Here is a 144179-nt window from a genome sequence, read left to right on the forward strand (position 1 = left end):
TGGCTTGGATCAGCCCATAGGATTGATTAGCGGAGCACAAATTAAATCACATTGTCGCCCATCAAATGAACGGTTCCGATCATACTTTGGAGTGGGGCATATGATTTTATGCACAATTGGGAATTTGGTCACATATGGGACCCATTTGGGTTATCTTTTACCTACTCAAAAGAACTTTAAAAAACATGCATGGGGCCACACACATGTCAAAATTCAATGTCCACAATGGTGGCCACCTACCATGGAATATGTCCACAATGGTGGCCACCTACCATGGAATAAGTCCACAATGGTGGCCACCACCCTCCCATTCCTTTGCTATAAATGGTTCAATGAGGGTGAGTAAGAGGGAGGGAGAACTCATTTCTCTTCTATCATGTGTTCTAACAAAGTTGCTATGTGGGGTTGAAAAGAAAAAAAGAAAGAAAAAAAGAAACAAGAAAAGAAGAAAAAGAAACAAAAAAAAGAAGGAAAAAGAGAAAGAAAGCGGAAGCGATCGCACGGAGGCGGGATTTTCGAGTTTTTCGGCTTTTGGATTCGGCGAGGAACTCATCACAGGTAGGTACACTGTTTTCAGAATTTTTTAGAATTATTTGGTATATTTTCGGATTTTTGCATGATTTTTAACGAAGAAAACTAAAAGATATACTAAACAGATTCCAAAAATAATGGAATTTCGTGGGAAAATAATATGATAATGATACATTCTACCATGAATTTATGAGAATTTTTGGATTTTGTTTGGTATATTATTTTATGCATTCTTTGAAAATTATCAGATTTTGGGAGAATTGTTACTGATGTCAAATCACAGATACAATTCTCCAAATTTTTACAGTAGTCTTAAATTCTATACTTCTTGCTTCTGTAAAATTTTCAAGTGATTTTGATCTTATTTCATATGAGCTGTGGTGTTAATTCATAATCTGGTTTGAAATTTGAAAAATCCAAAAATGATAGTAAATAGTTTTCTAAATTCATGGAAATCTCACAGAATGCTATTTTCACTTATATCTTACTACTGTAGAAATTTCATGGAATTTAGATTTCTATATCTAGTAGTTTCTGTGTTATTTTTGCAATCTGGTCAATTAATTTTTAAATCCAAATTAAATATGAGTTTAATGTAATAATCTGTAAAAATATTCCAGTAAGTTACATCTCATCATATCTTGTTTCTGGAGAAGTTTCAACTCATTTCGAGTTCGTTTGCAACAACTTCACTTGTAAAATCACTCATATGATTAAAATTGATAAAATTCATTGAAAATCCGAAATTAATTGAAAATCATCTTAAAATCTTTAAAGGACCTTAAATTCTGTCACATCTTAATTCCTTAAGAAGGTCTGCTTTGCCTCATTTGTAGAATCCTCTCTGAGGTTGCACCTCAATTTGTGCCTCTGTTAATTAGAGACCAATTTGGTCAATTAGTTGTCTTAGCCTTGCTTCCCCCTTGCAAGGGCAATGATAAGGTTACTTGGAGCCCATCTTTGTGTTTGTTTGGAAGACCCGCCCGGTCTCATTCTCTCGTTAGTCCTCTTTGTGCGCCGTTTGGTTTTGGGAGAACACCATACTCGGCTTGGCTCCATACCCCTACCCTTATGGGTATTGGGTTGCACATTTGTTGCACCCTAGGGCTAGGTAGCTGTCCGGCCCGGCTGGGTGTTTTACCTCTGCCAAATGTGCAAATTCGTGTTTCCTTTTCTCTTAGAGAGTCTTTGACTCATCTATCCTTTAGTTGGTGTTATTGGAGTCTTTGACTCATGTTTCCATTTCTTTTAGAGAGTCTTTGACTCATTCGTTCTTTTGTTGTATTACTAGGAAGTCTTTGACTCATTGGTTCTTCTGTTGGCGTTATTTGGGAGTCTTTGACTCATTCCTCCTCTAAGTTGTAGTATTAGAGAGTCTCTGACTCATTTGTTCCTCTCTTTAGTGTTGTTAGTTCGGAGTTTCTCCTTTAGAGTTGTTGATTACTTCGCTTTGATTAGAGGCTAACTCAGTCTTATTAAAGCTTTGCTTGCTTGGGATCTTGGATCGTTTTCTCTCTTCTTGGGACGCTATCTTTCTTGTTGTGGTTCGTCTCTTTGAGACGCTAGTTGCTTATTCGGGGTTTCCCCTTTTGCTTTAGGGCTTTGCCCTAGTTTGTGGTATTACTTGCGTGTTCCCTTTAAGATTAAAAATATTTTAAGGTCCTGAGCATTGGAAAAGCTTTAAAATCCAAAAACATTAGAAATTTAAAACTCAAAAAACATTTGAAAACATCAAAAACCTTAAAAAAAATCTAAAGTGTTGAGTGTTTCTTTTAGAAGCGTATTAGGCGAGTTCGATTTTCGAACTACGTTGGCTTGATCCTCTTCCGAGGTACGTAGTGCAGCTTGGGATTTACATCCCAAGTCCAGCCAAACTTTTTTTTGTAAATAAACGTTTTAAACCTTCTTCAAAAACCTTTAAAATATTGTTTTCAAAAGACCTTCCTCTAGAGTTAGGAGTTTCTCCTCGATAGAGAATTTTAGAGTTAGGGTTTTTCTTTTGATAGGTTGTTTGATTGATTGTTTGCTGTGTGCTTGTTTTAGAGTTAGAGGTCTGTCCTAGAGTTATAGGAGCGCCTCCGTCCGGTCAGTCGGCGATCCACATCGCCGAGTGATGACTAGAGTAGGATACGCTAGTCCACCCTTGGTTTTCCTTAGGAAATACAGCCTAGTCACACATAGGTTGTAAGAACCACCTGCATCAGCGTAGGGCTAATCTGCATTTAGTTAGGGCATATAGGGTGTCCTAAAATTCACAATTCACTGGAATTTAAATAATCGTACAATAAACTTTAATAATTGGTCCGGTCTTTTAGATCGAGTTTAGGATAGAGGGCTAGGTGTCTTAGGCATCATAACTTAGAATAGGCGCGAAGAACTACGTTGCCTTGATTCTCGTGGAGGCGGGGATACGTAGGCTTCTTTGGATGAATACCAGACCATCTGAGGACTCGGGCTAATCACTTTTAAAACTGTTGAAACAATCAAATCACTTAGGATTTTCCATGAAATTAGAATTTTAGGAGAACTTTCACTTAGATTGAATCCAAACCAATTAAGAAATCAAGATACACATTTAGGATTCACATTGAAATTAGATCATAGGATGCATGTCACATAGATAGCACATTAACAGAGAGTTGAATGAGCCATTAAAAATGAATTTAAAAGAGTTAACTTTTGGAATTGAAGACCGATTATCGGGCAGGAATGGTGCATGTGGTGGATAAATCCCCATACCTTCCATTCTTGTAACCAGGTAGCGAGTCTAGATTTCTGGTTAATTATGGGTCCTAGATCCCACATCTAGGTGGCGACTCTGTCAGTCTCTTTTGTGTGGAATTCGGATTGCCTTAGTGATCCCAAGTTCACATAAAAGATGAATTAAAATTAATAATAAAAGGCACACGCCAATCGCGTGGGTACGAGAGACCAAGAGATAGTGCGTGGCGGCTCTCGCGCCACCACCCCCCTCTCGCGGGATCGGGTCCCACAGCTGTGACAATTTAACTGCCGAGATCGTAACCATAATCGTATACTAATTGCGATCGATCCAGCATAATTGGAGTGCGTAAATTATATTATGATATTGGCTCCGAGGTCCACTGTCCACGAAAATCCTGAGAAATATGCCAGGCAATAAGATACTATAATTTACGTGCTAAATTATACAAGGGTTGAGAGCACGATTCCCTTCCATGGTTGTGATTCGAGGCCGAAACTTGCGAACCATAGAGCCTTTGGTATTCCTTAGATGTTTAGGAATAAAAAATCTTCAGAAATTGAAAATCATCAAATTCAACAAATTGAACTAACTCACTCTATGTCTTTCGGAACCGTTGGATTGCGGTTTCTATCGTAGGAACCATTAGAGCCCCATTTAGGATTGACAGGGGGATCTCGCGTCCCTCGCTCACCGTCCTCACGGGATCGGGGTCCACAGGGTGGTCTACGTATTTGATCCAGGCGAATTAGAACTCGAGGGCGAGTTCTTTTCAAGCGGGGGAGAATGATGGAGATATTAGGATTATTTCCGCATTATTTAGTTTCTAGTAGTTTATTTCCATGTTATTAGTTCCTAGGATTTTATTTTCCATGTTATTTTTAGGAATTCTTATTTTAGTAGGTTTCTATCTTTTAGGTTGTTTATTTGCCTATATATAGGCCTTTTTACAGTTTATTTTGTAACTTTGATGATTAATTGAATGAATTGATATTCTCCCCTCTAATTTTCTCTCTTCTTCTTTCCCAAGTCTTCTTCTCTTTCTCGTCTATTCTTCTTCTTCTTCTTCTTCTCTCTTCTGATTTCTTCTCTGCTCTCCCTAAATTCGTCTCTTCTTCAGGTGATTTTCGTCTCTTTTTCCCCTTTCATCTATTTCTCTCCCCTTGCCTCATCTTTTCTTCACGGTGCTGCATCATGTTGGCTCCCGTCAGATTGGATTCTTTAACAAGTTTTCTCCCCGCGTAATTGAGGTGGGGGATAGATAACACCGATACGAGTTAACGGATCTCTTCATGAGTGGCCGTGCGAGTAGCCATTGACATGTTGGGGGTCAGTGAGGCAAGTGAATGTCATATCGTAGACATAATGTTTAATATATAGTTAACCTAACTAGTGTGTATTTGGTAGGTAACGTGGATGCCATACGTACGCCATCTAGAAGTGAATTATGATATGTTCAAGCACTAAGTACTCGGAGAATTGTATTCTCTAGACTAGACGACAAGGTGCTTCACCGCCCCGAGCGCATATCCTCGCAATCAATTGGAGACAATCCTTTTGTTCCCAGAAGCCCATCATTTATGTTATCATCACCTCGCAACTTCCCTCCCAACGACTGGCAATCCATTTTCGGTAAGGGATCCACGTGTCACCATCACATTATCCAAGCTGCGGACTATAATGTTTTGGTTGAGAGGGAGCTTATGGATCTCTGACTGGTATGGTCATCTCCTCCCTTTTTCCTATAAGCATATATTTGTCCTAACCTAATGATGTTGCACGGCCTCTTCTAATTTCCAGCACATTCCGATAGAGGTCCTACCTCCCTCCACAATCAGCGTAGCACCGCTTCCATTACAACCATCATGGGAGGTCAACTACAGAGACACAACCACCGATTGAAGAGTACCTTTTTCAAATCAGTGATGGGCTCGAGGGTCCTTTCATATCTCATCAGATGCTGTGCATGGGTACCACCTTTTTCTAAATTTGTTTGCCCATCATGTTTTTTAGGCATATTTACCTTGCTTTTTACCATGGGGCTAGATAAGAAGTGCGGACATGGAGAGGCTCTTACGATTGGTTTATGGTCGCAAAGGAACATTGGTTTTAGTCGTAGAGCGGGTGAGTTTTTTAACAACTGATTTATGTTGAATTTTAAATATTTTTCACCACCTCATTGTAAGTTTTTTATTCTCATGGAAGAAAGCGCCAAGAGGGCACTACTATCAGAATCTAGAAGGGAGGAGGGCCGCATTCAGCTGGCCTTGGATAGAGTTGAACGGGAAAGTGATGATATGGTACGCCTCCCATCCAATTATGTATTTTCATCTGTAAAGACCTTTGCATCCATTCACTTATATCACTTAATACATGTAGGCCTGACAACTTCAAGCTGTCCAAGAAGATGTGAACGAGGAAGAGGAAGAAGAGCAGGAGGAACCCGTAGAAGGTGACGAAGAAGAGCAAGACGAATAACAGGAGGAGGAACCCGTAGAAGATGACGAACAAGAGACAGACGATGAAGACGGAGGAGAAGATGAGGATGGAGAAGGAGAAGATGGCGAAGAAGAAGCAGGAGAATATGGAGACGGTGGAGTTGATGAGGGAGACATGACCGATGTATACGATTCGGATAATTTAGAATAGGAGGCACCGTTTTACTTAGTGTGTCAAGTTGGAATATCGAATCATAGAAACATGTGAATAGTGTGTGAAGTTGGACGTAATGTTAGTCTATATATGGAACACTTCAGATTTTTTTATTATGTATGGTGGACATGATATAAATTATGAGTAAAATATTCCTCTTCTATTACTCATGTTTTGTATATTCTTGTTATTTTCTTTTTACAAAGCAGTCGGATATGTGTAAGGATTTAGTATCTTGTTCTACCCCTACTAGAGTTCTTAATGAATCTGAACAGGTATTTAATACATACAAAATGACATCTATTTTGTCAATCACAATGAGAGAAACAAAAGGTTACATAAGTACGTAAATAAAGGGTCTCCTACAAAATGTTTCTCATTGTTACATGCATCGACGGCTTATACAGTGGTGATATGGCAACACTGGGTTAGAGGAAAAAAGGGGGTTTCCCGTTCAGAGTTGATCTGCAATCAACAAATAATGTAAATTAACCAAATTGAAATTGGGGTAAATAACTTCACTAGGGCCAACAAATATTCATCAAAAGATGTTCTTATATGGTGTGATTTGGTTTCCAACAATTGGTGGGTTTGGTAATAGAGGGTTTCTGCAGCTTGGTTTGTTGTGCCACAATATCCCACACGCACTACATTTGTGATGTACTCCAGCCACCAACTCGCTCTGAATTCTGACTGTCCGTGGCCTTCATATGACTTTTCTTTAATGATGGCTCCACTGCATGCAAAGGTTCTGTAGGTTCAGGCCTCTGCAACCTATCCAATGTTAGCCACACCACTTCTTCATATGTCTTACGCAAAGTCTCAGTATGGTAACAAGGGTCAGTGAATTCATAGAGATCGGCAATCCTAGAACCAATAGCGGTCATAGCATGATGAAATGTAGGTGTGACAATCCAAGAGACGGGGTGAGTTGGTCAATTAAAATTTTTCGGCTTAATTAGTTGGATTATTAGAAATTAATTTGTTAATTAAGCACTAGTTAATCTAACCCTTATAAAATAATCAATATAGTGAAATCTAGGGTAGTTGTTACTTTAAGCTTATATACTCTACCCCTTGTTTTAATAAAACATAAAAAGGGTAGAGTTTACCAATCACCACAATGTCCAAAGGAAAGGAGGAGAGAAAGCATCCACAAGATTTACAGTAGTTCGGTCTATCACAAGACCTACTCCACTCTTTCAAGTTTACCTCCTTGGGCGCTCCACTAAAATAGTGATATTCTTCAATAGGGCAAATCTCCAAGCCGTACACCCAACTCCTTCAACTCCAAAGGGACTAAACCCTTTCTGTACGAAGCCTTGGCGAGGGCACACTCCCTCTTTCAATGATTGACCTTTGTTAACAGGCCAAATCGAAGACCCTCAAATACAAATGAAGAAATAGAAAAGAAAAAGAACTATCTTGCCTCTTGGTAGGCGAATTACAAACAATAAAGCTGTCAAACTCTCCAAGGAATAGATACAAGTGTGAAGCCTATGGAGATCCTCTTGATAAAATGTGAAAATACAAGTTCAAAGAGGACCAACCTTTGATTCAAAAGTTTAAGCTCACAAACATTGGATTTAATCTTGCAAAAAGGTTGTTTAGAAAGATTTTTATGATGTACATATAGCCCATTTGAAAATATGACCGTTTGGGGGTAAAACTGTAATAAACTGGGTTAAAAAAAGTCAACCTGGAAAAGCCCCAACGGCTCTTTTGCCAGACCGGCGCGGTCGATCGGGACACGGCGGTCGCCCTCCCCTATCGGGCACCATTTTTAATTTCAAAATTCAAACCATCGTGGTCGACCGGTCCCATGGCAGTCGTCCTGCGAGGGCTACCTGTTGCTTAAAACTTTAAGCGCAAAACCTTTACGCGGTCGACCGGCCCTTGGTGGTCGTCCGCCCCAAACCCATGACGGAATGGTTCTGCTTCGACAGAACCATTTCCATGGTCGCCCGGCTTACCTCGGTCTACTGGCCAGCTCTTTTCTCACAAGTACTGGATTTCCAGCCTTGCTTTCGCGGTCGCCCGAGAGACCCCCGGTCGATCGGCCTTAGTTAAAATTCCATTTTAACTTATAAGTTTCAGGGATTTTGGGCCATGGTCTTTGGGCTTAAGTTCTAGGTTTTGAAACACATTTTTGGGTGTGTTAATGGTTTCTAAAGACATAAAAAGTTAGGTATGAAAACCATTTGAAAACCTTTTGAAAGTACATTTTACATCTAAACAAGAGGACTCCAAATACATTCTAAAAGTAAGAACCTTGAGTCTTCTTGGAATGTCTTGGCTCCTTGGCACTTTCTTGGACTCCTTCGACTTGCGAGTGAACTTCTCTTGAACTTGATTTGGTTCTTGTGACTTCCTCCAATCTTCAAGACATGTTGAGAGGTACATGAGGTGTCACCAAGGTTAGTTCAACTCCAACCTTCTAGGCAAGCTTGTGGGATCTTCATCTTGAGCTCTTTGACTTGAACATCTTTCAAATGTGATGAGTTGTGTAGTGGTGATATGACATATCAAGTTCCTGTATAGAGCACAACACCTCAAAGCAACACATTAGTCCATAAATGCTAATCAATTTTGGGTTTGCTAGCATCAACACAAGAAGGTAAGGTGAATGGTTGAACCCATGGGAACCCTTGGGCTTACACATGATCACAAGGTATGCCGAGGTTTTGATACTTGCCACACGAACATGTCCGTGCTTGTAAGTCGACACTATCCTGGGCTCCTTTGATTTCACCTCAAACAAATATAGATTGCGTCCTAATGCAAGCATCCTCCTTCCCCGTTCACCCCCTTGGTGAATAACCTTTAGGGCATAGGAAGTCAACTTATAATCCCACTCCTTACTTTCCTTCCTATGTTTATCAAATGTTTCAGACGCCTTCCCTCGTGTGTGCTCAACCAAAGTGGCGATAGGGAGTGTCCTCGCATCTCGCAGAATATAATTCATTTCCTCATCCGCATTAGATGTATATACATTGAATCTCTTCCCCCTGAAATACACACCTGCCCAATGCTCCTTTGGAATCTTCATCAACCATTCGTTCACAGCTTTATTCTTCTCCTCAATCTTCCGTATGGTGTCATAGAATTCACTTACTCTCATCGTAGTAGCGGCTACCCAAAATAAATACTTTGTAACCTGATCCTTAAATCTATAGTACATGTTGTTCTGTAGGTGTCTTACGCAATATGTGTCGGGAAAAATATGACCAACTACTTTCATTAAACCTTTATGCTGATCTGAGCAAAAAGTTATGCCTAATCTTCTGTTCGATGCCATAACGTACAGGCGAAGATGACATAGAAAGCAACTACATGTCTCGAACATCTCCCCCTCAACAACAGCATACGCCAGCGGAAGTACCCGATTGTCTCCATCTACACCACATGCAATCTACAATATACCGGCGTACTTTTCCCTCAGATGGTACCGCCGACGATCACAACGGGCCTCAATGACCGATTCAAAGCACAAATACATGGACCGATTGCCCAGAATAGACGACAGAAGGAAAGAATTATCTGCACTATCACATATATCAGATAGTTTGTATACATACATATAACTCCCATGGTTTACTAGACAGAATTCTAATGCATACGTAGGTAATATACGGTATGACTCCTCATAATTTCCCTGGAAATTATCGTGAATTATTCCCTTCGCAATGAGTCGCTTTCGATAGCTGAGCTTTGTACTCCATTCCGACGTCATGTAGTCAATAATAATATTTTCATAAATCGCCCAACCAAATTTACTTATGCATGTGTCACTTGCCCACCTTGCTTTATAATGCTGATGATCATTTCCATATAGTTGAGTACAAGTGTATTCTGCTACAAATCTTTTCACCTTGGCTCCTTAAATTTGATAACACTTATTCGCCACAGACATCCTACTGACTTACATCTGAATGAATACTTCTTAGTATTCATAGTAATTGCAACATATAGAAATCACCACCTTAACGAGTATTCACGAACAACCCTTTTAAAATATGACAAACTCTGAGGCACTGCTCCTACCTTCAATTCCTCATCATCTTTCCCAAATAATGCATTTCGTAATTGATCATATCGGGATCAATGACTACATTAACAGCCTGATTAATGTCAAGTAATATAACTCTACTGTCATCTTCCGCATATTCAACCCCATTTACATTGACCTTATCATCATTCATGTTGATGTCCTCGTTCCAATTCATATTCATGAATGGCTCAATCCTGCATTGCTCCATGCATCGCTCAATATTGTCCTCATCCATCCTACATGGCTCAATCATGCATGGCTAAATATTGTCCTCATCCAAGTCATAGACTTCGTCATATCCATTATATGGGGTATTGGTACCCAAAGGCATAGGTTCTTCCTCTACGCATTCATTTAAGTCAAACCTGTGTCGAGAAGACAAAGAAATGATAAGTCAAACCTGTGCCGAGAAGACAAAGAAATGATAAATTAGTACCACACATTGTTTGGAAAATAACATAGTATGCAAGTGATTCCCAATTATTACCTGGGAGATGGTGGATAAGGATATTCTGAATCGCCGTTTGACAATGGAACAGTCCGGCAACTTGAGTTTAGGTGTACTGTTTTGCGGAGGAAACCTGTAACACATTCATTATATCTGCAAAGGTATATTGGATTAACATACATAATGCAAACATATTCTGATGAAGGGCAAATTTCAAATGATCCTGCAAATTCACCTGTGAGATGGAGGATCATTTCCAATCGGGAATTTTTCAACATTCACATATTGCGGATCGCCGTCCGACAATGGCACAGTCGGGCAATTTGAATTTGTTTGAATTGTGTTGGGGAGCAGAACATCTTTCACATCTTGCATATTTTCGCAAGGTATACCAGATACACCCTGGCTCCCAATATTTACATGTTTGGTTAAATAAATGATGACAACATTAACCCCAGGATTATCAAGCATCTCCATTGAAACATAAAGGTCGTGCTCGTCGTTGATTTCATAAACAATGGACTTCGATGGATCAACTACGTAGCGATACGGGATGGAGAATGACACATCATTGTCAGTAATTCCAATGGTATTACGAATTACAGATATAAATTCAATGTAGCTAACTCTTTGGTTTACCTTTACAGCTTTAAGCCTGCCTCCAAGATAAATCAAATGATGAATCCTCCCTAAGATATCCAATATAGTATACCGTAAATATAGCTATACCTACCTCTATCCTCTTGCCTCAATTTCTAACAGTTGCAATTAATATATATTCCTAATGACAACCTTACGCTGAAATCAATCATTTACAACTCCATATTGTATTAGATTCTATGCAAAAAACATAAGAGTCCATGGACAATCAAGATTCAATAGTTGACCATGAAAAAGCATTACTTACATACTTGTTCATATCCAAACCCTACACTGAAGGAGAAACTAGCTTCCAGAGTTCACCAACAAAAGAACCATGAGAGAAGGGACATAAGTATTAACCATCTTTAAGCCCCAAGGTTGTAAAAAAAAATTAGTTTAAAAAACTTTATGGTTTTTACGCCAGTGGGTATCCCTCAATTACATTTCCATTTCTCCCTTCTCTATTTACAAGAAGGGGAAAAATAAAAGGCAAACCTGAAAAAATAATAACAGTCCGTATCACTCATATCGTTTCATTGTAGTTCGTCATTTTAAATTGTTAACGTCAACGATAACGTCTACGATAACATCGACGTTAAGTTCGAAGTAGACATATATTATGTGTATGGAACTCATCTATTATGGGTAACCATTACAACTAACAAATCTAATTAGCTTTGCCACAAATCTAATTACCTTTGCCGCAAATCTAATTAGCTTTTTCAATATTGTTGATTAATAGATTGGTTTTAGTAAAAAAGTGGATGAAAATAGCCTATTTACTATAAAGGAAATCCATTTTGCAATTAACAAATCATGATTAAGACGTACGCTAATTCATTTAAGGGGACTTTAATACAATAATTTCATTTACGGGGATGTTAATACCATAATTTCTTCAACTGCTAAAACTGGGTAAAACGTATAATCTGTGGGTTTAGGAGTGTCTCGATCGTACCACTGCATTTATGGACGACACGATAACTATTAAATGCAAGCTGAAAGAAACCTTCTAAATTCATAAAATACTACAAATAGGCTGTTGAAAGAAAGAATGATTGACTTGTACTGGGAACCTGCAAGGAAGGGCAAAATGGTCTTTATCTGGTCTGTTACATGTACTTCATCCGTGTCGGGCGTAAAGTTGAAAACTCGCCGATTAGGGAAATTCAGACAATAAAATCGCCTTCTTTAGTGTTTTCCTCGAGTTAAAGCCCTTGGATTTTTGTGAGGTTAGTTTATAAATGTAAGGCCTTTATCCCTTTTCCAAATCACTTTTGAATGATTGATTTAGTCCCAAACTTGGTTATTTCCATTCCCATGAGATCTTGGATTTTGCACCCATGTGTATTCTGATCCTTTACTGTAGTTCTTTCTTTGAGCTTTCATGGTTTCCTAGGCCTAGTATCGTCTTCATGACCTCTATATCCCCAACCTTCCATGTCCATACCCCTTACCAATCACCATCAACCACCTTTTTCACCTTTGATCTATCACAGTAATCTGCCCTACCATCCTTTAAATCCTCAAGCCTAAAACCCAAAACCCTAACCCACGACTGTCTTGCATATGTTTTACAGGAAACTTTTCAGATATATACCTAGATAGAGAGATTAGGTGCTGTAGTTGTTGAATCAGAATCCGTGGGAAAGTCTCAATTTTATTTTATTTTTGAATGGAAGAAAGCCACAATTATGGATTTATGATATTTTTGGATTTCTAGGGATCCATCTTGATCTGGTATAATTTAAGTGAGAAATTTTATACAAATTACTCTGATGAATATTGGGATTAATCAAGTGATTGTGGCATTGCCGATGAAGTATTTCCCCTAGGGCATCGGCACTAACCATGAACTGCATTAGTGTAGTCACAGTTGTCTTTTCTTAGTTTGCATGTGTCCTTTGTTGTCATTTTACACCAGTGGTAGTTTTTCTAGTTGGATTTTAGTTGTAGAAGGTTGTCTATAAAATTCCTTTAGTCCTTTCATTTTGTAGAAGACTTTGAATTTGAATATGAGTTTAGATCTGAGATTTTGGCATGGAAAATTTTCTGTAGGGAGTAAAAAATTTCTGCTGAGATTTATCTGTGGAAGAAGAGAGTACTAGGCAAGTGAGCTTTGCCTTTCTCTCAGTTTCTTTGCACTTCTCCTTGTTTCAAGCAACGGTTTATGTTGCTTTAGAGGAATTTACCTCCCCTCGCAAATCCAATTTGATTTCAATTCAAGATCTTTGGAAGAGCCAAAGTTCAGCAAATTCTGCTATTACAAAGTGTTCCCTGTTGATGTTTGCTTTCTCATTGAAATTTGGTTTAGGTTTTCATTCGAAATCACGCGATCTTTGAGTCCTCACTTCTCTGTTACATTTCAATTTTGTAAGTAATTATGTGGAAAAATACTTGAATTGAGCTTGGGATCTACGCAGATTATTGTTCTCGGTTTGTCTTAGCTGAAATTCGTGTGAACCGAGAACCAGATCTGAAGCATGCAAATTTTGTTCAGATCTGGAGCCTAGCCACTCCAATTCTCAGATTGGATTGAAATTCATTTCCGAAATCTCATTTTTGGGTGAAATCTTATTGGATTTGAAGGAACCGAAAGATCAGTGGACCTATCATAGCAGAACTCCGCTACAACGTTTCCTAAAGTTCACAATTACATTGTTGTTAACAGATCTGCACGAGTCTCGGTTACATCTGAATTTTATGATGGAAGTTCATTGGATTTGAAGAACAATCCCTTTATATTTTCTTGAGAAAAGAAACCCTAGATCTTCTAATTTTGGCTGTTGTGAATTTGTGCCAGAAAAGTCTCAGCCGACAGCTTAGTTGTTGTCTGACAATCAGCTTCTTGTGATTCTTGGTGACAGTTGGATCAATCCATTTAAAGGGCCATTTTCCCGTGTTTGTTAATTGGCTAAACTGATCTTCTATAGAAGCTGGAGAATTGTGGATTTTAATCACAATTGACGACTAAAACTTCTCAGCCGAGAGCCCTGCTAGGCCTGAGAATTGTAGAAGCCGGTTTTCATTTTAACCGAGAACCTCTGTTAAGCTGAGAATTATTGGTGGATTTCAGTTTTTCCATCACATATATTAACATTATTTGAGGGCTATTGGTTTGATCTGAGAATTGAGTCAATTTAGATTAAAGTTTGGCTACCACAAGCTCTAATTGAGAGCTAGTTTATGACCTGAGATATGATGCGTATAGATATGATGCATTTCGAGTACGGAAATCATGATTTCATCCCTTAAACTTTTGTTAATGGTTGATTTTAGTTGTATTATAAGGCTGCAGCCCTTCCCATTCTAGTGACAGGTTTCAGCTCAACAGCGTTATGGTTTTAAAGGCTTTTATAACCAGATGCGATCCTTTTTGTAGTTTCATTATCTTTAGGAGCGTATATCTTCTTACAGAAACTACTACAATTAAAATGTTCTCACTACTCAAGTTCTAGTAATTAGTAATCAGTGACTTGATCGGTTGTCATTTCTCTATGTATTTTTTATATTTTGAATTATTGTGTTCTGTTGAACTTCTTCATCTGTGTATTGATTGTAGGTTGAAATTATCAAAAAATGCCGAGAACTTGGGATTTGTTTCGGGGGGTTCTATCAACCAAAGTTCTATCAACCGGGTTGTACGGATGTTGCAAAAATTCATCTACAGATGATGTGTCTAGGTAAAAATTGGGATCCAGAAAGAAAATTATATGGAGATTGACGCCCGTTTGATGATGCTAAACTTCCTAGTATCCCAGTTGAATTTAAGCATTTAGTTGAGGAAGCAATTCAAATTTCTCGTGACTTTATAAATAAAAGCTCCAAATACTTCCTAAAATGTCACCTGATATCGGCATTGTCAACTTCTATACTAACAGTGGGAAGCTTGGTCTCCATCAGGTGAGTGAATGATTTGAATTTTTAATTAATATCAATTGAATTATGTTCATCTTTTAATATGTTATTCATAATGGGTCATTTTAATTATGTTCACATTTTGTTTTTAATGCTTTCCATTCGAAGTGCAAAAGTTTCCCTTTAGTAGCCCTCAAACTCCCATAAATGTAAATAAATTCACCCCTAACTCCCAATCTCCATACAAATATTTTGTGGGTGTATAAGGCCGGTAGTTTATATTTTACTTGACATGTTCTACTTTGTGTACTTCTAATCTCACTATCGCTGTCGACAATGAAAACTTTTTTGACTTGTTCCTTGTAATGAAATTATGTAAAATTATTTAATGTTTAGACATAAAATTATGTAAAATTGTAATTTTTTAAAACTAAGAACTCCATTTTCAGTGTCAATAAAATTATGATTGTTTGGCAACATTGGTTGTTCTTCACATAAACAATTTGACAAAAGTATAAAAAGGAAGGAGTCATGCTACGAAGCACTAACTACTTTATCATTTTTAGAGTTGACAGTCTGTGTCGACCGTTTGGATCACCTTAAGTCGTGTCCATTGCCTCAAAACAATGATTAGATGATCCTAAGCCGTTGATAACACCTTTATTATAATGTTATCTTTTAAGATTCTATTTTTTTAATCAAAATGTTGAACAACGACTTACGAAAAGTATTGAATCCTGAAATGTCAGAAATATATGAAATCTCAAACTTCTGAGAATCTCAGAATTTGAAGGTTGTCAGATTGTGGGCCAAGTCTTCTGCAGAAATTGAAAATTCAGGGAATTTTATGAAAAGTTAAGAACACTGAAATTTCAGTGTCTTACCAAAATTCTGACGCAATGTATACCTCATTAGATACCCATGCAGACCACTACTTTCATAAACCATGGAACCGGTTGAAATGATATTGTTCTTTTGCTTCCATTTGGGAACTAGCAGACTACTACTTTAACTCTCTTGAATACAAATGTACCCTGCATGTCTCCTCTAGGATTAAAGTTCTCGAATGCAAGGAATAAAGATTGCAAATTAAAGAAATCCATATATGGGTTGAAGTAGTCTCCCTGAGCATGGTTTGAGGGCCAGGTCATAACAAGATTTGAGTATTCACAAAGCCAAGGCGATCATACCCTGTTTACTAAGAGTAGGGGTCCTCTAATCACTGTCCTTATAGTGTTTTTGGATGATATTGTGGTGGCTGTAAATAATACCTCAGAAATTCGTTAGTTGGAGGTCTTTATAGCGGCTGAGTTTAAGATCAAGGATATAGGTGACCTCAAGTACCTTCTTGGAATTGAAGTGGCAAGGTCCAAGAAGGGTATTTTTATTTCTGAGAGAAATACACATTGGACTTACTCAGGGATACTGGAAAGTTAGGGTACTGTGGACCCCGATCCCGAGGACGGCGTGACGAGGGACACGAGATCCCTCGTCGGTCCTCTAAGATATCCACAATGCGAAGGAGAGCTCTACCAAGGAACTCTCGAAATGATGCCACTCACAGCAAGGGTGGCGATATAAATGAGATACCTTTCGATTCAAGGACTAGCCCAGAACCAAGATGTACCTATAACAAAAGAAGAGTCGTCATCCAAGGAAGTAGGCCATGGATTCCATGAAATACTCTGTTGCAATGGATAACCAGAGATACAAAAGTCCGTGCCTGATGACGAATGGGGAAGGTATTAAGCGCCCCCAATTCGCCCAAGTGCAAGTACCTGGTCTCTTATGCCATTTTTAATTAATTTTGAAGAGTTTAGGGCTAAAATCATGTGAAATGGGAATGAGTATCCCCGAAGAAACATCTATCTAAGCATTCATGACCCGGGGATGGGCAAAAGAAAATAAACATCCAAATCCTAACTCACCGCATCTACTCCTAATCCATCACATCTAGGAAAACAATAACATCCGCATGCACAGCTATAGCTAAGCAAGTAATAGCAGATATGATAAGTAGAAAAACAGTAAATATCTACAGCTAAACATGTAAATAAGCATGTGAAACTAAACGCACTAGGAATAAGCAAGCTGAAAGTAAACACACAAGGAACCAAAGACAAACACACGATAAGCTAAAAGATGCGAGGAAAGAAAGAAATCAGAAAATAGACGTTATGCGCAAACCCAAAATGCCAGCGAAAAGAAAATGGGACATACGATAGACTCAGGGAGCGATTCTAAAGGAATCGAGCTCGGTGATCCTGATCCGCTAAAGATCGGACAAGTCTCGCGATCGTCATAGCCTATCGTTGGGCTCAGCGAGGACAATCCCTATAAAGGGGCCACGCTACGTCGTCGCCCATCCCAAAACCCGATAAAACGTCGGAAAACAGATAAAACCGGCAAACCATGATCAAAATCGGAAATGAAATGAAAAGAAGGCTCCGAGTGACCTGGCAATCACCATCCTTGCCCATTTTAGTTTTTATATTTTTGGGAAAAGCTTGAAAGATATTTTTAGATGTTGAAATGATTTTTTTGAAGGGTTTAAATGATTTTATTGAAAAGTTTGACTGAACTTGGGATGAAGATCCCAAGCTGCCTACATACCATGTAGAAAGGGATCAACCTAACGTAGTTCGAAACAGCTTTTCGAAAAATGCTTTGAGTGTTTTTTATGTTTTTTGGATTTTTGTTATTTGATTTTTATGTATTTTTATCCCTTTTGATCGAAAGGGGGTTTTGGCTCAAGAGGTTGCCGTCCGTCATCGCCTAAACCCGACGAGTGTGTTCCTGTAATCGAGGGAATCCTGAAGCTCGAAAAGGATCCCGAGGAACATAAGGAGAATGACTCTGAATGAAGAAGAAACCCGAGGGAAAGCCCCTATAATCGAAGGAATCCCGAAGCTTGAGTAGGATCCCTAGGAACATGAGGAGAGTAGTCCCGAAAGAAGACAAGATAGAACCCTTGAACCCCATAAGAAGCAAAGGCCCTAAAGAATGAGGAATCCCCTAACCCCATGAGAAGTCCCCAGAACATGAAAGGAGACAAGAAGGGTAAGGGGGTTTTCGAAGGAACATTCCGTCACTTGCTCCATCAAATTACAGTATTCAATGAAGACAACAAATTTAAGGCCTCCCAATGATGTATAAGACAAAAGGGACACAAAATTATACCTATGCTCGATTGGGGGTAAGGGATCTAATCAAATCAACTGCAGACAAGGTGATAATGGCAACAAACCAAAGTGCAGGCATAGGAGTGAATTGCATCTTGGATAAATCGATCGTAATCATCACTTCAACTTTCCCATTATCCCACTGAATATACCATGCATTTTCAAACGCGAAAATCTAGACCTAAAGAACATACTTCCCTAAGCCATACACATAAAGTGACAGGAACTTTCATGATTTTCCCTCCTTAACAAGCAGAACACTCTCTCACGGAATTGAGACATATAATATTGAGTGTTGCAACTAGGACATGCATTTGCTAATGAAAATCACATTCAGCTAAGTCCTAAAGAAAATGGCATTCCCTTTAAGCCAATAGAAACTAGAACAAAAGAGCATATAAGCCTTCAATGGCTATAACCTCTTAGAATTTTAGATTCTGCAAAGCTTACGCAAAGGATATGATCGTATTGATTCATAACAAGTGAAACACATGAGTTGATCAGAACAAGGCCAAAGTGATTTATTATCAAGTTAAAAAAACACAAGGAAATGAGATCCATTGATTCGCGCATCTATACCCTTGACATGGGGTAAGAAAATAAAATCCAACGAATCACCCGCTCACACCTACAATAAGGACCAGATTAACAAAAATCAAATGATTCATATACCTATGCCCACGACCTGGAGCCATGAATTGATATTATGATTTCACAACAAATAAGGTAAACAACGATGCTGATTTCATCAATACAATGAGGGAGAAGTATTACATGCCATGGATGATTAACAATCTAGAGAAATGCTCCAATTCTGAGATGAATGACGGTGCTTGTAGATGGCGAGGTGCTCAAATTTTCACAAAATCCCGTCGAAGATGGTAATTCTTGCCGGAATTGCAGATGGGAAAGGGATATTTGAGGTTGGTAAAGAAAATGAGATGATGAGGTGAGGCTAAGATGGAAGTAGGGGTTAAAGGAGGTGGGACGCATGTGCAATGGGTTTGGGGGTTTTAAAAAAATAAAAATCCGTCGAGAGATGCTCGTGGAAGTGGAGATGGCCGGCCGGATTCCGGGTGGAGGCGATGGGGAGGTTGCGGAAGATGATCGGCCTTCCCCTCTCTCTCTCTCTCTCTCTCTCTCTCTCTCTCTCTTTCTCTCCCTCTGGATTTTCTCTCTGTTTCTTTTTTTTTAGATGAAAAGAAAAGGGGTTTAAGGGTGGCTGAGATGTAGGACAGTGGAGATGGAGATGCAAATGAAGGTGGGTTGCAGAGGGATGGTGCCGGAATTAATGGAGATGGGTTTTGGGTTTTGGACTTGGGTTTTCAAAGTGGGTTTGGGGTGGAAATGGGTTTCGGTTTTGGAGGTGGTGGTTGGAGAAGATGAGGGTCGAAGAGGGTTTTCGAAGGGTGGTGTTGGGGTGGAGATGGAGGTGGAGGATGGTGGAGGTGGTGGTTCAGTGGAGGTGGGTTTCGGTTTTGGAGGTGCAGAAAAAGGGGTTTCGGTTTTGGGGGTTGAGGAAGGTGAAGGTGGATGATGGAAGAGGGTTTTCGAAGGGTGGTGTTGGGGTGGAGATGGTTATGGTGGTGGGTCACCGGATTCCGGTGAGGTTGCCGGAATCCATGGAGGCTGAGGAAGGTGGTCGGATTGGGGGAATAAGATAGGGTTTGAAGGTGAGGTGGGTTTTGAGGGGTGGTGGTGATTGGGTGGTGCGGTTTTGGAGGTGGCGGTAGAAGAAGAGTGGAAGAGGAAGAGGGTTTGGGGGTGGTGGTTGGAGGTGGTGGTAGAAGGAGGAGAAGATGAGGTGGCTGCCAATCCCTTTTCTCCTCTCCCTCTCTCTGCTGCTCTTTTTCTTGAAAAAAAAATCCCTCCCTTCTGAAAACCCTAGTTCGATCTTCTTTTAAAGGGGAAATGGCATTTTTGCCCCTTCTCCCTTTTATCTTTTGAAATGGTATCAGCACTACCATATTTTAAGCCCTCTTGTCTTGCCTAACTAGCACCACTATGTCTCGATATTCGCACAATCTCAGCTCGTCTTTTCTCAACTTCTTTGTCCATTTTCTTTGAAAATTTGCAGAGACGCACTCAGAAACAACAAGCATTCACAGGTCGCACAATTAAGCCTCGGAACTCGGAAATTTAGGGGGGGGGGGGCAGTACCAAAGCTCCGGGATATTTGGTAAATTTTGTAAATTTCGGGGAATCATTTGGGCTCACAAAGGTTTCGACAATAATCGGCAAATGAAGATTTGTCGGGGTCTTTTGCATTTTGGGTTCGGCTCTTCAATTTTTAAAGTTGAAGTGCGGCTTTAGGATATCAGGGAATTGTTTTTGAGATCCAAGGGTTTAGGAACTTTACTCGATTTTAGGATTTTTATTCGATTTTGGGAATTAGGGTCAGGTCAAAATGGGGTGTCTACAGGTACCGGCTAGTAGACACCTATTGATCCAATTCACAAGATATGTGACTTAGATGAGCCTCGCTTGTCTGATATTGATATGTATCAGAGATTGCTTGGTCGGCTTCTGTACATCTCTCTATCTCTCTCTCAAATATTATGTGCTTAGTGATTGTGGTGGGTCAGTAGATGCATGCTCATTGGATTCCCCATCTCAAAGCAGTTGAGAGTATCCTTCCATATCTGAAGTCTTGCCCGAGAAAAGGATTGATATCTGCAAACTATGGTTACTATAAGATTGAAGCAATTTTTGTTGTTGACTGGGCATGTTCAGTTGATGATAGGAGATGTACTACTGGATATTGTAGCTGGCAAGCTCGATACTTGGCACAACGCAAAATAGTCTGCGGTAGCTGGGTCAAGCACGGAGTCAGATTATCCTTCTATGGCTCATGGAGTTGCAGAATGATTAAGTCTAAGGTGTCTTTTGAAGGAGATACAGCTGTCAGTTAGTTCTATATCCTATGCGTTATACCATGTCAATCAGGCAGCAATCAATATAGCAAATAATCATGTCCAACATGATCGCACGAAGAACATTGAGGTGGATATACACTTCATACTTGAACGTGTTCTGTCTAAGGAGATTTGTCTTCTCACTGGTCATCAACTTGGTGCCACAAAAAGGAGTTGTGAAGTTCCAGTTTGACTTTATTCTAACAAAGCTTGGCATGATTGATATCTATACTCAACTTGAGGGAGGTGTAGGAAATGAGGGTAGTTTCTTGTATTGGGATTAGTTTGTATTTGGGGGGTATTTATGTCTTTTCTTGTATATTAATGATAAAATCCTATATGACATGGAAGACATAAATGCCTCCCAAATACAATCTAATTCCCATACAAGAAATAACACTTATTTCCTACACTCCTCACTATCCCTTTTGGCAAAAGAGAAGACAAATCTCCTTAGGCAGAATACGGTATGAATGAAGTGCCTATCCACCTCAATGTGCTTCATGCGATCATGCTGGAGAGGATTTTTTTTTTTTTTTGAAAAATGACATATTTCTTTGAAATTAGAAAAGCAAGAGGGATGAGTAATCCCTTTCCATTACAAATATCAATGGGCATTGGAATGGGCATACCCATCCAGAGAGAAACCTTAAAATAAACAAAACCAGTCATGCATCTTTTCCTTCAACTTTCTGTTACTAGACACCATTTCTTGACAAAATTCCCCACAGACCTTCCTTCATCACCGTAAGACCCATCAGGACGCCTTGATAGATCTATAACCAGCGCTATTATGCCGAGCACTTCTTCAAATCCTCCGTGATGTGCTTAATAGAAAAATCTGGCATCACAATAAGAAGGTGCTCTGGCAACCGATTCAAGAAAACATGATTTTTTTTGCTGGCAATCCTCTCTTCCACCAAACGGATGCCGACAATCCTGTTAGCTTGCCAATTCAATCGCCTCACAGTCCTTTCCTCACTTAGCATTAGTTGGAAAAAAGGATGATCGAACGAAGGTAAATGGGTATCCTTAACGGATACTGTCCCACAGAGCCTAATCATGGTGAAAGGATGATCTGCAACCTCTAGGATAAATAAATCCCAGTGTGAAAGTCCGATGTAGGGGGGTCCCAAGTTATACTAGAATGGCAACACAATGAGGAGGGAGAATATGGTTGTTTAAGAAATAGAATCTACCAATTTAAAACCTTTAAACCGATTTTAAGATTAAGAGATCAAGAATCAATATTCAAGTTAAATCTAATGGTGCAATGCAAATAAAAGAGCAAAGAGATAGAAAGTGTGCACCCGAGATTTAAAGTGGTTCGGTCCTCAAATCCGAGGCCTACTCCACTCCACCAACCAAACCCGTTGATGGCTTCACTATTTGATCTTCTTAACCTTGGCGAAGATCGAATGCCAATTACAATAGCTTTAACTTTGGTGGCTATCCTCACCCCAACAGCTTTAACCTCGGTGGCTATCCTCACCACGGAGAATGGGCTTCGCTTCTCCGAATACTCGCCCGAATACAACACTCGAAGGTTGAAAGAAAGAAATGAAAAATCCCTCACAAGGGTTACAAAATGGATGTACAAATTTGAGCCTAGGATCCAAATCCTAAAGATGGTGATGAGAGGCACAATTGAAGTTTGATTCACTCTTGGATATTCAAATGAAGTTTTAGAGTGTTAGGATTGAATATTTGAATGTTTAGAACACCCATATTTATAGGAAAAACAAAATATGACCGTTCAGTGGCATTATGGTAATTTCTGGAAAATTCCCAACGGCTCAAAATTCAACCGTTGTAGTGTTCTCGGAGTTCCGAGAATATTTCTCGGAGTTCCGAGAAAAAATCTCGGAGTTCCGGGAATTCTAACAGAAGATGAAAAAATGTCTACTGGACCATTTCTCGGAGTTCCGAGAATTCTCGGAGTTCCGAGAAAAACTCTCGGAGTTCCGAGAAGCCTATGAAGAGCAGATTTTTAATTCTGTTTTTGGGCTTCCAACTTAACACCAAGTTGGGATTGCTTATGAGGGTTCCAAGGTGTTGGAACTCCACATATACAATCACATATATTTTTAGGGTGTGTGAGATTAACTTAATTATGCCTCTTAAAGCCTAATCTAGGTTTGGATCAATTACATTCTAAAAGACAAAAAATGATCTTCAATATGAATTTCTTCATGTCTTCAAGTCTTCATGACTTCTTGCTTGATGACTTTGGCCTTCCAATTAGTGGTCCAATGTGAGCTTCTTGGCTTTCAATCCAAGCATCCTTGATCTTACTTTATCATAATCTACAACTTAGATAATCAAACACATTAGTGATAAAAGATCACTTGTGTATTGGAATCATCAAAACAAGATGGGAATGCCAAGGTAAAAATCATTGGGCTTACAATCTCCCCCTTTTTTATGATGACAAGCACAAGAGATTTACAAATCAAAGCATATACTCTTTTCACATTTTTCTTACTCTAGAGACTTTACTCTAGATTCTTCTCCCCCTTTGTCATCAACAAAAAGAAGGGGTAAGAAAAAACAAAGGGTTTAAAATTTATAATTTTAAAGCTCCCCCTTTTTCAAAGAAAAATTCAATTTTAACTCCCCCTAGTTAAAATAATTTTACAATACAAGAGGGGTTATCACAAACCATACAAATGAAATATATTCAATTTTAATGTTCAAAAACCCCTAATCTACACAATATGAATAAAATCATATGGGGGTTTTGGGAACCCAAGATTTATTGGTCCCACATCTAGCCCTACTCTTGGATGCACATTGGAATTGGTAATGACCATTCATTCCACAAAAATGGCATCTAACAAGAGGGTTAGATACACTAGTCCTATCATGATAAGCATGTTGAGGTCTAAGACTAGTTTTACTTAGGATTATGTCAATAATTTTATTTCCATTTAGAAATCCATGTAAACATAATCTAAGTCTCTCATTTTCATTATGAAGATGGGATGTTTGAACTAAAAGCTCATTTCTTTCATCTTCATAAGAATTGGAGGAGCTTGCCATATTTTGAAATTTTACAAGTTGGCAAGATTTCTCATCCAAATTACCCTTAAGGGTATTAATCTCAAGTTTATGATTTGCAAGATTAACTTGTTCTTGAGATATGGAAGAAGATAAATCAATTTTCAAAAATTCAAGTTCTTTTTCTAACTTTAAAATGGATTTTTTAAGAACTTTGTTTTTGGAAATTTGGGAGTGCAAAGTGTTACACAATTCATCATAAGATATTTTTTCATTATCGCTACTTGATGATTTACAAGATGGGTGAGAGTTTACCTCAACTTCATGGGTGAATGTCATGAAGCAAAGATCATCTTTTTTATTTTCTTCCCCTTCACTTGAGCTTTTGCCCGATGTGCTTAACGCATCCCAACCGGCGGCAAGAGCCTTATGCTTCTTCCAATCCTTCTTACCCTTGTACTTAGAGGAAGTTGATTTTAGAAGTGGACAATCCGGTCTTTTGTGTCCAATCTTCTTGCAATTGAAGCATCTTAAGGCTCCATCAACATCACTTTCTTCTTTCTTCTTCTTATCTTTCTTATGCTTCTTTCTCCACAAGCTTTTGAATCTTCGTAAAGCTTCTTCTTCATCACTATCCGCTTCACTTGATGAGTCTTCCTTGGAAGCCTTGAGTGCTAGGGATCTAAATTCCCTCTCCTTCTCCTTTGGCTTCTTTTCCTCTTGTCGGCTAGTAAGGAGCATCTCATGGGTGATGAGAGATCCTACAAGCTCCTCCATGGTTAGCGTCTTGAGATTCTTTGATTCTTGAATCGCGGTGACCTTTGGATCCCAATGTGGAGGAAGAGACCTAAGCAACTTACTTACAAGCTCATCAGTAGGATAAGATTTACCAAGATTAGCCAGTTCGTTAGAAATAATAGAAAAACGAGTATACATTTCCGAAATACTCTCGTTTGGACTCATTCTAAACATTTCATACTTGCTCTTTAACAAGTTTATTTTGGAATCATTGACTTGTGATGTTCCCTCATGGGTAGTCGCAAGGGTATCCCAAATAGTCTTGGCGGAATCAAAAAGAGCAACTCGATTGAACTCCTCGGTAGCTAAGGCACAAAATAAAGAATTTATTGCTTTGTAGTTCAAATTTGCTTGCCTTTTCTCTACCACATTCCATTCTTCAAATGGTTTGGAAGGTACATTGTATCCATTTTCAACAATGTACCAAAGTTCCACATCTATCGAGAGAAGATAGATGCGCATCCTTGTTTTCCAATGTCCATAGTTTGACCCATTGAAGAAAGGAGGTTGAAAATCCGATATAGGGGGTCCCAAGTTGAATTAGAAATGGCAACTATGAGGAGGGAGAATGCGGTTGTTTAAGAAAACTAGAATTTACCAATTTGAAGAACTTAAACCGATTAAGAGATCAAAAACAATATTTTAAGCATGCAAGTTAAATCTAATGGTGCAATGCAAATGAAAGAGCAAAGAGATAGAAAGAGTGCACCCGAGATTTAAAGTGGTTCGGTCCTCAAACTCGAGGCCTACTCCACTCCACCAACCAAACCCGTTGATGGCTTCACTATTTGATCTTCTTAACCTTGGCGAAGATCGGTGCCAATTACAATTGCTTTAACTTTGGTGGCAATCCTCACCACGGAGAAAAAGGGCTCCGCTTCTCCGAATACTCGCCCGAATACAAATCTTGAAAGATGAAAGAAAGAACTAAAAGATCCCTTCACAAGGGTTACAAAAGATGTACAATTGAGAGCCTATGATCCAAATCCTAGAGTTGGTGATGAGAGGCACAATTGAAGCTTGATTCACTCTTGGGTATTCAAATGAAGTTTAAGAGTGTTAGGATTAATGGTTTGTATGTTTAGAACACTCATATTTATAGGAAAACCAAAATATGACCGTTCAATGGCGTTGAGGTAATTCCAGCAAAATTCCAAACGGCTCTTTTTCAGACCGTTGGAGTGTTCTCGGAGTTCCGAGAATAATTCTCGGAGTTCCGAGAATTCTCGGAGTTCCGAGAAAAAATCTCGGAGTTCCGAGAAGCCTCACAGAAATTGGAAAAAGTCTACTGGACCATTTCTCGGAGTTCCGAGAATAATTCTCGGAGTTCCGAGAATTCTCGGAGTTCCGAGAAAACCTCTCGGAGTTCCGAGAAGCCTATGCAGAGCAGATTTTCAATTCTGTTGTTGGGCTTCCAGTTCTCAATCAAGATGGGATTGCTATGAGGGTTCCAAGGTGTTGGAACTCCACAAGTACAATCACTTGTTTATTTAGGGTGTGTGAGATTACTTTAATCATGCCTCTAAAAACCTAATCTAGGTTTGGATCAATTACATTTAGGAAAAGGTCTTCAATATTAATTTCTTCATGTCTTCAAGTCTTCATGACTTCTTGCTTGATGACTTTGGCCTTCCAATTAGTGGTCCAATGTGGGCTTCTTGGCCTTCAATCCAAGCATCCTTGATCTTACTTTATCAAGATCTACAACTTTAGACAAACAAACACATTAGTGATAAATGATCACTTGTGTATTGGAATCATCAAAACAAGATGGGAATGCCAAGGTAAAAACCATTGGGCTTACAATCTCCCCCTTTTTGATGATGACAAGCACAAGAGATTTACAAATCAAAGCACTTACTATTTTCACATACTTCTTACACTAGAGACTTTACTCTAGATTCTTCTCCCCCTTTGTCATCAACAAAAAGAAGGGGTAAGAAAAACAAGGGTTTAAAATTTACAATTTTAAAACTCCCCCTTTTTTAAAGAAAAATTCAATTTTAACTCCCCCTAGTTAAAATAATTTTACAATACAAGAGGGGTTATCAAACAAAACATACAAATGAAATATATTCAATTTTAAGTTCAAAAACCCCTAATCTACACAATATGAATATCATCATATGGGGGTTTTGGGAACCCAAGATTTCTTGGTCCCACATCTAGCCCTACTCTTGGATGCACATTGGAATTGGTAATGACCATTCATTCCACAAAAATGGCATCTAACAAGAGGGTTAGATACACTAGTCCTATCATGATAAGCATGTTGAGGTCTAAGACTAGTTTTACTTAGGATTATGTCAATTATTTTATTTCCATTTAGAAATCCATGTAAACATAATCTAAGTCTCTCATTTTCATTATGAAGATGGGATGTTTGAACTAAAAGCTCATTTCTTTCATCTTCATAAGAATTGGAGGAGCTTGCCATATTTTGAAATTTTAAAAGTTGGCAAGTTTTCTCATCCAAACTACCCTTAAGGGTATTGATCTCAAGTTTATGATTTTCAAGTGTAACTTGTTCTTGAGATATGGAAGAAGATAAATCACTTTTCAAAAATTCAAGTTCTTTTTCTAACTTTAAAATGGATTTTTTAAGAACTTTGTTTTTGGAAATTTGGGTATGCAAGGTTTCACATAATTCATCATAAGGTATACTATCACTTTTACTACTAGATGAAGAATATGAGGGGTTAGAGTTTACCTCAACTTCATGGGTGATTGTCATGAAGCAAAGATCATCTTTTTTATTTTCTTCCCCTTCACTTGAGCTTTTGCCCGATGTGCTTAACGCATCCCAACCAGCGGCAAGAGCCTTATGCTTCTTCCAATCCTTCTTACCCTTGTACTTAGAGGAAGTTGATTTTAGAAGTGGACAATCCGGTCTTTTGTGTCCAATCTTCTTGCAATTGAAGCATCTTAAGGCTCTTTCAACATCACTTTCCTCTTTCTTCTTCTTATCTTTCTTATGCTTCTTTCTCCACAAGCTCTTGAATCTTCGTAAAGCTTCTTCTTCGTCACTATCCGCTTCACTTGATGAGTCTTCCTTGGAAGCCTTGAGTGCTAGGGATCTAAATTCCCTCTCCTTCTCCTTTGGCTTCTTTTCCTCTTGTCGGCTAGTAAGGAGCATCTCATGGGTGATGAGAGATCCTACAAGCTCCTCTATGGTTAGCGTCTTGAGATTTTTTGACTCTTGAATCGCGGTCACCTTTGGATCCCAATGGGGAGGAAGAGACCTAAGTAACTTACTCACAAGCTCATCGTTAGGATAAGATTTACCAAGATTAGCTAGTTCGTTAGAAATAATAGAAAAACGAGTATACATTTCCGAAATACTTTCGTTTGGACTCATTCTAAACATTTCATACTTGCTCTTTAACAAGTTTATTTTGGAATCCTTGACTTGTGATGTTCCCTCATGGGTAGTTGCAAGGGTATCCCAAATAGTCTTGGCGGAATCAAAAAGAGCAACTCTATTAAACTCCTCGGTAGCTAAGGCACAAAACAAGGAATTTATTGCTTTGTAGTTCAAATTTGCTTGCCTTTTTTCTACTACATTCCATTCTTCAAAAGGTATGGAAGGTACATTGTATCCATTTTCAACAATGTACCAAAGTTCCACATCTATCGAAAGAAGATAGATGCGCATCCTTGTTTTCCAATGTCCATAGTTTGACCCATTGAAGAAAAGAGGTCTAGTTGTGGAATGGCCTTCCGGAAGTCCGGTTCCAATTTGATGTGCCATTTCACAATTAGAAGTTGCCAAATAAAATCTTTCCCTAGTTAGATTTTGAAATAACTTTCACAAAAATTTTTAAAATCTTTTAAGAGCCAAGGCTCTGATACCAAGTGAAAATCCGATATAGGGGGTCCCAAGTTGAATTAGAAATGGCAACTATGAGGAGGGAGAATGCGGTTGTTTAAGAAAACTAGAATTTACCAATTTGAAGAACTTAAACCGATTAAGAGATCAAAAACAATATTTTAAGCATACAAGTTAAATCTAATGGTGCAATGCAAATGAAAGAGCAAAGAGATAGAAAGAGTGCACCCGAGATTTAAAGTGGTTCGGTCCTCAAACTCGAGGCCTACTCCACTCCACCAACCAAACCCGTTGATGGCTTCACTATTTGATCTTCTTAACCTTGGCGAAGATCGGTGCCAATTACAATTGCTTTAACTTTGGTGGCAATCCTCACCACGGAGAAAAAGGGCTCCGCTTCTCCGAATACTCGCCCGAATACAAATCTTGAAAGATGAAAGAAAGAACTAAAAGATCCCTTCACAAGGGTTACAAAAGATGTACAATTGAGAGCCTATGATCCAAATCCTAGAGTTGGTGATGAGAGGCACAATTGAAGCTTGATTCACTCTTGGGTATTCAAATGAAGTTTAAGAGTGTTAGGATTAATGGTTTGTATGTTTAGAACACTCATATTTATAGGAAAACCAAAATATGACCGTTCAATGGCATTGAGGTAATTCCAGCAAAATTCCAAACGGCTCTTTTTCAGACCGTTGGAGTGTTCTCGGAGTTCCGAGAATAATTCTCGGAGTTCCGAGAATAATTCTCGGAGTTCCGAGAATTCTCGGAGTTCCGAGAAAAAATCTCGGAGTTCCGAGAAGCCTCACAGAAATTGGAAAAAGTCTACTGGACCATTTCTCGGAGTTCCGAGAATAATTCTCGGAGTTCCGAGAATTCTCGGAGTTCCGAGAAAACCTCTCGGAGTTCCGAGAAGCCTATGCAGAGCAGATTTTCAATTCTGTTGTTGGGCTTCCAGTTCTCAATCAAGATGGGATTGCTATGAGGGTTCCAAGGTGTTGGAACTCCACAAGTACAATCACTTGTTTATTTAGGGTGTGTGAGATTACTTTAATCATGCCTCTAAAAACCTAATCTAGGTTTGGATCAATTACATTTAGGAAAAGGTCTTCAATATTAATTTCTTCATGTCTTCAAGTCTTCATGACTTCTTGCTTGATGACTTTGGCCTTCCAATTAGTGGTCCAATGTGGGCTTCTTGGCCTTCAATCCAAGCATCCTTGATCTTACTTTATCAAGATCTACAACTTTAGACAAACAAACACATTAGTGATAAATGATCACTTGTGTATTGGAATCATCAAAACAAGATGGGAATGCCAAGGTAAAAACCATTGGGCTTACAGAGGTCTAGTTGTGGAATGGCCTTCCGGAAGTCCGGTTCCAATTTGGTGTGCCATTTCACAAATAGAAGTTGCCAAATAAAATTTTTCCCTAGTTAGATTTTGAAATAACTTTCACAAAAATTTTAAAATCTTTTAAGAGCCAAGGCTCTGATACCAAGTGAAAGTCCGATGTAGGGGGGTCCCAAGTTATACTAGAATGGCAACACAATGAGGGGGGAGAATATGGTTGTTTAAGAAATAGAATCTACCAATTTAAAACCTTTAAACCGATTTTAAGATTAAGAGATCAAGAATCAATATTCAAGTTAAATCTAATGGTTCAATGCAAATAAAAGAGCAAAGAGATAGAAAGAGTGCTCTCGAGATTTAAAGTGGTTCGGTCCTCAAATCCGAGGCCTACTCCACTCCACCAACCAAACCCGTTGATGGCTTCACTATTTGATCTTCTTAACCTTGGCGAAGATCGAATGCCAATTACAATAGCTTTAACTTTGGTGGCTATCCTCACCCCAACAGCTTTAACCTCGGTGGCTATCCTCACCACGGAGAATGGGCTTCGCTTCTCCGAATACTCGCCCGAATACAACACTCGAAGGTTGAAAGAAAGAAATGAAAAATCCCTCACAAGGGTTACAAAATGGATGTACAAATTTGAGCCTATGATCCAAATCCTAAAGATGGTGATGAGAGGCACAATTGAAGTTTGATTCACTCTTGGATATTCAAATGAAGTTTTAGAGTGTTAGGATTGAATATTTGAATGTTTAGAACACCCTTATTTATAGGAAAAACAAAATATGACCGTTCAGTGGCATTACGGTAATTTCTGGAAAATTCCCAACGGCTCAAAATCCGACCGTTGTAGTGTTCTCGGAGTTCCGAGAAAAAATCTCGGAGTTCCGGGAATTCTAACAGAAGATGAAAAAATGTCTACTGGACCATTTCTCGAAGTTCCGAGAATAATTCTCGGAGTTCCGAGAAAAACTCTCGGAGTTCCGAGAAGCCTATGAAGAGCAGATTTTCAATTCTGTTTTTGGGCTTCCAACTTAACACCAAGTTGGGATTGCTTATGAGGGTTCCAAGGTGTTGGAACTCCACATATACAATCACATATATTTTTAGGGTGTGTGAGATTAACTTAATTATGCCTCTTAAAGCCTAATCTAGGTTTGGATCAATTACATTCTAAAAGACAAAAAATGGTCTTCAATATGAATTTCTTCATGTCTTCAAGTCTTCATGACTTCTTGCTTGATGACTTTGGCCTTCCAATTAGTGGTCCAATGTGAGCTTCTTGGCTTTCAATCCAAGCATCCTTGATCTTACTTTATCATAATCTACAACTTAGACAATCAAACACATTAGTGATAAAAGATCACTTGTGTATTGGAATCATCAAAACAAGATGGGAATGCCAAGGTAAAAACCATTGGGCTTACACAGTGCTTTATGAGAAAATCCCCCGATAACTCTTTATGGGTCGGATCGTTAAGAAAGGCCTTCTCTTCATAAAAAATCATCATTCTTAATCTCATGTGAATGTTCTCCAGTACCGTAATCTCCATGAGATACCTCCTATTCCTACCTCCAGAGGACGAAGGAGATTCACTATCCATACCTGTTGGTTGCTGATGAGCACATTTATGTTTGAGTTGTAGGTAGGAAATGCATGCATATTTGATGTTTAGAGCGGTACTGCTAAGATATTTTGCTCGTTGTTGGTGTTTCAGGGATATTCTTGAATTTTCACAGAAAGTGGAGTTAAAGAGATGAAATTCCAGAGAAAAGATCAAATACGAGAAAACCACCAATGTGGCCTATCATTTGAAGGGTTTAGATCATCTATGGTTCATCAATTGGTTGGTTCGGAATCGCTTTGGAAAATGCTTTGTGGATCACAACTAATTTGTATTGTAGCCCATCGATTGAACGGTCTAGATCAACCTATGGCAGTGGATTGCGAGGTGCAAATAATTTTACATTGTTGACCATCGTTTGAATGGTTAAGATTAGCCCACAAAAATGATGTAAGAAGTGCAACCATTGGTAAGATCAAAATTCACATTGGAATACATGAATTCAACGGTTTGGATCATCTCATTGGAATGGTTTATGGATGCAATTAATTTACATAGTGAACCGTCAATTGGATGGCTTGGATCGTTTCTTGGAGATCAAGAGGGGAGAAGGGAATTATTAGTTGTTTTATGTGTATTGCAAAGGGGGGTAGATTTGTCATTTGCAAATATTTGTGGCATTTGTGCAATTCATTCGAAGTATAGGGACAATTTGGTCGTTTCATGCACATATCCCTCAACTTGCAAACTTTCCATTATTTTCTTTCTAACATTTAGAAAGTTGCTTGAGGATATAATTGGAAGGTTTTGTATACAACTTCGGAAAGAATAAATAGGGAAAATCCACGTTTTTTTAGGAAAGCCCATTTAAGCTTTGATCTCATCCATCCCTTTATTTCCTAATATATTCAAACAATCTCCAATCTACATCTTTTTTCATCTTCCAATTTGTCAACCTTTGTCACCCCTATTCTATATATATCACTCCAAACTATCTCTCTTAAAGTAAAAAAATTAGGGTCGTCTCATCTCGTCACATCTTCATAAATAAGTTTTTTTTCTCTCTTTTTCTCCCCCAATTTTCGTCCAATATTCTCTCTTGCTTTCTTACACCTACCTACCTTCTTACACTAGTTGATCTTTCATTCTTTTATCTCATCTTCCATCAAAAAACTCAATCCAACCATCCAACATCAATCCAAGGCGAGATCAAGGCATTGAAGGAGTAGGATTCAACCATTGCAAGGAGGAGAAAAAGACTAAGTTTTCTTTATTTTTGCTCTTTATTTCAATTCCAATTCGATGTACTCTTGTTATAATTCCAATTAAAGAAGAGTTATTTTTTTCTTTTCCCTTTTTAAGTTTTCAGATGGCATTATTTGTCTTTATTTTTGTTTCTTTCACCTTTCCATGAACAACTAAACCCATCTACTTAGGATTTAGATGAAGCCATGGGGAAGGAGAAAGATGATTGATTAAATTCAATGTTATGAAATAACATAATATATAGGGTTTTATAATATTGGATTCCCAATTGTTCATGCTAGTGGGATTTTATCCTTTCGTATGCGTAATTGTTGATGAAATATTATAAATTCTTATATATTCTTTAATATTTGGTAGTATATTTGATCAATCACTCATGGGCAATGACATCCATTGATCTTATTTCCCATTGACCGAATTTATTAGATATACAATTCAATGTGAAAATTTGTTTAATTAATAATCCAATCCAAACCAATGACGGATTCTAACTTTAAGTAATCTTTTAATCGAATTAAGGTTTCAAATCAAGTTCCAAATTCCTTTTGCAATCAATTTCCAATTCACTCTAGAGTAGTTTGTCAATCGAATTTTCAATTAATTTAGGCTTTTAGATTTTGGTTTTCTAATTAGGTTAGATAATTAATTAATAGAAATCCTTTATTGGTTCACTTTGCCAAAATATAGGGGTTAAATTTGTAATCGTTTCTTCATTGTGTTCAATCCATATCTATTTAGCTTATAAACTTAAATATATTGTTGGATATGAGGTTGTAGTCCACGGAAATCCTGAGCACATTCCAAGCAACAATATATCGTAAGTTTATTTTTCAAATAGTATAAGAGTAGAAATCACATTGTTCTCTTCCTTGAGTTCAACCCGTATCTACACGCGATCCATGCACTTGCGGTTATTTAATATTACAATCAGTTGCAAATCAAAATACCCACCAATCTAGTGACTCCAAATACTTTCTTTCACTATTCTAATTGTTCTTCAATCTCGACACTCCAGATACCCTAGAGACCCCGACCCCAGGTGTTACAAGTCCCGCCCCTTTATAATTATAACAACTACTACGAGGGGAGAGAAATGGCCACAGGAAAAGAAGGCACGATGCTTTTTTCCATTTACCCAAAAAAGGAAGCTTGTACTCCACGAAATCACCTAAAGGTCATGCAATACCTATAAAATAGTAAGAGGTGGGCCCCAGAACAAAACTGCCAAAATCAAAAAGTGATAAGAGGCAGGGGCTGACAGTGACTTATCCGAAAGCAAATCCAGCCCTGGGAAGATTGGAAGCTAGATTGATAGGTTTTGAGAGCCGATTGGTACTGAGCCCCCTTATAGCACCCACGGACTTCACCAAATAGGTTGAACAATGGATTAATCTTGCCACCTTCGCCTTGGGATTAAAACCAGGGATGGTCTCACCAAAGGCAGAATGCTTACAGTAACTTGATGGGCACCTTTTTTGCTCAACTTGGAAGACAGGTCCTACCATGAAACCTTCCGCTGCAGGGCAGGAAGATCAGCCCCGGAACCTACTAACCTCTCACTACCAGTTAAGGCAGACCCAGAAGCAAAGTCAGATCCAACCTTGGGCAGTGCACCCATAACCAATTCAAAATTTGAATTCAAAATAGGGGACAAGAGTTCACCGGAGGACTTCAGATGAACCTCAGACGGCGGCAATGGCAAGAAATCCAAACTTACAGAGCCCGAAGGGGATTTAGACAGTAGATAGCCATCTGCTTGCTCCGGAATTACGATCCCAATGGAATAGACAAGGTCAAGAACCTTAATTTTAAAGGATGACGGAAAAAGCTTCCATCGAGGGGCTAAAATTTTGGCCGAAACAAGCCTCATACACTATTGGTGACTACTTTCTATCTTTATTTCTAGGACCTTACCAAAAAGTTTCCCTAAGGCCTCCATTGTAGACACAGCCCAAACATGTAATGGGATGCTAAAAAAATTAACCCACAAAGACATTGTATCGATCTTCGTAACTGGATGTCCATATTTACTTTATATTGATTGTTTGGCCACATGGAAGTCCTGAGATCTGGGTCTCTGTGATCTTCATTTTACTAGTTCTCTTGTCAGTTTCTCTCAATTTTATGGTCTTTTATAATGAGTTTAATACGTTTTGTACATGTATGTCCCACTACCACTATTTTCTAATGAAGTTATCAAGAGGTAATTACTTATTATCTCTGCTTGAGATTTGAATTTCACCGACTAAACCTGTCTCTAGGATGCAAAAAATGTCTTATATTGGTACCGATTGACTTTACAGCTTCAATTATGACCTCATTTCATAAAGATATTCACTACACATGCAGGATAGAGATGAGAGCGAAGAGAGCATTTCTAAACGATTGCCCGTAGTTCTCCCTTGGTGACTCAGCAGAGTTTCTATATGGAGTTAATGAATTATGGAGCAGGCAGAGAAGGTAATACTGGAATCAGGTGATGTTTTTAGTATTTGGTGGGGAGTCAAGGCTTATATTTCATGGGGTTCCATGCATTCTACCTAAGACGGCCCCAAGGCTCTTTCTGAGAAAATTTGGTGTAGTCGTTGAGAAGAAGATAAGAAGATGCTTCAAGGCGCGTAAACGCTCTCCTTAAGATGGTATTCACCCCCACCAGTAGTGTGCAAAGGAGACCACGAACTCGCCTCCAAGATACATTGAAGCCCGGTTCCAAACCGATTGCTTGACGACGTTCTACACTGAACGGAATCAAGCCTGAATCACCTTTGAATTTTGCAAGTATTTGAGACCCAAGTGTTCTGTTTCTACAGAAAACAGAATACTTGATAGTATTTCTAAATTGGTAAAAACAGTAACTTTGTAGAGGATTTTAGAGAGTGTATTGAGTTAGAAATTCTACAAATCAGTAGTTTTGGGTATGACAAAGTAGAAATACGAATTCTGTTTAGAATGAGTATTTTCTACTGTTTTTAGAGCTTCTGGTGGCTTTTCCCGTTGGAAAACACCCTTATGCGCATCCTTTCAGTGGGTTTGAAATCTGACCGTTAGATCGTGTCTAACCGCGACTCTACGGTTCAGATCAATCCTGGAGTGACCGTTGGTTTGTGAAAAATCCCCTGCAACTCCGAACCGCTAGAGCGCCCATCCATAGTGCAGATTGCACCCTTTGGGCACTTAACCGTTGTGTAGATGGGACACCATCCAACGGTCATCATCCAGTAGCCGTTACACTACGATCTGACAGTTCGGATCGCACCTGCTCATGCATTATCTGTTGGAGCGTCTAGGCCCGCTGGGTCAACCGTTGGGCCCGAACTCACGCCCAACCCAACCAAACCATTCGGCCTACCCACTTGACAGATCCAAGTCAATCGAAGTGCAAAGTGTGCTTAAAAAAGAGCCAATAAAGAGCCACTATGCGCCCTATAGCCCATTGCCCACTCCGCGCGCGTGTGCGAACGGTGCGTTGCACCATTCCGAGGGTCCACCCATGGGTTCAACCTAATGTGCAATCAAACAAAGAAGAGAAAAAAGTAAAGCTTTATAAACCCAACTCTTTCTTTCTTCTAGTTCGATACGAGACTATTTTTTTCCCATCACTTCTACACTCTCAACTAAAAAGTAACTTTTTCCAAAAGAAAGGTTTTCTTTTCCAAAACAACTTTAGAATATCTTTTACAAATACTATCTTTTGACCTAAAAAGCAAGATTTTGAAAATCAAAATCTAACAATCCCCCACCATTTTCAAAATCAAAAGTTGTCTCATCATACTTGGAATTCTTACGAATAAATGAAGGTATCTTACGATTTGAACCTTCACTTAGTAAGAACATATCAAAGTTGACCATAATTGCATAGTAGACGTGTCTTTGAACTAGCTATTCTATACGGCCAACCGGATACGTTTTACACATAAGAAATTATTCTCCTCAGGTGATTCTTATAAGTCGACACATGTAATTGGCCATGTGTCTGTATCTCGGTTTCATGAGTGCTCTAAAAACTACACAAGTCTCATAGGAAGCGGCACCACTTCCACACTCACATAGGTAGGCTTACGAGTGCCCCTGTAACTATAGCACCCTAACAACCTGGTTATAAGCCTATTAAGAGCCCAAATGCTCAACCTCCTCTGTTACACATTACAGGTACCAAGCACTTCTCTTGGGATGGCATTTATATATATATAATGTACAGTGCTTGCAATCACTCCATATGATGTACTTGGACTCATTGAACTCAAGACTTGATGTCTCTTCAAGAGTTGAGTTGAGTTTCCATCATTGGTGATCATTGGTTATTGGGTTTAGACCCATCCCCATTTTTGTTTTTAACACCAAATCTCTTGCAAGACCTTTTGTTAATAGATCAGCCAAGTTTTGGCTTGATCTCACATAATCTATAGTTACTACTCCATCAGTAAGTAATTGCCTAAGAACACTATGCCTAAGTCCAATATGCCTGGACTTACCATTGTACACATGGTTATATGCCCTTGATAGTGTGGCCTGACTATCACAATGCACATATATCGATGGCATAGGTTTAGGCCAAATAGGAATTTATATTAGCAAATTCCTCAGCCACTCGGCCTCTTTACAACAAGAGGCTAATGCAATAAACTTTGCTTCCATGGTAGAAGTAGTTATGCAAGTTTGCTTCTTAGAAGCCCAGGAGACAGCTCCCCCACCAAGAGTAAATATCCATCCACTCGTTGATGAATGATCAACACGCTCAGTTAACTAATTGGTGTCTGTGTATCTTTCTAATACTACAGTATACCCACTATATGACAATCCATAGTCTATAGTGCCTTTTAGATATTTTAATATCCTATTTATAGCATTCCAGTGTACATTACTAGGATTACTAGTAAATCTACTTAATTTTCCAACTGTGAATGCTATATCAGGTCTAGTACATGTCATAGTATACATTAAACTACCTATGACACTAGCATACTTTAATTGAGATATAGACCTACCAGTTTTAGGATATAATCTTAAATTTGAATCAAAAGGTGTAGAAACTGGTGTGCAATCAAAGTGATCAAATTTTTTAAGTGCTTTTTCAATATAATGAGATTAGGTAAGAATAAGGTTGCTACCTTCCCTTATGATTCTAATACCTAGTATCACATCTGCAACACCCATGTCTTTTATAGCAAAGTTCACTGAAAAAACTCTTTAGTTCTTGTGATACTATCCATATCACTACCAAAGATTAACATGTCATCTACATATAAACATATGATAACACATTTTCCACCTTTATACTTGTTATATACACATTTGTCAGACTCGTGTATCTTCAAACCATTTGACACTAAAACCTTGTCAAATCTCTCATGCCACTATTTAGGGGCTTGTTTAAGCCCATATAAAGACTTAACTAACTTACATACTTTACGCTCTTGGCCAGGTATAATAAAACCTTCAGGTTGGTCCATATATACTTTTCATCAAGTTCACCATTCAAGAATGTTGTTTTAACATCCATTTGGTGAATGTGAAGATTATATATGGGTGCAAGATTAATTAGGACTCTAATGGTTGAGATCTTAGCAACTGGGGAATATGTATCAAAGTAATCTATTCTGGCTTTTTGTGTAAAGCCTTTGGCAACCAACCTTGCCTTAAATTTTTCTATGGTTCCATCTACTTTCATCTTCTTTTTGAAGATCCACTTACAACCTATGGGTTTTGATCCAGTAGGTAAATCTACTAATTTTCAAGTTTTATTACCCATGATAGAATCCATTTCATCATTGGTGGCCTCTTTCCAAAAAGCTGCATCTTGAGATTTAATGCCTTCTTCATAGGTCTTTGGATCAGGTTCTACTTTTAGATCTATCATAGTAGAAGTAGAGACATTATCTCTTGATCCTTCTTCAAGAAAGACTACAAATCAGGACCATAGGTTTTTTCTTTTCTATCTCTTTTACTTCTCTTGATTTCATTAGGTACCTCATTTATTTCCTCTTGAGGCTCTAATGAAGACTCTATAGGTGGGTTTGAATCCATTAATCTTGGAATCGATGAGAACCTGTTTTCAAAGAAGGTGGCATCCCTAGATTCAGTAATGATATTCATATCTACTAATTATTTGGTTATATAACTAAGAACAGGCTTTACTATGACTTGCATATCAAAGGAATATGCATTCAATGCCTCTTTCACCTAACTTCTTTTCTTAGGTTTGGGTATTTGGACAATGGCTCTACAACCCCAAACTTTCAGATAACTTAAGTTTGGTTTTCTCTTTTTGCAAAGTTCATAGGAGGTTACATGGGTTTTCTTATTAGGAATTCTATTTAGGATGTGATAAGCCGTTAATAAGGCTTCACCCCAAAATCCCTTATTTAAACCAGAATTGACTAGCATGGAATTGGCAATTTTTATAATAGTCCTATTCTTTCTTTCCACAACACCATTCTGTTGTGGTGTATAAGGGGTGGAAAACTCATGTATTATTCCGTCATTTTCACAAAATTCAGGGAATTGGTATTCCCCTCCTCTATCAGATCTAATACACTTGATCTTAGATTCACATTGGTTTTCTACTTCTGTCTTATAAGTCTTAAACTTATCTAAGACTTCATTTTTATGTCATAACATATATACATACCAGTATTTTGAAAAGTCATCAATAAATGTCACAAAATACTTCTTGCCTCCTCTTGTTGGAGTGCCATATAAATCACATACATCACTATGTACCAACTGTAATAAAGAAGTAGATCTTTCTACACTAGGAAAGGGTTTAGTCAGTATCTTAGTTTGCATGCATATTTTATATTTATCTACCATGCTTTCATCATATTTAGGGATTAGTTATAACTTTACCATATCATACATTTTTCTAAAGTTAACATGTCCTAATCTATCATTCCATAAAGAAATAGAGTTAATCATGTAAACAGAAACATTAACTTTATTGATGTTCATCTTAAACATGCCCTCATACATATAACCTTTCCCTACAACTGTCCCACCCTTGGAAAGTATAAACTTGTTAGACTCAAATACAAATTTAAAGCCATTCTTATTAAGAAGGCTACCAGAAACAAGATTTTTTCAAACATCTAGTACATGGTATACATCAGTAATAGTGAGGATCTTTCCAGAAGTGAATTCAAGTTTTACTTTGCCTTTTCCCTTCACTTCTGCAGTTGAGGAGTTTCCCATGTAGAGAACATTTCCGTCTTCGACTGGAGCATAAGTCAAGAATGTGCTTCTGTCTTTACAAACATGTTTTGTAACTCCCGAATCGATCCACCAAGCATCTTCTCCTTCGAGAAAATTAACCTCGGATATCATGGTAACAAACTTTTCCTTGTTTCCATCTTTATTTCCTTGACTGTTCGACTTTTTATATCGACAGTCCTTTTTGTAGTGGCTCATTTTGCCACACTGGAAACAAACACATTTGCACTTCTTGTTCTAATCAGAACCCTTGCCATTTTTATGCTTTCTCTTCTGATTACCTTTCCAAGGTTTAGTAGGGGGTTTGAATCTGTTTGAGCTTCTTGTTCTTATCAGAACCCTTGCCATTTTGATGCTTCCTCTTCTGATTACCTTTCCAAGGTTTAGTAAGGGGGTTTGAATCTGTTACATTGGCAACTTCCACCATATGGACTTTAAAGCACTGATTTGCAACATCATATTTGTTATCTCGAAGCCTTGATTCTTCCTCAACTTGGAGGGTTTGAATCAAATCTTCGAGTATCATTTCCTCTTTTCCTAAAGTCTTTCCAAGATGGTGGTAATTTGTCAATGATAGAGGGTATAATGACAGTGTCATCATGGTTCACCCCTTGTTGGTGAACTTGACTAATGATATGTTGGATCTCATGGACTTGATCCACCACCAATTTATCATCAGTCATCTTATAATTTAAAAAATGACTTACTACAAACTTTTTGGCACCGACATTTTCCGATAGGTACTTTGCTTCCAAAGCCGTCCAAAGTGCTCTCACCGAATCCATGCTATGGTAGATATCAAACAGTTAATCGGTCATAGCATTGAGGATGTGTCCTTTGCACAGATAATCGTCTTGTTCCCGCTTCCTCCTTCTACGGCCTTCGGCAACCATCTCATTTTCAACTTCTGCCGGTTTGGCTAAAGTAAGAACATACACTACTTTGAGGGTTGTTAGAATGAAGTGTACTTTCTTCTATTACCTCTTGAAGTTCCCTTTGTTGAAGCATTCTAATTTCACAAAGTCTTGGGTCATCTGCTTCATTGATTGCGCCATGAAGATCTCCAACAGAAAGTATATCGTCTTAAGATTGTTCAAGAAAATTTGGTGTAGTGGTTGAGAAGAAGATAAGAAGATGCTTCAAGGCACGTAAATGCTCTTCTTAAGACGATATTCGCCCCCACCAATAGTGTGCAAAGGGGATCGTGAACTTGCATTCAAGATACAATGAAGCCCGGTTCCAAACCGATTGCTTGACGACGTTCTGCACTAAACGGAATCAAGCCTGAATCACCTTTGAATTTTGCAAGTATTTCAGACCCAAGTGTTCAGTTTCTGCAGAAAACAAAATACTTGATAGTATTTCTAAATTAGTAAAAACAGTAACTTTGTAGGGGATTTTAGAGAGTGTATTGAGTGACAAAATTCTACTGGTAGTTTTGGGTATGCCAAAGTAGAAATATGAATTCTGTTTAGAATGAGTATTTTCTTCTGTTTTTATAGAGTTTCTTGTGGCTTTTCCGGTTGGAAAACACCCTTTCTGTAGATTTGACATCTGACCGTTAGATAGTGTCTAATCGCGACTCTACGGTTCAGATCAATCCTAGAGTGACCATTGGTTTGTGTAAAAACCCCTCCAACTCCGAGCCGCTTGATCGCCCATCCACGGTGCAGATCGCACCCTTTGGGCACTTGACCGTTGTGTAGATGGGACACCATCCAACGGTCATCATCCAGTAGCCGTCACACTACGATCTGACAGTTCGGATCGCACCCGCTCATGCACTATCCGTTGGAGCCTCTAGGCCCGTTGGGTCAACCGTTGGGCCTGAACTCACACCCAACCCAACCGAACTATTCGGCCTACCCACTTGACCGATCCAAGTCGATCGAAGTGCAAAGTGCGCCCAAAAAAACGCCAATAAAGCGCCCTATAGCCCACTGCCCACGCTGCGCGTGTGTGCAAACGGTGCGTTGCACCATCCCGCAGATCCACCCATGGGTTCAACCTAATGTACAATCAAACAAAGAAGAAAAAAAAGTAAAGCTTTATGAGCCCAACTCTTTCTTCTTCTAGTTCGATATATACGGGACTATCTTTTTTCCATCACTTCTACTCTTGACTAAAAAGTAGCTTTTTCTAAAAGGTTTTTCTTTTCCAAAACAACTTTAGAATATCTTTTACAAAGACTATCTTTTGACCCAAAAAGTAAGATTTTGAAAATCTAACAGGCTCTTGGTTGATGAAACTAATCTCCGTCCAGGACGTCTCAATCTGACTTTGAGACAGTATTAACAACACCACTCTCTTCGTCATCTCTTTTGGTATATATACTCTACTGCTCATTCAGTGATTTGTTGATGTATGAATTTTCTTACTGTAAAACTTGATTTTGTTGGGTTTAGTTTCCTTTCAGACCTCGACTACAGGAAATAACCTGTCCAATTGGTACCCTAAACTGGCTTTTGTATATATTTGAAAAAGTAGATACAGAACATTGAAGTTCTTGTTGATGAATATTTTGCATGTTAAGATGTAATATAGTTCAGAAGGCACATGTAGTGGTCAACTGTACATAGTTTATTGGAGGGAAATGCATCCACATCAAGTAGGCAAATGGAGGGTTCCCCTTGCTTTTTTAGTACTGGCTTCTGCATGGGAGAACCGCCACATAGACGCACTTTTTAGCATATTTTGTCTTATCCATTTAATTCATCTGAAGTGACTGTTCTCTCCAGAAAAAATCAGCTGTGAAATGACTTTATGGCTATGTTTGAATTTTTCTAGGGAGTAAGCTGAGTTCAGAGAGGAGACACATGAGGGTTTGAGCATAGAGAAGGGAAAATAAATCATAATTTCTTTTTTTTGATACCTCTCGGTCCTCTCCTCACCCCCTCTTAGGTCTCCCCCCTACCTCACTCACTCACCATCGACTAAGCTAATATTCCAAGGCAAAATAATAATAATAATCAGGGAAATTTTAAATGCGCCCCTTTTCATTACTTGGAATACCTAGCTGCAGTGTACGATGGCAATCAGATCCCTTAAATCCATTGCATTGTGATGTACACCAGCCTTTTCCAGTCATAGATAAGTGCAGCTGGGTGTCTCAAGTAATGATAAGGGGTCCATTTATCATTTCCCTAATAATAATGGTTGTCAAACATGGGCTTCATTCCTATTGGGCCCAAAAATTTCTTCTTCCAAGAATTTTATTTTTTTTCAAAGATTTTTTTCCCTAGATTTACACAATACATGTCCTCGCTTTATCCATCCCAATCAAATGTCGATTGATTGGGATGGGCTTTTAAAACTCATGTAAAGCTCTTTTTTTAATGCAAAATCCTAGATGTCGTATGACAATAGGACTATACGAGTTTTTCTATGGTGTAAGCCCTTATAGTCCCGTATTTTTCAAAAAGTATTGGGCAGACCACACTATAGGATGATCCAAACGGCCATGTGATTGAACAAAATGTTAATGGTTGTGCCCCAAAAATCATTTCCATAGGATGATCTTATCCCTCCGATCTACAGAGGTTACCATAATATGCGGTTCCTATTACTAAGTAACTAATAGGGAGGCCCTATTGCTTCAAAACAGCTCCAATTCCCACCCCAGAACCATCAGTCTCCAAGCAAAAAGGAAATGAAAAATTAGGTACTGAGAGGACTAGAGCCCCTATCATTGCTCGTTTTAAATTCTCAAAAGCTTGTTGTGCCAAGTACTCCATGAAAATTCTTTTTTTTTTAGTAACTGAGTTAAAGGTGCCGCAATGGAGGCATATCCTTGCAGAAATTTTCTATAATACCCTGTTAAACAAAGAAACCCTCACAGTTGTTTCTGATTAGAAGGTACAAGCCATATCAACATAGCTTCGATCTTTCTGTGATCAGGTTGAACTCCTTTCTCCGAAATAAAATGACGCAAATATTCAACCGAATGCACTGTAAATTGATGTAAGATAGTTTGTAGAGTAGGAACCACCTGCTGATATGTAGTATTGACGAGTTGGCCAGTGGATGTACTGGTTGTAGTAGACATCAGCATGAAAGAAGATGATAAGTCGCCATTATCGGCCAATTTGTGCAGCTGTGTAGGTGTAATAAAATCTAACTGTTGATCTTGAATGCCTTGCAAATGAACTGGTTTCCCTTGCCACACAAAGTCCATGGTTAATGAAGTATAATCTGTGGTGACGGCCTAATCTTTGCAACCATTGAACAGCCAAGATAACATAATCCCCTTGTAGAGAAATGATGAATAAGTTTGTAACAAAGGAATGATTTAGGATATCAATTTGAATTTTGGAACACATGCATTGCCAAGTCAGAAATTGTCCATTACCCACTTCAACTTTAAAATGAGGAGAATGAGTAACAGGTAAGCCCAAGAACTTGGCTACCCTTTTTTGTATAAAATTATGTGTACTGCCTCCATCAACTAACACTTGATTCATATGATTTGCAATGAAGCCTTCCAACTTGAGTGTATTTGACACATTGAGGCCCATCGAAGAATAGAAATTGATGGTAGGCTCTTCAAAACAATCAAGAGATTCTGCTACTGGTAGATCTGGCTCCTCCGAAGCACACAAGTTGTCTCCTCCACTGGCACCTTCTAAAAGCAACATAGACATTTGATTCTTACACATGTGTGCAGGATGAAATCGTTCCTCACAATTAAAACAAAGACCCCTTTCTCTCTTTTGCTGCATTTCAGCAAAGCATAGTTTCTTTGATTGGAATTTTTGTGGTAGTTGGATTGGTAGTTGGAATAGGTGTTTTAAAGGTTGGTAAATTGGTATTAGTGAAAATGGCATGGAAATTAGGAAAGTATTTCTGAGTGGAAAAATTTGGACTAAGACCTAGGAGAGTTACCAGATTTGGAAGTCCATTGCCGACCAGCCATATAGGAGTAAGCAATTTTATCCCCTGTAACCTTGCAAGACCAATAGCTTGATGCAACCCAAATGGATGATGGTCTAAGACCTCTCACCGAATCTTGGGTTTGAGTCCCGAGATAAAACAACTTTTCAAGAAATGATCAGAAAGACCATAGACCATAGACCGTATTTTATAATTCCTCAAACTGAGCTTGGTATTCAAGAACATAGCCAGTTTGAGTTAATTTGGACAACACACCTTGTGGGTCCTCATAAGGAGAAGGAACAAAATGATATTTGAGCGTAACTTCAATTCATGCCAAGATCTCAATTGATTGCTATTAGGCATATAGAATTTCAGAGATTTCTATTATTCTCGGATGGATTTCTATTATTCTCGGATGGGCTACATTTGACAATGATATGTGCTTAAATAAGCACTTACAGATAAGGATAAGTTTAATAAGAGATAAACCAATTCTATCATGATTACCACATCCAACCAACTCCATATTCTACTCTAACCATATAGATTCAACGGTCAAGATCTGATATACTCTAACATGCACCCTCAAACGTGTGTGGATTGAAAATCGACATATGTTTGACATTACAATACAATTTCCAATTAAAATTCCCCAATGAACTTCCCCAATTTGATGCAATGATAAATTGTCTGCTGACGATGTCGCGATGGTGCTAAAGCTTGATGATTTTTGTTTGTTGCCGGATGCCTGATATTGGTTGCTGAAGATGAAGATAATGTCGCTTGGAAGATGAGCCTGAATAGGCTTCATGGGACTCTAGCCTCTATGGGCGAGTTTTCATGGATCGATTTTGGATATTGATCTTCAAGGATTGATCGGTTTTCGATGCCGATCTTTTAAGGGAATGAGTCACAATGGATCAAGCCTCAATGGGCAATCATCACGGTTGGCTTTGGAGGCCGATCAGCAATCATCACAATAGCTGTATCACGCCTTGAAGCAAAGAAAATTCATTTGTTCACCATTAACAATACACCATTTCTCCAACAATTGGATCTTATTCAAGTTAAGGCTCACAAGCCAAAGGTAAATCGCGACTCATGGATTTGGTGGCAAAGGCCAGAGGAGGGGTTTTATAAATTGAACACTGACGGGGCATCGAGGGGTAACACCAGAGATGCGGGAGGAGGAGTGGTCTTAGATTTGAGAGGGAAAGTGGTATCTGCTTTCTCCTTTTTCTAACATGGGCGCAGAAACGAGGGCTATGTTAGATGGTATGCGTCTCTGCCAGTTCCTAAACATCTCCAAGCTTATAATTGAGTCAGATAATAAGGTTATCATGGATCTTATTTCAAAAAAAGGCAGCCATCCATGGCCAAAATTCTATTGCTGGCCTGAAATTCTCTCTTGTGGAAATCCTCTCCCCGGTGTGTCAGCTGATAAGGGAAGGAAACTCCATGGCAGATGGCATTAGCTAATGAGGCGTGCTATTCTAAGGAGCACCGGATGTACCGCACTTGGAGAGAGATGCCCAAGTTAGTTGTGTGTGTGGGGGTGTGGGGGGGTGGGGTGGAGGGGCGCTGCGGGGGGCGCTGCGGGCTACCAGATGTGATGCCCTCGGGTTCCCTAACATTCGATTTGGCCGCTAGCTACGGATATTGGGGTTTTTAGCTGTCCTCATGGACGCTGGGTATAGTTGGAAGCGTAGTTCACTGCTTTGGTCACTGGCATCAAATGAGGTAATATGGCTGAGAAGTTGGATTTATCCTTGCAGAATTTTCCCCGTAGGGCCATGTCCCTTGTGTTGTTCTTATCGATGCAGGTCAATTGTGCAACAGTGCCCCTTGGAAGATTTGAAGCTTGTTTGGATTTATCCTTCGGCTTCAGCATGTAATTTGTAATTTCTGATCATGAATACAGGGTGCTTGGAAGCTTATAATGATGCAACTGTATGGAGCAAAGGCATGTTCTGGCCTCAACGCTTCTTCCTAAGAGCATGTGAATGTGGGTGGATTTCTGTATGGATGATCTCTCCTGAAGAAGGTCAGTGATCAGGGACTCCCTTTATCGCAATACTCAGGTGTATATGGTTTGCATACTCTGTTCTGTCTAGGGGCTGTGGTCCCCTTGTTTTTGCCGAGGTTAGGCGGCTTGTCCTCCCTGTTTCATCGATATTATCAATATATTTTTGGTCCGCCCCAGGCCTTTAATTCCGGGTTAAAAGAAAATAAAAAGAATAGCCACAAACAGTTTCACATTTCATACCTGCGTTGCTCATGCTCCCCACACCAAAAAAAACATGTCTACAAATAACATAAGTATGTTTAATGTATAAAGTTAATTGGGTACACCTTAATGACTTTCATAAGATAGAAAATATTAGCAATCCCATAGCACAACAAATGCGAACAGGGAAGATACATAAACATTTACACATTAATCTCAGCCATCCTAGTCTCTGCTAATCTCGACCAAGATCACGATGAGAGCAACAATGAAAGCATAATCAACATTTGGGTAAATTGTCACTTCAAATGTTTCCTTCCTATGCAGAATGTTCTTCCACGTGTATTTTCGGCTCATCTGCATCACCATTGCTAAGTGTTAAATATAACTAACTACTTGAGTTTAAATTTATAAGAAAAATTAATTACTTCAGTCAACTTACTTTATCTAATGTGGAAGGAATTATTTGATCTAATTTACTTACACCAAATTCTCTGTAAATGAATTGACAGAAGTAAGCGGTTGTGTCATGTGAGTCTCATTAGTTATGTTAATAGGCCGCGCCTTCTATAAGCTTCGAAGGGTGATCCAACGGATGATAATGACACGAAAATCAGATAATCTAATTAAAGTTGGTGTAACTATCTACATCGACAAATTGGTATAATTATTTACACTGACAGATTCATGTAATTATGATTATGGACTACAGTCTACAAATAAGGTAGAAGCCCGTACCAAGGTTTCCAAAGGAACCTAAATGGGTGATTGTTAGAGTGCATGGCCTAAAAGCCTATGCAACTTGTATCGAATTTGTAAATAATGAATAAATTGGTTGTTTCATGACATCTTTTGGGCGAATTTTGAAGAATGTGATATGCTTATTGACATACGTTTGTCCTTAGGTAGTATCGTAGCATAGGCCGCATAGAGATTATGTAGCAGGGAGATATGGCCTTCGGTTCTTTGAAGACCTAGAATTATCACAGTTGGGTTGAAGCTAGATACCTCGTACATGTACACAACCGAGATCGATCCTGCCTCTATACACACATTGGGGTGGTCCTTGTGGGGACCACTTGCCTAATGCGGTCGTAGTTATACTACATCGCGTGAGATCTCAGTGGGGCTCATGATGGGCCCTGCGGGAACGACCATTGAATCCCTGCGATGATCCCACTCATAACTCCCTAGACCCTTTAAGGATTGTTGGACAGTATGGGTTCCAGACTTTATTGTTCACAAGGAATGGATTGGATCAGTAGTATGTGATACAAGGAGGAGGTGCACCATATACAGGGTGCATACACACTAAATAGAAGAAGAGATACATCATAATATGGTGGTATTATGTTAAATTAATATGTGCATTTTAAATACTTAAATCCTATTGGTTAGAGGTTTAAGTTAAAAGCTTAAATCCTATTGGTTGGCACTTATGTGATTTATTGTGCATGTTAAAGATTGAATCCTATTGGTTGGGATTTAAGTAAAATCCTATTGGCTAAAAGATTGGAGGAATCCTATTGGTTGGATTTCTAGGAAGGGAAGGAGAGATAGAGAGGCTTTGGAAGCCCACTCGAATTGGAAAGCTTCTACACACTTCTCCACCATGGAACACTCGTTCTTACCCATGATTGGTTTATGTAAAGAAACTTGGTGGAAGGCAAAGTTGTAATTGCAGACATACTTTCCAAATCAAGGAGGGATTCCTAGTGGGAAACAAATTCCCAAGGGAGCTCTATATAAGGATACTAGGGGTGGACGAATTCATACTTGCTTTCTTTCTTTCATCCCTCGTAAAATTCATCCATCCCCCTCTCCCAATTATCTTCTTTCTTTCTTTGTTGTTTTCAAGTTCTAGTTAGGTTCTAGTTCTAGTCCAACTTGGTTATACTTATAGTTCTAGTCGTAAAATTCATCCATCCCCCTCTCCCAATTCTCTTCTCTCTTTCTTTGTTGTTTTCAAGTTCTAGTTAGGTTCTAGTTCTAGTTCCAACTTGGTTATACTTATAGTTCTAGTAGGAACTTGATTTGGGTTTTGGAACCCATGTAGCTGCTAGATTTCAGGTTGAGTTTGGAACTCAAGGACCTCTTCTTCGACCTCCTTAATCCATGAAAGATTTAGAAGCCACTACTTCGACCTTCTGAGGAGTTTAGGTTTGTGAAACGCCGAGCACACCTAGCGTGGAGTAGATCAAGCAGTGTTCTTCGAGAAAGGAAGATCGTAAGTTTTCTTGCTGCTCATGTAATTCAATTCATCACCAATCGGAATCTAGTAACTAGGATCTTGGTTGAGTAGGTTGAAATCAAATTTTTTTTTGTTTTTCGCGCATACTAGCTTCTGCCGCTTGTAAGGATTCCACCACCAACTTTCAGTGATCTTCTTTGATGGGCACCAAGTATAGTAGAATTGGGGATGATAAATCAACGGCCTCTATTAACAAGAAGAACCATCATCAACTCTAATTGTTCTAACCCATACGGGCATGGCTCATTGGCTTAAAGTCATGGGTTTGCTCCCATTGACGCGAGTTCAAATCCCCAGGCTTACCTGATATGCGTGGTATACGGGTGATTGCGCGCCTCCGTAGGGAATAGTCCCGCCCTTAAAATTGGGGTGGGGTTAATACATTCAATATTGCTTCATCCACAGAGCCTTAACTAATGCAGACGTCATTAACTTCAAAAACCTTTCGACCAAATGATCCTAGCCATTCAACCGGAGCAGTTAGACAATGAATACTGCTTAAATTTTTGGTTAAGCATTTTTTAGGAGACCTGGGATAGAACTTTTAGGATTGTCTGATCATGGTGACTTTCAAGCCACAACTTCTGCAGAAAGGGAGAGCCTAGGATGAAGGGTTAATATCATCTAGTCGGTAAGAAGAAAAGAGCACAACTGGAAAAGATCTAGCATGAAAATAAATCTAAGAGTTTTGAATCAAGATTAGATAGTGATAGCAAGTGGGTCCCAACTGATCACCTACTTACTCGTAGGTGAGTGATCAATTAGGGCCCACTTGTTATATTAGATGGTTATAAGAAGCTCTTATAGAGACGTTTTTATGGTAGGTGCTTTGTATAGGAACATTTTGGAGGAACAAAGTCGTTCCATATATAAAAAAATTTAAATTCCCTCACTTTTCTTAGGGAGATGCTTAATTCACCTCCCTATCTTTACTTGGAAGGGCCCTTCTAGTGGTTTCATAAATGAATGGAAAGATGGTTCAATATTTATGAAACTGTTGTAGAATTTTCCTCTAAATATAAAACTATGGCGTACCTATTTTCTGATTTCTGTAGAGAGCAGAAAATTAAATGATTAGATGAAACCTTTTCGATTCGACGAGATGAGGCACGAACTAGGTCGCTCTCTTTAACGTGATTTTGCGCCTCTGTGGAAAAGCCTCCAGTGCAACAGATCTGAACGCAATCACCCCCAGGATACAACAGCCTGACGCACCGTCTATATCTATCTTAAGTGCACGATCAGATAGATCTGAACCACTCATGAACACTCTGATTGCCCAAGTAAGATATAAAATAGAAGAAGACAAGGTAGTCTGAAATACAGAAATTTAAAATACTATTCTGTTGATGGAAAAATATGTGTTGTTCTTAACAGTAAGAAAACAATGCTCTGTTATGAACAGAACAGGGAGAGATGATATAGAATGGTTGTATTTTTAAAAACGTTGGTAAAAGTCTGTATTTATAAGCAAAACGTGTCTGTTAAAGACACCCGATAAAAAATAATAAACACATCCTTTAAAAACGTATGGACGCATCCCTTAAATGTTAAATAAGTTTTTAAACGTTATTAAGAAGGCATTTAACGGTCAGATTTAGAAAGAATTAAATAGAAGTGACCTTTGGGTTTAAAAAGGAAAAGACATGACTTGGTTTAATATAAACATGACTCGGGTGTTTAAAATAAACACAACTCTTGCTGTTTAAAATAAACACAACTCTTGGTGATTAAAAAAGTATAATCTCATTTTGAGAAAACCCAACCCAAACCAAACCAACCCATGCGCACGCTCACCCGCGCCCAAGCTCCAACCCGGCACGGCACGGCTCTGCTCGGCGCGCGCTCGCGTGTTTTTATTTGTTCCATTTGTTCTTTGTAAAATTCCCAAGGCAAACAAATTGAATGCCCTTGAAAGGCCCAAGCCTTTGCTAAAAAATCCCTCTTATATGGATGAAGGAATCTCTCTCACTTTCCCATCTTGGACTAAACTTTTGAGAGGTGAGAGAGCTTCCTTCAAAAGCACTTCGAAATTTTGGTGGGAAACCTCAAAAAGAGAGAATCTTTTTTAATATTTAAAACTTGGGTGGGAACTCAAATAATTGGTATCTTTTACAAAAGTCAAAAACTACTTTTAGTTTTAGTATTGAAATACTAACAATCCCCCACTTATTTTAATAGAAAAGATAATAGTAAAACTTATCGTTGGGCAATCAGTAAAGTACCACGTATAATAAAGGTGACGATGTCTTGAACCTTTACTTAGTGTAAGTGCATTCTAACTGTAAGGAATTGATAGTGACTATGTCTTGAACTATAATCCTTGGGTACACAAAGACGTGCACCACACACATGATAATAAAGTGTTCAAATTGGTCCCAAAAAGCTCGCACATTACGGCCATGTGCTACATCCCAGTTTCCATGTAAGCATAAGAGAATAAGCCCACTTCTCTTTTGGATGCAGCCCACTTCCGCGCTAACATGTAGGTGAGTCTATCAAGAATGCTCCTGTAGCCTAGACATCCCACTCATACGAGCTATAAATCTCATTAAGAGTAATAACTCAACCTTATAGACGCTTCAGGATATCATGCTTGGGTTACACCATAGGGATGGCGTAAACACCCCATTTTGACCATGCCCTAAACCTCTATGTTTGTGCAAAAATCTCATCAAACCAATGAGTTAGTGCCCCAAATTTGACCCAAAGCTTGGTTAAGTTCTCACTAAGATCCCTATAAAATTTTGTCGAAATTCGAGCGCGTTTGCCTAGCGAACGAGCTGAGATGATGTCGTGGTGCAAATACAGAAGGGGGGTGAAATATCCTGAGAAATGCAAATCCATATCCGAATAAGACACGATTCGGCGGTGCGCTTATCAAAAATTTGCGCAAAACTGCGCGCCAATCAATTGGTGTTGCCAATATCGACATCCATTTTTTTTCCTATAAATATGAAATTAACCCTCACTTAAAAGAAAAAGGAGGGTTTTCATTTTTTCCGTTTTAAAGAGAGAGAGAGTGAGAAACTTAGAGAGAGAAATTAGATTCGATCGTCTTCTCCGGCAAAATCGCCGAAAAATCTGAGTTTTCCGGCCAGATCTAGTTATACTTTGACGATTCTCATCATTAGGCTCATGATATTCATCTATTTTCTCCTTGAGTTATCAAACCCTTGCCCATAGCCATTAATTTTCATCTAAAACCCTAACTTGCCTTCATCTTCTCTGGCAAGTCAACCGGAGCTCCGGCTAAACATTTTTCTTTGTTAATCTGTTCATTTTTACTGTTTTCATTAGCTTCCTTTACTGTTATCTTTGACAAATTCCGGCAATACTCTGGCCGGTCATTTTCCTTAAGAAACTCCATTTCACAAACTCTAAATCTCAGCTTCAAACCCTAGATTTACGATTCGAAAGCCATAGTTAAGAAAGAGTGAGAAAATTTCTAAGGGATTTGTATTTTCTTAGTGAATCTTGGCTGGAACCTGGTCAAGCTCTATATTTGCAGGTATTTATCTGTTTTTCCACAATTAGCTTAATTTGTGCTAATGTTTCGTTTAATTATCTTTTCAAATTGATTCTAGTTTTGATCTTTTGATTTCGTTGTATCATGTAGTCGTAAAGTTTTTTTTTATCTAGATTCTTGTTTATGTTTCATAACCTGTTCAAATTGATTCTAGTTTTGATCTTTTGATTTCGTTGTATCATGTAGTCGTAAAGTTTTTTTTTTATCTAGATTCTTGTTTATGTTTCATAACCTGTTCAGTTTAGAAATTAATCATGAATTAGAACCTGTGAGATTAGTTGGGGTAAAAAAAAATAATTCGTTCTTATGATGATCTACTTCAGTTAATTTCCTTTAAAATTGTTTAGGTCCTTGAGTTTTGTAGTATTAAATTAATCATAAACTCTTGTTCCAGTAATATACTCTGTTTGTGAAGCTGATGTTACTTCAAGGCCCTAAAGATTTTTTGAAAATCATATTTATCAATTGATTTATAGTTGTTTCAAGCATTCGTCTAATATTTTTTTTTTGAAATGATAATATATTAAAAAAGGGGATCCGAGGTGGACCACCAGAGATACATAGAGAAAAACAAGAATATTAATACAAGAAAAACATAAAAGAAACATCACAGAACATCCCCCTCTTCTCACGGAGGAAGGAAGTCGAACCACTCCAGCCCCTCTCTTGCAACACCAGATTTAGCGAGGGAATCCGCTTCTCCATTTGCTTCGCGCCTAACATGTTTACAAACCAGAACTGACTCTGAAATAAGGTCATGAATTTCCTCAAAATAACTTAAAAAGCGCCACGGAGGAACCACTCTGCCCGATAACCAGCCGATTACATTTGAAGAATCCCCTTCCACAATTGTCCTATCATAGGAATCAATACTTAGACGTTTAATCCCCTGATATGACGCTCTTACTTCCGCTTCAGACGAATCAGTTATTTCAATTGGACCTGCGAAAGCCCATAAAACTCCCCCTCGGGAGTCCCTAGAAAGGCCCCCAATCCCAGCTGGACCCGGATTCCCAAAACATGACCCATCAAAATTTAATTTGATAAAACCGTTAGGGGGAGCTTCCCATTTCAGACTTCTCTTTTGACGACTCATACCTTCAGAGCACACCGAGCGCCATCCCTCCCAAAGATCGAAAGTTGAGACGAAGTTAAACAAAGGAATGTTTTTTACCCAAAAAATGACCAGCGCTATGATTTTATTATATAACTAATATGCTGACTTTGCCGATCCTTCGAAAACTCTCGATTTTCGTTCCTTCCAAATGACCCACCATAGTGCGACCAAACATAACCTCCAAAGCATCTTACCTTTTTTCTTCCAAGGGACAAAATCCGAACTCGAGAATAGATGTGCTAAGGTCTTGGGAAAGATCCAACAAATCCCAAACTTGCCCAGAATTAAAGCCCAGATCAACCTTGATATCTTGCAATGGATAAACAGGTGGTCGATCGATTCCTCTTCCTCCAGACAAAGCGAGCAATGATCCACCAAGTACATACCCCGTTTTCTTAAAAAATCGATGGTCTGAATCCTCCCATTACACACTGCCCAACTAAAGAAAGATACCGAAGGGGGGCTCATAAACTTCCAGACAACAGCAAAACTAGGGGATCCAGAAACAGGCAACAGCTGATAGTAAAAGGATTTCACGGAAAAAACGCCAGAAGGATTCCAAATCCAAATCCGTTTGTCCACCCCACTTTTTTTTATATAGCAACCCTCAATGAGATGAAGCAACTGAGAGATATCCGCCAATTCTTGCTCAAAAAAATTTCTTCTGAAGCAAGGGGACCATATTACCCGATTGTGAATTCTTTCAAAGCAATCAGCTACCTTCACGTCTTTGACCAAGGCCACTGAGAACAATCCAGGGAACAACACCGCCAAAGGTTCGGATGAGCACCAAGAGTCCAACCAAAATTTAATTCGATTGCCTATGTATACTTTAAACCTAATTCTGGCCTCAAAATTTTGCTTGAGCCTCAAAATATTACGCCAAATGGTCCTTCCTTTCTTACCATACTTATCATCCGAATACCAGTTGCCTTGTAACAATCCATAATTGCTCCCGACAACTTTCACCCATAACGAAGATTGTTCCACACCAAAGCGACATAGCCATTTGCCCAAAAGGGCACGATTGAACTCTTTTAAATGCCGGATCCTCAGCCCTCCATTCTTTATAGGAATACAAACCTTATCCCATTTTACTAAAGGGATTCCTCCTTTCGAATTCGACCCACCCCACAAGAATCTTCTTTGAAACATTTCAATTTTCAAAGTAACACTCACCGAGCAGCTGAATAGTGACAGATAGTATACAGGAATGTTAGCCAAAACTGCTTTGACTAATACTAATCTGCCACCTTTCGACATAAGGTTTCTTTTCCAGGTTTCCAACCTTCTTTCTATTCTCTCAACAATAGGATTCCATATCTCTTTTCCCGGCCTTCCCACCCCCAAAGGGAGACCAGGATACGATGAAGGAAAAGTCTCCAACCTGCATCCCAACACATTTGCAAAATCGATAGCTACTGATGAAGGAATATTTATAGCAAACAAGCTGGATTTCTGGAAATTTGATCTTTGCCCAGTAATCAGCTCATAGCATCTTAGCAAAGCCTTCAAATTTAAAATCTTCACTCTGACAGGGGCACAAAACAATAAGGTATCATCAGCGAATTGCAGGAGCGACACTTCAACTCCGTCACGACCAATGATGAAGCCCTCCAACAGCCCCCTACTGCTTCCTTTAACCATCAACCTATTGAGAGTCTCCGCAATAATTAGAAAAAGAAACAGAGATAAAGGATCCCCTTGCCTTAGCCCTCTGGATGACTTAAAAAAACCTTTTGGCGACCCATTTACCAGGACAGAGAACCATGCCGAGGAAATGCATTGTCTCGTCCAGCTTCTCCATCGGTTTCCAAAACCCATTCTCCCTAGAAGATAATCCAGACAGTCCCAGTCCACTCTATCATAGGCTTTCTCCATGTCGAGCTTGCATAGTACTCCCCCGGAGCCACTTCTTTGATTATGAGTCAATTACTTCATTCGCAATTAAAGAACAATCCAAGATTTGCCTCTTACTAACAAAGGCACTCTGCGTATCTGAGATAACCAATGGAAGCACAACTTTAATCCTGTCAGCTAAGACCTTGGCTAACACCTTGTAGAGGCATCCAACCAGGCTGATTGGACGAAAATCAGACACCCTGGATGCCCCTTTAATTTTGGGGATTAATGTTATAAAGGTAGCCCCTGTGCTCCTATCAAGACCCATACCTTCAAAGAACTCCTTGAAGAAACGAAGGATATCCCTTTTAACTACCGACCAACAAGATTGAAAGAAAGCTAAACAGAAACCATCCGGACCAGGCGCTTTGTCTTTGGGAATTGAGAACAATCCTTTCTCAATTTCCTGTTCCGAAAAAGGTTGTTCCAAACTCGAACTGGCTTCCAGATTTAAGCTCTTAAACTCCACACCTTCCGGAATAGGACGTAAAGATCCTTCTGAAGCATATAACTTAGTATAAAATTCAACGATAGCCGAGGAAACCTCTTCTTTAGAGTTCATCCTAATTTCATTCACAGATAAAGACTCAATTCTATTCAATCTTCTTCTAACACTAGCCATCGCATGAAAGAAAGCCGAGTTCTTATCTCCCTCCTTCAGCCATCTCACCCTTGATCTTTGTCTCCAAGAAATCTCTTCCCGCAGCAGCAACCCTTTATGTTCCTGTTTGACTTTTCCCAACTCTTCCCATTCGACCTCTGAGCTTAAACCACATTCCTCCAAAGCTATCAGTTCTTTGAGACGATTTTCCAGCCACACCTTCCTCCCTTGATTCAGGCGATTTTGTTCCTTAGACCAAACTTTTAAGTTATGCTTCACAAATCTAAGTTTTTTTCCTATTACCACATCTGCAGGCCCCTCCACATTACATGAAGACCACCAATTTCCCAATCGATCCTCCATGTTTGGAAATTGAAGCCAGGCCATTTCGAATCTAAAAGGAGGAGGACCCCACGACTCTAATCGCGGGTCAAGAAGGAGAGGGCAATGATCCGATACTGAATACACCAGCGCTCTGGAAAAACTTTCAGGAGCCAGACCCAACCACTCAGTACTTACAAGGAATCTATCCAATCTACTTCTGCTAATGCCCCTAGACCAAGTAAAAGAAGCGCCCGACATAGATATATCAATAAGTTCAAATTTTGCAATGAACTCGGCAAACGCTTTTATGTTTAAGTTGGATCTCTCACAGCCCATTCTTTCGCCCACCTCTTTAACCTCATTGAAGTCCCCCCCAATACACCAAGGAATGGACCAGAATTCCCTAACCTTCTCTAATTCTTCCCAAAACAGACTTTTTCCGCTCTCAGAACCGGCCCATAAACCCCTGAAAACAGCCACATCGAATGATCCTCCTTTTTTAAGACCACCGACAGAGAAAACCTACCCCTCCATACATCCTGAAGCCTCCAGACATTTTCATTCCATGTTACTAAAATCCCACCCGAGGCTCCAAAGGCTCCCACAAAAGAAAAGTCCCAGACCCCTTGCACAATTCTTTGATTTACAACCTCCATTTTTGTTTCCTGTAAGCAAATAAGATCCGGTTTTAGCTTTCGAACCAACTCCTTAACATGAATTCGCTTCTCCTGATGATTCAGGCCATTAACATTCCATGATAGGATTTTCATCACGCACCCGATATTGCAGACCGCTTTCCCCTCCTAACACTGGTAATTCTTCTCGACAACTCCACTGATTCCCCATCCATTGACGCTTCAGTCTTGTAGTTTAGATCTATCCTTAGCTTTTGTAATTCTCTATCTTTCCTACTTGAAGACTCTCTGGCCCCCTTGTCAGCCCCCTTGCGCAAAGACTCCTTCGACACTGAATCTCTCATCTCAGCTGATTGGATTTCAGAAATGTAATCTTCCTCAGGACCGGCATAAACAACACCCAAAACCTTACTAACTCCCAGGGTATGACCAACAAGGTCATTAACTTCCTCAATAAATTTGCCTTCTACCGGATCTCCCGGAGACTCTTTATCTATTTCCAAAGAAGCCCCGATGGGTCTCAAACCCTTATCTATATCAGAAGGAACTTTCTTAGTCAATACTTCCGGAAAACAAGAAGATTCCCCCTGACATATCTTCATCAGACTAAGATATTTGGGAGATTTTTTCTCAAACTCTTTCCCAAAACCCTTCAGCTTCATATTATCAGGAGGACGAATCAATCTACCCTTCGAGTCTAGGGACAATTTAAGAACTGAAGGCATACGGAATTTCTCCATCTCATAAAGACCTAGACAATCCAGTCGAATAACCACCACTGGCTTCCCTGATTGGTGATCATCCCACAAACCACCACACCCCTCGATGATGAAGCCCATCGCTCCCGATCGCAAACAAAAAGACAGCCCATCCTGGGGAGCCTGATCACCAACCTTCGAGGATACTTCCACATACGAGCCCCAATCCTCTTGAGATCTTTTCCGGTTGCTACTCTTATCTACCTCTACGATGCTATCATCCTCAATATCCCTATCAAAGATCAGATGCGAAGCGACGTCTGCCAGAACAGCTCTCGAAACCCCAGCCGCCGAGCTCCAACCTTTAGAAAGAAGGTCTAGTCTCACAGATCTATCTTCCAATGAGGACGAAGAGCAAGAAAAGGATAAGTTATCCCCTTCTCCCACTTCCAGAATATCCCTCCTGAAGCTAAATGATTTTGATCGAGCTTTTTCCAAGCTTGCAAAGCACACAACAGAGATTCAATCTGACCGTTCTTTATTGATACTTTTTAACCCAGGCCCATTACGACTGGATCCACAGAGCCCAGCTTCAGGTACATGGGCCTCAGTCCAACACCTAGAAGCTACTACAGCTGGCAAAGGACCCGAATCCCAAGTCTCTCTAGAAGATATTTCATGAACTGGTTCCCAATGAGGAGTCAAATCCGATTTTTTAGAAGTTCATGGAGAAAGAGCGTCGATAATATCGAAGAGGCTATTCACGTGACATGTAGGGCCCACCACTTCAAAACAAACAGAACTCCCTCCAAAAATGCTTCGCCATATGTACCCTACAGGAGAAACACCATTTTGAATTTCAAAATTTCCGCCTAGTGTCTCTACTCTATCTTGCACCTCATGCAGCGTATGATAGCCCAGATCACTACCGTGAGCCGACTCTTTCACCGGAACCGGCTTAGAACCAGAAATCTCTTCTCCGATGACAGGTGCTGCCTCCATCCCGGAGACCCTTTGGACAGAAATGCTCACCTTCTCCGAGAGGACCCTCACCTTATCCTCATCTCCACCTACACCCTCGCTACTAGAACTAAGCTCTTCAAGATCCGATCTCTCTTTTTCCTCCTCCTTCCACGCTCGAACCCATCTGACTGCTCCATCCAGAGAAACCTGAATAGCCAGCTCCAGCCCTATACTTCCTCTAACTGAAATTCGCATCCGAGCAATGGAATAACCCTTCCCAGCTTGACAGGATTGACCCATTTCCACCACTTTCCCGATTTTTTTCCCAATCCGCCGGAAGTTCTCCTCACACCACGCCTCAGGTGGCATGCCGCCTATGTTCCACCAAAGAATATGACCCTCTAACCTGAACTTCTGATCCCATAATGAAAGCTCCAAAAACGGAGAATTGATTGCATTAATCCAGACATTCATTAGCTTCTGTCTGTGCACCCCCATCGGCGAGGAAATCAAAATCTCCAACTCTGCTATTTTGTACACAATAACTTCACAGTTAATACCCTTCCTACTGCTCAACCACCGTTCCATACCCATTAAGTCCCCTAGCCACCTAGGAGAAACTCTACCCCAAATCCCTAACTCGGCATTACTAATAGACTGTAAGGGAACCACTTCCAGATTGAAACACATTCCCTCAGAAATCTGAGGCTCAAAAGGAAGGGTTCTCGATAGTAGGGGATCTTCTGCCCGAATTACCTCCTCCTTATTGATCTCCATCTCCTGACCTCCTTCCTGAGCAGCCCAAACCTGGAAAGGAGGAAAATTATAATCCATCTTGGAACAGATTTTCTTACACTCCCAACAACAGTTCCTTCTTTGGAAATTCCTAAAACCATATCTACAACATCTCCAATCTCCCAATCCGCCCTCTGATCGACGACTGGATATCCTAGCAACCCGTTTTGACCATTTGTTCTCCACCACAGCCCAAGAGTTTTCGGCAAGAACCCCTCCTAGGGGAATCCTATTGGGGCCTGTTGCCACACCAGAAGAGACCCCTCTACACCTTCCGGGCACAGACTCTGACCCCCCTCCCTTGACCATCCTTCTTTTGTTTTTTTTTTAAAGAAGATATCCACCTACCCTTAAAAACCAGAAAAATGTGCCGTCCACTGATAACTGCAAACCCACCGGATTCCGGCTCTGAGGCCAGTGAAGACTCAGAGACAGAGGGGGATTCCGAAGAAAATAGCGAAGACACTAAAGAGGAGCTCGATGAACCTGATGTATACGAAGAAGATGACTCTGCCACAGAAACTTCAGTAACCGAATCAGAATGGGAAGAGCTAATGGCTGAAGTGGAAGAGACACGCCGAGAAAGAGAGTCAAACACCACCCCCACCACCTCCGGAGAATCTCTCCGGCCGCGAGATCCCACTCTGCTAACTTCCAACTCAGAGAACCTACAAGCCAGAGGCGACCCATCCGAGAGCCACCAACAAGAGACGCTTCCAGCTTCCGGCGAGGATAGAAACCCGTGAAACCCCTAATATAAGCTTAATATTCATGCATTAAATACCAATCTTGATATCTTGAGCTCACTTAAACAATCTAATGGACTTGACAATAAAGAACTTGGTTACTTGAATGATCAGCATAAGTAAGTTTTTACATGAAAAATGTAATGTCATAGTTGTGTTTGGAATGCATTTTTATAACAGTTTAGCTTTTTTTCTTTAATGGGATTTCAAGACTTTTTTGTAAAAAAAAATGTGCTGAATTCCTTTACTATGTGAAGCACTGTGTATATTCTTGTGCATTACATGTTAAAAAGGGATTAATACAAGAGTCAGCTTGCTTGTTGAATCGATAAATGCATTTATTTAGGGAAATGATACATATTCTCTTTTAAGTTCAGAAACATATAACTCTTGCGCTGCGGAAATTAAAAAAAAAAAGATGAAAGGTTCCAAACACTGTGGGAATATATTGTTTCCTCAAGCTAAGGGCATTTTCGTATTATTGTACATTTCAGATATCCTCAATATTTTTTAATTAGCCATATTTTAGATGTTTAGAATGTGTGCTCTTTAATTTAGTTATTATTTCATTTTTTTCAGCTTGAACACAACTCTCTGGTCTGTATTGTATCATAATTCATGTTTTTTATTATTATTTGGGAGTCCATACTTTTAATGGGAATCTGAAGAATATAATGAAAGTTCATAGTCGTGAAATAAGAATACATTTTGTTTTTCCTTGAATAAAACATATTAGGGACAATTGCAATTTTGAATTATATGTGATGCTATAATAGACATGATGTAATTGATGTCTTGGATGCCTTATAGTTAATGATCTTTGATGAGAAATTTTGGAAAAAATGGAAGAATAATGAGTTGATTGTGTCAGCTGTAGCCATTCACATGTCCATTCATTTTCTTATGCATACTACTTGAATTTTCTAGGTAATAAAGCCATGTACAGTTCATTTTCTATATCAAGGATATTTCTTTGTCATGTTTTATTGAAGGGACTAATGTATTCTTGCTCTGTAGTGTATTAACTATCGGTGGTTATTCCAATCCCTAGTACGTTTGTGTGAGCTCATTAAGGAAGAAAAGGCAAGTTGAATTTGTGAGAGTGTAGGTTTGTTAATAATAGTACCTCATCTTGTTGTTCCATAGCTATGTGAGCCCAGTTTGTTCACTCTTTCCTGTTAATGAGCAGAGATGTTTTTTTGTTTACCTTGTGGAAAATGGTATTGACACAACCATAGTTTATATTGTGAAATAATATCAAGCTAACTATCTGCTATTAATGGCATAAGTCCAACCTGTTTCGTTTTGGTCATGTAGTATGTTATGTTTGGTCATAGGAGATGTTGTCATCGTAATAGTGCCTTGATATTTGCAAACCATTATATGCTTCTCTTTGATCAGTTCTTGAGTCAAAATGATTTTGGCAAAGCAGTGTGATTATCTAACATGGACAGGTGCGTATTTGAATGGCGAGGTTTGCATGTGTCTTTGAACAGGATGGAGGTAGGTTAGTTAATACCCAAGTCCTTTTATTCAGGACCAAAGTCTTCCCTGTCACTTTAATAGATGGCTGTCAAAAGTGGAGTGTATAAATGAGTGTTGCTGATCAAAATTTGAAGATAGAAATGTCCAAAGTGATTTCCTTATTCTTCAAGCAATTGCATAATCTGTGTCTCATCTTATGTTTGCCTTCTTATTTATAGGATTGAAATGAAAATGTGGTTGTGTTATGAATAGAATCAAGGTATAGCAGGGCTTAGATGATGTTAATTTTTTTTTTAATTATTATTATCATGCTATGATTTTGTGAACGAGGTATGTAGTAAAATATCTACTACTAGGACACTTGATGAGAGTTAGACATGATGCATGTTGCCTGCTTATTGAATGTTAGATAGTCTTTTATTCCTTGAAGGTTAAGTGATATTATGATGAATTCTTATCAGAATTTAACCACTTTGTTTGCCCATAGTACTATTATTATTATTTATTTTTTAGATTCTCTTGTATACTAGCCTTCTTTTAAAGTTGCATACAAGTACTTAATTTCAGTTTAGCCTCTCTTTTATACAGCTCATCTCCATAGTTCATATAATTTAGAATGGATATTCTCTTTAGCTTATATTGAAAAATGTTCATTATTATTGAAATTATAATATATACTATTGTTTTGAGTTTGCTTATATAGGATGCAGTGTGTAATTAGATGTATACACTCATATTTATTTACAGTAGTGGTAGTTTTCATAGCTATAATTACCAAGTCTTGTATATGCATGTGGTTCTGCTCCCTGTTTGATTGTTCTAATTAAGAGAGTTTATCAAAGAAACAGCTCATTCATAATGTATTCATGTCTTTATGGTCATGGTTGACAATTAAAAGAAGGAAAACAGTGCTGGAATGAACAGTAAATATATTGGATCATTTTATTCTTTTACCCTAGTGGTAATCTTTGGACAAGTAAAATTGCAAAATAGTTATAAATCATACATTGTTGATTTTTTTTTAGCAAAGTATGACGTGTGATATGAATTTCATTTTGAATTATGTTTGTATACATATAGGATATAAATGTGTTCGCTTAATTTGCTTAGTTCGAAATATTATATATATATATATATATATATATATATATATATATATATATATACATACATACATATATATATATATATCTATATATGTATGTATGTATTCTTATGATCCCACTAACTTTGTCTAACGAATTTGTATAAATATTGGTTTGATTTATTTACCTGTAGAGTTTATAGTAAAAGGTAGATAAATTCTTAAGCCCGTGCTTCATTAAAGTAATCATTTAGGAGTTTATTTTCCCTTCTTTCTTCTTCTCTTTATAGAGACTTTCCTAGTCTTTTAGACAGCCCAAGCCCATCCTTAGGGGACTTGCTCGGTCCAAGTAGCGTTCCCCTCTTGTATTTAGAAGATCTTTTTAGCCTTTTAGATACCCTTGAACACTAGAATCCTCTATCATTGCAAGGGCAATGATAAGGATACTTGGAGCCCATCTCTGTGTTTAAGAGACTTGCCCAGTCTCACTAGCACCATTTTTATCTCCTCTTCTTTTAGGAGACTAGCCTAGTCTCATTAGCACTCCTCTCTTAGGTTTGTGCAATAGGAGTCTGTCCTTTTGTATATAAGTTAGTATTTAGCATAGGAGTCAGTCCTTCAGTCTTTCAGGAGTCTATCCTATCATCATAGGGGTTAGGATTCCGTCCAACCTCTCATCAAGTCATGTGATTTTATCCAATCTTGTAAGGTATAGGATGCTGTCCAACCTTTGCAGAGTCGTGATTCTGTCAAATTCCCCCACAAAGTATAGGATGCTGTCCAACCTTTGCGGGATATTAGAAGTCCGTCTTTCCCTTATGATGATAGGATTCCGTCCTCTTGAGTCAAAAACATAAAAAACACTTGAAAAACATCAGAAAACTTCAAATCATCTCTCAAAAGTCTTGAGTTGTTAGGAGTGTAGTTCGGAAAGTCTATTTCCGAACTACGTTGGCTTGATCCCTTTCCACAGGGTATGTAGTACAGCTTGAGATCCATATCCCAAGTCCAGCCAAATCTTTCAAAATAAGCATTTCAAACCTTCCAAAAATATAAAAAATTCTTTAAAACCTTTTCAAAAAGATCTTCCCCTAGAGTTAGGAGTCTGTCCTAGATGTTTAGGGTGTCTTAGAGTTAGGAGTCTATCCTGAATAGGTTAATGTTTAGTGTATCTTGTCGTGTGAGTGTCCCTAGAGTTAGAGGCCTCGAGTCGTGGTCGGTTAAACATTTAGTCGAACCAATGGCTAGACTAGAAAACATTTAGTTAGCTCATGGTTTTCCATAAGATGTACAGCTTAGTTACACATAGGATATAGGAACCACCTGCATTAGTTTAAGGCTAACCAACTTTCATTAGTTAGGGCATATAGAGAGTCATAAAAATTACAATTCACTTGAACTTAAGCAATTGTACAAGAAGTTTTAAAAACTAGTTAGGTCTAGTTGATCGAGTCTAAGATATCAGTCTTAGATGGTTAGGCATCGTAGTTTAGAATAGGTCATCGAATTACGTTGATTCTGATTCTTCTCGAGGCAGGGATACGAGGAGCGGCCAGGATGGATGGCCATCCTCATCCGAGTCATGTATCACATTAGAGTCTTAGGGTTCGTCGTGTGGAGTCAAGTTGTGATGTGTGTTTTGTTGTGTTTTCTTATTTTCTTGTGCAGACCTTATACCTTTAGTTGTTGCATGCATGTGTTTGCACACCAAAACTTAGACATCATTTAGGTATGACACTCATAACCTAGCAATTCTTAGGTGACACTTATTTTATTTCTTTTATGTGTGCTTATTAATCATCTCCGAGACATGCATGATTAGGTAGATATCTTCTTGGAGATATATGTTCCCATTTCATATGACTTTCGCCCAAAATTCTTCAAAATCAATAAGTAAATGGCATAAGAGACCAGGTGTTTGCACTTGGGCGGATGAGATGCTCTTCGGACCTTCCAAATTCGTAACTAGGCACGAACCTTCTTTTATATTTCTGGTTATCCATTGCAACAGAGCATAGTATGGGATCTAGGGCCCACTTCCTTGGATGGCGACTCTTATTTGTTTAAGGTGCGTCTCGAATCCGGGCTAGTCCCCAAATCGAGATGTATCTCACTTTTCATCGCCACTCATGCTGTAAGAGGCACTTCTTTCAAGAGTTCCTTGGTAGAGCTCTCCATTCACGTGGATGATTCCAAAGACTTTCGGGGGCTCGTCCCCCGCCTCTCTCGGATCGGGGTCCACAGATGGACATTGAGATAAACTCAAAATTAGCAGGATCGTCCACAAATTACACTATGACTTGTTTTTCCCATTGAAAACCTAGTTCTTGGGATCTCCGGTCCATAGGTTGGGTATCCATCATAGGTAACTATTTATAAATGGGCTTTAGTCCCATCCCTCTCGATGTATTATAGATTTTCTCCCTTGATAAGGCCTTAGTTAAGGGATCTGCCAAATTATCACCAGATCTCACAAAATCAATGGTGACCGATCCATTAGAGATCAACTCTCTCTTAATACTGTGCTTCCGAGGGATCTGTCGTGACTTTCCTTTATAGTACATATTATGCACTCTTCCAATAGCAGCTGTGCTGTCACAGTGAATCAAAACAGCGGGAATAGGTCTTTCCCAAATAGGTTTATCAGATAAAAAGCTTCTTAACCAACTAGCCTCTTCACATGCTGAGGTTAGTGCAATTAGCTCAGATTCCATGGTGGACTGAGCAATGATAGTCTGTTTCTTAGATCTCCAAGAAACCGCACCACTACCAATAGTAAAAGCATAACCAGTGGTAGCCTTAGAATTTTTTGATAAAGTGTTCCAATCGGCATCACCGAAACCCTCTAAAACAGTAGGAAACCTATAGTAGCGAATCCCATTATTAATGGTTCATTTAAGGTATCTCATGACTCGTGATATAGCATTCCAATGTTCTATATTAGGATTACTAGTATATCTACATAATATACCTACTGCATATGCTATATCAGGTCTGGTACAGTCTGTAGCATACCTTAAACTACCAATTATACTAGCATACTCCTTTTTTTTAACACTATCATCTTCATTAGAATGCAGTCTAATACTAGGTTCAAAAGGAGTACATATAGGATTACAATCAAAGTACTTATACTTTTTAAGTATCTTTTCTATATAATGGGATTAGTTTAAAGATATACTACTTTCTGTTCTTGTAATTTTAATCCCTAAAATTACATTAGCTTCTCCTAGATCTTTCATGTCAAAGTTTTGCATTAACAAATTTTTGGTTTCTTTAACCACTTTTAAGTTTGAACCAAAAATTAAAAGATCATCCACATATAAACATATAATAATACAATAAGTATCAATATACTTATAATATATACATTTATCACTTTCATTGATTTTAAAACCATTTGATATAGTGACATTATCAAATTTCTCATGCCACTGTTTTGGTGCTTGTTTAAGACCATATAGTGACTTCATCACTTACATACTTTATTTTCTTGACCTGGAGATATGAAACCACTAGGTTGGTCCATATATATATCCTCTTCTAGACTACCATTTAAAAAGGCTATCTTTACATCCATTTGATGAATTACCAGATTGTGAATCGCAGCCACTGCAATTAAAACTCTAATGGATGTAATCCTAGTAACTGGAGAGTATTTATCAGAGAAATCTATATTTTCTTTTTGCCTACAACCTTTAGCAACAAGCCTAGATTTATATTTGTCTATGGTTCCATCTGGTTTCAATTTTCTTCTAAGAACCCATTTACATCCTATGGTCTTAAATTCTGGTAGTAAATCTACTAGTTTTCAAGTTTGGTTTAACATCAATGACTCCATCTCGTCATTGATAGCTTCTCTCCAAAAGTCGGCATCTGAAGAGGACAAAGCTTAATCTAAAGAAGAAGGATCTCCCTCCAAACTAAAGACATAGAAATCAGAGCCAAAATCTTTGGCTATTTTAGCTCTTTTACTTCTCCTAGGTTCAATTTCTACTTCGGGGAATATGAAAAACTTAACTAATGTGAATGCTATATCTGAAGTTAAGAACCAAAATCAGAAACCGCAAATGCATCTGAAGCCCAAAACGAAGTTGAAGAAAAAGCAACAAAATCATAACCGGGGTACCTTTAAGCGTCAGAACCAAAACTCAACTTCTGAAAAAAATGACTATTCCAAAGTTGTGTGTTATATTTGTGGTCTCAAAGTTCATATTGCATGGATGTGTCGACGTAAGAAGAATGCGCCAATTCCTCAAGCTAACGTGACAGAAGAGCCACTTGTGGCGATGATCACTGAAGTTAATGCAGTTGGTGGATCTGAAGGGTGGTGGGTCAACACTGGTGCGTCCCGTCATGTGTGTTTTGACAGGAAGGGGTTCAAGACGTATGCGCCTGCAGACAATGAGAAGAAGGTGCTTCTAGGGGACTCACATACTACAAAGGTACTCGGTGTTGGGGACGTTGAGTTTTGCTTCATTTCAGAGCGGAAAGTTATGCTGAAGGATGTTCTTCACACACCAGACATGAGGAAGAACTTAGTTTCTGGTTTTCTTCTTAGTAAGGCTGGTTTTAAACAAACCATAGAGTTTGACCAGTATGTTGTAATCAAGTTTGGAGTCTTTGTTGGGAAATGATATGCAAGTGATGGAATGTTCAAACTGAATGTTGAAATAATGAATGAAAGTGATTCTTCTGTTTACATGCTTTCTTGTGTTAATTCATGACATGCTAGGTTGTGTCACATAAATAGGAAATATGTGCATAACATGAGTGTACTAGGTATGATTTCTAAAGTAGCCTTAGAAGACTTTAAAAAATGTGAAACATGTAGTAGGGCGAAAATTTGTAGAAAACCTTTCAAAAGTGTTGAAAGGAATTCAGAACTTTTAAACTTAGTTCATAGTGATATTTGAGAGTTAGATGGTATCTTGACCCGTAGTGGTAAAAGATACTTTACAACATTCACAGATGATTTCTCTAAGTATATAATTATCTATTTAACAATGTGTTGATGGAAAACAATGTGTTGTTCTTAACAGTAAGAAAACAATGCTCCGTTATGAACAGAACAGGGAGAGAAGATAGAGAATGGTTGTGTATTAAAAACGTTAATAAAAGTCTGTATTTATAAGCAAAACGTGTCTGCTAAAGACACCCATTAAAAAATAATAAACACATCCTTTAAAAACGTATGGACGCATCCCTTAAATGTTAAATACGTTTATAAACGTTATTATGAAGGTATCTAACGGTCAGATTTAAAAAGAATTAAATGGAAGTGACCTTCTTTGGGTTTAAAAAAGAAGATACACGATTTGGTTTAAAATAAACATGACTCTTGGTGTTTAAAATAAACACAACTCTTGGTGAGTAAAAGGTATAATCTCGTTTAGGGAAAACCCAAACCACCCGACACAGCTCGGCTCGGAGCGTGCGCGTGTGTTTTTATTTGTTCCATTTGTTCTTTGTAAAAGTCCCAAGGCAAACAAATTGAATGCCCTTGAAAGGCCCAAGCTTTTGCTCAAACATCCCTCTTATATGGATGGAGGCATCTCTCTCACTTTCCCATGTTGGACTAAACTTTTGAGAGGTGAGAGAGCTTCCTTCAAAAGCACTTCGAAATTTTGGTGGGAAACTTCAAAAAGAGAGAATCTTTTTGAATATTTAAAACTTGGGTGGGAACTCAAATAATTGGTATCTTTTACAAAAGTCAAAAACTACTTTTATTTTTAGTATTAAAATACTAACAGAAACGACTAAAGGGACTCATTCACGGCTAAAAGAGGGTGCATTTATCATCACCCTTTCATTTCCATGCTTAAATAACCGGCAAGGGTACCATGTTTCTTACTTGGGCAACAATGACAGTTGAATTTGCCTTGTAAATGGTGCATGATCTCTCAAAATAGCTTTCTTTGATCTTGAAATCACAGATATCTTCCCTTGTGTTTGCAGCTAAGAAAACATCCAACACTCTCTTCAACTGAAAATGTGAAGATAGCTTGGCACTAAATAGTAGATCTTTGTCGTCTGTGCTATCTCCTCTATAAGCTTTCCATCGTCCATGTGTACTCCCGATCTAGAAATAAACATCAAACAAAAAACAAGAAAGAACAGTTAAAAATTAAAAAAAGAAGGAAATTTTCTGCAAAAGGATATCCCTGCCTAGAATTTCCAGTGACCATGGCATAAATCCTTTCTAATTAAGATAAAGGCATGACGTGTCACCCAAGCATCATTTATTAGAGCCTTACAGTTGGAAACATTCATGCTATAAAACCATGAAAAATGTTGGGTACTATTACCAATTCTTTTATAACCACACTAAAAGGTATTAACAGACATTTGGCTGTTTTGGGTATAATTCAATATAGAATTGAATTTAGCTCACAGAGATCACAGAGATCAAGCTGTCCACATGATAATAATGGATATCTCTGGCACCCATTCTTGGATATTACATTGGCGCATGGCAGTCTTGCTAAATGCAATGTGGAACAGTCGGTGTGATTGGATGAGATTGATCCCAAGCGTCTGTGAACTGGACCACAGGATCCCACTCAAGTGTGTTCCAACAGTTAGACTCGATTGGGTGTGATTGGGGTCGTAGGAATGTGGTGTAACGATCGGGCACCGATTGGGTGATATGAACCGCAGGATCGCGACCAGGCGCATGCCAACGTCCGAACTCTAATTGGGAGAGATCTGGGCTTCAGGTTGGCAATCAGCTACAATCCAATGGTCAAATGTCCATTACGAGGTGGACCGGGGTTTTATAGTAGCCACCAGTTGAGATCAGAGTCAACCTAGACCGTAGAATTGCCACATGACTTTACCTAACAGTCATATTTTAGCCTGAACTGATCATGCGCATTTAGAAGGTGTATTTCAAAGACACTAGGAGGTCTATAAAAATGCCAAAAACCCACCATTTGCATATACATATGAATATCAATTGCGGTGATTGTACTCTAATGTTTCCAAACCATTCTTAGCACTCTCAAAGCCTTGTTACAATCGATCTTCATATTCTTTGGTTATTTTCTCTCTAGTATTCTATTATTCTGTAGAAACATAAACCAGTTACTCATGTACTTCCCAAAATCCATAGGTATTTAGGGTTTGTTTCTGTTTATGCATAACATCACCAGATATCAGGGGAGTATTCGCGGTTACCTCGTGAGGCAAATTCACGGTTACCTCGTGAACATCAATTCACCACTTGTTGGGGCGGATATTATCTTAACGAAAGCGATATTAGTAATGCTTATGCCCCTTGAATCAATTCCTCTCCATTTTCTCACTGGTTCTTCTCTATCCTCACTACTATTTTTCTTACACTTCTATATAATTTTGCTTCCAAATGGAGCCTAAAATAAAAGAAGATGAATGCTAAGGCATGTTTTGTGACCATAAAGTATTTTCCTACGAAAACAATGTCCTAGGCTTGTTAAAGACGTTTTTAGGTAAAAATTATTCCAGCTAAGACTCAATATTTTCATGGTCTTCAAACATGCCCTTTTAAGCCCATCGTTCCCGACTGCGCGCCACTCTAGGCGACATACTTTTATGGTGATCCTTGATCAGAACTATTCATCTTACAATGAAAATTCAATCCCACACTGAATGGATGATCCTAGCCGTCTATCAAGAAGAGATTTTTTAATGGTTTTACTCAAAAATCTTTCCAATCCTCTATGGTGATCCTTGATCAGGACTATTGTGGGTAAAAACGGCATCCCCTTTCTAGATCTCAACATGTGGCAAAGGCACGCCTATGAATCCCCGTGCCCCTATCCACACCACCGTCCACACATGCGACGCTGGGATCACGTCCCACCTCCGTAAGAGCACATTAGCTCCTTTCAGAGAACATTAATGCACGATGTAGTGCCATCATTGCCCCTCCACCAATGAGAACCCGACACGTCGTGCTAACACTGACCTACGATGTAAGGGCTCATCTCTCTATAAAAGTCCCCACACTCAAAGGTACCAGGATCTTTTTCTCCCTCTTTCTCAATTGTTACTTCTGTCATTTGAATTTACTTGTGGTACTGATTTCTAACTTGAGCATCGGAATGGCTTCCCAAAGCCATAGCTTTGGGACCCCTAACTCTGTCTCTATTAGCTCATGATAGCTTGGTTTTGACCTCGATCTACCAGCCCTTGGATTAAGGGACCAGATTTCAGCATCGTCAGATTGGCGTCATCCGTGGGACAACAATTCTTGAGTCTAACAAAAAATGTCTAAGAACACCACCAACCCTTATACAAGTGATAGAGTCACGAGGAGTAGAGCTAATCGAACATTCACTTCTAATCAAGTTCTATGGCCCGGAAAAGCCTAACTTACCAATATGGACGAGTCTCGGGTATCCATTAACCCCCCGGCGGTACCGACAATGGATATTCAACCATCTGTCACAAAAATTTGGCAATGTACATGGAATACTCCAAACTATCTTTCGCGACCACCCTTCTCAACCAACCACCGCTGCCGTCAATGCCACTCCGTGGACAGCCAACATGAGAGCAAACCTCATAGTCAAGGAGGGCAACCTTCACGAAGGAAGGCACTCGAGGAGTCAGAGGTCATACGATTACGCAGTCTCGGTGTCCGCCACAAGTCCAGCCTCGGACCGGAATGTGGCCAATCTTGGCTCCAGGCACTGAACGATGGTTGAACCAACATTCGTCGACCCAACCGCCCAAGATCGGCCCATACTCTCACAAACTTATGAGAATGCTATGCACCCGCTCATCACCGACCTCCAGCACCAACTGCAAGAGGTTCGTCAGCAAATCAGGAAGCCCTATGACACCAATCTTCTGGACGAATAGGAGGAGGTGGACTCCCCCTTTACCCCCGAGATCATGGCTGCACCGGTGGATCCGACCTTTGATAAATCGGGGTTTTGTTACTACGATGGAACTGCAGATCCCCTCGAGCATCTCCAATCCTTTCACCGGGAAATGACCTTCCGGAGAGCCTCGGACGATTTTATGTGCAAGGCCTTCTCCTCCCTCATGAAGAGGACTACAAGTACCCAGTACTCACGCCCGAAGCTGGGCAACATCGCTTCCTTCCAAGAGCTCGGCTGAGAATTTGCCTCCTACTTTGCCAACAAACGGCCTTGCCCCAAGCCCAACGATGTACTACTAACCCTGTGACAGAGGAAGGAAGAAACTCTCCTAGGTTTCGTAGCCCGATTCGGCACTGAGCTTTACCAAATCAGAAACTTCAATTTCGAAATGGCTACTGCCACTCTGAAAGCAGCCATCCACAACCGCGACCTAAAGCTCTCACTTAGCATCGACCCTCCTCAGGATCTCCAAGAGCTAAGAGCCCGCACGGACCAATATGTGAACGCTAAGGACTCTTTTGCAACTTTCGTCAGGGGCTGTTTTTAATGATCATGGAGTTGCTTTAGCGCTAATCGCATCACTTTCGCCAGAAACCACTTTTTGTTGAATAACAGCTAATCGGTATTTGGCATCGGAACAACACCCACTATACTAGATTTAGCCAATTCGGATGCCGAACCCGGTAAACGAACAAATAGGTGGTCTTTCCGGGCAATCTAATAAAAAATTAGTTGAAACTCGCCCAAATGGGAGAAAGGCGCTAATACAAGCCAAGGACGACCAATGGCCGGAACAAACAACCCTATTCCAATAACCGACCATCCAATCAAGGGCCGGTTCCCTCCTTTGAAAGGTACAATCTCCCTACCTTAAATAACACTACCTCTAATATCCTCTATGAAATTAGGGACAGAGAAATAATCCAATGGCCGAAGAAGATGAAAAGCGAAGGCAAAAGGTGCGGTTTGGGTAAGTACTACCATTATCACCAAGATCATGCCATACCACAGACAAATGGTACCACCTCAAATAAGAAATCAAAAGACTGGTTGGAGCAGGACATCTCATCAGATATCTTCAGAATCCTCCCATAAACGAACGACCTCGACCGAGGTTTGAGACTCGCTGGTCTCCGGCTCATCAACACTCCCCGATTCGTCACCAGTCTCCAGCTCGCCGACACTCTCCCAGTCATCACCTAGACTTGGAAAGACATAGAGGGGAAGAGCGGCACTGACACTCTATCGAACCTAGGCCAAACAGACGCCCTCAAATAGCCGGGGATATAGATGTGATCTCTGGGGGCGGCAGCAGGTGGACCGACAATAGCCGCATGAAAAGCTTACGCTAGCCAGATATACTTCTTGGAAGGACCGGCGAAGAAAGACTGTTCTGATCCCCCTGAGATAGGCTGTGTGATTTCCTTCTCGGACGGAGACTACAAGGGCATCCATACCCACATGATAACACGGTGGTCGCTCACCTCATCATCGCTAACTTTAACATCATCAAAATCTTGATCGATAGTGAAATCCAATGATAGGCCCAAGTGGCAACCTAAAAGGAGATTACGTTTATAAAAATAAAATTTACCTTTTGAAATTTTAACCCAATTATTTAAACTCTCTAATGACGGATTAAGAGATCAAAAAATAAAAAAATTTAAGCAAGTAAGTTAAATCTAAAGTGCAATGCAAGAAAGGAGCAAGAGACAAGAAAGAGTGCACCCGAGATTTAAAGTGGTTCGGTCCTCAAACACACAAGGTCTACTCCACTCCACCAACCAAACCCGTTGATGGCTTCACTATGTTGATCTTCTTAACCTTGGCGAAGACCGGTGCCAATTACAATCGCTTTAACCTTGGTGGCAATCCTCACCACGGAGAAAGGGCTACGCTTCTCCGAACACTTGCACAAATACAATGAAAGAAAATAGAAAATTACAACTTCCCACTTCAAGGGTAGATAGCTCTCAAGCTCACACAAATTCCACTCTTGAAATGATGTACAAATTCAAGCCTAGGTCTAATCCCTTTAGATATCCCAAATTGAGGCACAAGGGTGATTACCACTCTCTAATATGTTTAGAACATGTTTAGGAATGAGAGAGATGTGTTCTAATGCATAGAGAACACACACACACACACACACATATATATATATATATATATATATATATATAGAGAGAGAGAGAGAGAGAAAACCCAAATATGACCGTTACAGGGGCATAGTCGTAATTCTGTGAATTTTCCCAACGGCTATAATTGTTTTTGCCGACACAGTGTTCTCGGACTTTCAGGAATTGAAACAGAAGTTGGAAAATAGTCCCAGGACCATTTCTCGAAATTCCGAGAACTTTCTCGGAGTTCCGGGAAGCTTAAATCAGTAGATTTTCCAGATTTTTTATGCTGATAATTTTTGGGCTTCATGGGCTTCCAAATTACACATAGATGGGATTGTTATTCCAATTAGGGTCAGTTGTTTGGTGACTCCATTATGCCTCAAGGTGGGGTACCTAATAGGGATTAGATGTACAATCTAACATAAGACTTAAGCCTTCAAATCTTCTACTTTTGAAGCACATCTTCAAGTCTTGAACTCTTGCATGGATCACCTCCATTTCTTTGGCTCTTCAAGATCTCTCTTTGAATGCTCCAAGCCTTCATCATCCTTTGGCTTCAAATGGTGTTCAAGGATGTACAAGCCTTGATCCATGCTGTTTTCCTTGATCTAAGTGTTTGAAATGCTTGAATCTTCAATACATGCACTTAAACATCAAACACGTTAGAAATACAACACATTTCAACTTGTGTTTGGAATCATCAAAACATGGAAGATTGCCAAGGTGAGAACCATTGGGCTTACAGATAGTGAGAGCTCGGTAAACGTCCTCCACTACGACGCCTTTATAAAATAAATAAGCCTGGGATTGGAAAGGCTCACCCCCGTGGATTGGTCTATCTACGGGTTCGTAGGAGGGGTGATAAGGGTTGAGGGCAAGATCAACCTCCCAGCGACCTTCGTTACTGAACCCCACTATAGAACTATCCTTCAATTTTTTTTTTGTGGTACGGGTCCCCTCTGCCTACAATGCCATTGTCGGTAGGCCCGCTCTTATGGAACTTAAGGCCATTGTCTCCATGTCTCACCTCAAGATAAAGTTCCTTACCGCTGCGTCACAACTCTTAAGGGCACCAACCGCACTAAAGAATCTTTCCCAACTAAAGCTCTGGAACACTCTCATGCTAACAAAGTCTTGTAAGTGGTTGGTCTGTTTTTGTGTTAGCTCTGTTCGTTTTTTTCATTTTGCCCCCCATTTTGTTGGTGCATGAATAGTCCTTCCTCAATGTAACAAGATATCCGTTCTCCGTTTTGAATGAATGAAAACTCGGATGTCAAGGCGGTACTCATAATAGGTGTTTCGAGGAAGAACCTTATGACTAGTCCTAGAGCACCAGTTAGGTTTCTCTCAATCTCTCTCTAGGGTATTTTCAAAAGGGAATGATTTTCAAAAATAATTTTATCCTGGAGAAATAACCGGAAAGCTTGTTTTTACGCAGCACCTGCCTTTTTCAGCAACTGAAAAGCCTATTTTACATAGCACCTGCTTTTTTTCGGCAAACTAAAGGACACTTTATTTCCTGAAAGCAAATGATATTAGGTTCAATGGAAACCCTCTAGAACGAGGAATCCAACGCACCTGACTGCATGTAAATCGGAGTTCAAACGAAGATGTTATGGGCATTTTAACGAACAAACATAAGAGATGAAAGCCCGGGAATGACTCATCTGGATGACATCATCAATTTCACCCAGGGTGAAATTGAGGCTTGGTTGCCAAGCCATACCCCCCCCCCCCCCCCCCAAAAGCTATAAATAGAGGGGCGGGGGTTAAGGCTTAAGGATGGTTGAGTCTCTCCCCCTCTCTCCTCTCTTGTGTGATGAACCCTTGGTTCAGCCCCTTCTAGCCCACCCAACACCAAACCTCTGCAGAAATTTCAGAAAAACCCTAGTTTCTTTGTTTTCTAGAAGATAGAAAGTAGATAAATCTCTAGGTAGCTCACACTGGGCGTCGGCACTCCGTCGAAATTTGGAAGGTTCAGAGCGACATCCTCTTTCTACGCCGTTGTTCTGCCGAATTTTGCAGAACTACGAGCTACTTTTCAATAGTAGCGTCGTATTCGTCGAAATTTCGACAACTTCAAAGCTTCTTTGGCCACATAGCACCGTTAGGCTGCCGAAATCTCGGTAACTTTAGAGCTCCTCTACTCTACACAGCGCGGTTACGCTGCCCAATTCTACTGGTAAATTTACATTTATTTTCCATCTTTTGCAATTTTCTTTACAAAGTAAGGTATGAGGTGGTGATATCATAAGATCTCGGGTGCCCAAATTGTCCCCTGAACTTATGATATAAATCCCTCTACCTTTGTTTTACTTTCTGCAATTTCCAGCTTTCTATACTTTCCTTTACAAAGTACGGTACGAGGTGGTGACATCATAAGATCTCGGGTGCCCAAATGGCCCCGTGAACTTATGATATAAATCCCTCTACCTTTCTTTTACTTTCTACAATTTCCAACTTTCTGTACTTTCATTTACAAAGTAAGGTACAAAGTGGTGACATCATAAGATCTCAGGTGCCCAAATTGCCCCCTAAACTTATGACATAAACCCCTCTGCCTTTCTTTTACTTTCCGCAACGTCTTTTCCATTCGGTTTATTGTTAACCTGATTGTGATCAGCTCAGAGACCGTAATGACTCGTTTACAGCATACGATCAGAATCAGGATAACCCTCGCTTATTTTCAGTTTATTTTTGTAAATTAACTTAATTTACATCCTGAAATTAAGCATAACCTAAACAAAGGATAAAAAGATAAGTTATCCTGGTCAAAATTCTTCGAAAAATGCCAATCTAAGCTAAAAGACCGGATTCATCCGGGCAAGAGCTTAACACCTTCCCCAATTGTAACCATAACCCTTACCTCGATATCTGTAAGGACCATGCCTTAAGGAAAACAGAGCAAAATATAAGGTTCTAAGCCCAGAGCAAAAGAACCCCTTTGGTTACTATTCTTCCAATAAAACTCAGGTACTACTCCCCTTTTTATCGGAAGAACAGGCACGGGTCCTATATCCTAACCTAGGTGGCAACTCTGAGTTTCTCTTTCTTATGGAGTTAGGACCACGGTCCCGAGTCTGCAAGAAATACAGATCAACTAAACACTCCCAGAGAACTCGATGTGGTGATCCCCTGCTGCCCTCACGTGCGCGAAAGAACCCGGCTCCCACAGGCTGGCGACCCTGCTGGGAAAAACATGATAATTTCTTTCAGCAGACTTGTTAACTGAAAATAAAAAAGGTTACAACTCTAATAACTTGTCTTAGCATTTCCGAAGAATTCTACCAAATAACTTGGCCTCTTTTTCTCTCCTTTATTAGGTTTATCCTTAACCCGATTCAGCCTTTAGGGGTATCCGCAAGTTGCGAACACTTCACAAGTTGCGGACGCTCCTAAACATGCGAAATAAAACAAGTGTTAGATTTCCTTTTCAGTACCATACACTTGTTCTGCACGGATTGCAAGAGCCAATGCTCAAAATTGCCATCAAATGTGCTAAAACGCCCCGGGAGGCACCTAGGCTTACCTATTTACTTTTCTACATACACCACACACCAATTGGGAATTCATCGCCCGCTTGCATACCTATTACCCTCAGGAGTGATTAGCACTTGGAACGGATGGGTTGTATTTGGGATTTCACCACCCGAATCTGCTGATCACGCCTCTATTTGATGTGAAAGCACCACCTCTTGACACGTCACCCTTGTGGTAGCGTTAAAACGATGCTGTATTAACTTCCCACCGTGCGGAGGAACACTTGGCAAGGGTTGTTTAATCACTTCGGCAAGAGGAACCTTCAAGCCTTCATCACACTGCATAAGCCCAGCTTTCATACATAGTTGTTACCAAGGTTTTAAATGTTGGTTTCTATATCGGTTTCGGACCCCACCAAAAATGAAATTTCGGCCGAAATCCCGCGTAACAAGAAAAACAGTATTTTATTTTATATAAAATTTTGGCTGAAATTTTGGGGGGAAATGAAATTTCGACCGAAATAAAATACCATTTCGGGTAAGTGTGATTTCGGTGTCGGTCTCCACCGAAATCCAAAATTTCGAATTTCGGTCGAAATTTAAAACCATGGTTGTTACCATGGCCGCATAAGGCATGCTGAGCTTAGAGTTAGGCAAGCCTACCAGTTACTCTCAAGAGATATTGGCGTCTTCCCGAATAGGTATACACTAAACCTTTGGCCTACCTCAGGCATGTCGAGCGAGTCTAGAAAGGTGTCCCCGGATTTCCATTTCTTGCTAGGGATGTCATTACCCTAGCCCCATGCGGAAACAATCACAATTCATTTACCCAAAATTAGTGGTTATTGTCAAATCTTTAGTTTCGTCCAGAGTCATGTTTGAAACCCATATCATCACATTCCTTGGATAAGCAACCATTGCACTCTGGAAAGATGTTTGTCTTGCGGTTAATATGCTTAACCAAAAGACCTTCATTCTAGTCTCATCTTTCAAAGGTTATTGTTCCTTTTCGGAAATAGTAACCCCTCATTCATCTTCCCAAACCTGACCGTCTTGGTCACAGCCTTGTTGAGCTCTACTGATTAGCAAATATGTACCCGTCTTAACCATCATTATGATCAAAGAGGCAGAGCTCTGTCCAAATAATTCTGTCTCTTTTACCAAGAGATAGAAATATCTAGACCTCCTCGGTCTCAGCCTCATTAGGCTCTACTGTTAAATGAGTTTAGACCCGTCCTGACCATCACTATGGTCAAAACGGTGGACCTCTGCTCAAAAAAATTATGTCCCTTCACATAGGGGTTGAATTGTCCTGACCAACCCGGTCACAGCCTCATCGGGCTCTACTGCTTATTCAGTCTAAGCTGGTCCTAACCATCGTTATGGTCACGACGGTGAAGCTTTGCTAAGATAAAACTATTTATAGACTTGTCCAGACCATTCCAGTTAAACCCCTATTTGAGTTTGTCTCTCCACACAGAGATAGACCTTCCCATACCTCTGTTATGGTCAGTGGCAGCGAAGCTCTGCCTGAACAAACCCATCTTCTGGTACGAAGATAATCTTATCATGGCCATTGCCATGGTCACATTACCCGAGCTCTGCTCAAATCAAGTCAGCCTTTCTAAAAAGATAGACCCTTCCCAGACCTCTCTTAAGGTCAGTGGCGGTGAAGCTCTGCCCGAACAAACTCATCTTCTGGTACGAAAATAATCTTGTCATGACCATTGCCATGGTCACAGTACCCGAGCTCTGCTCAAATCAAGTCAGCCTTTTCTGAAAAGATAGACCCTCACAGACATTTGTTATGGTCAGTGGCCGAGAAACTTTGCCCGAACAAACCCATCTTCTGGTACAAAGATAATCCTGTCATGACCATTGTCATGGTCATAGTACCCGAGCTCTACTCAAACCAAGTCAGTCTTTCCGAAAGGTTAGACTCATCCCGACCAACTATCATGGTCAAGATAATGGCAGAACTCTGCCCAAATTGTCTTCATCTTCCCCTGGGAATATAGCCCCTTTTCTGACCAATGTCATGGTCGCGACTCAAGAGTCATACTTAGGTCATGTTGTCTTCACTTTTGAAGACAAACCTATCCCGACTACCTTTTCATGGTCAAAGCGTCGGAGCTCAGTTCGAATAAATATATCTTCTCGTGAGAAGATATACCCAGATGCAACCTTTGTCATAATCAAAGTATCGGACCTCTGTCCTCTTGCCGTCCTGAGATCAGGGTTATCTGAACCCTGATCAAATTCAATCTTTCAGGGGTGTCCTCCCAGTTAATAGACCGTAGGGGCAGACCTCTCTCCCAGCCCCTTGCATGTCCAGGTTCTGTCAAAGTCCTGTCAAAATCTGAGAAAATTGTAAAAAAAAGAGAAAGGGAGATAATTCCATTAAAAATCTTGTTTGAACTCTTAAATGTCTGTATGGTTCTTCCTCCTTGCATGAAAAATTCTAAAAACTAGCGTATATTCCCATCTGCATGTAGAAAGTTTATATACTTGATACCATTGCACCCAAGAAGTCAAAAGCCTGGGCCCGTACCCAAGATCATTTAGTAAGAACCTTGGAACTACCTAGTCCTTCCATTCCTACTCATTCGGTAGAAATTTCAGAACCGTCTAGTCCTACAACTCCTCTCGTCACTATGGCAGAACCTATGGACCAGTCCCAGGTTATCCAAGAACTGCAACAGGCAGTAGCTGAACTCACTCAGGTTGTTGTGGTGCCTACTACACCTCAACAACCTATTCCTCCTGTTCAGTAAACCGTACCAGCTCAGCCCATTAACCGATCTACAACCAGCCTCTGGACCCATTCCTAGAAGAGCAGTATGCCGATGAGAATCATCCCCTTGCGCGCCAAAGTTAACCAGGACCTCAAGATCATTAAGGTTCAGGGGTCATCAGAACTCACCATGCGGGAGGTATCTCTGTTCCCCAATGTACAACTTTCTGCCAGCTTCAAGTGGCCAGATATCAACAAGTACGATGGAACAGGCTGTCCTCGTATGCATCTCGCAGTTTTTGAAGGCATGCTCCGATCACATAAACTGTCTCCGGAGCAGTTAAACAGTGGGAAGATAAGTTCGCCAAAGTTAACTTAGACCTCAAGATAATTAAGGTTCAAGGGTCATCAGAACTCACCATCGGGAGGTATCTCTGTTCCCCGATGTACAACTTTCTACCAGCTTCAAGTGGCCAGATATCAACAAGTACGATGGAACCGGCTGTCCTCGTGTGCATCTCGCAGTGTTTGAAGTCATGCTCCGATCACATAAACTGTCTCCAGAGCAGTTAGCATTGGTCTTTCAGATGTCTCTAGAAGGTGTGGTGCATAAATGAACTTTGAATTTGCCTGAGTTATCAACTATGAATTTATCAAGTAATTCTCTCATGAGGACGACACAGAAATGTAAGCCCAAGGGTTCAACCCTATCTATGTTTTGATGATCCACAAACTCAAATTGATCATATGATGCTAATGGTTTTGCTCGTGTTGTGATTTAGACAGGATACATCAATATCAACACTTGAAGTGAGAAGAACAAGGGCTCGTCTTAGAGAAACTCAAGACTTGGTGGTCATCCTTCAAGCCGTATAGTCTATCGAAGAATCAAGGGAACCACAAGCGCAAGAGCAAGTTTGAAGACTATCTCAAGACAAGAAATGGCTCATGCAAGCGCCCAAGAAGAGTGAAGCTCGAGAAAACTCAAGGTCCTTTAGTTTTTAGAATGCATAGGAGTCCTCTTGACAATTAGTGTTTGCATGAATTTATGTTTTCAAATCTCATTGAAAATCATTTTTACAATTCTAAAAAAAGACATTTGAAAAAACATATCTAAAGCCTAAAGACCATAGCTCAAAGGATCTCAAACTCAACTTTTAAAATCAAGTTTTTAAAACAGGGCCGGGCGAATGGGGTCCCCCGGGCGACCGTGGGATGATGGCTGGAATTCCAGCATCAACCCAACAAAGGCGAGCCGGTCGACCGAGGCTACCCAGTCGACCGCGGATGGGCTTTCTGAAAATCCAGAAACCATCCAGGAAGAGCTTGGCGGGCGACCGAGTATTCCCCGGTCGACCGCGGAATTTTTTCGATGAAATTTTTTTATCAAACAGAAAGCCCTTGGCGGGCGACTGTATCTACCTCGGTCGACCACGCCATGTTTTTGAGAAAAATATTTAATCGGACAGAAAGCCCTCGGCGGGCGACCGCGAGTGTTCAAAATTTGAAATTAAAAAGGAGAGCCTGATTAGGGCGGGCGACCGCCATACCCTGGTCGACCGCCCCGGTCTGGAAAAGTAGTTGTTTGGGCCTGCGCGACTTACTTTTTCTTGAACCGTTTATTACGGTTTTGCTCCAAACGGTCTAAAACTTTCTAGGGCTATATATACCTCATAAAAGACCTTCATCACAACCTTTTGAAATATCATTTATCAAATCCTAGAGCCTTTAACTTTCAAAATCCAAAGGAATCTTCTTCAACCTCTTGAGCATTAAACTTGTGCATTCATTTCTTGTCAAGAGGATCTCCTAGAGCATTTAGTTTCAATCATTTGGAGATTTAGTGAGCTTGAGAGTTGTATTTGCCTTTAAGAGGCTTGAGAGCTTTTATTTCTTTCTTCCGTCCATTCATTGCAAAGAGGGTTTTATGCTTCAACCCTATAGAAGAAGAAGGTTGTTTGTAGAGAGGGTTTTACGCTTCGGCCCTTGAGAAAGAAGAAGCTTAATTGTAAGGCGTCTTACGCTTCGACCCAAGAAATGAGAAGCTTGGTAATTGTAATTGGATCATTGATCCGGCCATTTGAAGGAGGATCGAAATAGTGGAACCCGCGTGCGGACGTGGAGTATGGACGTACCACTTGCTTCGAACCACATTAAATCTTGTGTTCATTACCTCTTTCCCTCTCATCTCCTTTGTGCAAAATTTGTGGTAATATCTTTTACTTATTTATCTATAAATCAACAAGGGCTAGTTGCATGTTCATTTTCTAGGGTTTAAACAAATTGGAAATTATAGAGATTTTTAATTAGACCCAAGTCATCCCCCTTCTTGGTTTGCCTATTGGGATTTTAAGAAACCTCTCACCGGGATCTCCAGTCCACTAGGCAAGAACCTATGGAGTCTTTCTCAGACTTCATTAAAAGTTGGAGTCAGAAGGCAGCTCAGATGCTCAAACAACCGCCTGAGGAAGATTAGATAGACATGATGTAACAAAACCTAACCATTTTCTTCCAGCGCCTTATGGCCGCCCAGGGTTTCTCAAGTCTCAAACATTTCATTGAAACGGGCAACAAGATAGAAGATTCCATGGCCAAATGATGGATACCAAGATCAATATCAGACTCAAAGCGTACATATTCCAAGAATCCTGAATCTGGGGCAGAAGTAAACAACACTTCAGCCAAAGTAGAAAAACTGGAAGAAAAACCATCACCGCGGCCCCACAAGGAATTCTCCGCTTTACCATCTGACCTGGTCACGGTTATGAAGTTTCTGATCAAGAACAATAAGCTCATTGCTCGTACACCTAGCCCTCCCCCAAATCCACCACTGATAAACAACAGTGAATGGGGTAAATATCATCAAGGGAAGGGCCACCCTACTGAGAAATGTGTCTCCTTAAAGCACGCCATCCAGAAAGTCATCGACAAGGGTAACTTCATCATCCCATCATGGGCCGATGTTGCCCTCTAAAGGTCGTAGCTGCAAGCGGGAAAGCATAGGCATTCACACTTTTTCCTTAGAATATGATTACCGATGCTGGCAACGCAGAACTCTCCAGCTGGTCGGATACTTTTTTCCCACTTCTTACTCCAATTATCCTTCGAGATACAGACTCATCCTTTGAGTCAGACTCATTTTCTGATTCTGACTCATCTTTTGAAAAAAATGTCAAATGTAAATAAGCCCGATAAGGGCGCATTAGTCAGTTCTTCTTCTGATGTATCTTGCAAATTAATAAAAGAACTTTCTCTGTACTCGCTCGATTCTTCCGAAGTAAATGTTTTAAAATATAATGAAAACCCTCCTCAGATGAGGATGCAGATGAAACTCCCCTCAAAGTCAAATAATTAGTCAAATAAGAGGAGGAACGTCGAGCAAGAACCTTTAGACGATGGGATTGAAAATATTAAATATCGGCAATGAATCCCTGCTTTAGGAGATAAAAATTGGCAAAACCTTATCCCCTGAAGAGCATACAGAATTAACCAAATTGTTAAAAGAATTCAAAGTGGTTTTCGCCTGGTCAAACGAAGATATGCAAGGTTAAGTGAATTGTCCGCATTATTTCCCTCTCTTCCCAAAATCCAAGACGAAAAAACAGAAGCTCAGAAGAATAAAACTTGAATAGGTCCTCAAAATTAGAGAAGAAGTGATCAATCAATTTCTGGTGGTCTTCAAGTATCCCGAGTGGTTAGCAAACATCGTTCCAGTACCTAAGAAAGATGGAAATGTTCGAAGTTGCGTCAATTTCAGGAATCTGAACAAAACCAGTCCAAAGAATGGCTATCCAAACAGTAGAATCCTGAATGTCAAAAAGGCTTAAAAAAAGGGTCTGTCAAACGCAGAGTTGTCGCAGAGCAGTTAAGAGATGTACCTACTGAAAATGCAGAGTTAAGCCGTGAACTTCCAAGAGAGGGGGATATGGTGTTTAGACAATGCCGAGCTTCTATCTTCGATCCACGGAAAAATTTAAAACTAACTGGTTTGGCCCGTACATCATGAATGAAATCCTGTCCGGAAAAGCCGTCAGACTTCTTGACCAAAATGGAGATAGAATTTCTGAACCTACCAACCTCGATCAACTAAAACGATATTACTCCTAAATATTGAAGGCCACCTTGTACCAACCAGAGCCAAAATGACTCACCCAAATTCAAAGCCTTTAACCCATGCTCCTCGGCAAAAAGCCCCGAACTATGCGGACCTGATCCCAATCCTTCTTTGGGGTACGTAGGCAGCCTGATCATTTCAGGTTCCGTCCTATTTCGCAAAGCCAAACTACCCAATTAGTCCCCCCACAAAAACCCCCGAACTACGCAGACTTGATCCCAACCTTTTATTTGGGGTACGTAAGCAACCTGATCATCTCAGGTTCGGTCACCATTGGCAAAACCAACAAACCTTTCTCATAATCCCCACAAGTCTTCCCGATGTCCAGAACAAAAAAATCTGAAGATCCGCTAAGCCAAAAACCTGAAAAGGCGACTTAGGCAAAAATTAGGGTCATCGTGCCTGTAGAAACGAAACAACCAGAAACATGTTTCTAGCAAAACTTAAGGTACAAACGGTCCGCCAAGTCGAAAACCTACAAAAGGTGACTTGGTTGTTGGCAAGACATGTCTTAAATAAAGACCGGGCAAAGTACTCTTTGGTCTAAAACAAAATGCGTTAAAACTCTGAACAATCTAAAGGATCTTTGGACCATGATTGAAAAATTGGGGGCAGGGAACACTGCCCGTGTACAAATACATTTAAACTCATCTATCTAGAAATTGACTTACCTAAATAAATCGAAAGCATTTGTTTCAGTAAGAGTCGAGTATCCTTCATTTTTTCCCTACAGGAAAATTCAAAAAATAAAAACTCCTTTCTCCAACTTAGCCATTACCCAGCAAAGGTAGTCATACGTTGAAGGAAAGACACAGTGAATCCATCCCCGATTAGAAGAAATCAGGATGCAGCTCAGTACCCCGTGTACAGAAGAGGAATGTTCAGAAAGACGTAACCTATGATCAGGAGCGCTCAGAAAGAACCCTCTTGTCGTTGCAATGAAATTGCTCACGCGTTTCTTACCTTGTATTAACTTTCTCTTATCTATAAGAATATATAAACTAGGGGCATTTTGTATTATTAGCCATAGAAGTATGGCTAATAATACAAAATGTATGATCAAATCATTAAGGACCCTTAACGATTTCTTGTGAGCAGATGATAACACGGTTAGGATCTCTACCAGCCCTTGAATTGAGGGACCAAATTTCGATATTGTTAGGCCTAAAATTGCTAACAGATACGGCAGTGACGTAAGAGCTGAGCTGGAGGACCCGAGGAACCGAAGTGAAGGAGCTGAGTCATGCACAAGAGCACACGAGGTCAGAAGACCAACCCGGAGTCGTTACTCTGGACAGGCCCTTCGACACTCAAGTCAGTACGAGCAAGAGTGCAGAGCTAGTTTTTTTAAGAGTGGTAGTTCAGAAGTTATTACCCCTCGCTTTGAGCCTTAAGAGACCTTTTATAGGAGGAGACCTGGGGTGGTTGGATTACCTACCCCTTTTATAGGAGGAGACCTGGGGTGGTTGGATTACCTACCCCAAGACAGGTGTCGGCCCTTTTGTGAGTTTAGGTTTACCTACTCTTAAGTAATTACCAGATTGCCCCTGGGCCGATGCTGGATTTGTGGTGGGCCCTCCTGGGGCCACGTGTCGACATCTCCTAGTTGCTGTTTTTCTTACCCCATCAGTTGCCCCCCAGTTCTCCAAGTCATTGTAGTGATTTGGGGAAGTGTGAGGAGTTGTATTCTTAAATAGTAGAACGAGCCAGTGTTCGGGATGGCTCGATGGAAAATCTGTCAGGCCAAGCCGTCTGCCCGGCCTGGGACGGCCAGAAGCGGAGCGCAAAATCTGTCCGGCTAAGCCGTCTGTCCGGCTCGGAAAATTTGTTCGGCTAAGCCGTCTGTCCGGCCTGGGGAATCTGTCTGGCTAAGCCGTCTGTCCGGCCTGGGAAATCTGTCCTGCTAAGCCGTCTGTCCTGCCTGGGGAATCTGTCCGGAAAATCTGTCCGTTCGGCCTGGAAAATCTGTCCTGCTAAGCCGTCTGTCCTGCCTGGGGAATCTGTCCGGAAAATCTGTCCAGCTAAGCCGTCTGTTCGGCCTGGGGAATCTGTCCGGAAAATCCATCCGGCTAAGCCGTCTCTTCGGCCCGGAAAATCTGTTTTACTAAGCCGTCTATCCGGCCTGGGGAATCTGTCCGGAATATCTGTCCAGCCTGGGAAATCTGTCCGGCTAAGCCGTCTGTCTGGCCTGGTAAATCTATCCGGCTCTGTCCGGCTAAGCCGTCTGTCCGGTCTGGGGAATCTGTCCGGAAAATCTGTCTGGCCTGGTAAATCTGTCTGGCTCTGTTCGGCTAAGCCGTCTGTCCGGTCTGGGAAATCTGTCCGGAAAATCTGTCCGGCTAAGCCGTGTTCGGCTTGGGCCGGACTGAGTTTTTGTAGTTTAGCGGACGCGTCATATGCTGTCCGGCTTGAGCCCGACTGGTTCTTGTCGTTTAGCGGACGCGTCATATCCTGTCCGGCTTGGGCCGGACTGGTTCTTGTCGTTTAGCGGACGCGTCATATTATGTCCGGCTTGGGCTGGATTGATTTTTGTCGTTTAGCAGACGCGTCATATCCTGTCCGGCTTGGGCCGGCCTGGTTCTTGTCATTTAGCGAACGCGTCATATTCTGTTTTGTCGTTTAGCGGACGCGTCATATCCTGTCCAGCTTGGGCCGGACTGGTTCTTGTCGTTTAGCGGACACGCCATAGCCTGTCCGGCTTGGGCCGAACTGGTTCTTGTCGTTTAGCGGACGCGTCATATTCTGTCCGGCTTGGGCTGGACTGATTTTTGTCGTTTAGCGGACGCGTCATATCCTGTCTGGCTTGGGCCAGACTGATTCTTGTCGTCTAGCGGGCGCGTCATATTCTGTCCGGCTTGGGCCGGACTGATTTTTGACGGGCACAATCGTTTTAAAAGTTATCCCGTACACGAGCACTTTATGGACGTCCCTTAGCCCCTTGGAGATACGCTCGTGTTTACTCACGCCCTTGCCTGAACGTGCGTATTTATTCACGTCCTTGCCTCGAGGTGTGTGTCCGTCATTAATGAAAGACATGCAGCGTTACTTGGTTCACGAATGCGAACCGCCTTAAGCTTGGAGGCTATAAGAAGGGGTTTTCACCTTTCATTTTTTAACTTTTAACTTTTTACTCTTTCTTTTTGCTCTGCCTGCTCGGCTCGGGTAGCTTGTGGTTGTGGCCGTCTGCGGATTTGAGAGCTATCCTCCTCAGGCCGGTAATCTTATTTTCAGATCGTACATATTTGATTTCTCTTTCAGTGTCATCGATGTCCAGTAGTGCTTCGAGTTCTGAGTCCGGTTCCAGGTCCTCTTCAGGGGAGTCCACATCTTCTAGTAGTTCAGAGTCTAGTTCGTCGGAGAGGACCCAAGTTAATCTTACCAGGACTCCCGGCTCCTATATGGCGAGTCCTGATGTTAGTGTAGAGGTCGTAGATAGTGTGGACGAGGTAATTTTGGATCTGAATAACATCCCGCCCCCAATGGATAGTTACTTCCGGGCAGAAATGAGTGCGGGTAGCGACGCCGCTGAGGCGTTCACCACATTCCTACCGGGCCGGGCCGTCTAGGTTACTGCCAGGGCTCGGATGGACGTTGATCCCAAATATAACACCTAGGCTCTTTATGAGGAGAGTATCCTTGATGAGTCCAAACTAGGGGACATTAGGGATAGATATTGTGTTTCCCAAAGGTTCAGGCTGAGGGCTGCGATGGAGGGAGATAGGGCTTGCAACGATAGCACCGACATCTGTATATATGACGAGTCACTAAGAGCTGAACTCAGGTTCCCTTTGCACCCTTTCTTCATCGCGGTCCTTCGATACTACGGCCTGGCCCCGGCCCAAGTTGTGCCGAACTCGTGGAGGACGCTTATTGGTTTCATATGCCTCGTCTAGGGCCGGCTCCAAAGGGGCTTGTCCGTACCGCTGTTTCGGATGTATGCGCACCTGAAGAGGCATAAGGACGGAGGTTGGATTTACATCAGCCAACGCCCTGAGGTGAAAATGATCATCGGCATTCCCTCCTCCATACATCTATGGAAGAACCGGTTTTCTACGTCGAGGACGGCGAGCCCACTGAGCCCTGGCCAGTTCCTTTAAAGTGGGACACCCCATATACACTTGCGCTAAGCCACAAGCTGCTCTTGGAGGGCGAGGATGTGAGAACGTTCGCCCTAGTCTGTGAGGAGTTACGCCGGGAGAGCAACATTCACTGTGCGTACTTCTCTAAGGAGGAGGTTTTGGTCGCGCTCGGCATCAGTACAGCGACCCCGGAACGTATGTGGCGAGTCTTGATTTTAGTTCCTCTTTTCTCTTCTTTGTTCCTGACCGGTTTTTTGTTTGTGCTGTTTGAATTTCAGAAATGTAGTCGCAGTCTCAGCTGGAGAAGGTGAGGCAAGGGGCCTTTGTCAGGGGCCAAGGCCAGCAGGGCCAAAAAAGGAAAGCCCCCGAGATCTCAAGTCCTGCACCATCTAAGGAAGCACCGCCACCCAAGGGCAAGCCAACAGTGAGGCTCGTCGGCTCATACGGGCGAGGAGCGGGAACACCCAAGCCAGGGGACCAGTCTACCGGAGTCCGTCCCACCCCTGCGAGGTCCGGGGACAACGTCTTTCGGCCCAACAGGGCCGTTCAAAAGAGCGACATCGGCCTGGGTGAAAGCCGTGTTGCCAGGGAGATAATCACCAAAGGCCAACTGAACCAGGATCAGCTCCAGTTTCTTAACGAGCCTCCGGATGCGGCCGACGAGGCCATTTTCTCCTCGCTCTATCAAATTGGTGTGTACTATCACGACTTTCGCGAGAAGAGTCGGAAGTTCTCTTCCGCAATCACCAGGTCTGAGGAGGAGAACAGCAAGTTGATCCAGGAGGCGGCCGAGCTCAATAGGTCCATTAATGAGAGGGACGACGAGATAAAAAGACTCAAGTCCGAGAATGCCGCCCAGTTGCAGAAGGCCACCGACGCCCTCGAATCGCAGAGAGGGAGAGCCCGGGAGAGGCAGATAGCGGCCATGGCAGACGCCGTGCAAAGAAAGGAGGACGAGCTAATTAGCTTGTCCATAGAGTCGTACAAGCTGGGGTTCATGGATTGCCTCGAGCAGGTGAAGGGATCCAACCCGAATGTCATTCTCACAGGCCTTGTCCTTCCTGACCCGCCGGCGGGTCAGGGCAAGGACGGGCAGGATGCCGCGACTGGGGGTCCTTCGCATTAGGGTGGCCATGGGGTGCCTTGAGCTGCTCATTTTTCCTTTTTGGCAGTTCACTGTATTCATTTTGTAATGGCCCTTGGAGGCCCTACCTTTTGAAATGGCCCGCGGAGGCCCTACTCTTTTATGAATAGAAGTTGCATTTTCGCCGTCCACTGTTTCCGCTCATGTCTGCCTTTGGCTAATTATTGATTAACTCAACCCTGTGGGCCAGTAATACTTGTAAAACAGTTTGTTTCTGAGTAGAACACTACTTCGAGCAGGCATCCAGGTTTTTGTTGACCCCGGTCTTTGTAGAGACGAACCGGGGTGAACCAAGCAGTGAGTACCCACGTTCTGGTGAACTGGGTTTCCAAGTGGGTTTGGTTTTTCTGCCCGGGCCCTTTCCTGACCAGGAGTGCGCTCCTGGTCTTTGCGGAGATGGGCTGGGGCGAACCAAGCAGCGAGTGCCCACGTTCTGGTGAACTGGGTTTCCGAGTGGGTTTGGTTTTTCTGCCCGGTCCCTTTCCTGACCAGGAGTGCGCTCCCGGTCTTTGCGGAGACGGGCTGGGGCGAACCAAGCAGCGAGTACCCAAGTTTTAGTGAACTGGGTTTCTGAGACGGCTTGGTTTTTCTGCGCGAGCTCGTTCCCGACCAGGAGTGCGCTCCCGGTCTTTGTGGAGACGAGCCGGGGCTAACCAAGCAGCGAGTACCCAAGTTGTAAGCCCAAGGGTCTACTCTCCTATCTTGTTTTGATGATTCTAAACATAATTGATTGTGTTTTTGAATACTAATCAATTTGCTTTGAAGTGTTGTGTTTGAGATAGGATTGATCATTGAAGAAACCAACACACAACATGGTCATGCTTGGAGATATCCCATACAAGAGTCAAAGGAGCTAAGTGAAGCTCACCTCATCTCTCAAGCAAGCATACACAAGATGGAAGATCAATTGAAGACCAAGACTAAAGAGAAGTTGAAAGCTACATAGGTATCATTGTACATCCTTTCTCTTTAGATTTTCAAGTCAAGGCAAAACGTTTTTCAAAGTGTTTTCAACTTGTTTTTCAAAGAACACTTAAGAACTTAAAATGCATTAGTGAATGGTTATGTGGTGGACCAACATGTTGGGACCCTCATAAATATTCCAAAATAACCATAGGAGTTGAGTTCCAAAAGCTAAAAATCAAACAAGCAATAAAAATCAAAAACTGCGGATTTTTAGGCTTCTCGGAACTCCGAGAATTTTTCTCGGAGCTCCGAGCTCGGAACTCCGAGAGTTCCCTCGGAACTCCGAGAAAAGGTCCAGTAGCATCTGGACATTTTCTCGGAACTCCGAGAAAATTTCTCGGAACTCCGAGAAATGGTCCAGTAGAAATTTTATTTCTTCTGGCCGTTGTCTCGGAACTCCGAGAATATTTCTCGGAACTCCGAGAATATTTCTCGGAACTCCGAGAATTCTCGGAACTCCGAGAATGGTTCTCGGAACTCCGAGAACCTTGCGACAGCTCAAAAAAGAGCCGTTGGGTTTTGAATTAAAATTTGTTTTTTGTTATCTACACCCCCAAACGGTCATATTTTGAAAAGAGACTATTTATACAATATCTAGAGGATTATTTCCTCTCTCTTGATCTTTGAAAAACATCCTTAAGCATCAAAAACATTTGCAATCCATTTTAGCTTGAGTTTTTTATTTTTCATCCCAAACTTGCCTTTCACTTGTGAATCTTTTGAGTTTGGATATAGTAGTGCTTTCACTTGCAAATCACCATCTTTGAAGAGCAATCAAGGGTCTACAAAGAGCATCAAGCTTTCAAGAAGAAGCCAAGCTATTCTCTTTCAAATCTTGTATAGGTGGCTAGGGCATTCCCTTTTTAATTCCCTAGAGAGCAACCGCTTAGAACTCGGCGGAGAAGGAGAGTCTTTGTAAAGGTGTAAGGGCATCCTTGTTTAATATCCCTTGGATTTGTAACCGCCTCGGAGCCGGGCATCGTGGAGGTCTCCTATAGTGGAATCCCTCAAGTGCGACCTTGAGTAGAGTGGAGTAGGCCGTTGGCCGAACCACTATATATCGGTGTGTCATTTCTCACTCTTGCATTTCCATTATTGTTTGGTTTGGCATCTCATTTTGTTTGTCAATTATATTTGCACTAACCAAATATTTAATTAAGTGAAGAAAATTCCAATTAGGGTTCATAGGTAATTCTCAAAAGGCCTAATTTTGAGGAAAATTCAATTCACCCCCCCTCTTGATTATTTCAATTGGTATCAGAGCCTCGTCTCTATTTTTTTTGAAAACCCTAACCGGTTTAGAGTAAAGATTCAAAAATGGCAAACTACCCTCAACATCATGAAGGTTATTCAAACACTAGGCCACCCTATTTTGATGGTACAAATTATGGTTTTTGGAAAACTAAAATGAAAATCTTTTTAACTCAAGACTATCAAATGTGGAGAGCAATTAATAATGAATATATCCTACCCACAAGAAATTTAAATGATTGGACCGAAGCCGAACAACAAGCTTCGAATTATAATGCCAAAGCCATGAATTCTCTCATTTGTGCTCTATCTCCCGGAGAATTCAATAGAGTATCAAATTTGAATTCGGCTAAGGAAATTTGGGACACTCTAGAAGTCACCCATGAAGGAACCAATCAAGTTAAAGAATCTAAAATGAACCATCTTTTTCGGCAATACGAACTTTTTCAAATGACACCCGATGAAACAATTGCCGACATGTACACTAGATTCACCAATCTTGTAAATGGATTAAGGGGACTTGGAAAACAATTTTCCAATAGAGATTTAGTAACTAAAATTCTTAGGTCCCTACCTTTGTCTTGGGAATCCAAAACCTCCGCAATCACCGAAGCCAAGGACATGAACACTTTGAACCTAGATGAACTTATAGGGTCCTTGATCACACATGAAATGATTTTCAAAACAAAAGCACCCGAAATCGAAACTAAAATCGAAAAAGGAAAAGGAATTGCTTTTGCTTGTAATGTAGGTGAAAGTGAAGATGCAAAGGAAGACATCGAGGATGAAGTAGCTCTCCTAACAAGAAGGATCAAATTCTTGCAAAGAAACATGGGAGGCATGAGAAATAGAAGGACCAATCTTCCATTCAAGAAGAAAGAAGAAGTTGGTGATGGATCTTCTCAACCCCGATGTTACGGTTGCAAGAAGCTTGGACACATTCGCCCGGATTGTCCACTCAACAATGAACCTACTTCAAACAACCGCTTCAAGAGAAGAGAAGGCAAGAAAGGAATGTCCGCCACATGGGATGAGGAGATTGAAAGCGAAGGCGAACAAAATGATGGGGAAGATTGCCTATTAGCAAGAAATGTGTGCTTCATGGCCTCAACAAACGACAACAATGAGGTAAACACTTTAAATGATGTCATTATCTTACAAGAAGTTTTAGATTCCTTACAAAGTGCAAATGATGAACTTGAAATTCAATTTGATAAAATTGCATCACTTGAAAATTCTCTTGCTAACATGACAAAAGAATTTGGTTGGTTAAAAAATGATCATGAATTCTTAGATGATGAAAATGAAAAATGCAAAGTAGAGATTCATGAGCTAAATGCTACCATTAAGACTTTGAATGAAAATCGACAAAATCTTTCTATTGAAAATAACAAACTAAAGCATGAAAACGGTAAACTATCTTTTGAATATGATGAACTCAAGAAACTCTTTGAAAAATTTGAAAATAGTTCATTAAAATTGGATAAACTTGTAAATCTTCAAAGAATGTCAACTGACAAAAGTGGACTTGGACATAGATGGAATACCACAATATCTAACTATAAAAACAAACTTGAAAAGACTTCCTCTAGTAGTACCAAAATTTGCTTTTATTGTGGATTGTTAGGTCATTATAAAGTTGCTTGCTTGCATGCTAAACAAGATAAGATCAAATTGAACTCTAAAGTGAAAACAAATGAACATAGCAAGATTAGGAAGATTTGGGTACCTAAGGGATCTCACTTGCCTATTCCTATGTAGGTATGCCTTAAAAGCCACAACAAGAGGAACACATGGTACCTTGATAGTGGATGCTCTAGACACATGACCGGAGATCTCACTCAATTCGCATCCCTATCACTCAAGGATGGTGGAGAAGTTACCTTTGGAGATGATAAGAAAGGAAAAGTCAAAGGTGAAGGCACCATAGGTAACTCTACCTCTCCCATACATGATGTACTCTTTGTTGATGGCTTGTCCCATAATCTTATTAGCATTAGTCAATTATGTGATAATGGTTTTGAAGTTGTCTTCAATCCCGATAAATGCATTGTTAAAAATAAGATAAATGGAGAAGTCAAATTCATAGGTTTAAGAGACAATAACATTTACACAATCGGATTAGATGATCTTAGACTTCAAAATGTAACTTGTCTAAATGCCATAAGTGAGGATTCTTGGCTATGGCATAGGAGGTTGGGTCATGCCGGAATGGATCTCATTTCGACCCTCTCCTCAAAAGAAAGTGTTAGAGGATTGCCTAAGTTCAAATTCATCAAGGATCACATTTGTAGAACTTGTCAATTAGGAAAACAATTGAAAAGCTCTTTTGCACCTAAAAATATGATTTCAACTTCCTACCCCTTGGAGCTACTTCATATGGATCTTGTTGGACCAATGAAGACTAGTAGCCTAGGTGGAAAGAGGTACGTGTTTGTAGTTGTTGATGACTACTCACGATTCACATGGGTCATATTTCTAGGACATAAAGATGAAACTTATGAAAACTTTCTTACATTGTGCAATCAAATTCAAAATGAAAAAGTATTGCCATCTCCCACATTAGAAGTGATCATGGAACTGAATTTGAAAATGTACATTTTGACACTTATTGTAATGAACATGGCATAAAACATAATTTTTCCGCACCTAGAACACCTCAACAAAATGGAGTAGTAGAAAGAAAGAATTGAACTCTCCAAGAAATGGCTAGAACTATGTTGCATGAAAATGATCTCCCTAGATATTTTTGGGCGGAAGCGGTTAGCACCGCTTGCTATATCATAAACAGGGTATATCTAAGGCCAATTTCTAAGAAAACACCTTATGAGCTTTGGAAAAACTTGAAACCAAATATAAGCTACTTTAGAGTGTTTGGATGTAAATGCTTTATTTTAAACATCAAAGATAATCTACACAAATTTGATAGGAAATCGGATGATGGAATATTCTTAGGGTATTCTTCTCATAGCAAGGCATATAGAGTATTTAATAGGAGAACCCTAGTAGTAGAAGAATCCATGCATGTGACATTTGATGAAAGAGAGCCAACACCACAAGAAATGCCACATGATGAGGATGAACCCATTGAACATCTTTTTCCAAAATTGAGTGCTCCTCCTCATGCATCAACAAGTCATACATTACCTAGTGAGGAAGTAGAAAATGAAAATGATGACTCATTGCCTAGGGATAGGAGAACATTGGTAGATCATCCTGAATCCCAAATTTTAGGTGATGCCACATTGCCAGTAAGAACTAGATCATACTATCGTAGTGTGAGTAACAATTTGGCGTTCCTATCCGAATTAGAACCAAAATCCATCAAGGAAGCTGAAAAGGATGAATATTGGTTGATGGCCATGCAAGAAGAGCTAAGTCAATTCGAAAGGAACAAAGTGTGGAGGCTAGTACCTAGACCTAGTGATCATCCAGTCATTGGCACGAGATGGGTGTATAGAAATAAATTGGATGAAAATGGAATTATCACTAGGAATAAAGCTAGGCTTGTAGCCCAAGGGTACAATCAGGAGGAAGGGATAGATTATGATGAGACATTTGCTCCTGTTGCCCGTATGGAGGCTATTAGGATACTGCTGGCATATGCATCTCATAAAGGATTTAAACTATATCAAATGGATGTCAAAAGTGCCTTCCTAAATGGCTATATCCAAGAGGAAGTGTATGTTGAGCAACCTCCAGGTTTTGAAGACTTCAAACATCCAAATCATGTCTTCAGGCTTGATAAAGCTTTATATGGATTAAAGCAAGCTCCTAGAGCTTGGTATGAGAGGCTTTGCACTTTCTTAGTTGAAAAGGGATTCAAGATGGGAAAGGTGGATAAAACCTTATTTATCAAAAGAGAAAATCATGATATCCTCCTTGTCCAAATCTATGTGGATGATACCATCTGTGGCTCAACTAATCAAAAATTGTGTGATGAATTTGCAACCTTAATGAAAAATGAATTTGAAATGAGCATGATGGGAGAGTTAACCTACTTCTTAGGACTCCAAATTAAACAATACAAAAATGGAATATTTTTAAATCAAGAAAAATATACAAAGGAGTTATTAAAGAAGTATGGCATGGATAGCAGTAAGACATCAAGAATTCCCATGAGTACTACTGCTAAGCTAGAAAAAGATGAATTTGGCAAATCTGTGGATCAGAAATTGTATAGGGGTATGATAGGTAGTTTGCTCTATTTGACAGCCAGCAGACCAGACATTATGTTTACTGTCTGTCTCTGTGCTCGATTTCAATCGGATCCTAAAGAATCCCACCTATCAGCCGTTAAGAAGATCTTCAAGTACTTAAGAGGAACCCAAAGTCTAGGACTGTGGTATGAAAGATCATCTTCCTTCACTCTCATCGGATATTCAGATGCAGACTTTGCTGGATGTCTAGTAGATAGGAAAAGCACTAGTGGAACTTGCCAATTCTTGGGTAAATCACTTGTTTCATGGTTTAGCAAGAAGCAAAATTCAGTAGCTCTGTCCACAACAGAAGCAGAATATGTGGCAGCTGGAGCTTGCTGTGCTCAAGTCCTATGGATGAAAAGCACATTGATGGACTATGCAATCAAAATGGAAAATATTCTCATCCAATGTGACAATACTAGTGCTATAAGCTTAACAAAGAACCCCATACAACACTCAAGAACAAAACACATTGAGATTAGGCACCACTTCATCAGAGATCACTCACAAAAAGGGGATATTTGCTTAAAATATATCAACACTGAAGAACAATTAGCGGATATCTTTACAAAACCCCTTAGTGATGATAGAATTTGCTATATCCGAAGTGCCTTAAACATATGGAGTGCGGATCAAATCAAAGAAATTGCCAAATAAATACTTTGTGTCTTTAACCCGCTTATCTATACAGTATTTATATATATAATCTTTGTTTGGTAGTATCTGCATGAATGAGATGTCAAATTTTTAATTTTAAAAATCACTCAATTGATATTCTTAGCCTTCTTAGTTTTTTCTAAGTTGGAGAGGTATCTTCACTTTAATTAAAATACCTAACATCTTGACATATGTCAACATCTCGATCATGAACAGGTATATGTACATTACTTGGTTATATATTTTTATACCATAAGCATTGATTAAGGGGGAGTTATCCACTCCTAAATTTTTTTTTACACCCTTTCTGTCGATGACAAAAGGGGGAGAAGTTTGAAATTGATTATCTATTCAATTGACTATATGCACCACTTGCTTATAACTTGTATCATTTTTATGTGTGCATATATTGAGGGGGAGTTCTAGTATTCACTTGCCTACTATGTCACTCCACACACACCTCATAATCAATTTTGTTTGTCATCATCAAAAAGGGGGAGATTGTAAGCCTAAGGGTCTACTCTCCTATCTTGTTTTGATGATTCTAAACATAATTGATTGTGTTTTTGAATACTAATCAATTTGCTTTGAAGTGTTGTGTTTGAGATAGGATTGATCATTGAAGAAACCAACACACAACATGGTCATGCTTGGAGATATCCCATACAAGAGTCAAAGGAGCTAAGTGAAGCTCACCTCATCTCTCAAGCAAGCATACACAAGATGGAAGATCAATTGAAGACCAAGACTAAAGAGAAGTTGAAAGCTACATAGGTATCATTGTACATCCTTTCTCTTTAGATTTTCAAGTCAAGGCAAAACGTTTTTCAAAGTGTTTTCAACTTGTTTTTCAAAGAACACTTAAGAACTTAAAATGCATTAGTGAATGGTTATGTGGTGGACCAACATGTTGGGACCCTCATAAATATTCCAAAATAACCATAGGAGTTGAGTTCCAAAAGCTAAAAATCAAACAAGCAATAAAAATCAAAAACTGCGGATTTTTAGGCTTCTCGGAACTCCGAGAATTTTTCTCGGAGCTCCGAGCTCGGAACTCCGAGAGTTCCCTCGGAACTCCGAGAAAAGGTCCAGTAGCATCTGGACATTTTCTCGGAACTCCGAGAAAATTTCTCGGAACTCCGAGAAATGGTCCAGTAGAAATTTTATTTCTTCTGGCCGTTGTCTCGGAACTCCGAGAATATTTCTCGGAACTCCGAGAATTCTCGGAACTCCGAGAATGGTTCTCGGAACTCCGAGAACCTTGCGACAGCTCAAAAAAGAGCCGTTGGGTTTTGAATTAAAATTTGTTTTTTGTTATCTACACCCCCAAACGGTCATATTTTGAAGAGAGACTATTTATACAATATCTAGAGGATTATTTCCTCTCTCTTGATCTTTGAAAAACATCATTAAGCATCAAAAACATTTGCAATCCATTTTAGCTTGAGTTTTTTGTTTTTCATCCCAAACTTGCCTTTCACTTGTGAATCTTTTGAGTTTGGATATAGTAGTGCTTTCACTTGCAAATCACCATCTTTGAAGAGCAATCAAGGGTCTACAAAGAGCATCAAGCTTTCAAGAAGAAGCCAAGCTATTCTCTTTCAAATCTTGTATAGGTGGCTAGGGCATTCCCTTTTTAATTCCCTAGAGAGCAACCGCTTAGAACTCGGCGGAGAAGGAGAGTCTTTATAAAGGTGTAAGGGCATCCTTGTTTAATATCCCTTGGATTTGTAACCGCCTCGGAGCCGGGCATCGTGGAGGTCTCCTATAGTGGAATCCCTCAAGTGCGACCTTGAGTAGAGTGGAGTAGGCCGTTGGCCGAACCACTATATATCGGTGTGTCATTTCTCACTCTTGCATTTCCATTATTGTTTGGTTTGGCATCTCATTTTGTTTGTCAATTATATTTGCACTAACCAAATATTTAATTAAGTGAAGAAAATTCCAATTAGGGTTCATAGGTAATTCTCAAAAGGCCTAATTTTGAGGAAAATTCAATTCACCCCCCCTCTTGATTATTTCACAAGTTTTTAGTGAACTGGGTTTCTGAGATGGTTTTGTTTTTGTGCGCGGGCCAGTTCCCGACCAGGAGTGCGCTCCCGGTCTTTGTGGAGATGAGCCGGGGCGAACCAAGCAGAGAGTACCCAAGTTTTGGTGAACTGGGTTTCTGAGACGGTTTGGTTTTTCTGTGTGGGCCTGTTCCCGACCAGGAGTGCGCTCCCGATTTTTGTAGAGACGAGCCGGGGCGAACCAAGCAGCGAGTACCCAAGTTTTAGTGAACTGGGTTTCTGAGATTGTTTGGTTTTTCTGCGCGGGCCCGTTCCCGACCAGGAGTGCGCTCCAAGTCTTTGTAGAGACAAGCCGGGGCGAATCAAGCAGCGGCATGATCTGAGGAACTCGGAACTTTACAAAGAAGCAGTAGCCTTTTTTCATTATCCACATAAGCGTAACTACAATGGCATCCGCTTTTGTGTCGGGTGACAGGCTATTTATAGTATTTTCTGAGGTCTTCGGCGGGTTCAATCACCTGAGCTTCGTCTCTCAGATCAAGTAGCTCAATCGGCAACGATTCTGATGCATTTTTGCCTTTGAGTGCCATGGCATAGCACTCCCTGGACTATGGTTGATCTCCTCTGACCTCACTCACGCCGTTTGGTGTTATAAACTTCATCTTCTAGTGATATGCTGAGGGTACGGCACAGATGAGGTTCTGGCCGGGTCGTCCCATGATAGCGTTGTAGACCGAGCTGGCCCTCACTACCAAGAAGTTGACCATTGCGAAGGCTTGACAGGGCGGCTCCCCGACGAGGACTGAGAGTTCAATCTGTCCTACTACTTTCACGATCTCTCCCGAGAAACCGAACAGGTCGGAGTTTGATGGCCTCAACCGGTCGTCTCCTATCATCATTTGCTTAAAAGCATGATAGTATAGGATATCGTGAACTTCCGTTGTTGACAAGGATTTTCTTCAGCTCCCAGTTTGCGACAAGCATGGTTATGACCAGTGTGTCGGCGTGAGATAGTATCAAGTTGTCGAGATCTGCATCTGAAAAGGCAATTTCGTTCTCCGTCTTCATCTTTTTGCCGCACGTGTGCACGGCATTGACTCGGCGTGTGTAGGCTTTTCGAGCGGCGGATGATGTGCCCCCAGCGGCCGGTCCATCCATAATCGTGTTGATGACCCCCTTTGGCTGGGATCGGCGCGCCTCTGGTCGCGGACTGGATGGCGGGGGAGATTGATCCCGCGCAGGGGCGGCTGTGACCGTCGAGGGCTTTGGCCCTGGAGACTCTTCTCCCTGCGCTCTCTTCTGTGGCCGTCATCTTTGACATACCTTTTCAAGTATCCCCGACCAATCAGCAGCTCGATTTCTTCCTTGAGCTGCCAGCACTCGTCTATGTCGTGCCCGTGGTCCCTGTGGAACCGACAATACTTCGACTGCTCTCTCTTATTTCCCTTGGAGATCATTTTGGTCGGCCACCTTACGAATTCTTCTCCTCTGATTGCGGCCAGTATGTGTCTCCGGGAGGTGTTGAGAGGGGTAAAGTTTTCTTCCCTCTTCTGGAGGGGCCTCTCTCTTCTGGGGGCCTTATCATCCCTACGCTGCTTGATAGGGTTCTATTCTTCGGAGGTTCTCCTCCTGTTTGAGTTTAAGGTCGCTAGAGTCTCCTCCACGGATATATACTCCTCGACTCCTGCCATCAGATCCGCCAGTGAGTGCGGGTTCTGGCGAGCAACTGATCAGCGGAAATCGTTGGATTTGGCGCCTGCGAGAAATGCATTCATGGTTGCTGATGGATCCAAATTCGGCACTTGGAGAGCCTCTCTGTTGAAGCGGCTGACGAATGTTTTCAGAGGTTCGTTATCCTCCTACCGCAAGGCCATCAGGGATGCTGTTGTTTTCCTTGGCCTCTGGCTGCTCATGAAATGGCGGACCAGATCGTCCCCAAAGTCTTCAAAGTTGCTGATGGAGTTTGGCTTGATCCTTGTGTACCAGTCCCGGGCCGCGCCCGTCAGTGTGGTCGGGAATGCTCTGCAGAGGAATCCGTCAGAGGCGACGTGGAGGAGCATCATAGTCCTGAACGTCTCCAGGTGGTCCACAGGGTCGGTGGTTCCGTTATATTGTGGAACCGTTGGCATTTTGAACCCTCTGGGTGCTGGCGCGTTCACAACATTATCGGCCGTTTACTTGAGTACGTCTTCACAGCGGGACGGCCTTGATCATTTGCCAGCTCTTCTATACAGTGGTCTATCTCTTCTATCCTCCGTAACATTGGGTCAGCCCTCCGGTCTGTTCGGCCCAGCGACTTATTTTTCTCTACAGAGGGGCTCATGGCGGAGCCGGAGTGACTTTCCGAACTCCTTCGATGATGCCAGGATTTTTCCCGTGGCGCTCGGTCTTCCTTGGCTTGGTGCTTCTGCGCAGAGCGAGATCATGACATCTGGCAGTGGCGAGGCTCTGTATGGGCATGCCTGGTCCTGGAGTGATGGACCCGCTTTGTGGAGTGGTGGGTCTGGTCTCCACTGGGGCGCGCTGGCTTCCCCCTGTGGGTGTTCGACCTCTCCTGTACGGGTCGTGGAGCTTCTGGAAGTTGTTGGGGAGGCACTTGGATCAGATGTTGGTACTGATCAACAAGAGCCGTCATTTGTTGAAAGAGAGCTTGGACTTGATCCGGAGTGGGGGTGGGATTGAGGTGTTCCGAACGAGCTGGGCTCTGTTCTGCTGTAGCAGAAGTAGCCACCACCTGTGAGGCGATTCGCTCGCTCCGGGTCCTACGAGGTACTACAGCTCGAGTAGTTCGGGAAGTTGGTACCCGAGCACCTTTTCGCCCTGCCATTCTGTATAGGAGACTCGAACAGCTTTTAGTTTGTGGTCCCTCGGATGGCACCAATCTGTTAGGCCTAAAATCGGTAACAGATACGGTAGTGACGTAAGAGCTGAGCTGGAGGACCCGAGGAACCGAAGTGAAGGAGCTGAGTCCTGCACAAGAGCACACGAGGTCAGAAGACCAACCCGAAGTCGTTACTCCGGACAGGCCCTTCGACACTCAAGTTAGCACGAGCAGGAGTGCAGAGCTAGTTTTTTTAAGAGTGGTAGTTCAGAAGTTATTACCCCTCGCTTTGAGCCTTAAGAGGCCTTTTATAGGGAGAGACCTGGCGTGGTTGGATTACCTACCCCAGGACAGGTGTCGGCCCTTTTGTGGGTTTAGGTTTACCTACTCTTATGTAATTACCGGATTGCCCTTGGGCCGATGCTGGATTTATGGTGGGCCCTCCTGGGGCCACGTGTCGACAGCTCATTAGTTGCTATTTTTCATACCCCATCAGATATCATCAAAGAGTCAAGGACCATTCATCTAACCATGAAAATTCAATCCCACACTGAATGGATGATCCTAGCTGTCTATAAAAAAGAGGTTTTTTTAAAGCTTTTCCTAAAAATATTTCCATTCCTAAGCGGATGAGATCTCCAGTTGCATGGGACTCACAATCTCTTTTGGTATTGTCTTGACTGAAAAGATGAATAGCCTAGACCACCACACATATGCCTCTCTATCATGAGCAGGGATGCTAAACAAGCAGGTAGTGTTACTCAAATAAAAAAAATGTAGCCATAAAAAAGGAGGGAAAATAACAGATCCCTAAATTAAAGTTTCTTAATGAATGAAGATTGCACCTTTCGTTGCATGGTTACGAGAGGATTTCTGGCAGCGTCTAGCAAGACACGGTTGTTTCTGAGGCTAAACATTTTGCCTTTGAATTTGAACACCATGTTCCCGTTAGTGTCGGTGACGGTGTAATCTCCTCCCGTTGTGTTCCAAGTCTTTTCTGTAATGTAAAGATTGAGGGGATTAGGTGCACAAAACTGAGGGCCCACAATGGCAACGACATCACTAAGCGGGGAATAGCTGCTTCCGGCCATCATCATCCACCTTGAGACTCAAGGAACAAACTAAGCTGTTATTTTATCTTCATCAACTCTATTCACTTATTTGTAGAGATCTCTTCAGTCGTCGAGAGCATAAGTCTCTTTGTCTTTACTCATGTCCATATCAAGTGGGCAAGGACTTGCCGTGCTGGGGACTCCTGCCTGAACGATGAGTCATTTCGACAATTAATGCACTGTGGAATAAGTGGCATAATACCAAGACATGTTGTAGAGACATGTACTCACCATCCCATCTTGATATTTGATCCAACAGCAGCTCTTCCTAAGGAAATTCCACTATATTGGAAGTGTTTTCCAAACCAAGGGCGGCTAGCAAAAATAAAGACGAAATCCATGTCATGACACATGCCTAGATAAGGAAGTGAGCTCCTATCACCGTGAAATGCAAAACAAAAGCTGTGGACTTGACGAAGTCGTCAATCAATTCCACTTGTCTTTTTTTTCCAAATCTAATCCCATTTTGGAAGTTCTTCATTCGGAATATCCTCCTCGCATCTACTTTTTTAAATTATAATTTTTTATAACTAAATTACAACATGTTGTTAGAGTTAGTACCCTAAAAACTAGTGTAATTTGCTTATTAATCAATAAAAATTTTATTTTACGGTATTTATGGGTGTAATTTAATTAAGGGAAAAAGACAAAAAAAAGCTCTTTTTTGGACTATTATTCAAAAAGCAGTGAAGAGTTGAAAACAACCAAAATGAAGTGCTTTTCACTGTTCATATTTTGTTGAAGACCGAATTACCCCTCCTGCCCATTCCCTCTGACAGACATCTTTTCACATAATAAAAAACATTTTCCCCCTTGAGGCTGTAAACGTTTAAGTGTAACGTATATAACATGTTTCCCAACTTTTTGCCTATCTCTCTCCCATCAGCAACCGTTGGTGGGCCCATCATTTGAACCCTACCCATACTTTTTAAAATGAACACAACACCATAGGATGATCCAAACCTTCCATTTGAGGGGCCACCAAGGTTGCATCCCAAAATATCATTTCCATATGCTGATCCTAGCACTTCAATCTAAATAGAAACTACATATTATGCAACCTCTATAGAATGGATGGTTGCAACAGGTTGCACCCCAAAATATCATTTCCACTAGTGGGGCCTACAATTGGACCTTAATATTACTGTACAACCCTCACCATAGGATGATCCAAACCATCCATTTGATGGGCCACAATGTAAATAGGTTGCGCCCTAAAATATCATTTCCATAGGATGATTGCAACCCTCCAATCTATAGAGGTTGGATCATCCTATGGTGTGGACCATACAGTTTATTTTGAAAAATATGGGTGGGGCCTATGATTGGGCCGTAATGTTACTGTACGACCAACTTCATAAGATGATACAAACCATCCATTTGATGGGCCGCAATGTAAATAGGTTGTGTGCCAAAAATCATTTCCATAGGATGATCGCAACCCTCCAATCTATAGAGGTTGCATAATTTGTAGTTTCTATTTAGATTAGAGGGCTAGGATCAGCCTATGGAAATTATATCTTGGGACACAACCTATTTACGTTGTAGCCCATCAAATGGACGGTCTGGATCATACTATGGTGTGGCGTTCATTTTGAAAAGTATGGGTAGGTTTCAAATGATGGGCCCACCAACTATTCCTGTTGGGGAGAGAGAGAGAGAGGTAAAAAGGTGGGAAAATGCGTCATATACGTTAAGTCTAACGTTTAGCCATCAAGGGGGGGAATAGCCTCCAAGGGGGGGAATATTAGCGCCCGTTTATTATCCCTTTTGTATTCTTCCCACGTCATTTTCACCTAACAAAAAGCTATCATCTTCAACCTCTACTCTTTTACCTTGTACCTCCTCCCATTAGAGGCGTTTGGAGATTACTGTGTAGGTAGTCTCTCTTTCTCTCTCTCCATTTTTCTTTTATGTGCTTTGTAGTGGTTGAGGTAAATCTGTTGGGTTGAGGTAAACCATATTCAGTGGTTGTGAAACAGTGTATGTAGATTTGTGGAGGGTTTTATGAAAACCTATTGATTTGTGTTATAGTTAATCCTCAAACACGTGTTACAGTCAATCCTCAAATATTATTAAAGTTGTTCAAATGTTGTTCATTAGATTGGATTCCATCTAGTAGATATTGTGTCATTGGATTGGATTCCATCTACTTTAATAGTGTTTGAGGATTATTGGAATATTGGTTAAAAATTATGTAATTAGTGGTTGACTGGGTATAAATAGTGGTTGCAACACTGTCAATAGTGGGTAACATGTGTAAGTAGTTATTCAAACTCTTCCTACACTGGTTCGGGGTTGTTCGGATGTTGTTGATTAGATTGGATTCCATCTAATTCATATTGTGTCTTGGATTGGATTTCAGCTACTTTAATAGTGGTTTAGGATTGTTGGAATAGTGGTTAAAACTGTCTTTAGGGTATGAATAGTGGTTGCAACACTGTCAATAGTGGTTAATGTGTGTAAGTAGTTGTTCAAACTTAGAGTATCACTGGTTCAGGATTGTCCAAATGTTGTTCATTGGATTGGATTCCATCTAGTTCATATTGTGTCATTGGATTGGATTTCAGCTACTTTAATATTGGTTGAGGATGGTTGAAATAGTGGTTAAAACTGTATGATTAGTGGTTGAAAGGGTATGAATAGTGGTTGTAACATTGTGAATAGTGGTTAATGTGTGTCAGGAGTTGTTCAAACGCTTCCCACACTGGTTCAGGGTTGTCCAAAAGTTGGTCATTGGATTGGATTCCATCTAGTTCATATTGAGTCATTGGATTGGATTTCATCTACTTTACTAGTAGTTGAGGATTGTTGAAATAGCTGTTAAAATTGTGTAATTAGTGGTTGAAAGGGTATCAATAGTGGTTGCAACACTGTGAATAGTGGTTAGTGTGTATCAAGAGTTGTCCAAATGTTGTTCATTGGACTGGATTCCATCTAGTTCATATTGAGTCATTGGATTGGATTTCATCTACTTTACTAGTGGTTGAGGATTGTTCGAATAGCAGTTAAAACTGTGTAATTAGTGGTTGAAAGGGTATCTATAGTGGTTACAAAACTGTAAATAGTGATTAGTGTGTATAAGGAGTTGTTCAAACTCTTTCCACACTGGTTCAGGGTTGTCCAAATGTTGTTCAATGGATTGGATTCCATCTGATTCATATTGAGTCATTTGATTGGATCTCATGTACTTTACTAGTGGTTGAGGATTGTTGGAATAATGGCTCAAACTGTGTAATTATTGGTTAAAAGGGTATCAATAGTGGTTGCAACACTCCGGAGTAGACTCTCAACCTACTGTTTACATAAGAGTCGACTCTGGAGTCGACTTTAGCTCTACTATTTCAAAAAAGTAAATCAAAGTCAATTCCAGAGTTGACTTTGACTTTACTGTTTCAAAAAAAAATTACACTTTAAATTGTGTCCGAATTACATTATATAAAGTGATTTGTTTACAAGGTCGTTTACAATCAGTTATAAAATTTCAAGCCCATTTCCAACAATAAGTACAGAGTACAGTTTTCAACTACTATTTCAACTAATTTCAACCACTAAAACAGATTTCAACTACTAATTCAACTAATTTCAACCACTATTTCAACCAATTTGAACCAGTAAAACAGAATTCAACCACTATGTCAACACATCTCAACCGCTACAACAGATTTCAAATACTAATTCCTCACTATAAAGAAGACACAAAGAACAAGAAAAAAATATTTCAACCAAATTCAACCAAAATTTCAAGCCCATTTCAAACAATAAGTACAGAGTACAGATTTGAACTACTATTTCAACCAATTTCAACCACTAAAACAGATTTCAACCACCATTTCAACCAATTTCAACCACTAAAATAGATTTCAATCACTATTTCAACACATTTCAACCACATTTCAACAACTCGAACAATTTTCAACCACTAATTCAACCAATTTCAACCACTAAAATAATTTCAACCATTATTTCAACCAATTTCAACCAGTAAAATATAATTCAACCACTATTTCAACACATCTCAACCACTACAACAAATTTCAAACACTAATCTCTCACTACAAACCACTAATTGAACTCAATCTCTATAGAGAAAAACTTTAACAAAGCTTTTGCAAAATCCTAACAAAATCATAAAGGAATAATAGTACTCGAAATTAGATTTCAAAATCCCTAAGTACTCGAAATTGATTTTGCAAAACCCTAACAAAAGCCTAAAATAGTGGTGGAAATTAGTTTAGCAAAACCCTAACAGAATAGTGGTTGAAATGGGTTTAGCAAAACCATAAATAGTGGTTGAAATTGGTTTAGTAAAAACCTAACAAAACCCCATGAAAAAATATTTCCAAAAGCAGTGGAAGATGAGAAGAAAACCTACTTCAAGTTCCTTCAACTATGACGACCGATCTCTAACGGGATTCATCGGCGTGGAAAAGCGGTTCAACGGTGTGAATAAAGTTTTTGCGGAGTGAAGGATTCGCCCACGTGCAAATAACGGGGGATTCACCGGCGTGCATAAATGGGGTTTTCTTCTCTGTCGAAGGGGATTAAACAGCGTAGCGAAATGGGGTTTTCTTCTCCGTCGAATGGGATATAATTTCCATTGGCTGATCCTAGCCCTCTGATCTAAATAGAAACTACATATTATGCAACCTCTATAGATTGGAGGGTTGCGATCATCCTATGGAAATGATTTTTGGCGCACAACCTATTTACATTGCAGCCCATCAAATGGATGGTTTGGATTATCCTATGAAGTTGGTTGTACAGTAACATTGTGGCCCAATCGTAGGCCCCACCCATATTTTTCAAAATAAAGTGTACGGTCCACACCATAGGATGATCCAACCTCTATAGATTGGAGGGTTGCGATCATCCTATGGAAATGATATTTTAGGGCGCAACATATTTACATTGTGGCCTATCAAATGGATGGTTTGGATCATCCTATGGTGAGGGTTGTACAGTAACATTAAGGCCCAATTGTAGGCCCCACCAGTGGAAATGATATTTTGTGGTGCAACCCTTTGCAACCCTCCATTCTATAGAGGTTGCATAATATGTAGTTTCTATTTAGATTGAAGGGCTAGGATCAGCCTGTGGAAATGATATTTTGGGATGCAACCTTTGCGGCCCACCAAATGGACGGTTTGGATCATCCTATGGTGTTGTGTTCATTTTAAAAAGTATAGGTAGGGTTCAAATGATGGGCCCACCAACGGTTGCTGTTGAGAGAGAGAGAGAGAGAGAGAGAGAGAGAGGTAAAAATTTGGGAAACATGTTATATACGTTACACTTAAACGTTTACAGCCTCAAGGGAGAAAATGATTTTTATTAGGTGAAAAGATGTCTATCAAAGGGAATGGGTAGGAGGGGTAATTCGGTCCTCAACAAAATATGAACAGTGAAAAGAACTTCATTTTGGTTGTTTTCAACTCTCCACTGCTTTTGGAATAATAGTCTAAAAAAGAGCTTTTTTGTCATTTTCCCTTTGATTAAATATGTGAGATGCTTATTTGTTTTACACATATTTATCCTTATTGAGCAAAGTAGGAATCTCACACTCAAGGTTTCACAGATCCCTAGAAAGCAAGGAGACATGGAATTTCGGTTCTTTGAAAACCTTAAAGGTTTCTTGTTGGGATCGAAATTGGACATCTCCTCTTGTATGCACCATTCTTGCCTACATGCACGTGTTGTGGAGTGGCTTATCTCAGTCACTTTGGTAGTGAATCCTAAGTAAGAATAATGGCTGCAGTAATGAGATTGCGCACTGAACAAGATCACATTAGAATAACCTATGGACAGGAGATAATAAAGCTATTCTACCAGACATGTCCTTCAACCTAAGGGATCATCTTAGTATGTGGGTCTGTCTTTCCTTCTTGGTCTATCTAACAATGCTTCTAATAAGGATCACCTGAGGGTAGTACTGGAATGTTGGACAAACCTACGAGGCTAATAGGGATACTCGACATAGAATTCTCTACCCAGTTAGTGGGACAACATCTACATTTTTTGTCAGAGCAATAGGCCTATAAAATTACCTGGCTAGGTGGATTTGATAAAAGGTTAATAAAAAATTTTACAAAACATATTTTGAAATGTTTTTAGCAAATGCAATTGCTAGCCCGGACTGCTTGATTGAAAGGTATACCACGAGTGGGCCCAAGGGTAGTCTATGTCCACCCTCCGTTGGACCCAACTTAGTAGATGTGGAAAGGGGATGGGACTTGCACATATTAGATGTGATTAGGAGTATGATGATTTGACGGTTATCTTCAGGATTACGTCTCGATGGAGGCCACTGATCCAATGTGATTGTAGTTTTGACTACAGAGCAAGAATCGCAGTGTGCCCATTTTTGGGTTCTGTGGGATCAATCGTCGAATCCCTACAAAGATCCCACTCACAACTAGAATGATCCATTTATATCTTTTGGATAGGGGTTCCACATTTATTGGATTACAGGCACAAACTAGTTTTGTGGCATTTGATGTAAAGGTATATATTTACATAGTTCCAATAGTTTATATGCACTATGGGACACAATTAAAATACCAAATTGGTTAAGTGTTAACCAAAGGGATATTTTGGGAATTACATATTATTTGGATGGATCTTTAATCCCATTGGATGGGAGGATATTTCATTTATTTAAATGCGCATTTATATTCAATTGGAAAATTAATGAGAAAATCCAAATAGGACGAAATTGGGTGGGCCCAATGCAAAGTTGCCCATTGTGGAATCCCAATCTCATTTGCCTTTATTTTTAATTAAATAAAATCTTATCGAATATCGCTTTAGAGAGAAAATAGGAAGGGAAGTTACTAGGAAAAGAGAAAGAGAGATTGAGGAGATTTTATTGGAGAAATTGTAGGAGGAAAATAGATCGTTGTCCTCTGTACATAGTAGCAATATGCTCTAGAAAAATTAGTGTATACCTTGTGAAAATGGTTTTCAAAAAACAAAAATTTATTAGAATTACATGCACCTTGTTTAATTAGTGTTTCCAATAGTCAGTTCTCCAATTTAGGGATAAGCTTATTAAATATACTTGAATCATCATTCCATTACACAGGGCCTCTACATGTTTCCTGAAAAATTTACTTGGATTTGATGCTCTCCATTTTTTTTAATGCCTTATAAGAGGCAAGGCCTGTTTAATAGTTGTTGCAGAAATCATGTACGGAACACAGAGAAATGCTTGAACCTGAAATGGTGAACACTGAACACCATATAGGAACTTTTTGAAATGGAGTGAACACGGTATAGGCATTTATTTTAATGAATTCCAAAACAAACAGAAAGGTTAAGCTCACTGCTACTGCATGGATAGAATGACAAGCTTGTCTGATTGAATATATTTTATAGCACATATGGACCATTTCATGAGAGTCACCATTATTTTGCTACTCCTCCTGAGATTTTTGGAAAATGACCATGGAATTACTTCCTTCTCTTTAAGAAGTAATTATCAGTGTTTAGAGGGCAGTTTAATCTAGATAGTACTAGTCTTGAACATACAACCTAAGAGATTAGAAACCGTACCTTTGGAGTCAACAGAGAACATAGATGGAAGTGTAGAGCTACATAGATGGAAGTGTAGGGAGCCATCTACTACTTCATGCTGCTATTTCTCTTTGCTTTGCTGTTTTTGTGGGTGAAAGATTTGAAATGCCTTTCTAAAAGGTGCCAAAATTGCAATTTGCATGTTCATAGCTAACCGTATGTATTCGTCTACAGTCGTAGTACCCACAATTGCTTTTGTGATGGGAAGACACTAGAGGGAGTTGCCCGGGGAAGAAAATGGGGTAACTCTATCACTTCCTAGGAAAAATAGGAGAACCCACATTTTCAATCATTCAATCAGTTTATATCTTAGGCTATTTGATATCAGCATATCCCAGATCACCCCTGCTGTAGATGGACCATTTACTAAAATCAACTCTTCCACAATTCAAACCTTTCAATTTGGAGTCGAAATTCGTTGTGACACAAGTATCTTCTTAATGGAAAAAATATTGATAAAAAACATGGGTGATCCATCAATTTTGGCATCTATCTATATTGATCCGGGAATCCATTGTATTTTCACTTGATCTGTTCATTTTGATGTTCATAATTGGTCATCAAATGTTCACAATTGGGTGGATGCAATTATAGGTTGGCGGTCTAATTGTCCAAGTGATGATATTATCATAAATTGAAAGTCCCTCTAAATAAAAATTAAATAGGGTTAGTTCAAGTTATCTTTTTTCACGTATAAAAAGTAAGAAATTTTAAAAATATTTTCCCATTAGGCACTAAGGAACTTTTAAAAATATTTTTCCTTTAGGCTCTGTTTCTTTCGATGTAAAATAAGAATAAAATTTGTATGATTGTTTCTTTTCTTTTTTTGAAATATGACTTTTCTTAACGAGAAAAAGCAACAAGTAGGGGTCAAGATGTCCCCACTTGCGACAGTTACTTCTCATAAGAATTACAGCTAATAATTGAAAAATATATTAATTCCCCATAATTTCTGATGCGGTAAAGATAGACAACGACTCCAGCTAAACCCCTTCCTTTGCGAGTCGATCGGCCATCTCATTGGCTGACCTCCTCCTATGCGCGATATTTCTGGATACATTTGGCGAACTAAATCCCTGATTTCAGCAATGAGATTCTGTATTTTCCAAGGTCCTTTGGACTGGTTGTTTGCCCGTGAGATTATGTTCGATAAATCGTCCTCCACAATAAGTGGACCCAGCTTGTTGAGGGAGAACCATCTGAGACCGAATAAGAGAGCTCTAGCTTCCGCTTCGTTTGATCACATATGCCTGCAGGTCCCGAAAATGACATTATGACCTTCTCTGTGGAATCTTGAATAACTCCTCCGATCCCTGCCATTCCAGGTTTGCCAATAGCACTGCCATCAAAGTTCAGCTTGTACCATCCATTCTGTGGAGGCAGCCACTTCGGTGTGATTTTTTCTTTTACCTTTTGCTCCCATATTATAGCCTTCCAGTTTCTCAATATATCCTCAATTCCATACATAAGATTCATCTTGTTGTTGGTCCACGTTATGAGCTCAAATTTGATTTCGAGATTAACCCTGTTTACCCGCTTCGACGTGTTTTCAAAGATCCGATTATTCCTTTCCTTCCAAATATTCCATATTTCTCCATATGGAAGGTGTTTCCACATAGCTACACCTGTTTTGCCAAAAGGTACTCCATTCCAGCTCAATACCAACCTTTTAATAGTTTTCGGAGGAACCCATGCCACGCCAAAAGATATGATAACGTCCTCCCAAGCTTTGTATGAGAAACGAGAGTGTAGTAGTAAGTGATCTAAGGTTTCCTCCTCCTGCATGCACAAAACGCATATGCTCACCGTATGAAACTTCCTCCTTTAAAGTCTATCACATGTATTGATTATTTTATATACGACGACCGTCCATGCAAACACTACCACTCTCGGGGGAGCCATTGCCTTCCATATGATTGCTCACCCCATCGCCTTTCTTCTGCCACTATTGAGTTCCAAGACGAAAGATTTAACGGAAACACTTCCATCGAGGTCTAGCATCCATATTCTCTCATCAGATACAAAGGCCGAGTAGTAAGATGAATTGAGGGTATGAAGCATTGCCTTTAAACTTTTAATTTCTTCATCTATTAGGTCTCTACGTAATCGGATATCCTAAGGTAATCGGATATCCTAAAATCCTCTTCCATTCTCCGTATTTTTCACCAAATAATCGCTAACCTTAAAGTTGACATTGGTGGCAAGTCTAAACAGATTCGGATAAGATTTCTGTAGTGTATTCACCCAGCCATAGATCCTTCCAGAAACGAACCTCGTTTCCCTTCCCAACATTGTATGACTGTTTCTTCACATCGAAAGAAACATAGCCTTACAAATTTTTCCTTAAATTTTCACAATCCAATTAGGGCCTTGTGAGGTATGGGACCTCGAGAACCTTAAAATGATATGGGTCCATGTCTTCCACAATTAAGAGCAAGTGACCATAGATTCAGCATATATGGTACCACTAACATCTTAAATACATATATGAAAATTGAATAACAATGAACCATGGTCGTCCAGGCCACCAAAATTAACGAATGAAGTTCATCTAGAAAATTCCATGGATTGGAATATATTTCCTGGTTAATTAGTTTGCTTGGTTCGAGTTTGGATGAACCCGGTTCCATAGAGTGTTGGGCTACGTAGATCACTTTTTTCAACCGCCTGTGATTGTACTTTTTTGAATCCTTCTCTACTCCTTAATAAGGGCATGATTGGCATCTATGAAAATAAAATTCATGGAATATATGTTTCAAGGTGAAAGATGGGCAGACAGATGAACATATGATATGGTTGGAAAACAGAGAAAAAAAACTTTTAAATTTTTTTCCATGTTTTCCATCCCCAACTCATGGCCTCCTTGTTAGACGTTTTCTCTAACTGACGAGGTTTCCAATTTCCTTGGGCATTCTAGAATTTGTGTTTCCATATTCTAGAGTTGCCAAAAACATGTAGTCTTGCATGTTTAAAGTAACATTTCATTGTTAAAGGGAACAGTCTTTGAAATTCCAAGGGTAGGCCCGAGTACTATTCTAATGGCAACATATGAGGAGGGAAAATTACGTTCCTAACAGGTTTTAAGCTTTTGAAAACTCTAACCCAATTTTGAAGATTTAAGAGATCAAAAAGGCAATTAAGCACACAAGTTAAATCCTAAGTGCAATGCAAATATAAAGCAAGAGATAAGAGAGAGTGTACCCGAGATTTAAAGTGGTTCGGTCCTCAAAATGCGAGGCCTACTCCACTCCACCAACCAAACCCGTTGATGGCTTCACTATGTTGATCTTCTTAACTTAGGCGAAGATCGGTGCCAATTACAATTCCAATTGCCTTTAACCTTGGTGGTAATCCTCACAACGGAGAGTGGGCTTCGCTTCTCCGAATACTCGCCCAAATACAATCGTTTGAACAAGAAAGAAAGAACAAAAAAATTCCTCACAAGGGTTAACAAGGTTTGTAGAAGATGTACAAATTGAAGCCTATGATCCAAATCCCAATTCTAGAGGATGAGAGGCATAAACAAGCTTAATACACTCTTAGGATATTCCAATAGGTTTTTTGGAGTTTTGGGATTGATTGTTGGGAAGTTTAGAATACCCATATATATAGAAAACCCAAAATATGACCGTTTGGGGGCATAGTGGTAATTCTGGCAAAAACCCCAACGGCTATTTTTTCTTCCCGAAATAGTGGTCTCGGAGTTCCGAGATATTTTCTCGGAGTTTCGAGAATTTATCTCGGAGTTCCGGGAAACGAAACAGAAGATAAGAAAATGTTACTGGACCAAATCTCGGAGCTCCGAGGAATTTCTCGGAGTTCCGAGCTCGGAGCTCCGAGAATTATTTCGGAGTTCCGAGAAGCCTATTTCCAGCAAATTTTCAATTCTTGTTTCTTATTTGTTTTGGGCTTCCAAATCTTCACCAAGTGGGATTGTTATGAGGGTTCCAAATTGTTGGAACACCACAAGGACCACCACTTAAGCATTTAGGGTGTGTGGATACTTATTTATGCCTCTTAAAATCTAAATAGGATTGGATCTTTACATTCTAAAAACGACTTCGATCTTCAATTGCGATGCTTCAAGTCTTCATGCGTCTTGGATCTCCGATGTCTTTGGCCTTCCTAATGCGATCCAATGAGAGCTTTTTGGCCTTAATCCAAGCAATCTTGTCTTAATACAATCATGATCTACAACTTAGACATACAAACACATTAGTGGTATAAAATCACTTGTGTATTGGAATCATCAAAAGAAGATGGGAATGCTAAGGTGGGAACCATTGGGCTTACAGTCTTAAATTTGGAATTGTTTGGGAAGGAAAGTTGGCTTAAAAACCACTTTCTAAATTGTGTGTAATAACCCAAACAAATTGGGCACTAAAGAGGAAAATTCTATGGGAGCTTTTGCCTATATAACAAGACCCTTGGTCCTTCTTTTCATCCACCACAAGTAGTGAGAACTCCTTGAGAGAGAAATCACTTTGAGAGGAGGTCTCCAATTAACCTAATAGCTGGAGAGGAAAGAGAAGAGTAGGGGCATTTTTGGGCCTTCACCGTGCCCGGAAAAGACTTAAAAGGATTGTCGGATTGTACACGAAGAGGCGGCGGCCATTGTGAAAGGTACATCTAACCCATCTAATTTAATTCAAAGTTTTCTTTGTTTTTCATTGCCCAAGATCCAAAAGGGATCATTAAGTTGATGTTTAGAATAACATTTGGTATCAGAGCATAGATTAGTTAGGCTTTGAATTTTAAAGAAAATAGGATTTATGAGTTATTTGTGCAATTTTTGGGTCACTATTTTCTGGCTAGTTTTCGTTCAAATTGATGATGCCAAATTGTTCCCCCTTGTGTGACGATTACACCCTTAAATTTTCACCCTGTTTGGAAGGTGGGATTGTCAGTTACAAGGTTTATTTTAGTGGTAGATTCCTTAATTTATTGGAAAAGATACTGGTTTTAGAGAGTGGCATCGCAGGGAAGACGACCACATATTTAATTCATATTTTTGAAGGAAAATGATGTACATTAGTAGTTTTATAACTTTAAAGTTATGTTTTATTAACTACCTACTTCCTAGTTTAATTTAAAAGTGTTACCAATTGGTAGTTTTAGAACTATTAAAATGACTGGCATCTGTTGGTAGTTTTGAAATAAACTATTTTCCCATTGTAGTTTAAAAGAAATTTTTCAAACAACTTTCGAATTACCGCGGCGTCATCGTGACAGTGACGTGCGTCACGAAGACGTGCGTCTTGGTCAATCTCGGGTTGACCGAACGGGCCAAAAAGGTCCTAGAGGCCGGTTCAGCCTTCTCCCGATCGGTTTTTGACCAACCGAGACCGTTTCTGGGACCCCCTAGGTCCCTTCTATCTTCAGAAAAAATTTAGGGGCATCACCTTCCATCTTCTACAAAATCTAAGCTTTTTGGCATATTTGGGTTCCCCTACTACAATTTTTTGGACCCATTTTGGGAAAATTATTATAAGATAGGAATGTTTCCTAAGATTTTCCGGTGTTCCAGATCCATTGACGTAGGTTTCAAAGCCATCTGAGGATTGAATCTTATAGTTCGTGTAAAATTGCTTGTAGGGCTCCCTTTGGGAGTGGTTTTTGAACCCTCTAAGGTTCCGGTTTTCTGTTTCTCACAACTTATGCTTGTTTTGTTTTGCTTAGATGAATTAGTTGTACAAATTAGTTTTTTGTGGTATGCATATTTAGTTTACTTTTTATCCACCTAAACATATATTGTGGTTGTTTTGTATGCCCCTACTTGATCTTCTAACCCTTTTGAGTCCTCCTTCTTGATGTTTTAAGCATACTATTAATTGGGTATATATTAATTTCATTATTGGACTTGAATCTAATAAGAAGAGGTGCTTTAGGCTCTTTTTAAATCTCTAACTATATTTTTGTGTACTTTTTGCGTTTGGATTTAGTTAGATTACTTGAGAAAAAATTGTTCATGCTTTTGTAAAGGACCTTTGGATTCATACAACAAAGTTTTCAAAGGATTCCTGTTGTTTTTGAAGGACAAATTAAGAGCCAAATATATGTAAACATACACTAAGAGATTGAAATCTTGAGAGTTGCTTTATTGGTTAGCCGTAGATAAATATTGTTGTTGCACTTGTATCTATTTAGTTTCCCTTGTGCACCTAACTATTGTTTCTACATGCTCATTATTCACATAAAAGAGTTTTGTGCCTATTTATAAAGGATTCTTTGGGTTCATGCAACAAAGTTTTCAAAGAATCCCTATTGGTCGTGAGGCACAAATTGAAAGGCTTACATATGTATGTACACACTACTATTTTGCATTTTTGAAAATTGCATAAGGGCTTTGATCGGCCCAACGGAAGGTCATTGCTCGTATGTAATTTTGTGTATGTGATTGCAAAATTTTAGAATTGTAGCCTCTCTGCATGCATGTGATCGAGATGTTGTATTTAAGACAAATACCTTGTTCTGTCTTCTCTTCTATGGCCAACTTTAATGATATAATCTCCTTAAATTGCTGTATGAATGTATATTACAATCTGTTGTATGAGAACATGTTCAATTGGCTACCACCCAAGCATGAACTCAACCAAGAATGCTTGTCCGGATTGTTTGGGTGGTATAAGAAAGTTGAAAATGAATAACTGGGCTTAGAATTCTATTCTGCTCAACGATGATGGAATTCCTAGTACTAGGTTGTCTTGTGGCGAGAGTTCATTGTGTGTCGTAGCTCGGCCCAACGGAAGTGCCACGATGACATGCCGGGTGTCTCGGCAAGGTCACATGAGGATATTGTGGTGATCTTGTAAGAATCTATCAAAGTTAGATAAATTTATCAAACTCTGAATAATAGGTGTTCAAAGTGATCTTGTTAGGAAATTTAGGTCTATGACATTGAACCCTAAAGGTGTCTAATTTGGATACCTGATTGTATTAAAGTACATTATTAGAGGATAAAACCCGAGTGATAGAACGGATCGACGGTTCTAAGCTACATGGATAGACTATACATTGCTAGAAGACATGCCTAACAAATTCATATATGAAGGAAACTTGTGAATAGTGAGAGTGCACTAATAATATTAGTCTAAGAATTCCGTCTTGTCTACAATCCAAGATACATGTTCTGACTCGAAATGCAAAGGAGGTTGTGGATGTAGCTAATAAACTTTAAAGATGGTCGTTCAGGACACTCATTAGTACCCTCAAGATGAGATTGGATAACCCTAAAGTGAGTTGACCAAAGAGGTCTTTATAGCATATTTTTGAAGTCTTGGAGTCTACACCCTTGATAATGCTCACTCTGTGGTCATTTCAAAGGCAACATATCGAGTCCGACAGATATAGTGACCCAACAGCGTCAATTAGTAAGAGATTAAGACTTGGTATTTAGTGTCTACCTTGTGGTAGAAAAATGATACATCAAGTAACAATACCTTAAGTTTGTGATTGTTGAAAAAATGTTATAGGACCATATTTTCCTAAGTACTCCTAGAAACAAATTGATGGATAGATTCGGATCTTATTATCCATATTTAAGTTTCACGTGAGGATTCTTATGAATAAATTCTAAGTAGAAGATAATTGGATCAGTACAGTAGGAAATGAGAATAAAGCTTAGATTTGAGGCTGTTATTATCTTTTGTTAATTTCTGAATATGGGTTTCATTAGTTTAGAAATCTTGTTTCAAAAAACTTGGTTGTTTCAGCTTTGAATCATAGTTAAGATTCATGATGGGTTCTTTCTAATATATTCATTCCCAATCAGTTTGTATGTCATTCTTTCAAGACAATCCATAAAGATTCGGATTGGTTTCTTCTCATGATTATACTCGAATTAATTTACATGAGAACAATATAGTCTGTAATGTTGGAAATAAGAAAATCGAGTGGATAAGAGCTTATCTAATTAGTGGCTCAAACATTAGCCCACATATTTGTTTGATGGATTAGTTGAAAGAAAAATTCTAAATTCATTTGATTTTACTGACCCCAGTATTTGTGTGGAGTACATTAAAGGAAAATAAATAGTAATAAGAGTCTAAGGGTGCCACTTAGAGTATTGGTCTACTAAAGATCATTTATGATAAGATCGGTGGACATTTTCTAACTCTGAAGGTTAGTGAAAGAGATCATTAATCTTTGACCCTTATAATTTAATTTTTTAGTTGTTGTTGTATATCTCTTTAAATGAAGGCCGGAAGCTGTGGTCTGAGAGTTTTGGCCTTATATTTGTAAGAGAACAGTGTTGCTGAAAAGAGAGAGACCGTACTCTTATAGACATGATGATGAGCATGTTGTGCAAATCATTTTTGTTTGAGTTCCTATGGGAAATGCCTTGAGACGGCGGTACAAATCCTAACTCAAATTCTTAGTTAGGGAACACTGAGGACCCCTTGTTTGTCAGTAGGGAGCTGAGATTAGAGTATTTGTACGTATGAGGATTTGTTTGCCGAGGTTAAAGTCTATAATCCCAAACAAGGATAGTTGGAACCTAAGACAAGTAGTTGCTAATTAAGTGGTTATCATAAAAAGTTTAAGGGTTTTTTGGTTTTCTTCTCCTGCAGATAGTACTTGTATCTTAGAGATTAGATACATTGAGCTTGGAATAATGGCGACCTTAGTGGGAATTCCATGTTCCCATCTCTTTTCATCAAGCCATATGGGTGATCAATCGGCTCGGTAAATTGACACAATGAAGGAAGATCTTCTCTCAATAGGAAAGAACCAGATTTGAAAACTCAAAGAGTTGTCAAATGGAGTCAAGCCAGATGGCTATAAATGGATCTTTAAGAACAATGTTTGACTCCAAGGATGGCATTGAGAAGCGTAAAGTAAGACTGATTGCAAAGGTTACACTCAGAAGAGAGGGATACAATATAAAGAGACTTTCTCTCCAATTTCAAAGAAAGACTCTTTACGTATAATCATGGTTTTTTAGGCCCCTTTTTTTTTGTTCTTGAGTAGCACCAGATGTCTCGGTAGTGGTACTAAAAGTTTTACATATTAATCATAAGATTTAGGTTCAATAAATATGTCATGGATAACTGAATATATCTTAGGAACAGTGGGAGTGATACCATCACTTTAGTATTTCTGAGTTAATGATGTACTACTCTCTAGTAGTATTATTTTGTCCATGTTGTATTTAGACCATACAAGCACAGGCTCCTGGCTTGGGTAATTCTTCTATCCAAAGGTGATGAATTACTCTAGTGCCATGTTGACTATGTCTTAGAAGGAAACTTGGTATAAAAGATTTAAGTAGAACATTCTGTATGACAGAAATCTATGTTCACCTAGTTAAGACTTACGGGTTAGTGAGAATATGTCAGAAAGCCTATAATAACAAAGGTCCTTAAATTATCAACATGGATAAGTGTACCACTAGCGGTCCGCCTTGTGGTTATTAATGATAAATTCAGTTAAGTTTCTAGGTCCCAAGATCGAACATGAGCAAATAAAAGAGAATCCTGTATGGTTTTGCATTTGGGAATCTCATAAATGCTTCAGTTTACACATGTCTCGGCATAATCTATGTGGTGGGCTAGCTTAAAAGGCACTGATGTGATCCTATGATGAATCATTAGGAAGCTGCCAAGAAGGTTGTGTGCTGTCTGTAAGGGACTGAAGGCTCACATACAGTAGATCAAACGACCCTAAGGAAATTGGTTGATCTGATTCTGACTTTGTAATTATTTGACACCTAGAGTTCTGCTTAAGAATATTTTGGCATAAATTCTTGAATCGAGGAAGAACGAAAGATATACACCAATAGTTGCTTCCATCTTGGGTTTGGAGTTTATGGTATTTTACAAGGCCTTAAGCTATGCCTTGTGGTTGCGGAATTTTGTCTAAGAGTGTTGTCTTGTTGATAATCAACAAGTTACTAAGAATATGTTATGATAATTCCGTTGCGGTTTTACTTTTCTAAGAACGGCAAATAAAGTAAAAAGTCAATGTAATGACATGTTGTCGTAAGGAAGATAATTCAGGATCAATTAATGTCTATTGACCATATAAGTATTGCACTTATGTTAGCAAATCCAATAACGAAAGGTTAACAACTTGAGGTTGTTAATAATCATAAAGCAGGCATAAGGTTGGTGGTAAGGCCGATTACATTGATTGGTAGGAGTCTGCATAAAGGTTATAGACATTGTAATGTGATCTGCTTTTTCATTGTTTGTATTGTGCACAATAAATGTATACTTGAAAGTAGAGTGTCGGTAATGACATAAAGTGGACCTTAATCGTGTTGGTAGGTTTGCTAGCTTTGTGAGCATGGGGAGGTCATTAGATAATTTGATAGTCCACTTATTGAACGGAATGTAAAGTTGTTATGAAAGATACAAAGCTCATGCAAGCCAAGAGGGAGACTGTTAGACATTTTCTCTAATTTAGGAAGTTTCCAATTTCCTTAGGCATTCTAGAATTTGTGTTTCCATATTCTACAGTTGCCAAAAACACGTGGCCTTGCATGTTTAAAGTAACCTTTGATTGTTAAAGGGAAGAGTCTTAAATTTGGAATTGTTTGGGAAGGAAAGTTGGCTTAAAAACCACTTTCTAAATTGTGTGTAATAACTAATAACCCAAACGAATTAGGCACTAAAGAGGAAAGTTCTATGTGAGCTTTTGCCTAAATAACAAGACCATTGGTCCCTCTTTTCATCCACCACAAGTAGTGAGAGCTCGTTGAGAGAGAAATCACATTTAGAGAAGGTTTCCCATTAATCTAGTGGTTTGAGAGGAAAGAGAAGAGTAAGGGGTGTTTTTTAGCCTTCACCGTGCCCGGAAAAGACTTCGGATTGCACATCAAGAGGCGGCGGCCATGGCGAAAGGTACATCTAACCCATCTCGTTTAATTCGAAGTTTTCTTTATTTTTCATTGCCCAAGATCCAAAGAGATCATTAAGTTGATGTTTAGAATAACACTCACCACCTTCTCAAGTCAATCTTGCCCACGTCCTGTCTGTCTCTAACACTGGGTAAACAAGTATTCCATGAAATATGTTTTCATGGTTCCGAAACATGCCCTACATGGAGAAAAGTAAGAGAGGGAGGTCTTAGGATTTTATTGAGCGGGGGATCGATTCACATGTTCTACTCAAAACTTAGTAAAACAATTTTAATTAACCTTAAAACGTAGTGTCTTCTTCATTTTACATTTTGAAAAATGATTTTGGGCCCAAAATGGGTCATTAAACTTAAAATTAGCCCAATACATTTTAGATCGTGAGTCCAAAACTAATTATTAGAATCAAAATTGCATTTAATTTTAAGTCTGATATTCAGTTAATTCAAAGTCAATTCTCAAAATCTCAAAATTAATTGGGCCGAAATGCAATTTTCAACCAGGAACCACTTTTGGACAGAAAATTGAGATCATGTGATGTGTGCATGTGAAGTATAGTATTTTACAAAATGTACACTGGGCCCACTTCTTAGGATGATCCAAACCATTCCTTTATTGGGCACTAGTACCTCGTAGATTACTCTCATGAGATGATCCTGTAGACACCCCTATTTTGCTTCGCTTTAAAAATCAAAAGATTTAGTAGTGTCATCGAGTCTTGAGTCTGTATTCCGCATTAGATTAGGCATCCATGCATTTTAGGGTAGATTTCATCTCGTTATAAGAGTTTTGAACTTGATCCGCGATCCTAAAGGTCTCTAGGGGGTTCCGTTGGCCTCTAGAAATTGTAAAATCAAGTTTTCAAGCAAGTGAAAAAACCTGCTATTTTTGGGATTTTTAAGGTTTCCATTTTCGCTCATTTTTGCACTACAGGGGTATTTTGGTCATTCCCGATGTGTCTCGTTTGACCCCCGAGATGTGTCTGAGAAATCTTGAGCGATTCCATGAATTTTGAATAAGCTGCTATTTTTAGAATTTCTCAAGGTTTTTCCTAGTTTCACCAAATTTTGTACCCCGGGGGTAATCTGGTCATTTCCAATATGTTTCATTTGACGTCTAGGGTGTATCTAAGGAATCTTAAATCATTTCATGAATTTTGGAAAGCTTGCTAAATTTAGAGTTTCTCACGGGTTTCGCTTGACTTGGAAATTTTATGTGTCAATGGCATTTTGGGTATTTTCAAGGGGTACCAAATGATCCTGTTTGATATTGCTCTCCAAAAGGACCCAACTTTAAAAGTTTCTATTTTTGAAGTTTGATCACAAAAACTTTCCATTTTTAACTTTTCCCTTTAGGGGTGAACCAATTTAAGGGTATTTTGGTCACATTTGGATGTGTAATTGTAAAATAGGGGCATTTTGATCCGAAAAATTATTTTCCCAAAAAAGATGGTTCAATCATGTGTTAGGGACGCACCATAAATGTCAAATGGGTTGGGCCCATATATAGAATGTTGAATTTAGAAAGATTTTATTGAATTTTTACGGAAAAACCTGAAAACCCGTGTGAAGTGGCCCATTGGACTAAAGCCCGCAAAGATGGAGCTCATGTGGGTTCACCCATATGGGTCGACCACCATGGTGGGCGCCCCACATGGCTGCCCAAATGAGTTGAGCACCCAACCTTGATGATGTCACAATGGTGACATCATATTTGTTAAAAGAAAAATAAAAAGAATAAAAAAAGAAAAGAAGGAAAAGAGGAATGATTGATTAAGAAAAGAAGCAATGTGGAATGAGAATAGCATGTCTTGATTGACAAGAAATTAAGATTGGCATCAAATCCAATTTGGAAACAAGGAAGAAAGAAAGCAAGAGGGGAAAATTGGAAACAAGGCAAAAAGGGAGCTCTCATATTGGAAACTACTATTTCTCTCTTAACCCTAGCTTTTTTGTATAAAAATCAAAGCAAACAATCCTAGGAAGGATCCAAAAAAAAATCCAAATTCGTCCTTTTTCTCTATCCTCCAAAAAAAAAAATGAAAAAAACCTCTCCTCTCTTGAAGTGTGTTCATCTCTCTCAAGGATTCTTCACAAAATGGATTCTTGAATTCCTTTTCTTCTTCAACAAATCACACATCAAGGATCTTTGGGGTGTTCTTTGGGTCTTCTTCATTATATAAAAGGTTGCGACAAAGCGTATACCTCGAATCTACGCACCCTAGAGACAAGGAGCGCGATCAACGGTAGGATCTTTATCTTTGTAATATGAAAAGTAGAAAAGCATGCCAGGGTTTTACTTTTGATAGATCAAATCAATGAATTTTTTCTTAAAATTTCAGTATGTTATAATATAGATTATAAGTTTTCAAAATGCAAAATTTCACCAAAAAATTAATTTTCCTCCATTTAATAATGATTTTCTTTCATTTTTTATTCAATATGGATTTAAATTGGATTATCCAAGCAAGTGTTTGAAACCGTGGGTTTGTTTAAAAACTGATTTTTTTGGGATTCTGTAAAATAAAATACTACTGGAAACTTAATTTCCAATCGCAATTTGGCCGTTTTAATTTTCATTCTATTTTTCAAAAAATAACCCCGAAAGGGCTTATTTCTTGATGAACGAAGCCAAAAGTATATCAAACCATGTTCCAAATTTGTGAAATCTTGTTTCCAAACCAATTTTTTTATTTCCAGACCACCCAAAATTTTTTGGATTTTTTTGAATTTGTTTAATCCGGTTTTAAATTATTTTAAATTTCGGCCATTTTTAATAAATATCAAAAGGTTTTAAAATTTGTTGAAACTCCCCAGAATTAATGGTCAATAATAAATTGAATTTTGGATGAAATGTTTTTTTCGAAAAAGGTTTTTTTATTTGTTTTCTAATCGCTTCTATTTTTTACGTGTCGTAATTCTTTTTTATATGAAATTAATGAAATTTCGAATCATTTTCCTACAAACCAGTAGTTTATGCCATTAGAAGGTTAGTGAAAAATTTTCAAAAGATATTAAGGAGGTTTTATATGATTTCACAATTTTCTTTAAAAAAAACGGGTTTTAATTCCTATGAAACGAAATCCCCTTTTTATTCAAAAATCAATTTTATGGAGGAACATTAATTATTAGGTCTTGAAATTTTGACAGCAAATCATATAACCTATTTAATATCTACTGGAATTTGTACATGATTTTAGGATACCATTTAATCTACTTTTTAAGTCATTCATTCATTTTATCCGAATTTTGTGTGAAATCTTGATAAATACCTTTTAAATTTTTACAGTAGTCTAATACCATAATTCTATCTGTACTGTAATAGTTTTACTTGATTTGAGATTCGTATGCTATGAGTTGATTTGTTAATTTGCAATTTGACCTAAATTTTGAAAATTTGAAATTGATAGCAAAACATATTCCAAATTCATGAAACTCTTCCAGTAGTCTAAACGCATTCATATCTTGTTACTGAAAAAGTTGCAATGAATTTGGAGTTCGATTACTTAAGGTTGCTGTGTAATCCTGGCAATCTGGTCTTAATGTTAATAAATCACAACTTAATACCAAATCAACACAAAAGTCAGTGAAAACTTCCAGAAAACCCTAATTTTTCATCATATATTTAACTTTAAAATTTTTTGAAATAGAAACCCTAGAGGTTATAGATTCCCTTTGTAAATTGACTATGCTGTGACGGTTTAACTGCCGAGATCGCATTCATAATCGTATACTAATTGTAATCGTTCCTGCGTAATTTGAGCATGTAAATTATAGTATGTTGTTGATTCATATAACATCTTAGATGGAGTCCTAGGATAATAAAATCTAGTCAACTTGAACTAAATAATCTCTCTTAAACTGTTGAAACAGTCCTTCCAGTCTAGATTGGTGTCCTAGATGTCTTAGGCATGTAGCTTAGTTCAGGCACCAAACTACGTCGACTCTGACTCCAGTGAGGCTGGGATATGTAGGCAACTTGGATACTTGAGTGTCATAACAAGTCCGATTCGGCTCCACACATAAGTGGTGGGGTTTTGTATATTAATCCTTAAATTAAAAGTAATTAAATCACTTAGGACTTTCCATGAAATTAGAATTTTAAGAGAACTTTCACTTAGATTGAATTCAAACAAATTAAGAAAATCAAGATACACATTTAGGAATTACATTGAAATTAGATCTTATGATGCATGTCACGTAGTTCGCACATTAATATAGAGTTAAATGAGCCATTTGAAAGAAATTCAAAAGAGTTAACTTTTGAAATTGAAGACCGATTATCGGGCAGGAATGGTGCATGTGGTGGTAACTCCCCATACCTTCCATTCTCGTAACCAGGTAACGAGTCTAGATTTCTGGTCAATTATGGGTCCTAGATCCCTCATCTAGGTGGCGACTCTGCCACTCTCTTTTGCGTGTAATTCGGATTGCCTTAGTGATCCCAAGTTCACGAAAAAGATGAATTAAATCACACCTTGCTAGGCTCGGCGGCTTACCCCTGCCCTTATGGGTACTCGGTTGCATGTTTGTTTGCACCCTATGGCTTGGTTGCTGCCTGCTTGGTTGGGTAATTAAAATCAATAATAAAGTGCACACGCCATTCGTGTGGGTACGAGAGACTAAGAGAGAGTGTAGCGCCTCGCGCGCTCGCGACCCTCTCACGGGATCGGATCCCACATATCCTAACCCAAAGATTTGTACAGGGACGGCATATTATTAAAAAACCTTTATAAATCGGAGGTTTAGGATCATCCTGAAGAGATGATCCATGGGGTGCAACATATTTTCATTGTGGACCGACAGATGATTTGTTTGGATCATCCTACGAAGTGGGCTCCATTGTACTTGTTCTGATTTGGATCATCCTGTGAAGTGGGCTCCACTGTACTTTTAGAAAATATTGGACTTCATATAAAAACTCCTGAAAAATTAATAGCCAAAAGCCAAAGGCTAGTGATGGTGGATCGGGGAAGTACGATGTTTTGATAATTGCACTAAGCCACCTTGTCTTTTAATATTTAAAGGGTTGTCCAAGGTTTTTTCAATTCTTGGAAAGCTCCTAAAAGTCACTTAAAAGAGAAAAGACAAAGTGAGTTGGTGCAATTATCAAACTAAGGTAGTGCCAACATCTGTACGAAGCCAAAGTGTCACGGTGTAACCCCATTCTGTATAGCTTATTGCTTTTGGAATACAGAGTAAGTGTTGTGTTGTTACCATAATTTCGGTTTCGGTAACCGTTTCGGACCCCACCGAAAACTGAAATTTCGGCGAAATCCGAAATTTTAGTCTGAAATTTGGTTTGAAATTCCGGACCGAAATTTTGTAACACTTTTTTTTAATAAATAATGGCATTTAATCGAAATTTCGAACCGAAATTTCAGTCCGAAATTTGGTAAATGGCGAAAAATGAAATTTTGAAAAATTTTGGTTTCGGTCCCCACTGAAATCCGAAATTTCAGATATCGGTCGAAATTTAAAACCATGGTTGTTACTCGATAGGGAATTAGGGTTTTGAGGCGGGGTAGAGAAACCCTACAAACAAGCCCTCTCAACTCTCTTTCATATTTCGCCTTTGGAACAGAGATGGAGGATGTCCTTTTACCTAATCTTCCGCATTGTGAGAGTTCCTCGATCGTTCCACTCCAATCTCTCCCTTATCTGTAGATGATGGGATCTCTCCTCTGCTCCCCTCTCTTCTACTCCACCCGCGTCCATCTCAATTGCACCCAACAATTTCTCTACTTTAACATTATCCATGACCGTACTTTAAAATGGTTCTCGATCACTGTGATGGAAACCCAAGAAAAATCAATACATTGCCTCCTATCCCCTCGCATATTGGTTATGGATACTGTAAGCCCAAGGGTCTACTCTCCTATCTTGTTTTGATGATTCTAAACATAATTGATTATGTTATTGAATACTAATCAATTTGCCTTGAAGTGTTGTGTTTAAGATAGGATTGATCATTGAAGAAACCAACACACTACATGGTCATGCTTGAAGATGTACCACATAAGAGTCAAAGGAGCTAAGTGGAGCTCACATCATCTCTCAAGCAAGCATACACAAGATAGAAGACCAATTGAAGACCAAGGCTAAAGAGAAGTTGAGGTTTACCTAGAATTCAATGTACATCTTTTCTCTTTAGATTTCCATGTCAAGGCAAAGTGTTTTAAAATAGTTTTTCAAAAACACTTAAGAACTTAAAAGGTTTAGTGAATGGTTATGTGGTGGACCAACATGTTGGGACCCTCATAAACATTCCAAAATTTTCATAGGGATTGAGTTCCAAAAGCCCAAAATCAGATAAGCAATAAAATTACAAATTCTGCTTATTTTAGGCTTCTCGGATCTCCGAGAAATGGTCCAGTAGAATTTTTCACTTCTGGTCATTTTGTCAGAACTCCGAGAAATGGTCTAGTAGAATTTTTCCAACTTCTGGCCGTTCCCTCGGAACTATGAGAATTTGTCTCGGAACTCCGAGAATTTCTCGGAGCTCTGAGAACCTCGCGACAGCACAGAAAAGAGCCGTTGGGATTTGAATTAAAATTTGGTTTTTGATATTAACACCCCCAAACGGTCATATTTTGACAAGAGGCTATATATACACCTTCAAGAGAATTATTTTCCTCTCTTGAACATTTTGAAAAACCTCCTTAAGCATTCAAGCAAACTTGCAACCCATTTGTGCTTAAGATTTTGTTTTTCTCCCCAAAACTTGCCTTGCACTTGCAAATCTATTGAGTTGGAATTTAGAGCTTTCACTTGTAACCACTATTCAAGAAACAATCAAAAGGACTACATTGTGCATTAAGCTTTCAAGAGAAGCCAAGCAAAATCTTCATCTTCTATTATTGTAAAGGTGGCTAGGGCATCCTATCTTAATACCCTAGGGAGTATCGCTTAGAACTCGGCGAATAAGGAGAGTCGGTGTAAAGGTGTAAGGGCATCGTCATTTAATATCCCTTGGAAGTGTAATCGCCTCGGAGCCGGGCATCGTGGAGGTCTCTCATAGTGGAAAACCTTAAGGACGATCTTAAGAAGAGTGGAGTAGGGCTTTGCCCGAACCACTATATATCGGTGTGTTCTTTCTTTTTTTTGCACTCTCATTCTTGATTTTGGTTTGGTATTTCATTTTATTTTGATCTCATTTGAACTAACCAAAATCTAATCAAAAGAAGAAAATTTAAATTAGGTTTCATAATTAATTTTCAAAAGGCATAATTTAGTGTTAAAATCAATTCACCCCCCCTCTTGTTTATTTCAATTGGTATCAGAGCCTCGTGTCTAATTTATTTAAAAACCCTAACCGGTCTAGAGAAAAGATTCTAAAAATGGCAAACTATCCTCAACACCATGAAGGTTACTCAAACACTAGGCCACCCTATTTTGATGGAACAAATTATGGATTTTGAAAAACCAAAATAAAATTTTTTTTAACCCAAGATTACCAAATGTGGAGAGCCATTAATAATGAATATACATTACCCACTAGAAATCTAAATGATTAGACCGAAGCCGAACAACAAGCCTCAAATTACAATGCCAAAGCCATGAATTCCCTAATTTGTGCTTTGTCACCCGGTGAATTCAATAGAGTGTCAAATTTGAATTCGGCTAAGGAAATTTGGGACACCTTAGAAGTCACCCATGAGGGAACCAACCAAGTTAAAAAATCTAAAATGAATCATCTATTTAGGCAATATGAACTCTTTCAAATGACACCCGATGAGACTATTGCCGACATGTACACTAGATTCACTAACCTTGTAAATGGACTAAGGGGACTTGGAAAACAATTTTCAAATAGAGATTTGGTGACCAAAATCCTTAGATCCCTACCTTTATCATGGGAATCCAAAACCTTCGCAATCACCGAAGCCAAGGACATGAACACTTTAAACCTAGATGAACTAATAGGGTCCTTGATAACCCATGAGATGATTTTCAAAATAAAAGCACCCGAAATTGAAAATAAAATTGAAAAAGGAAAAGGTGTTGCTTTTGCTTGTAATGTAGGTGATAACGAAGAGGCAAAGGAAGACATGGAAGATGAAGTTGCCCTCCTAACAAGAAGGATCAAGTTCTTGCAAAGGAATATGGGAGGCATGAAAAATAGAAGAATCAATCCTCCATTCAAGAAGAAATAAGAGCTCGGTGACGGATCTTCTCAACCCCGATGCTATGGTTGCAAGAAGCTTGGACACATTCGCCCGGATTGTCCACTCAACAATGAGCCTACCTCAAATAATCGTTTCAAAAGAAGAGAAGGCAAGAAAGGAATGACTGCCACATGGGATGAGGAAAATGAAAGTGAAGGCAAACCAAATGATGGAGAAGATTGCTTGATAGCAAAAACGTTTGCTTCATGGCCTCAACAAACGACAATCAAGAGGTAAATACTTTAAATAATGTCATTGTTTTAAAAAAAGTTCTAGATTCCTTGCAAAATGCACATGATGAACTTGAGATTGAATTTGATAAAAATGCATCACTTGAAAATCTCTCTCTAACATGATAAAAGAATTTGGTTGGTTAAAGAAAGACCATGAATTTTTAGATGATGAAAATGAAAAATATAAAGTTGAAATTCATGATTTAAATGCTACCATCAAAATCTTAAATGAAAATCGACAAAACTATCTATTGAAAACAACAAGCTAAAACATGAAAATAGTAAACTATCTTATGAATATGATGAACTAAAGAAACTTTTTGAAAATTTTGAACATAGTTCATTGAAATTGGATAGGCTTGTTAATATTCAAAGAATGTCACATGATAAAAGTGGACTTGGACATAAATGGAATACTACAATATCAAACTATAAAAACAAATTTGTAAAGGCTTCTTCTAGTGGTATCAAAACTTGTTTTTATTGTGGTCTAGAAGGACATTATAAAGTTGCTTGGATGTATGCTAAACAAGATAAAATCAAATTGAACTCCAAAGTGAAAACAAATGAACTTAGCAAGATTAGAAAGATTTGGGTACCTAAAGGATCTCACTTGCCTATTCATATGTAGGTATGTCTTAAAAGCCATAACAAGAAGAACACATGGTACCTTGATAGTGGATGCTCTAGACACATGACAGGAGACCTCACTCAATTCGCATCCCTATCACTCAAGGATGGTGGAGACGTTACCTTTGGAGATGATAAGAAAGGAAAGGTCAAAGGAGAAGGCACCATAGGTAACTCTACCTCTCCCATACATGATGTACTTTATGTTGATGGCTTGTCCCATAATCTTATTAGCATTAGTCAATTGTGTGACAATGGTTTTGAAGTAGTCTTCAACCCTGACAAATGCATTGTTAAAAATAAGATAGATAGCAAAGTGAAATTCATAGGTTCTAGAGACAATAACATTACACTATTGGAGTAGATGATCTTAGATTCCAAAATGTGACTTGTCTTATGCCATTAGTGAAGATTCTTGGTTGTGGCATAGGAGGTTGGGTCATGCCGGAATGGATCTCATTTCAACCCTCTCCTCAAAAGACATTGTTAGAGGATTGCCTAAGTTCAAATACACCAAATATCACATTTGTAGAACTTGTCAATTAGGCAAACAATTAAAGAGCTCATTTGCCCCTAAAAATATGATTTCAACCACCTACCCCTTGCAACTACTTCATATGGATCTTTTTGGACCAATGAAGACAAGTCGCCTAGGTGGAAAGAGGTATGTGTTTGTACTTGTGGATGACTACTCACGATTTACTTGGGTCACATTTTTAGCACATAAAGATGAAACTTATGAAAATTTTCTTAAATTGTGTAATCAAATTCAAAATGAAAAAGGTATTGTTATATCTTACATTAGGAGTGACCATGGAACAGAATTTAAAAATGTACACTTTGACACTTACTGTAATGAACATGGCATCAAACACAATTTTTCTGCACCTAGGACACCTCAACAAAATGGGGTTGTAGAAAGAAAGAACCGAACCCTCCAAGAAATGGCTAGAACTATGTTACATAAGAATGATCTCCCTAGATATTTTTGGGCAGAGGCAGTTAGCACCGCTTGCTATATCATAAATAGGGTATATATGAGGCCAATTTCTAAGAAAACACCTTATGAGCTTTGGAAAAACTTGAAATCAAATATAGGCTATTTTAGAGTGTTTGGTTGTAAATGCTATATCTTGAACATTAAAGATAACCTACACAAATTTGATAAGAAGTTGGATGATGGCATATTCTTAGGGTATTCTACACATAGCAAGGCATATAGAGTATTTAATAGAAGAACCCTAGTTGTAGAAGAATCCATGCATGTTACATTTGATGAGAGAGAGCCAACACCTCAAGAAATGCCACATGATGAGGATGAACCTATTGAATACCTCTTACCTAAGACAAATGCTCATCCCCATGCATCTATAAGTAATACATTACCTAGTGAGGAAGTAGAGAATGAAGATGATGACTCATTACCTAGGGATAGGAGAATATTGGTAGATCATCCTGAATCCCAAATCTTAGGTGATGCCACATCGCCAGTAAGAACTAGATTATACTATCATAGTGTGAGTAACAACTTGGCGTTCCTATCCGAATTAGAACCAAAATCCATCAAAGAAGCCGAAAATGATGAATATTGGTTGATGGCTATGCAAGAAGAGTTAAGTTAATTCCAAAGGAACAAGGTGTGGAGGCTAGTGTCTAGACCTAGTGATCATCCAGTTATTGGCACGAGATTGGTGTATAGAAACAAATTGGATGAAAATAGAATTATCACTAGAAATAAAGCTAGGCTTGTAGCCTAAGGGTACAATCAGGAGGAGGGAATAGACTATGATGAGACATTTGCTCCTGTTGCCCGTATAGAAGCTATTAGGATACTCTTGGCATATGCATCTCACAAAGGATTTAAACTATATCAAATGATTGTCAAAAGTGCCTTCCTAAATGGCTATATCCAATAGGAAGTATATGTTGAGCGACCTCCAGGTTTTGAGGACTACAAACATCCAAATCATGTCTTCAAGCTTGATAAAGCTTTATATGGATTAAAGCAAGCTCCTAGAGCTTGGTGTGAGAGGCTTTGCACTTTTCTAGTGGAAAAAAGGATTTGAGATGGGAAAGGTGGATAAAACATTATTTATCAAAAGAGAAAATCAAGATATCCTCCTTGTCCAGATTTATGTGGATGACACCATCTGTGGCTCAACTAATCAAAAAATGTGTGATGAATTTGCAACTCTAATGAAAAATGAATTTGAAATGAGCATGATGGGTGAGTTAACCTACTTCTTAGGACTCCAAATTAAACAATACCAAAATGGGATATTTTTAAATCAAGAAAAATATACGAAGGAGTTATTAAAGAAGTATGGCATGGATAACAGTAAGACATCAAGAATTCCCATGAGTACAACTGCTAAGCTAGAAAATGATGAATTTGGCAAATCTATAGATCAAAAGATGTATAGGGGTATGATAGGTAGCTTACTCTATTTGACAGCCAGCAGACCAGAGATTATGTTTACTGTCTGTCTCTGTGCTCGATTTCAATCGGATCCAAAGGAGTCTCACCTATCGGCAGTCAAGAAGATCTTCAAGTACTTAAGAGGAACCCAAAGTCTGGGACTATGGTATGAAAGATCAACTGCCTTCACTCTCATTGGATATTCAGATGCAGATTTTGCTGGATGTAGAGTGGATAGGAAAAGCACTAGTGGGACTTGTCAATTCTTGAGAAAATCACTTGTTTCATGGTTTAGCAAGAAACAAAATTTAGTAGCTCTGTGCACAACAGAAGCAGAATATGTGGCAGCTGGAGCTTGCTGTGCACAAGTCCTATGGATGAAAAGCACATTGATGGACTATGGAATTAAAATGGAAAATATTCTCATCCAATGTGACAATACTAGTGCTATAAGCCTGACAAAGAACCCCATACAACACTCTAGAACAAAACATATTGAGATTAGGCACCACTTCATTAGAGATCACTCACAAAAAGGAGATATTTGCTTAAAATATATCAACATTGTGGAACAATTAGCTGATATCTTTACAAAACCCCTTAGTTATGATAGAATTTGTTATATGAAAATCCGATATAGGGGGTCCCAAGTTATAATAGAAATGGCAACTATGAGGAGGGAGAATACGGTTGTTTAAGAAAACTAGAATTTACCAATTTGAAAAACTTAAACCGATTAAGAGATCAAAAACAATATTTTAAGCATACAAGTTAAATCTAATGGTGCAATGCAAATGAAAGAGCAAAGAGATAGAAAGAGTGCACCCGAGATTTAAAGTGGTTCGGTCCTCAAACCCGAGGCCTACTCCACTCCACCAACCAAACCCGTTGATGGCTTCACTATTTGATCTTCTTAACCTTGGCGAAGATCGGTGCCAATTACAATTGCTTTAACCTTGGTGGCAATCCTCACCACGGAGAAAAAGGGCTCCGCTTCTCCGAATACTCGCCCGAATACAAATCTTGAAAGATGAAAGAAAGAACTAAAAAATCCCTTCAATAGGGTTACAAAAGATGTACAATTGAGAGCCTATGATCCAAATCCTAGAGTTGGTGATGAGAGGCACAATTGAAGCTTGATTCACTCTTGGGTATTCAAATGAAGTTTAAGAGTGTTAGGATTGATGGTTTGTATGTTTAGAACACCCATATTTATAGGAAGAACAAAATATGACCGTTCAGTGGCATTACGGTAATTCCAGCAAAATTCCAAACGGCTCTTTTTCAGACCTTTGGAGTGTTCTCGGAGTTCCGAGAATAATTCTCGGAGTTCCGAGAATTCTCGGAGTTCCGAGAAAAAATCTCGGAGTTCCGAGAAGCCACACAGAAGTTGGAAAAAGTCTACTGGACCATTTCTCGGTGTTCCGAGAATAATTCTCGGAGTTCCGAGAATTCTCGGAGTTCCGAGAAAAACTCTCGGAGTTCCGAGAAGCCTATGCAGAGCAGATTTTCAATTCTGTTTTTGGGCTTCCAGTTCTCAACCAAGATGGGATTGCTATGAGGGTTCCAAGGTGTTGGAACTCCACAAATACAATCACTTGTTTATTTAGGGTGTGTGAGATTACTTTAATTATGCCTCTAAAAACCTAATCTAGGTTTGGATCAATTACATTCTAAAAGACAAAAAATGGTCTTCAATATTAATTTGTTCATGTCTTCAAGTCTTCATGACTTCTTGCTTGATGACTTTGGCCTTCCAATTAGTGGTCCAATGTGGGCTTCTTGGCCTTCAATCCAAGCATCCTTGATCTTACTTTATCAAGATCTACAACTTAGACAAACAAACACATTAGTGATAAATGATCACTTGTGTATTGGAATCATCAAAACAAGATGGGAATGCCAAGGTAAAAACCATTGGGCTTACAATCTCCCCCTTTTTGATGATGACAAGCACAAGAGATTTACAAATCAAAGCATATACTCTTTTCACATTTTTCTTACACTAGAGACTTTACTCTAGATTCTTCTCCCCCTTTGTCATCAACAAAAAGAAGGGGTAAGAAAAATAAGGGTTTAAAATTTACAATTTTAAAGCTCCCCCTTTTTCAAAGAAAAATTCAATTTTAACTCCCCCTAGTTAAAATAATTTTACAATACAAGAAGGGTTATCAAAAAAACATACAAATGAAATATATTCAATTTTAAGTTCAAAAACCCCTAATCTACACAATATGAATATCATCATATGGGGGTTTTGGGAACCCAAGATTTCTTGGTCCCACATCTAGCCCTACTCTTGGATGCACATTGGAATTGGTAATGACCATTCATTCCACAAAAATGGCATCTAACAAGAGGGTTAGATACACTAGTCCTATCATGATAAGCATGTTGAGGTCTAAGACTAGTTTTACTTAGGATTATGTCAATAATTTTATTTCCATTTAGAAATCCATGTAAACATAATCTAAGTCTTTCATTTTCATTATGAAGATGGGATGTTTGAACTAAAAGCTCATTTCTTTCATCTTCATAAGAATTGGAGGAGCTTGCCATATTTTGAAATTTTAAAAGTTGGCAAGTTTTCTCATCCAAACTACCCTTAAGGGTATTAATCTCAAGTTTATGATTTTCAAGTGTAACTTGTTCTTGAGATATGGAAGAAGATAAATCACTTTTCAAAAATTCAAGTTCTTTTTCTAACTTTAAAATGGATTTTTTAAGAACTTTGTTTTTGGAAATTTGGGTATGCAAGGTTTCACATAATTCATCATAAGGTATGCTATCACTTTTACTACTAGATGAAGAATATGAGGGGTTAGAGTTTACCTCAACTTCATGGGTGAATGTCATGAAGCAAAGATCATCTTTTTTATTTTCTTCCCCTTCACTTGAGCTTTTGCCCGATGTGCTTAACGCATCCCAACCGGCGGCAAGAGCCTTATGCTTCTTCCAATCCTTCTTACCCTTGTACTTAGAGGAAGTTGATTTTAGAAGTGGACAATCCGGTCTTTTGTGTCCTATCTTCTTGCAATTGAAGCATCTTAAGGCTCCATCAACATCACTTTCTTCTTTCTTTTTCTTATCTTTCTTATGCTTCTTTCTCCACAAGCTCTTGAATCTTCGTAAAGCTTCTTCTTCGTCACTATCCGCTTCACTTGATGAGTCTTCCTTGGAAGCCTTGAGTGCTAGGGATCTAAATTCCCTCTCCTTCTCATTTGGCTTCTTTTCCTCTTGTCGGCTAGTAAGGAGCATCTCATGGGTGATGAGAGATCCTACAAGCTCCTCTATGGTTAGCGTCTTGAGATTTTTTGACTCTTGAATCGCGGTCACCTTTGGATCCCAATGGGGAGGAAGAGACCTAAGTAACTTACTCACAAGCTCATCGTTAGGATAAGATTTACCAAGATTAGCTAGTTCGTTAGAAATAATAGAAAAACGAGTATACATTTCCGAAATACTCTCGTTTGGACTCATTCTAAACATTTCATACTTGCTCTTTAACAAGTTTATTTTTGAATCCTTGACTTGTAATGTTCCCTCATGGGTAGTTGCAAGGGTATCCCAAATAGTCTTGGCGGAATCAAAAAGGGCAACTCTATTAAACTCCTCGGTAGCTAAGGCACAAAACAAGGAATTTATTGCTTTGTAGTTCAAATTAGCTTGCCTTTTCTCTACCACATTCCATTCTTCAAAAGGTTTGGAAGGTACATTGTATCCATTTTTAACAATGTACCAAAGTTCCACATCTATCGAAAGAAGATAGATGTGCATTCTTGTTTTCCAATGTCCATAGTTTGACCCATTGAAGAAAGGAGGTCTAGTTGTGGAATGGCCTTCCGGAAGTCCGGTTCCAATTTGGTGTGCCATTTCACAATTAGAAGTTGCCAAATAAAATCTTTCCCTAGTTAGATTTTGAAATAACTTTCACAAAAATTTTAAAATCTTTTAAGAGCCAAGGCTCTGATACCAAGTGAAAATCCGATATAGGGGGTCCCAAGTTATAATAGAAATGGCAACTATGAGGAGGGAGAATACGGTTGTTTAAGAAAACTAGAATTTACCAATTTGAAAAACTTAAACCGATTAAGAGATCAAAAACAATATTTTAAGCATACAAGTTAAATCTAATGGTGCAATGCAAATGAAAGAGCAAAGAGATAGAAAGAGTGCACCCGAGATTTAAAGTGGTTCGGTCCTCAAACCCGAGGCCTACTCCACTCCACCAACCAAACCCGTTGATGGCTTCACTATTTGATCTTCTTAACCTTGGCGAAGATCGGTGCCAATTACAATTGCTTTAACCTTGGTGGCAATCCTCACCACGGAGAAAAAGGGCTCCGCTTCTCCGAATACTCACCCGAATACAAATCTTGAAAGATGAAAGAAAGAACTAAAAAATCCCTTCAATAGGGTTACAAAAGATGTACAATTGAGAGCCTATGATCCAAATCCTAGAGTTGGTGATGAGAGGCACAATTGAAGCTTGATTCACTCTTGGGTATTCAAATGAAGTTTAAGAGTGTTAGGATTGATGGTTTGTCTGTTTAGAACACCCATATTTATAGGAAGAACAAAATATGACCGTTCAGTGGCATTACGGTAATTCCAGCAAAATTCCAAACGGCTCTTTTTCAGACGTTGGAGTGTTCTCGGAGTTCCGAGAATAATTCTCGGAGTTTCGAGAAAAAATCTCGGAGTTCCGAGAAGCCACACAGAAGTTGGAAAAAGTCTACTGGACCATTTCTCGGAGTTCCGAGAATAATTCTCGGAGTTCCGAGAATAATTCTCGGAGTTCCGAGAAAAACTCTCGGAGTTCCGAGAAGCTTATGCAGAGCAGATTTTCAATTCTGTTTTTGGGCTTCCAGTTCTCAACCAAGATGGGATTGCTATGAGGGTTCCAAGGTGTTGGAACTCCACAAATACAATCACTTGTTTATTTAGGGTGTGTGAGATTACTTTAATTATGCCTCTAAAAACCTAATCTAGGTTTGGATCAATTACATTCTAAAAGACAAAAAATGGTCTTCAATATTAATTTGTTCATGTCTTCAAGTCTTCATGACTTCTTGCTTGATGACTTTGGCCTTCCAATTAGTGGTCCAATGTGGGCTTCTTGGCCTTCAATCCAAGCATCCTTGATCTTACTTTATCAAGATCTACAACTTAGACAAACAAACACATTAGTGATAAATGATCACTTGTGTATTGGAATCATCAAAACAAGATGGGAATGCCAAGGTAAAAACCATTGGGCTTACATTATATCCGAAGTGCCTTAAACATTTGGAGTGCGGATCAAGTCAAAGAAATTGCAAAATAAATACTTTGTGCCTTTCACCAACTTATCTATATAGTATTTATATATCATCCTCGTTTGGTAGTATCTGCATGAATGAGATGTCAAATATTAATCTTAAAAATCACTCAATTGGTACTCTTAGCCTTCTTAGTTCTCTAAGATGGAGAGGTACCTTCACTTTAATTAAAAATACCTAACAATTTGACATATGTCAACATCTCGATCATGAACAGGTATATGTGCATTACTTGGCTACATATTTTTATACCATAAGCATTGATTTAGGAGGAGTACCAAACTCAATCTTCATTTACTCCTAAATTGATTTACATTTTAGTTCACGCTTTTTGTCGATGACAAAAGGGGGAGAAATTTGAAATTGATTATCTATTCAATTGCCTATATGCACCATATGCTTTTAATTGTTATCATTTATCTGTGTGCATATATTGAGGGGGAGTTCCAGCATTCACTTGCCTACTTTGTCACTCCACACACACCTCATAATCAATTTTATTTGTCATCATCAAAAAGGGGGAGATTGTAAGCCCAAGGGTCTACTCTCCTATCTTGTTTTGATGATTCTAAACATAATTGATTATGTTATTGAATACTAATCAATTTGCCTTGAAGTGTTGTGTTTAAGATAGGATTGATCATTGAAGAAACCAACACACTACATGGTCATCCTTGAAGATGTACCACACAAGAGTCAAAGGAGCTAAGTGGAGCTCACATCATCTCTCAAGCAAGCATACACAAGATGGAAGACCAATTGAAGACCAAGGCTAAAGAGAAGTTGAGGTTTACCTAGAATTCAATGTACATCTTTTCTCTTTAGATTTTCAAGTCAGGGCAAAGTGTTTTAAAATAGTTTTTCAAAAACACTTAAGAACTTAAAAGGTTTAGTGAATGGTTATGTGGTGGACCAACATGTTGGGACCCTCATAAACATTCCAAAATTTTCATAGGGATTGAGTTCCAAAAGCCCAAAATCAGATAAGCAATAAAATTACAAATTCTGCTTATTTTAGGCTTCTCGGAACTCCGAGATTTTTCTCAGAACTCCGAGAAATGGTCCAGTAGAATTTTTCACTTTTGGTCATTTTCTCGGAACTCCGAGAAATGGTCCAGTAGAATTTTTCCAACTTCTGGCCGTTCTTTCGGAACTCCGAGAATTTCTCGGAGCTCCGAGAATGGTTCTCAGAACTCTGAAAACCTCGCGACAGCACAGAAAAGAGCCGTTGGGATTTGAATTAAAATTTGGTTTTTGATATTAACACCCCCAACGGTCATATTTTGACAAGAGGCTATATATACACCTTCAAGAGGATTATTTTCCTCTCTTGAACATTTTGAAAAACCTCCTTAAGCATTCAAGCAAACTTGCAACCCATTTATGATTAAGATTTTGTTTTTCTCCCCAAAACTTGCCTTGCACTTGCAAATCTATTGAGTTGGGATTTAGAGCTTTCACTTGCAACCACTATTCAAGAAGCAATCAAAGGGACTACATTGTGCATTAAGCTTTCAAGAGAAGCCAAGCAAAATCTTCATCTTCTATTATTGTAAAGGTGGCTAGGGCATCCTATCTTAATACCCTAGGGAGTATCGCTTAGAACTCGGTGAAGAAAGAGAGTCGGTGTAAAGGTGTAAAGGCGTCCTCATTTAATATCCCTTGGAAGTGTAATCGCCTCGGAGCCGGGCATCGTGGAGGTCTCTCATAGTGGAAAACCTTAAGGACGATCGCTTTGCCCGAACCACTATATATCGGTGTGTTCTTTCTTTTTCTCGCACTCTCATTCTTAATTTTGGTTTGGTATTTCATTTTATTTTGATCTCATTTGAACTAACCAAAATCTAATCAAAAGAAGAAAATTCAAATTAGGTTTCATAATTAATTTTCAAAAGGCATAATTTAGTATTAAAATCAATCCCCCCCCCTCTTGTTTATTACAGATACTGATGGGGTGTAAAAAGATCCCCCACTCACGGATCAACACGTGGCACCATGGCAAGCCCACGTGCTCACCACCCAACAAGGGGTAATAGGGTCATTACAGCCTAAAAAATGAAAGATCAAGTGTAAACCTTGCCCAACCACAATCTTGCACCTGTCCAAGGGCATGAAGGAAAGGGTAAAGTTTGATCCACTAATAGGCTGACACCTGTCCCCAAGGGCAAAAGGGTAATCCAATACCCAAAACTCCACTATAAAAAGCCTCTTAAGGCTCAAAGGTAGGGGGATCCCTAAAAAAAGCCATCATCTCTAGCTCTGGTTTTCCCAATTTTGTGCCCATTAGTGACTTGACTGTCGAAGGGCTGGTCCGGAGCTACGACTCCGGGTTGGTCTTCTGACCTTGTGTTCTGTGCAGGACATAATCCTTAATCGGTTCAGCAGTTCGGACCCGCCAGATTAGCTCCTTCGTCACTGCCTCATCTGTTATTGATTTTGGGCCTACCAGATAGGCGCCATCCGTGGTACCCGAACTAAAAGCTGTTCCAAGTCACATTACAAATGGCAGGATAGAGGAGTAATTGAGCACCCCCAGGTCGAACAGTCCAGCCAGAATCATGATGAGCACATTTATGTGTGAATTGTAGGTATTAAAGCATGCATATTTGATAATTAAAGCAGTGCTACTAAGGTATTTTGTGTATTTTTGGTGTTTCAGGGTTATATTGGGAAGATGGATAAATTTGAAGCCAAAGAGATCAAATACTGAAAGAAATAACCAATCTCCAATGGTGGCCAAATTCTATACAAGATGATTATTGTGCCTTTATATATTCTCTTTTAAAAATTTAAACAATTAGAGGGCTGCAATCAAGTTATATGATGGACTATTAATTTGGATGGCTCGGATTAGCTATGGAATTAATTTACAAGGTATGGTCCATTTAGATTGTGACCTATAATATGAACGGTTCGGATTATCCTACGAGAATGATTTAGGACCGTCGTTAATTCATGGCCCATCAATTGGATGGTTTAGATCACCCTACGGAGATAATTTGAGGAGCAAGAATTATTCACATTGGAACCCATCACTTAGATGGTCTGGATCATCTTAGGGAAAGGATTTGGAGGACACGCCCATTTATTTCTTGGCCCATCAATTGGATGGTTTAGATCAACCTATAGACGTGATTTAGAGGGAGTCGGCTAATAGGAGCTTTTATCACTCTGGAAAGAGAAGAGGGAGGTAGTAAAATCCATGAAGGGTGGTCAATATCATTAGTGGGGCCCACCATTTGTTTAAGGTTTTGAAAATTTGGGAATTTCATTCAAAAGGGACATTTGGCCAACATGGATAGGAAATAAACCCCAACTGTTGGAAATCTAAGTAACATTATTAATGAATTCACTCAAGTGGGACCCATTGAGACTTGGATTAGGAATTGCAGGAGCTATGATTTTATTCTAACTCTAATTTTAGAAGAAGTGGTCGGGAATTAAATTCATAAAAAAAAAAGTGGGTCCCATTTGGATTTTGGAAAGTATTTAAAAGCGAGTCACAGCAGCCACGTTTCCCTTTTGTTAGAAAATAGCATTTTCTGATTTTATATATAATGCATATACATACATGCAAAAGTGGGACCCACGAAAGTAGAGGAAGAAAGCAAGAACTTCACTGATATTTTGGCATCTTGCTAAAACCACCGAATTTGGACTCCCTTTCTTTGTTTATATATATATATATATATATATATATATATATATATATATATATATATAAAACAAAAGTGGGACCCACATGGGATTTGAAGAAAACTGCTATGGAAAATAAACTACCGCATTTGGAATGTTTATTCTTCCACGTTTTGGGTTGAAGAAAAAAAACAGTAGTTTCTAATTAGCTTGTATTGCTATTCTATATAATATAAGTGGGACCCACTATGAAGAAGAAAAGAAAGTTGCCAAAAGCCCACCCATTTCTACGTAAGGAAGGAGAAAAAGTCAATCAAAGTGGTGAAAAAGTTACCAAAGAAAGGTCAAAGTTGGTGAAATTTTAAAGAAGAAAAGAAGAAGTTGGTGGAATTACAAACAAATAGTGGAAGTTCCCAAATTACCAAAGACAGGTGGGGTTGCCAAAAATACAAAAAGATGCCAAGATTGTGTCTTTTCTTGGAGATGAAAATAGAAGGTGAAGAAAGCTACATATTGGAGTGAAGAAAGCTCTCTTTTTTTCTTCTAAACACACGTTTGCTCTCTTTATGCTTTTGCTTGTTCTCTATTATTCTCTACACATTCTCTCTACCACTCTCAAGCTCTCTCTCTCTCTCTCTGAGGTTTTCTTATTCTCTCTAGCTCTTTTTCAAGTTCTTTTTCTTTTCTACTCTCAACCAAGGATCAATCATCCACCGTTCATTCCAAGGTGACACTAAAGCTTGAAGAGGAGGATTTGGCCAAAGTTGGAGGAGAAAAAGACTAAGTTCTATTTAAATTTTGTTATTTATTTTAAGTTTAATTTGATGTAATTTTGTTTCAATTCAAGTTAGTGAAGAAGTAATTAGCTTTTGTTTAATTTTCTTTCAAGTTCTATATGGCAATTCTTCTCCCGTCTATCTCTTTTATTTTTGTTTTTCTTCACTTCTTCATGAATAACTAAATCCTAATTACTTAGGGTTTAGTTGAAGCCATGGGGAAGGAGAAATATTTATAATTAAATCAATCTACTCAATTGAAAAATTGTGTAGGATTTTGTGTTTGGAAAATCCCAATCATTCATGCCATTGGCTTTCCCCTTTCGTATGAATGATTGTTGATTAACAAATATAAAGTTTTATATAATCAATGTAACTTGGAGAGTAGATTTGACTTATTACTTATAAGGAATGACATCCCTTCGATCTTATTCCTTATTGACTAATTAATCGAATTTTCAACCCAATTCAAGAGTTGTTTTAATTAATCAATCTAATCCAAACCCATGGTGGATTCTAACCCTAAGTAATCTTTTATATTGAATTAAGGTTTTTACACTATTCCAAATTACTTTTGCAATTTTCCAATTTACTTAAGCCCTTAGAATTTGATTTTCTAATTAAATTAGATAAGTAGTCAATAGAGATCATTAAAATTTGGTACACTTTGCCTAAATTAGGATTTTAAATAAAAAACATCTTAGTTGAATTTGATTCTTAGATTGAATAGAATATACGCTTACATATAGTGTTGGCTCCGAGGTCAAGTCCACGGAAATCCTGAGATTTTGCCAGGCAACATTATATCATAGCTAGTATTCTAATCCGTACAAGAATAGGATTGACAACTAGATTTCTCTTCCCTGAGTTCGACCCGTATTTACACGATCCGTGCACTTGCGGTTATTTAATTTCTCAAACAAGTTTTTGGCGCCGCTGCCGGGGAAGGGAGTTGCATTAGAATCTTAATTATTCGAAGTGTTAGATTAGTAGTTATTTTTAGTTTAGTTATAATTTTGGTTTCTTGCCTATCCATCTCTCTTACTTGGTTTTCTTGTGTTTATGAGTGCAGGTTGGGTGCGGAACTCGGCCAATCAACTAGAAAGAGCAAACCGGTTAGAGACGGCGGAAGACATCGCACCAAATAAGATCAATGGAGGATTTTCATAGTTGGGAGCTCGAACGGGTTGCCAATTTTGTGCTTAGGGAGTTCGATCAGGTTGACAAGGATTTTGTGCTTCGGGAGTGTAAGGAAAATGAGATGTATTTTGTGCTTTGGGAGATTGTGGTGCATAAAGAGAGCGATGGAGGGTTGCAAGGTTAAATCGTTCAAGCAAAGGTTATTCTGACAATTTCTGATATGGCTTTAGTCCTCAATTGCTTAGCACTTGGGTTGTGATCTTCATAGAATGACACGTAATTGAATTCTTTGAAATCTGTGATATTGTTTAAGGACTAAAAAAGTTCTGTTGCTTCTACTGCTATTGTTGTTATAATATATTATTACGTTTTATGTAGCAAGAAACCACCATCAACCTGATTCGACGCCCCTATTCTCTATCAAAAGATAAAAATGAAGAACATATCTCTATCCTTTTTTTTAAATGTTAATGAATTGTATTAATGAAAAAGATAAGGGGCAAATCCCGCGACCGAGGTGGTCAGTGCATAAAGAAAAAGGAGGGAAAAATACTTAACTTTCATACATAAGACTCTCAAGGAGGGAAGGAATAACAAAATTCTAAAGAAGCCCT

At 39.4% G+C, this 144179-nt stretch overlaps 1 protein-coding gene and 1 pseudogene across 1 annotated transcript; one reads left to right on the plus strand and one right to left on the minus strand.

Moving 5' to 3' along the window:
• The first annotated feature begins 10957 nt into the window (after nucleotides 1-10957).
• LOC143878935 (DNA N(6)-methyladenine demethylase ALKBH1C-like) lies at nucleotides 10958-42318 on the plus strand (annotated as a pseudogene).
• Nucleotides 42319-47153: 4835 nt separating this feature from the next.
• LOC143880237 (protein LURP-one-related 10-like) lies at nucleotides 47154-102889 on the minus strand. The gene is made up of 3 exons (XM_077383066.1): nucleotides 102547-102889; nucleotides 69107-69334; nucleotides 47154-47479 (listed from the first exon to the last, which is right to left on the minus strand). The coding sequence occupies exons 1-3, from the start codon at nucleotides 102796-102798 to the stop codon at nucleotides 47348-47350; spliced, it is 612 nt and encodes a 203-aa protein (XP_077239181.1). The 5' UTR covers nucleotides 102799-102889; the 3' UTR covers nucleotides 47154-47347.
• Between the last annotated feature and the right edge of the window lie 41290 nt (nucleotides 102890-144179).

This window comes from Tasmannia lanceolata, unplaced genomic scaffold (assembly GCF_043159265.1).
Source record: "Tasmannia lanceolata isolate RefF3 unplaced genomic scaffold, GAP_Taslan_0.1 ptg000006l, whole genome shotgun sequence".
NCBI classification, from domain to species: Eukaryota; Viridiplantae; Streptophyta; class Magnoliopsida; order Canellales; family Winteraceae; genus Tasmannia; species Tasmannia lanceolata.

Coding starts and splice junctions, on each gene's coding strand:
- LOC143880237 (XM_077383066.1), bottom strand. CDS start 102,798: ATGATGATGGCCGGAAGCAGCTATTCCCCGCTTAGTGATGTCGTTGCC. Junction 69,335..102,546: donor TCGTAACCATGCAACGAAAG/GTGCAATCTTCA, acceptor GTTTATTTCTAG/ATCGGGAGTACACATGGACG. Junction 47,480..69,106: donor CAACTGTCATTGTTGCCCAA/GTAAGAAACATG, acceptor ATGGTGATGCAG/ATGAGCCGAAAATACACGTG.